This window comes from Camponotus floridanus, unplaced genomic scaffold (genome assembly GCF_003227725.1).
Source record: "Camponotus floridanus strain SB8 unplaced genomic scaffold, Cflo_v7.5 scaffold184, whole genome shotgun sequence".
Classification (NCBI taxonomy): Eukaryota; Metazoa; Arthropoda; class Insecta; order Hymenoptera; family Formicidae; genus Camponotus; species Camponotus floridanus.
Genome location: NW_020229308.1, coordinates 137,098 through 250,281, shown reverse-complemented (window position 1 = coordinate 250,281; position 113,184 = coordinate 137,098). Strand labels below are relative to the sequence as shown.

The window sequence follows — 113,184 nt, the reverse complement described above, 5'->3', positions numbered from 1 at the left end:
GTAATTATTAACGCACACTTATTGACTTACTAATAAATCTGATAATACTGATAATAAATGTCTTAATCGAATAGTACCGTACCCAATACAAAGTCTGTATTTCTCACGTGCGAACTCATCTACACGCACGAGTATCATTATAAGAATTAATGCATCATTAATGCATTGTTAAAACATATATAACATTAGCAATTAAAATTATTGCTAAAAAATAAACATTATCTCTTAATAATATTGTTTTTTTGCTAGAAGTATAAAATCAATAAATACATAATTTTCGGTACAACATATATATTCTGAAGATTTAACTGTTTAACAATAAAATACTTTTATAGATATAAATTTTTAAATTATTAAATAGAAATTTTTGATATTATGAGCTGTACGTAACATTTTATTACAACACAACGAATAACATTGATAATACAATTACGAAAACTTACTAATCCCTTGACTTTTCGATCTAATCCAAAATTGCTTATCACGATATTCACCAAACACATACATCTGCAATTTTTCAACGATTATCAGCGATATTTCTTCACATAATTAATCACATATGACATATGTTAGCATTATTTAAGCACCGCGAAAAAAGCAACCGTAACGTCTCATGTCTCGAATATGAATGAAGAGACATCAAAAATATGTGAATGCGACTTCCCATTTGCGCTTGCGTCGATCGAACACGTGTTGAGAGGGGAGACGTCAAATGCACACATGCTGAAGAAAATAATGTACATCGGTTTATTATGCCAATGAGAGTAATAATTCGTCTTTGGCATAAAATTCTAAATTTTATCGTAGATATAGACATTAGCAGGATATAACATAAAATTATTCACCTATAGTTTATCCTAATAATTCGCACGTTATTTCGAATAAGCTATAAGAGAATTGTAATACGTAATCGAACATGTCGAATTTAAGAGATCACTGGAGAATAGAATGTCAGCACAAACGTGTCACGACATTTGTACCAAAATGGCAGGATTGCGCAGCGAATAGTTACTATAGGATTAATAGATTTCTGCTAATATGTATTGGTTTATGGCCGTATCAGAATTCTAGTTTCAGACATATCGTAATAGTATTTATGACCGCAATACTTATGTCGAGCGTAATATTTCAAGTATGATAATCTTTGCTTTCTTATAGCTTATATATATTTTATAATTAATTTTCTAATTAATTATTTTTTTCTGTGGACTATTATTTAATATAAAAATTAGAAACGGTGTATACTATAAGGTGGAATACCACTATTATTATGTGAAACGGATAACATATTCTTTGTATATGTTACAATAATATGTATATAAATATGATTATATAAATATGATTATATAAATATTTTTTTAATAAAATATAATCTAAAATTTTAGTTGTAAAAATTTTCATATTTGTATGTATGTATGTTTATGTATTATTCTATCGAGAAAGTAATCTACAACTTTAACGTAAAACCAAAAATTCGAGAGAAATATCATTTTCAGTTTACGACTTTTATCACAACAGAATATAACACTGATCTTCTTCTGCAAATTCTCGCATATAGTATCCCATGGTTAGCTTATATGTTAAAGTATAACATTCTTTGCTTGAACGTAAAGAAGGTAGATACATGTGCGACATATCAAACACGTTCTTTCTTGATAAATAATCATTATCATTGAATTTAGATGCAAAGGCTTATGGAACAAGTGTTTCGTGACTGGAATGCATTAAGCAGTGTGCAAGAAATGGAAATAATAAAAAGATACTGGACTATCGGAAGATTCATAACATTGATTACAACATGTAAGCATTTCGAATAGTTGTTTCACGCGCTACATTTGATAACGATTCTTTAATCATTACAGTGTTTATTTATCTATGTATATTCGGTTTCGTTCTGGTGCAGTTTTTATCAAATTTTTTTCTGGATATCGTAATGACTGGAAATCAGTCTCGTTCCCGACGATTACCTGTTAAGCTCGAATATTTTCTAGATCAAGAAAAATATTTTATTCCGCTTTCATTTCATGTTTTCCTGATTGTTTTGTGTGGATTAACCACAGTGGTAGCCACTGAAACACTTTTTATGTCGTACGTGCAACATGCATGTGGATTGTTTCAAATAGCCAGGTGAAACAATGTTTCAGAATTTGAAAAACGAGACAATTGATATTAACAGAATTTGCAAATATTTTGTTATAAATTATCAATCGTTTTATTACATTATCAATTTTAGTTGCCGCATAGAGCAGGCACTGCATACGAAAATGTTACAAAGTGTTACATCTTCTGCGGAAAGAAATTTAATCGTGTGTAAAGGAATAATCAGTGCGGTCCATATGTACAGAAGAGCAATCAAGTAATTAATAATTAATAATTAACTTTAATTGGAAACTTTTTTTCTTTAAATGCGATTTTTGCTCGAATTTTTCAATTATTTCCTACGAAATTACATATAAACAAAAAAATTGTATGCAAGAAATTATACGAATTGTCAGTAAACATAATTGATCCACTAGATATATGTGTGTGTATGTGTGTATGTATTGTACTTTACATTTATATTTATTTATTTCGCATCATGTTATTTAAGGTTTATGGAAATGTCAAAGGCAAATTTTAAATGGGGATACTTAACGTTGTTACCATTAGGAGTACTGTCGCTAAGTGTCAATCTTTATCGTGTGAGTAATTATTGATATACGCTTATTGATCAAAATGAATCTAATTCAATATCATATTTTGTTCGGATATACCGAGACGTAATACTATTCGTCATGTATAAAACATATTTATTTTTTGCGAAAGCAAATTATTATAGTCTGTGTTTTTCAGTTTTCTCAGCTGATAATATCCGAAGAATATTATGAACTGATCATTAGTATTCTTTTTGTCCTTGGCCATTTTTGGTACATGTTTTTCTGCAACTATATGGGACAGGAAGTAATCGATCATAGCGGGAATATCTTTTATAGAACGTAAGTAATACATGTATATTAGAAGAGAGCATAAATCTGCAGCACTCGAAGTTTTTAGTAACGGTTTTCTGCTGTTAACTTATACAGATACAATACGAAATGGTATGTAGCACCGTTGAAAGCACAGAAATTATTGCTGCTTGTGATGCAAAGGAGCATGCGGCATTCCTCGATTGTCATTGGTGGTTTGTTTGTTCTGTCGTTTGAAGGATTTGCCACGGTTAGAATCTCAACATTTATAGTAATCTTTATGACAAAGACACATTTGCTTATTTCCTGGATTATAATTTCTTTTTTAGCTTACGAGCATGTCAGTTTCATACTTCACGGTGATCTTTTCCACCTGTTGATCATTATCCTCTTCGTGAAATAAGTCCGAACATCTAGAATCTCACGATATAAATACTAGTTGCAAGTATAAATAGATAATACAAAAGCACTTGAGTTAATGATTTTATTACTGTATATAAGGAAATAATTAAAAATTTGCTTTTTTAAAGAAATATAAAAGAAGGCTTTGAGATAATTCCTGAATAAATATTTTTACGTGTACAAAATAACAGATGTGGTAACGAAATAACTTGATTCGTTGAAAATCAACACAAGAACTGTATAAGATACATTTATGTAATATATTGTTTGTTTAGAAATCAAATTTATTTCGTTTACTTTATTCTATCTGTAGTCCTTGTCTATAAAGCCCAAAGTCTGTTCTATAAACAAACTTGCATGTATAGTTCTTGCAGCTATTAATCAATGAAACTTTCGAATCTATTATTTTTAATATCAAATTGATTAGATACAATGTACAATGCTACATGACTCCGCGCAGAAGTTACTGCTGCTTCTAAAATGCAAAAGAATATGGGATATTTCATTGTCATAGACAATTTGTTAGTTCCGTCGTTAGAAGAATTTGTATATATATATATATATATATATATATATATATATATATTAATATAATATTTTATCATATATTCAAATATTTCGTCTTAAATTGTCCAGAATAATATTTCTATTTTAGCTTTTTTACAAGCGTATCGCTCTCATTTTATGATAATATAATCCGTCCATTAATATCGTGCCACTAAAACATTAGTTGGAGCACATAGATCTGCACTATAGGAGTAATTTTAATATACTCTTATTGTAAATTTAATCATATACAATTAAAAGCAATTAATCTTCAAGTTATGTTTATTATTGATATTATTATCAGTGTAAAGAAAAATGACCTCTGATGGAATCAGTGTTTTAATCGCGCAAGTATTATTATAAAAAACTATAGTTAATGCAAAATATATTTAACATTAGCAATCCAGAAATATTGTTAAAAAAATTAATGTTATCTCTTAATGATGTTATTTCTTTATCAGGAGTGTAAAATCAAATAAGTCTGCATAATATTATAATATTAAACAGAAATCTTTGATATAATGAGCTCTAAACATAATATTATAATAAATTATAACGCACCGAATTATATTGACACACAATTATGGAAACTTATTAATCCATGGTTTTTTGTATCTAATCCAAAGTAACTTTTCACGATATTAATGAAACACACATCACAACATTTTGATGATTATTATATAACGATGTTTCATAAATTAACCTCATATGATTTTAATATGTTTGGATTATTTCAGCATAAGAAAAGCAACCGTAATGCCTCGCGTCTTGAATAAGAATGAAAAGACATCAAAAATATGCGAATGCGACTTTGCAATTGCGCCTGCGTCGATCGAACACGCAAGAGAGAAACAAATTCATATATTGAGGAAAATAATATTTAATCGGTGTATCATACCATGGAAAGTAATAACGTTTCGTTTCTTGAATGTTTTACTATAGATATAAATATTTTTTAGCTAGGATAAGATAAAATTATAATTTATCTTTAGTTTATCATAATAACTCTCAATATCGGTTATTACAAATACATGGAAATAAAGAATCGTAATACGCAATCGAACATACCGAATCTAAGGGATCACTGGAGGAAAGACTGTCAGCACAAACGTGTCATGACATTTGTACCGAAATGGCAGACTTGCGCTGCAAATAATTACTATACGATAAATAGAATTCTGTTAACATCTGTTGGTTTATGGCCATATCAAAATTCTAACCTCAGATATATTATAATAGTATTTATGATTATAATACTTTCATCGAGCGTAATAGCTCAGGTATGACAACTTTCTTTTTTTTTATATCTTATACATGTCTCTAACTAATTAATTTTATTTGTGGACAATTATTTAATATAAAAATTAGAGACGGAGTATACGCTATAAAGTAAAATATATTATTATTATTATGAAATAAGGTGACATTTTTCATAATGCATATTTTCATAATACACATTTTTCATAATATAATAACATATATACAACATTTTTTAAATAAAAATAATCATTTAAAATTTTAATAATTAAAGTTTTCGTATTTGCAAATGTTTACGTTATTCTTCGAAGTTATCCTAGTGAGAAAAATGATTGATAATTTTAATAAAATAAAAATAGTAGAAAAATATTACTTTCAGTTTACGACTTTCATCACAACAGAGTATAACTGGGATCTTCTTCTACAAATTCTCGCATACAGCATCCCGTGGTTAGGTTATACGTTAAAATATAGCGTTCTTTGCTTTAATATAAAAAAGGTAGGTATATTCACGATATATCAAACGTATTTTTTTCTCGATTGATGAATAATGTCGAATATTATCGTTGAACTTAGACGGAAGGTCTCATGGAGCAACTGCAACGTGATTGGAATGCATTAAATACTGTTCAGGAAATCAAAATAATAAAAAAATACTGGGCTATCGGAAGATTTATTACATTGGCTACGACATGTAAGCCGCATCTCAAATAGATTTTTCGTACACTATATTCGATAACGATTCTTTAATCATTGCAGTGTTTATGTATCTATGTATATTCAGCTTTGTTATGATGCAGTTTTTATCAAATTTTCTTCTGGATATCATAATGACTAGAAATCAATCTCATTCACGACGGTTACCCGTCAAACTCGAATATTTTGTAGATCAGGAAAAATATTTTATCCTGCTTTTATTTCACGTATTCTTGATTGTTTTTTGTGGTTTAACTACAGTGATAGCCACCGAGACACTTTATATGTCGTATACGCAACATGCGTGTGGATTGTTTCAAATAGCCAGGTAAAACAATCTTTCAGAGTTTGAAAAACGGAACAATTAATATCAATAGGATTTGCAAATATTTTGTTTATTACACTATCAATTTTAGTTGCCGCATAGAACAAGCACTGCATAAGAACATGCTACAAAGTGTTACATCCTCTGCTGAAAAAAATTTAATCGTACATGAAGGGATAATTAGTGCGGTCGATATGTACAGAAGGGCGAATAAGTTTGTCATTAATGATTAATTTTTGGTTGAAAACTTTTTTTTTGCAACATGCAATTTTTGTTCAAATTTTTTAATTATTATCTATGAAATTATCTATAACTAGAAAATTTTATATGAATCGTCAGTAAATGGAATCAATACTAAACACATGTGTTGTGTGTATGTGTGTGTATTTGTATTTATATTATATTCAGTTTACATTGTTATTCAAGGTTTGTAGAAATGTCGAAGGCAAATTTCTATTGGGCATATATATTACTGCTACCGTTAGGAGTGCTGTCGCTAAGTGTTAATCTTTATCGTGTGAGTAATTATTAATATATGCTTACCGGTGATAACGAGACTGAGTAATTATATTTTGATTAAATGTGTTGAGAGACAGTATTTGCATTATCCGTGATGCATAAGACATTTTTATCCCTTGCAAAAGCAAATTATTATTGCCCTTTCTCGCAGTTTTCTCAGCTGATAGTGAGCGAGGAATATTACGATCTGATTGTTAGCATTCTACTCATCATTGGCCATTTTGGGTATATGTTCTTCTGCAATTATTTAGGACAAGAAGTGATCAATCACAGCAGCGATGTCTTTCACAGAACGTGAGTAATGTTTACTAGAGAACGTATGTGCTAGAGAAGAATAAATCTCTGTGATAATATCGAAACTTTCGAGGACGTCCGATTTTTAACGTCAAATTATTTAGATACAACGTCAAATTATTTAGATACAACGTACAATGGTATCTAGCTCCGTTGAGAGCACAGAAATTACTGCTGCTTATGATGCAAAGGAGCATGCGACATTGCACGATCGTTGTTGGTGGCTTGTTCATCCCGTCATTTGAAGGATTCGCGACGGTAGAGTCTCAGCACTTATAATAATCTTTTTGTCGGAAATACATTTGCTTGAAATTTCTAAAATTTCTAAAATTTCTGTTTTAGCTTACGAGCATGGCAATTTCATATTTTACGGTGATCTTTTCTACCTGTTGATCCGTTATCCTTTCCATGAAATAACAGTAATCATTAAATCTAAACACTTAGAAGTTCACAATGCAAGTAGTTCTGATATACTTATTGCAAGTATAAATATAGTAATATAAGAGCAATTGATCTAATCTAAATTCTTTTCCTTGTTAAAATGTAAAATTAATGTCGATATGCAGGTAATTTATTAGTTTTATTTTATTGGATATTTTACCAGCATTGCTTAATTTTTAATTTGATCTTCTTCATCATAATTACTATCAATTATATTCCCAAGAGCACTGCGAGATACTAAGCTTTTAATATACAATATTATTACAATGACTAATGCGACAGTTTCACGTAGACATATAGGAATGAAGACAAACAATTCCAATGATAGAAAACGACTGTGAAGCGCCTGCGTCGGAAAAAAAAGAAAAAAATGATGTAAATTATTTCTTCCTCTCTCTGTCTCTCTCTTTCCCTTTTCTCTCCCATCAAATGTCTTTATCAGCAACGAGAATGTATTATTTATATGCGTTTTACGAAACCGCATGCTATTTTCTCTCATTATCTTATAATATAATGATAAACTCAGGATATTGATAAACTCTGGATAATTCCTACATTATTCTTCACTATTCGAAGATTACATTTAATGCCACCTATAGTTTTCGGTTTTATAAAAAAATATTACACAAAATAAAAGAGATATTAGGGAAAATTTCCCTGTAAAATCCAGTCAACGGAACAGTAACGCCATAGCATTGGACAAATATGGATTTTGGTGGAAGTTACTATTTCAGAATCCATCGAATAATATTAATATGGCTTGGAATATGGCCATACCATACTCGCGCGAACTATATTCGTTGCATATTTGTATCTCCCTTTCTCTTATCTGGTATTATTTTTCAGGTTTGCCGTTTATAATTAATCATTAATAAGTGTGTACGGATTCAAGGTTTATTTAGACAGATTACAAGGTGCAATCTGTCTAAGATTATTTACTATTATTTACTATGTATTTATTTCTTTAATCGTTTCATGAATTTATTTTATATTATTAATACATCATTAATACATGCTTTTCAATTTAGTTGACAATGTATTTTTAACATTTGATGATTTAATTATTTTTTAGCGTGCTTACAAGATTGTGTATACTTTCATTTAATATTTTTAATTTATTTATTCTCTTAATTTATACAAGATTTCATATGTTTACACATAATTTTAATGCTTAAATTAAATATTGATGTCATACTCACAAAAATATTACTAATTTATATACATATACATATATATATATATATATATATATATATAGTAAATATTAATTCAAATTTTATTAACAATAAAAAACTAATTTCAGCTATCATTGATTACTAATGAATTTAGTGTGGAATATTTTTTGCACATTTTCTCGTTTATTACCCCGACATTAATTTATATAATTAAATATTTTTTGCTATTTTTTAAAATCAATGCAGTAAGTTTATAAACAATAAAACTTAATTACTAACAATGTTTTGTAAATTCAGAAAACTTTCCCGCAAATACAATTAAGATACATCGATCATTTATATTTCATTTTACCATTAGTCGAAAAAACTTATGGAGCGAGTACGAGTCGATTGGGATTCCTTAAAGGAGAAAGAGGAACTTAAAATCATGCACAAACATGCTAATAGCGGGAGACGCTACACATTCATTACAATGAGTGAGTCATAAATAATCAAGTTACGAAATATTCACTATAATGATCATATAATTAAGAGCAGATTAAATGAGGAAAACTTTTTGGATTGTTACAGTAATAATGTACACGATGATATTTTTGCATACGTTAATATTTTTTTCGACACACATTTTTAACACCCTGATACCGTTGAACAAGTCGCGCACAAATCGCGAACATTTATGGCACTTACCGAACATGATGGAACACTTTATTGATCGAGAGAAGTACATTTATTTATTAATAGTTTATCTGTTGCTGATAGGCTTCATAGGTGCTACCGTATTGCTAGTTGTCGATTCGCTTTGTATTATGTATATACAACATATAACCGCACTGTTTCAAATCACCAGGTAATTGTGAAATCTTAAAAGTGACAATAAATTTAATCTTGCATCAAAATCGAGACATTGCATTTATAAAAAACAATGTTCTATGATTTCGATACTTGATGATATAATTGAATTCTTCCAGTTACCGAATTGAACGCATTGTAAGTAAAAGTCGGATGAAATCATTAGGCTTTTCAAAAAAGTCTGATACTTATGAAAACATCGCAAAAACCATCGATAGTCATCAAAGAGCTGTCGAGTCAGTATTACAATTTATAGAATTTTTTCTCTGAAATTAGTTCTTAAAAAATATGAAAAAGATTATTTATAATAAAAAACTATTTTTAATATTAAAATGTACATTAATGCTGATTCTATCAATTTAAAAGGAGAAATTTGAGATGTATGTGTACGCATGTGTGTGTGTGTGTGTGTGTGTGTAGAAAAAAATTAAATTATTAATTATATATAATAATAATAATAATTATTATTATTATTATTATAATTATTATTATACTAAATAAGAAATATATTTTATATATTACATTCTTCTCTATATTTTTATCTAATGTAAAAAGTGTTAATTTATCCATATTTCTTTGAATATTTCTTCATTAGTTAATAGAACATGAAGTTTTCAAATTTGACTACTGTTTAAGATTTCTCAATTCTATGCAGTCTATGTATGAAATTGTCTACATGTTCCTAATTCCTATAAGCGTGGTAACGTTAAGCATTAATCTATATCAGGTAAATTTTTATTTAGAGCAAACAATTGTATTGTTGATATCATGTGACAATTCTTAAAAAATTTTGTAGTTTTATGAGCACATTATATCAGGTACTGAAGGGATTGTCATATGGCTCGGGTACATTGCTTGTCATTTTAGCACCATGTTTTTGCACAATTATTTCGGTCAACAAATAATAGATTACAGCAATAATATATTTAAAAAATTGTGAGTAATTAAAAAAGAAAGATATCAGTAATACTTATTTAATATTTATTTAATTAAGGCTTAATTTGTATTAATTTAATTAATACAAATATATTATATTATTTAAGGTATAATATATATTATATTATTATAATATATTATATTATTTAAGGTATATCATATACACAATAGATTATATGATATGAATTAATCGATTTCACATACAGATGCAGCATTCAATGGTACATGACTCCATTATATACGCAAAAATGTCTTTTATTTATGATGCGCAGAAATATGAAAAGTTCCAAAATAATGATTAGCTCTGTGTTCACGGCATCTTTAGAAGGCTTTGCTACGGTAAAACACGAGTAAATGCGTAAGAAATACAAAAAAATTTGTATTTTTCTATATAAGCCATATATTTTTTACAGCTCCTCAATGCAACGCTATCATATTTTATGCTAATTTATTCTAAACGCCATTCATAATTACAAAATAGATGCGTAATCGATAAATATTTTTATGGAAAAGAATTTTGCGTTAAATAGAAGTCCATATTTCTGAATTTTTGAGAACTTGTTATCTAATTGTTATCTATATTTATATAATTTCTATAAATTCGCTTGTAATAAGTTTTATTGAAAGAGACGAGCTAAAATATTTCTTTCAGGTCTGATTGCATCCATATTATTTTGTTTTTAAGCGAGACTTAAATAAGTGTCTGTCTTTATTTAGAAAGATAAAGATAGACTCATACCTAAATCTCGCTTAAATCTAAAATAATATTAGTATAATCTGACTTAGATAACCAAAGTAAATAACTTGAATAGTTCACAAGACTTGATTTATCTCCGATTGATATCAAAATCACGATTTATTTCGTAACGAAAGATTTTATAAGGGAAAACTGTTTAAAATGCACGCACATGTCATATATAAAATAAAACCTTAGTCTATTTTTTTTATCGAGTCAAAGATTATGATTTAAAAGGTACATTTTCAGAACACGCGACGAACGATCGACCTCGTTTTGATCGTTTTAATCTACGAGAGGGGAGAATTTTGTTGCAAATCGTGAACAAGCTCCTTTGATATCGTGTTACTACGTTCTTATCTAAACTACAAACGTAATGTCTCTATTCTACGAGAAGCTCCAAGCTAGAAGCACTATCGGTGTAGCTTGCAAATACGAAGAACGCTTGCAACTCGTCGTGCACAAATCTCTCCTGATATGTCGAGACAGAAATTAGCACGTCTCGCATCGTATTTCAATTGTCGACTAATGGTATAGCTATTTTCCAATAGCATGTTCGATTCATTAATATTCGGTTCGAGCATTAATTATATTCAACGTACGGTTTACGAATTAAAAATTAAATATTGAATTGATTGTTAAAATTGTTTATCAATCGCTTTTCATATTTTATCTTATTTTACGATTTCTCTTTCTAGCTTTAATTACAATATATTTAATTTACATAGCATTAATTTAATAAACATCTATTGTCTTTTATAATTAGAGAAGGAATTATTTAATACGTACTAGAAATTATTGATATACATTATTTGAATACCAAAGATAGAAAATAAAAATAATAAACGAGAAGAAATAGAAAATAACAGTGATGTATGAATCGCATCAAATTATTAAGAAAAAATTATTTAGAACTTATATTTGAACTCTTTATAAATACTCATAAAACATATATATATATATTTATATATTTATATTTATTAAGAGATATTTTATCTTATATATATATATAAGACAAATTAATGTTGTTGATAAAATATCTTTTAATAATTGTAGTAAGTGATCATCTAATTATAAATCACATAACAACGTTATTAGATGTTTTGCTTCTAAAAAAAGTAATTTTAAGCGTATATTATTGACTTTTTTAAATAATACTCTTATCGCATCTTATTTATGTATTTATTTACAGAACATAGATTTCAAATTTTCATTTAATATAAAGATTGTTTAATGAAACAAAATTAGAAAAGTAACAAACATAAAAATATAAAAGATAGTAATAAATAAATATATAAAAAAATTAATGTATAAAGATATATCTTTCTAATGATACTGTTACAATCGAGTTGACGAACGGACAAATGGTCGTCTTTATTTCGACCCTCCCAATCCCCCATCTTCGAGAGATCTACGATCTCTTGGTACATTTCTCGTTAAATACGCTCTCTTCCATCCAAAATCTCCTTCGTCTTACCCTTTTGTGTAATAAATGTGCGGTAGCACTGTGAAGAATAGACTGTCGGACATGGACCGTGCATAATGCGTCAAGATTCTCTCATTTTTGATAAGAATATTAAGTAATGATATTCGAATGTCGCAAAAAATGCAGTAAGATATATACAAAAGATTTAAAATGATATATAATTAATTTCAATTTTTTACATACATGTATAATTACTTCAGTTACAAATGTGAAACTTTTAATTTTAATTGCTCAATTACTCTCGCGATATTTTGATATTTTTTTAAATGTTTTTAATTATTATTTTAAATGTTTTTAATTATTATTAATCGTTATTTTTTAAATGTTAAATGAACAAAGGGGGAAAAGAGACATCTCAAAAGGATTAATTCGAAATTCCGAGGGGATTCCATCCGCTCGTCAACATGCCGATGCAACTTGCAGGCATTATCGCAAGCGTAACACTTTTTCTTCCCCGTGGCAGTTTTCCAAGATAAGCGAATCCCTTCCTAGGAAAATTCCTTTGTAACATCACATCTAGGGGCTAGCCTAGACGGAGGGCGAACTATTGCGCAGGGTTCCAGCAAAAGTGGAGCGTGTATAAAGGCGTGTCGAAACTTGTTACTCGCACGGGTGCTTCCGTGACTATCTGCTGAGCTATACAGTCTTGTACAGGTTGCTTTTACAAGTGGCACAAAAGCACGCGAACGCTTCTCACAATAAAGTTTATAACGTGTCTTGTTTAATATAGCTGCATAACCATGATTACATTTTTTTTCCTTTTCCAAATAGCTTATCTATGAAAGAGAGACTCGTAAAATATCATTAAAACTTGAAAAACGGTAACAAATCAACAGTTTCAGTTTTATTTCTTGATATCATTCTCTCTATCTCTTGATAGAAATTAAAAGTGACCTCAAAGATATTACTATTCCAACACAACTTAATATTTCTTATATCGTCAAATCTATTTCAACGATTAGATTAAAAAGTTTTCTTTTACACGCTCCTATTTTTTGAAAAGTTGTATAAAGCCACTAAATTTTACATGTTATCGCGGTTAAAACATTCTTATGCTTGACATGTTTTATGACAAGGGAAAATAAACAAAATCTTACGAATTTTTATAAATAATTTTCTAGAATTCTTTCTCTTTCTTTATTCTATATTATACATATAATAGACTTTAATCGATTCTAATACAACATGTTCGAAAATAATCTAACTCGATTTCATGAGAAATATCATAAATCATTATTTAATCGAGAAATGAAAAATCTAACAAGACAAATGTAGTAAAAAAATATATGACAAGATAAAAGAATAAAAGCGATAGAAGGATGATGAATGAGCAGAAATTATCGCGCTTTAGAGATATCTGAAGATCTCTTTGCTCACTACGTTAACGCATCCTAGTCTGTGATGTAATTTCACTCTAAAGTCGCACAACTTTTGCGAGTGATGCGGTTGCAAGGCCAAACAGTGACTCGTGCTTAAGATCGTGTTACATTTACGAGACCTTATATTACCGAACTTATGTGGCTCGTTTCAGTATAGCACGTACGAACAGAATGCAGGTGCAGCGAAACTGCAGCTAGTTTAATTATAATTAGCTTTTATTTTTCCATTCCTCTTCTTAATTGCACATCCAACAATATTCTCGAATCGTTATACAAGTTTCGCACTATTTTTATAAGATCATTTATTATAATCTTTATTATGCCAAAGAATAAAGAATCTTATTTTATTTTATATTATTACCATATCAAAGACAAATTTTGTGACAAATATTATGCAAATTCGATTTTCTATGTGTTTTTTTTTTTTATAAAATGACAATAAATAATGGATCAACGATCTTTATAAACCGTTATTTCCATGATATTTAATATTACTTTTGCCTAATTCAGTTCTCGATTATTTTTCGACAATTGTTTAGAAAATTATGACTTTATTATATCGATTTTTTCACGTACAAATTTTTTAAAAAACCTGTAATACCTTACTCGATAATAGATAACGAGTTAACTTTGGAATCTATATAAAATTTATAAAGTTATAACTATTAGAAAAATATATTGTCATAGATGTAAAGTTTAAGAAAAATATATTGTTACACACACACACACACACACACACACACACATAGATGTAAAGTTTGAGAGTTTTGCCATTCCTGAAATGTCTTTGATTTCAATTTTCGTTTGTGCAACGATTTCAGATCACATCGACACCTGATCCACCCTGTCTGTTTCCTGACTCCATTATCCATTTAAACAACTCTCTTCGAGCAATTGACTTCGCTTTTCACCATGCTTTTCGCTCGGTTTGCCTCGACCCATTTTCGTTCACGAGAGCCATACTCGAAAACGAGGATATAATCGTAACTTCTTTGCTCTCCGAGTCGATATCAGCTAACAGTCTCGAATGTATAGAATGCAATAATTGAGAGACACTGAACACTTCTCCTAAAAATGTGATATCAGGAAATTACCGTGTGCATTGCGATTTCATCGTGTGCCGAATCGATGATTGTCTTCTCGACATAGGAAGATAAACGAGCGATTTACAAGGCCATGATTACATTTCACACTGGAGCACTTGTAGCCTATCGGCCTATCTTTGTACGCAAAGAGATATACAGAGTGATAGGGAGATCTTGTATAGAACTGACAACGCGTCTGCAAGGTAGCTCGAGAACGGGGTGAGTGAGATTATAAGAAGCCCAAGGATCTCCGACGTGCCGCTGAGCTAGTGGAAAATAGCGTGACGTCTAGCAGAGAGCTTGGCTTCTTGTCCGACTTTATTTCAACCGACGACTCCACCTCCGGAATCAGATGGTGATCAGATCGGAGAGCCGTGAAATAACAAACCTATGACGCAAAAGCGCTTTTTTTCGCGAATTTACATCTGGTCAATGCAATTTCCTCTACTCTAGTGTAACAAATAGAATATTTCTATAATATTATATTGAATATAACACCATAAATATTGAATAATATATTATATTGAATATAACACCATAAATTACGAGGTAAAGAAACTATGGTTCTCTCTCTATTACGGATTTTCTTAATTTTCAAGTCGTTAAAGATAATATATTTTTCAAATTTTAATTCAAGTGATTGGTCGAACGTACATTTCTAGACCCTGAATTTTTTGAATATAAAAAAAATCTTTAATAATTTCCTGAATTTTAAATATTACAATATATTCATTCTAAAAATATAAACTCTTAGGAAATCTATTATTGTATTCTGATAAAAAAATTTAATGGATGAATATTAGAACGAATAACGTAGAGAGAGAAAGAAAGAGAGAGAGAGAGAGAGAGAGAGAGAGACAGAGTTGCAGTAGTGCTTATCCAACACTAATTGCTGGCGAAGTTTTAGGATCATTCGACATGCAATGTTTCGAACATCTGAATTGAAGCGGTAACAGTGTAGGTAATCAAAGATTCGCGTGTAAAACAGCAAGGGCTCATCGGATTCGTACACTATGGCACGCATGTACACGAATCCAAGAGAGGTACAACTGGATTATATCGCATGTACACGCGATTGCGTATATCAATGCAACATGAAATACACACATATGTAACATTTTCATTAAAATTTAATTTATTATCAGTATTAATAATTATGTTGAATCAATCGTTGCCGCACACAGAAAGACAACGAAAAAGATAGGAAGGATAATATATATATTAAATAGATGTCAAGCATCTTATTTTTTTCATCTGTATCTCTTTTGCAATGCTTTATGAAAGATACTTGCAAAATTATCTAATTTTACATTTTTAAATTTCATCGTCAAAAAAGCGGGTTCTGGATATATGTTATCCGAGCACCTGCTCCTTAACGAAGGGCAGCTTAATAAGAATGCAGCATCATCAAGTGCTAGGTAAGCAAGTCAATCAGCCACGCCTGATGAACCGGAAAGGATGGTGCAACACAACACGCAATAGCTAATAACATCTTTTGAAGCTAACGACCTCATAAACCAAAGATCGGTCCGTTAATATATGAGCCAAGTATCTTTTCATTTTTTTATAAAAAATGATGAGATATTTCTGTTATGCATATGTATATATAATATATGCGCGCACAAAGAAATTTAACGAGCCATTCTTCTCTAATGTTTAGGGTATTTATAATTAATTTTCCTAAATATATTTCATTAATAAATCAACCGCTTTAAAATGTTTCATATACTAATTGATATTCGCCACAAGTTTTTTAATTAAAATTAGTATTATCTTAACTAAAAAATGCAATATAATTATTTTTCTATGGATAAATGCATATCTTATTGCAATAGAACGATAATAATAATTAAAACTGAGACTGCGAATGTCTTTATATTATAAAGATATTAAAAATTGTCTTAAAAGATTTTTAACTAATTTATTCATTTATATATCTAGTACTCTATTTCGTATTTGCATGTGTATACATACAATACAATATTCGTACAAATATTTTCAGATATTATAATTATTTCCATCGAAAAAAATAAATTACAAATTAAGTAAAATGTTAATCTGATTAATTATATAAATATAATATAATAGATTTAAAGGAAAATTTATCTAAAATATAATTTAAAATTGATAAGAAATATTTAATTCTGGAGTATATAATTGACGCGTAAATGTATCGCTTACGAACTTCCCATGGTACTTCCTATCGCACCGTGCATCATAAATGTCAATTAGCGGCATAATACTTGGCAAACATGAGAACAACGCCAATTTATGCTTTCACGCACAACACATCATTATCTCTACAGTTTTGCGCCTGAGTATTTTCAGATTCTCCTAATTATAGAACATCTATTAAATATTTAATGAATATGCAATTATTATCTCATACGAGGAATTTATTTTATTGTGACATATAATTCATGTATGCGTTTAATTTCAAGTTAAACATTAAAACAATGTGCAATGATATGTATAATTTTAAATGAAAGCTTACATGCAACATAACGAGGACATTTTTCTTAAAAATTCTCATTCCATATATGTTCATTTATTTCTATATCGATTTTTATCCATTATCGATATTCATAAATTTAAGTTAATTTGATGTAATCTCATTCGCATGCTTAATTTGTAGCGATATAGAATCCACGCAATTTCTACAAGTTGGAACGTCAAATTTAGACTAGAAATGCTAATGTCTGTCATCTGACGAATAAGCGAAGAATATGCCGAGAATATAGTGAAAGTTATATAAATAATTAATTTTAAAGGACGATAAGATGCTTTGACTAAAACAAACATTGATATAAGATAGTTATTTCATCTTTAACTGAATTATAATAATATTTATATATGGATTTGTATAAAATACGCATGTGTCATCCTCTCTGTTCCTGCCATTTAAAATTTTTGTTACAGAACGCATTCATGAAATCCACATATCTGAATTATCTAATTTCAAGTTGAATATTAAAACAATGATACAATGATATAATTTTGAATGCAAGCTTATACATACTAATTGTGCTTTTATTGAAAAAGACAATATTTTTAAGCAATTTTGAAAATTATATTCTCGAATATTTTATTTCTTTTTAAGACAAATTAATTATTTATATTTAATTTGTCAAAAAATCTATTAAGCATTTAATTAATTATGTACCATTAATTATTTAATTAATTATTAAAAGCCATTGTTCAAATTTGAAGACTGCATGCGCTGTCATTAGAAATAATTTATTTTAACAAATACTGGAAAAAAATTTTTCTTCTTTTTTTGACATTATTACTTTATAAATGATTTAATTATGCGAATAATGCTATCTATCGTATTTACATTATTGGATGAGATAATGACTTACAGATGGAGCACTATAACGACGCATGCAACTGCAATGCCGCAGAACAAATGTTCAATATAAATATTTTCCTCATCCCCATCTCCTATCCAGTTATAATATTTCATTGTATTTGCCAAATATTTATATTTTATATCCTGAATATTTTTTACATATCCATAACTATTATGCATTTGTTTCATTTGTCTTCCATTATATTTTTTATAACTTTGCGATATTAAACTACCGTACATCTTAGAGCTGCCTTGGTGGCGCTTTATTAATTTATTTCTCTTCAATGTTGGACGATTTTATGTAGAAGAAGAAAATACTTTATTATATTGAAGAGAAATACATACTTGAAATGTCGATCGAAAAGAAGATCTATAATGCGAAGAATATTTATGAATATTTAAAAATTGCAATTGCAATTATAAATTTAATAAAAGAGATATTAAAAAATATATGTACATGTTATTTTTTACTCCATTAACGGATGCGTCTTTAATGTCATAATAATCGATTGTACCAGAAATGATGGATGGGTATGTGTGTGTGTGTGTGCGACATGTAACAAGTTAAATGTTTCTATCCACGAATAAACGATCAACATGTTATTAATTCAAACACTTTGCTCGTTTTGCATTGTTTCAGAACTCCGAAATATCGCTGTTTGAGACCAATATTCGTTTCATGGGAAGTCTACTCGCCTGTTACGCTCTCACGGGGGATGTAATGTTCCGGGATAAAGCGGCGCAGCTCGGCGAACGGATGCTGCCTGCCTTCCAGACGGAAACCGGAATTCCTCATTCCCTCATCAACCTTCATACTGGGGTAAGTACGGCTTTTTGTTACCATAATTCGTCAGCGCTCACGTCAACGTGTCAAGATACGAGTTCAATGTACTTTGATATTAACTTCGTTTCGGAAAAATAAAAATTTACTCATTTGTTGAAGAAACAAAGAAAACAAGAGAAATGACGAACATATAATATCGAAAATTTATATTTAGAATGCACTGAAACTACCGATATGTGTTTTGATGTTATTAAAATTGATGCTTAAAACGCAAAGAAGAAATTTTATTCGCAAAATTTAGTTTTCATCATTAAACTATTTAATATTGAAAATTAAAAATAGTCGATTATAACGAAAAATAGTCAACAAATTTCCGTTAAAATAAAATTCTCGATTCATTTATATACAACCAGATACATATATAAATGTCGTAATTTTTTACAAATCATTATACACATTAATTTAACGTTAATTCATATTTTTTAGTTAATTATAATAATTTACATCACAACTTTTTGCGCTTAATTATTACTATACGAATAATCCATTGATACGTTCGCTTATGAAACATGCGGTACAAACATAAAGTGCAATTACCGGTCTTTTGCCTCCACGATTATAATTTAAGAAAGGATTACCTCAGGGCGTGGTATATTTCCGTTTTTGCCTCTTGTCAGGCATCGTGAACGGCAACGATGTTGCACTTTAATTGAAACGATTCCATCAAGTCACGTCTGTCGAAATAACGCACGCGATTAATATGCAAATTCTTAATTGGATGGATAATGAGGTCGCAAGAGACGGATAAGTCTTTGATTTTCCCCATGTTCGTATCAATAGATATGAAGTAATAATTTTCCTTTTTTTTCTTTTACTCAATTATTCGATAAAATAACGTCAAAGAAAAAAAAATCAAATTAAAGAAAGAGAAAGACTCCTAGTGAAAAAGATCAAATAATTAGAATTTAATACAGTTTAATAATTAGAGTTTAATATTTCAAATTAGTAAAAAAAATAAAGTAAAATAAAACAATATTTATTGAAAGGGAAACAATAATATCGCGAACGACTTAAAAAAATATAGCTAAGTAATATCTATAACTATATACATAATTAAAGGCATAACAATTTGCAAACAAAAATCTCGCAACAATCTTATTGAAGAAATTAGCGCAAAACGAGAGTGTTATAGCATGAGAAAACGAGAAATGAGAGAGAGTCGGATTTAATTACGGTGCAACACGTGTTCCGATTGACCCTCGCTTGATGACCTCGTAATTCCTATTAGCGTTCTTAATGAACGCGATTAATTGGTGGACTTTAATGTGTCCATCTCTGAACGTCATAATTTTCTATTCATTTTGAATAGTGCAAGAGGAAAAATATGAACGATGGAAGTTTATCGATTTGGAAATTATCATGTTCTTATTCGGAATTAACCGTTTCATTTGAATGAAACATGCATATTCTTTTTTTATATATGAAAAAGATAATATATACAACAGTTTTCTAAACAAAATATATTTGTATATATGTATCAATTATTATCTTTCTTATCTCTCTTTATTTATATAAAAATAAATAAAAAACATAAAATTGTAAAAATTATATTATTATTGTGTTATAAAAATATAAAAGTATATAATTAATTATAGGGAGAGTTTTCAAAAATAAAATAAAAATGAAATAAACAAACATAAAGATCGAAGAAATGCCAAACAATGCATTTATAGCAAAAAAAATTTATATTTAATAATGCTGTGCGATAAGAAATTGTTATTCGCTTCTTCTCTTTAATAAAAGAAAACACGCATGTCAAACTTACGCTCATCTATCTTGTGGGATGAAATTATAACATGGACAGGTTAATTGGCTGATTTAAATTATAAAGAGATTATATTTCTATCTTCCTAGTTCTCGTTACAATATTCACGATATCCAATGAATAGATCTTTGAACTTTCAGCGTTTTATAATGATATTTGATCATCTAAAATCTTATTAAAATTTATTTAAATTTTATTTAAAAATTACTACACTACATCTTAATTCTTTTCATAAAAATCAACATATTTTACTCACTCTCATAAATTATATTGCTGATATTACAATTTATTTACTTTTCATAAATTTGCCGCATAATTGTACATGTGTTTCATAAACATATTCCAGATTTCTTTAATATGTTACATTTATAAATTAAAAAGGCTCTAATATGAGAATCAAAACTGAAACGAATTAATATTTTTAACATTTTAACTTTATCTTTTTCCTCTACCTTCATTTATTATAGTAGAACTTACGTTTTATTGTATTACTTTATTACTTAAGTAAATATCCTGAATTTAAGATATTGACTATATCTGATTTATTTTTTTTACAGCTTATATCTCACTATATTCGAGCTAGAAAGTTGTGCTTATTTTTCAGGCGAGTAAGAATTATGGTTGGGCAAGCAGTGGCTGCAGTATTTTATCCGAAATCGGAACCATGCATCTTGAGTTCACCTACTTGAGTGATATAACGAATAATCCAGTGTTTAAGAGCAAAGTCGAAAACGTGAGAAAGGTCCTGAAGAGTCTGGATAAACCAAAAGGTCTATATCCAAACTACATTCATCCGAGAACAGGAAAATGGGGTCAACGTAAGTGGGATTTTAGTAATCTATGTATGTTAATCCTATACATTTTGATTAACATTTCCAACGCATGCAATACATGCGTGAACATAATTTACTTAGCAAATCATTTGCAAATTATTTGGAAAGGAGGATATTTCGACAATATATCACAGGGATTGCAATCTAATTGCATTATATGTTATTTTCAACATTATTATCTTTACTTACAGAGATGTTTAATATAGCAATAATTCGCGTTCGTACTTGCGTTCATATTCATTCATTAAAAAAAAAAGTAAAAAATAATACCGAACTTTCGTCTTCAATCAATGTTAGGCGGTTATAAATATATCCGATGACTTATTACTATCATTTCGTATTTAATAAATCTTCAAGCGCGCGTAAAGCAGTATATCTTGCGCGAAATAAGATTTTTAATCTGATGGCTATCAATTATATCGTGAGAAAATAGTTTCGTATAGTCGCGAGGTGGAAAATTCGCACATCTTTAGTCGCTCCTTTTTTTTTATTTTTTTTTCTCCTTTTTTTTCGCCATTTCGCATCTCATAGCGTCGGTCCATGTCACTTTGTGAAAAGATATCCCACCGCGGCGCCGTCATCGCCATATAGCCGATCTTGAATATCGCATTTATCATCCTCTGCCTCAGGTTCTAAATCCCCCGCGCCTGCATACTTTCTCATTGCACGTATGACGAGATCCTCGAGGATATATATCATCCAAGCCGTTCGTAGTCGTATCTAGCCCCATCACACATCCTTCCCCCATTTTTCACGCTTCTGTTCCGGTGGGTATCCATACGGTAAATGTAGTGAGAAAAATAGAATATTCTTTGAATGAACGCAAAATTAGTGGCTTCGAATAACAAAACATCCAAAGAAATATATAATAAGATTAAATAATTCAAATAATTAATGCGACAAATATTTTATTGTTTTAATTATTACGATTTTATTGTAATTTTGCCGGTGAAATTTACTATCACATCAATATATAATTTACGACAAACCATGATAAAAATGAGTGATTCATTTACGTTGCTTCATTCGATTATTTATTTTTTGAAACACTACAAGCTTGCATCTATTATTCTGATTATTTTTTATTTTTATAAAAATATCGAGAAGTCAACCACTACTCAAAAAATGTGATTATCATTTTTGGCAATATAATACATTTTATTACTAATATTACTATTGTATTATGTATGCTATTGTATTTTGTATTGTTGATATTCCTATTATTATTCTGTCAATATTGCCGATACTGCCACAGAATTAAAAAGTACTTCTAGTCCATATTACTTTCTTATATTGCTGGCATTATTGCTAGTATTATTTCAATTCTTCTTAATCCTTTTGTTTGATTTCGAACAAAAGGACATGATAATCTCTCTCTTTCCCATACCTCTGTTGCGCACAGATTATCACACGTATATGGGACCCGTATGGGGATAGTTTAATGCCGATTCCGAACGGCTGTACATTAGAAAGATGCTCTTGGCAAGATTTCTCGGTGGTTTGCCATTGCCTTCCGAGAGAGGAGCGAGCGTATACAATTTTTCGGTTCTACCGGAAATCGAACCCAGGACATTTGCCTTTGTAGACTAGTGCGTTGTCTACTATATCACGCTTCGCTTACATATTATTTGAATACACACATATATTTTCTAAAACATAAATTTCCTAAAATTATATTTATCGTATACACTTTTAATGAAATATGATTGCCATAGTAGTTGATCCCTCGAAAAATATGTAATATTTTTCATAAATAAAAATTAATATTTTCTCGAAACATAATTTATCAAATGACAATTAAGATATATTTAACAAAAACTTAATCTTGCGACAGTCGACTGAGTCATGCATCCTCGCGCATCCTAACATTTTCAAAGGAAATAATGATCAAAGAAATAGAGCTAAAGAAAGAAAGACTAGAGCTAAGCTATACTTCCTTTCGTCGCATAAATCTTAACAGAAAGCAGAAATCCTGTTCTTAGCTAGTGCCCAAGGCACCTAGAAATTAGCCCGGCAGAATCAAAATCTGTCTTTTGTTTCTCCGTCCTCAGACGTAACCGAAGTAATCCGGATAACAAACCTTTCCTTTCCAAGGAGATTCTTCCCAACATTCCTTTATCTCGTAGCGATTACCATTGTTGTCTATTTTAAAGCAGTATCTCTTTTAAAGCAGTCAAGTTAAAGCTATTTTATTTGACAAACGAGTTATCCGCAAGTCTCTATTGTAATTTCATTTCGACATGAAAGAAGTGGAAAACAAGAATAATTGGCAATATTTTCTTCTAAAGACGGAAATATCTTAATTTTTTATAATACAAAAAAAATTTTAAACTGAGTTGCATTAAAAAAATTTTCAGAAATTTTACTACTAAAGATTTCAAAAATTTTAGTCTCCCTAGATAAAAAAAGAGATACAGATTTCCAGCTCGAAAATTTTTCAGAAAAATATGTCGCAAGCCCTTTTGCACACGGAATTTACTTAGAACTGAAATATTTTCGTGAAAATTGCAGATCATATGTCGCTCGGTGGACTCGGTGACAGTTTCTATGAATATCTGCTGAAGGCCTGGATTCAGTCAGGCAAGGAGGATGTCGAGGCACGCGAAATGTATGATGATGCTATAGCAGCCATAACCGAGTATATGATCAAAACATCTCCTGGCAAACTTGTATATGTGTCGGATTTAAAATACGATAGGCTTGAACATAAAATGGGACACTTAGCTTGCTTTGCCGGTAAGTTATAATATTAATATATATTATATATATTATATATAATATACACTATATAATATACATTAATGCAATTATTAATTTTACCTTGTAATCATCAAGCTTGAATATGATATAAACAAATACATTTACCTCTCAAATATATTCTGTTTTCTCATATATTAATTCACTACTATCCAAGTCTTGACATTGATAACAAAAATTATTTATTCGACCTTATCATCAAGACAATTATTATTTTGTCATATTAATATATCTCATATTAATATATCTTTAACGAAAGCGAAAAAATGAAAAGAACTTATCAGAAAGGATAATGTTATTGGTACATTTTGTAGGCGGTATGTTTGCTCTGGGCGCGAAAACTCTGAAAAACGAATTGTCTGATAAATACATGAATATCGCCGCCGGTCTGACCAACACGTGTCACGAGTCCTATGACAGAAGTGCTACAAAACTTGGTCCGGAAGCTTTCCATTTTATTGAGGGTAACGAGGCCAGAAGCTTGAAAAATGGCGAGAAATATTATATTTTGCGACCTGAGGTAAGTCGCCTGTTTTCTCAAAAATTAGTGCAAATTGCTAAAGCATTGCAATTATAGTTATTGTACCTATAAGAAATTTAAGAATTAAATTAAGAAAACTTATTTTTCTAGAAAAGGGGTTGTTCTTATTCTAAATATAAGTCACTTTACAATCGAAAATTCGCTTTTCACAAAGAAAAATAGTATTTTACTTTATCTTAATTTTCTTTTCTTGCATTTTATTTAAAAAATTATATATATATATATATATATATATATATATAAAATTTAAGTAAATATATATATATATATGTACATTGAGTTTTTTTTGTTTGTGTGTGTATACATATATAAAATATATTAGAAAATATATTAATTATATATAAAATGTATTAGACGATAATAAAACAAAATATATTCTTTCGCAGACCTTTGAATCGTACTTCGTGATGTGGCGACTAACAAAAGATCCGAAGTATCGCGAATGGGGTTGGGAGGCAGTTCAAGCACTGGAAAAACATTGCCGAGTTCCTGGAGGATTCACGGGACTTAATAATGTTTACCTGGTCGACTCGGCGAAAGACGATGTTCAACAAAGTTATTTCTTCGCTGAGACATTGAAGGTAAAGAAGAAAGGAAGCATTGTTTCAATGATTCGATTAACGCTATTTCTCATAAAGGCTAACTCTTTCTTGGCACACAACGCGATGCAACCGAAAATGCTACATTATTTAAAAAATGATGTATGCCTAATCTTGAGTTGACTAATGGTTTTTTCCATAACTGAATAACTTTGAATTTTCATAAAAAGCGGAAATAAAGCTTAGCATATTCTCTTTTTAATGTTTCGATTATTTACCAAATTATAATATAATTTTTATATCATAATATCAGGGCATTCCTTGATATATATTATTATTATTATTATTAGCAATTAATAAGTTTTATTTTTTTTAATTTATTTCAACATTTCAATAATTTTTAAATTGCAACATATAATCAATATAAATCTGATTGCTTGATACTATGCTACAGATTTTTTTATTTTTTATCTAATCTACACATATTATTTATTATAGACTAGTAATTATGACGCGATATTTATTTTTAATCAAAACATATTTGATTAAAAAATGAAATAATAGATATATAACATATTCAGTAGAGTAAAATATTAACTATATTATTTGAGATTTAATCAGATTATATCAGTATCGATTTAATCACATACGTAACGCAGAAAGAAAAAAGTAGAAAAGTTAATTTAATATATATTATGAAAAGAAAATGAACATGAATATGTGTTACATAAAAATATATTCTTTCTTTTTCCAGTATCTCTATTTGCTATTTAGTGACGATGATCTCATAAGCCTGGACGATTGGGTATTCAACTCCGAGGCTCATGTGCTTCCTATCAAAGGCAGTCCTCTATATCGTCCAGCTCCTGCTTTATAAACCGGACAAGTTCACGACAGTTTGAGCGATACTGATAATTTTCGTTCGGTAGTGATGAAACGCGATACATAATATGACGATGACACAGTGTATCACAATTACATAGCGACCGAGAATATTTACTTTGTATTACGAAGCGACTTTCTCGTCTTTGTTGTATATAATATTATGTAGATTGTGAGAGAGAAAATTTTATATATCGCGACAAAGCAACAATACAACTGCATCGATATTTATTTTTTCTTTCTATATTTACGTTATCTCAAGAAATTGTTTACTTGATAGGTTTAATTACAAAATTAAAAATAATTATTTATATAATTTCCGTATATGTCTTACTCTCCTATAATACGAATATCCAATTTTTATTATATAACACAATTGAATCGCGTATTAATGAAGGTGAAGGAGAATTAGTCTGTCCTTCAATTTAATATCGAGCGATGTACACATACTTTAATTAACATAATTATTTTAGATAAACAAAAGAGAGAAAGTGTGTGAGAGAAAGAGAAAACGCGAGGAGAATGAAAGTGAGAAGAACAGACTAGAAATGTTAACGAACGTTATTTAAGCTACACGTTTGTAAATAGCGAAAATAAAGAGAGCAAGAGTGAAAAAATGAACGAAAGAGCTATTAAAATAGGAGAAAATGTTGCAAGAGTATGAATGCTTCGCCAATATTCTTTTCCAGTTACAATGCAAAGCGGTCTCTCTACCAACACTTAAGCATTTGAAACGTTGTAGCTGTATGCCGTAATATTTTTAACGTTCTCTAAAAATCATGAGTTGGTGCAGATTTACCCGCGTTTCTTTTTTTTTGTCGTCAATTGCTTTGAAAAAATATTCTGCCCGAAATACATAAAGAAGCATTACTAAGACTGCGAATTTTAATCACAATATATTTTAGAAAAAAACTACAATGATATTAAATTAATAAACCAAATTGTTGATAATGTTCTCTTAGTATAATATATTGCAAATATTTCTGTCAATGTTTTTTCAACAATTAAACTTTGATAAGTTTTATTATTGCGTACATACACGAATTCAATGGATTGTCAATTGTAATTGTTAATTGAAACTATGTATTACATATAGTTTCTATATGAAACTATATGAATTACATGAATATAGTTTCTATATGAAACTATATATGAATTACATGAATATAGTTTCTATATAAAACTATATGAATTACATAAATATAGTTTCTATATGAAACTATATTAATTAATAATGTTTTTATACAGCATTATAAGATTAATTATAAGAAGTGAGGACACGAGTTTCATATCGATGACGCCAAACACCGATATACTTGTTTTATAACGCTAAAAAATTGAGAATAAAACTGTCAATCAATCAAAAAAAAAGGAAAAGAAGAAAAAAAAAAGAAAGCGACAAACATTTAGCTAAAAAATCGTTATAGTATCATTTTTGAAAATGTCCTGTGCAACGTTTTTTATAACGCTAACGTTTCATACGCACCTCTTCCCGATTTTTATCGACGTCAAAAAGATTTTGACTATCCAGCAATTTTGCTATCCTACAATTCTATCTCTCCTACCCTTTTTTAACAAAGAAAAAAAGAAAAGTACATAAAAGTACATAAAACCAACTGTCAGTTTCACAATTGCGGTTCAAGCGTGCGTGCTTTGCGTATGGCGAATAAAATAAAATGACAAAGAGGAAGCCCGCAGGAGAGAGTGCAGATCGAACGCGATCATACATTCGCAGTGAACAACAGCGATTATTACTGTGAGTCAGTCGAATGTGTAGTTATAAAGCAATGTAGCAGCCGATTAACTAAGAAAGTCTGAGAGAGTAGATATGTACATAAAGATTACAAGAAAGTCATATTCTATACGAGGAGTGCGAAATATAAAATGGAATTGTAGAAGAAACATATAATTGTATAGCGCTTGTACTGAATGATAAGATTGATTCGTCCAAATCGAATTCTGCAATATTCATCGAGAAACAATTAGAAGCAGTAGCATATGTCCCAAAGACGCGCATTTTCGCAGTGTTCAGGATCGAAGTTGCAATTGTAATTGCAGTTACACAGAAAATGATAACCATCATTTCTCAAATATTGGTCTCAGATAGAGATTTCTCGTTCTTTTACAAAATCGTCTCGCAAATAAACTAGTTTTGTAAAACGTCCTCCTTTAGTAAATATGATTCTTGGTGTCTCTAATCGAGTTTACGAACAATCAGAGTCGCACTCGTCGGTGATGAGAACGACCGGAAAGTTACTTAATGTATATATAGTGCAGTTTTCACGCTACGTTTTTCGTTAAGATGAAGTTCCAAAGACGAGAAGCTTCGAAACATCATCTTCAACAAACGTGCGAGATAGAAAAATATATACATAGAAAGATTTATAATTATGAGATTTATATATACACGTACACAAGTGTGCACATAAACACTCATTCTTATGTGTCCGAATGATAGAAAAATGATTGAATGCGCGACTATGTATTGAATTTTAGCGCGTGATAGTCGATAATAATCGCATGATCGTTTTCATTTCACGTCACCGTCGGACCTCCAAGAGGCTCACGCGGTTCTATTATGATGTTTGTTAATGCAATTTTGACAAGCATTTAACATTAAGTATCTCGAAAAGAGTTGCACCAAATTAGTCGATGTTAATCGCTGTTGACTATGGCTATGTCTTCTCGGACTATGATTATATTATAGCTAAAATTATATTATCTAGAGAAAAACAAAAAACCGAAATGTTAAATGACTTTTATCGTGTTATGTATGCATAAAAATGTTACGTATAAAACAATGTCTTTGTATATATTCTATGCGCAGACTATGGTTCTTTGCGTATCTCGTAAATGAATCATTATCAGTTAACTATCGGTGCAACTCGCTCAAGAATTCATAAAACAATGTACAATGTCTCTTCAATAAGATATCATAGATAAAACATTCATTTTCTAATTCAAAATCCATTTTATATCACAAAAATAATCTTTCATCCTTATTGTTGGTAACTAGAAAAACTATCAAAAATTAGTGAGACTTTATGGTAAATTTTCTTTATCGTGCATATTTATTCGCGAAAAAAATATACGGATGCCACTTATGGCATTCAATAAACGATCGTTTCTCAAATTGTCCGATTAAGAAAATTCGCCATCAAATCTCGTAAATTTCCAATTCTCAGCATTCTCATTGACAGCACACACAAATACAGTAAGTCCTAGACCGTGTGTATGTAAGAATAGTGATAATAACATCGAGAATAATGGCAAGAATGGCAGTGTCCGGCGACGATGATGATAGTAATAACGATAGCCTATACATATATATACATTTGTGAATAGATATTTAATAATTTATTGTTAACTAGAGTATTTTACTTGGACTACTTCACTGAATGGGGTTTTGGGTACAATAATCTTTTCTTATATGACAGATAATGGCGGCGCTTATAGTTTGTTTATCTGAGCGAAAGGGATTATGAAGCAGAGATAAAGAAAGAGAAAAAGAATAAAAAACTTTAGCTTTACTCGCCTGGTCTTTATATGATGAGCAAAAGCTACACGCGTCACAGAAAAAAGATATATATATGTACACATATATATGTATATATATATTTGAAGAAAAAAATATATCACGAAGTTTTTGTGGGATGCGAACTATACTTGTAAATACAGTACACAATCTAGTGATAACGGGGATTTACTTTAACAGCTTTACGTAATTATTACTTTGTCATGATCAGTGAAATAAATAAATATTGATAATACGTTACATTGCAAAACATCCTCTATATAATTCCCATTCCAGAAGTTTATCCTAAGAGAATCAATATGACGATTTTTAATCAAAAAATTGATAAAATTTTTGCAAATTTATAATCATATAGAAACTTTATAAATTTAATTTACGCGACTTTTAAAACAAACAATTGTTATGTATAATAAAGATTATATATCTATCGTCGATTAATATTAATTGGATTAGATTAACAGCAATGTGCTGTATCAAGTATTATTATATTACATTTATATATCGTTCGAGGTAACTTATTTAAAATAAATTACTCTATTTTATTAAATCCTTAAATATGAATTACCTATTAAGCTGATTAAATAAATATGAGTCATCTATTATGCTAATTAAATAAATATGGGTTACTTATTAAGCTTAAATAAATGATCAATCGAAAAGTTTAAGATTGTGGAATTTCACTTAAATAAACAAAAAATGCTATTTTGTTACTGGTTTAAAAATATGAAATTAAATCTCTGCAGTGAAATCAATAAATCAATAAATCAATAAATCATCGTAAATCTAATAATGCAAAATATAGTAAAACAGTTATTTTGATTCACTATTTGGATAATGTAAAATCTTCCATTTCTTTATAATAAATAACAAATAATGTATAAATGAATTGTACATTTAATTAATCGCTTTGTAATTTCCTGAGAAACATTAAATTATCCATATTAATAAAATGCGCAAATTCTTCATTTTATTTAATTATTTTTTAATCACACTGGATTAATATCTTCCTAGGTAGCACACGTTTTATATACGTTTCTTAAACGTATTTAATGTTCTTTAACCGTAAAGCATTAATAAGAAACGTTTTTAAAACGAATATGTGCTATCTAGGTTTTCATTAGCACACTTCCGCTTTTTACTTTACGTCAGAGAGAATCCTACAGGACTAATAAAAATAAATATAAATTTTTGACAAGATACCACCATCCCCGCGGCCGATATAGGATGTAATCTAGTGGGAAGAAATAGAGGAGGAGGAAGAGTTAGAAAATTAGAGCCACGACGAGAGATCAGTCTCCCTCGCGTCGCGCGTCACTTCGATAGCGTTCGCACCAGGTAATCTATAGCGGGAATAAAGTTCAGCCGTGAATTTCTTCTGAATTTATCGTTTTCCATCGGTCAATAATTTCTCACTGTTATCCAGAGATCTTGAAAATTGTGCGAATTTGAGAGAACACTCGACGAAAAGACGTGCGGAATCAAATTTTGTAAAGAGCAACAAATTAATGAAAATTGTATAAATCCAGTTTCTATCTATAAAATATTGTGAAGCAAGATAGACAGAACAAGTTACGCAATATTCAATACGATTTCATCGAATAATTTTTTAATAATACAAGATTCAAACTACCTTTCTCGATTATATCGGTGATACGGCCGATACAGCGGAACCGGAAGAGTATCATTTTTCCGGTGCAAACAGTTCTCCACTGTTCTCCAGTGTCTTTCTCGATACAGTCGGCGCTATTACAGTGCGGTTTAAATATAGATAAGAACGCGTGTTCTCATGACGTAAATTGCGCCGTTCTTTTTATCCCAATTCAACGTGCCACCGAGATCGAAACGCTGTCGAAGATTTTTCGCATCATGAAAAAACTCGTGTTACGAATTCTTCTTGCATCTTGTGTTCTAGGTAAGTTTTCATTAATGATTTCATTGAAATTGTAATTACTGTCGTTTTTTAATTAACTAATTAAATTTTCTGTCTAAAAAAGAATCATACTTTTTATGAGACAAAAAATTAATAAGTTAATATGAGAGCAACATAAATCGATCGAATTTCAATATTACCGCTCAATTGATATCGTAAAAATTATTAGCAAAATTTTTTGAGATCTTTGAATAAATTTAGAAGCTGACATTTTATTCGAAAATGTTACTGACGAATTCTTAAATATACAATGCCAATGCAAAGACATGTTTTGTTAGAAACATAATGTGAATATGATAAAGCAAAAAATTATACTAGTACGATAGAAAAATGTGATGATATAAAAAATGTGATGGCATTTTGTTTCAAAATTAATTTACTTATATTCTTTACAGTTTATTCCATTTTTTTACCCTATCTTTTATTTATTATACACGATTTATTAAAATAATTAATACGTGTATCAAACTGCATACAAAAACATCATAATTAATATCGTGTTTAATTTGAGAAAAAACTGCCCTAAAAAAATTATCCTAATAAAATAACAAGATAATAAAAATATAACGTAATAAAAATAATAACAATAAATCATATTGATATATTTAATTTGATACTTGAAATAACAATCAATTTTTTATACCTTCTAATAACTGCAGATAATACTGATCATACCGCTAGCTCTTTTTTTAGATAATTTTTTTTATTGCAAATAATTATTTTTATTGCAAATTGATATGCCTTAGTAATACAAATTTATTTTTTTATAAATAAATCAAGCTAGGTTATCTATGCGCGTATTTTTTTGTTATGTTAGGAAAAAAACTGATTTTCTTAACTAATTGTCGAAATGAATTTAACTTAGTTCATATTTTCAATTACTAATTAAAATTATCATTAAATAAATTTTAAATCAATAAAATTTAATCATTAAGAGTTTTTTACAATCAAATTTTTTTCTCATGGAATTTTGTTCATCAAAAAATTTGTATCAAACTTTAACTTAGCTTTTTCTTTCGTGCACATGCTTTTTTTCATGCACATGTGTGTATATATAAATAATTAAAATCAATTTCTAATTAATTTGTATAGTAATAAAACATAAAAAATGTAAATAAAAGTTATAATAATAAATCTAATATTTTACATCGTCCAAAAAATCTTCAATTATAAACGTACGCACTTATATAAATTTCAAAATAAAGAAATTGTGAAAAAGCAGATTCATTATATTAGAATTTTGCACATATAAATATAACCCAATAATATTAAATGTTATCATAAAAATATCTAATAGAAATTATTATTCATTAAACTGAATCATTATTAAATTCTAGTTTTATAAAATCCAAAATTATACTGAGTAAACATATTAATTTAATATGAAAAATTAATGTTTTTTTAAATAAATCTCTTCATAAAAATAAACTTTTATAAATTGATCTTGTTATAGTTTTTTTCCACTTGTTACTTAATATCTTTTAATACTCGCGTGCAAGTATTTCGTGTGAGATATATATCACGTGAGATAACATTATAAATTTCTTCGTAATCCGCCATAGTTACACAATTGCACACATGACAATAATCTACAATAATAAACGATTACAAATCAATATTCGATGGGTGGTCAATTAAATTATCTTTTTTTCTTCAATTAAATTATTTTTTTCTCATCGAAATTGTTTTAGTCTGCAAGAAACGAAGAGAAAAATATTATTCAAAGTGATTTCTAATTAGGAGGAATAATTCTTTCAATTTAATACATACATTAGCATAAGTTTTCATGAAGTTATTATATAAATAGAATATATAAAAATATTTGAAATTAATAGTTACTTGATAATATATTTATTTTTACATATTTTACACAATAATCGATAGTTTACCGCTGTTGTGCAATAAAAATTAAAATTGTCAATTACAATGTCAAATAATTTTATTAGGAATAATCAAGATAACAATATCTAATCTGATCGGAAAAATATACAATTATACGATATTTGTTATTATAATTAATATTGAAAAAAATTTAGCTATTTTTTTAAATATATCTAGTGTAAGAGAAAACAACATTGTGAGTTTCTACTATATCTATTTTTTATGAAACAATATATACTTGCGGTTATTCAATCATGGCCGGAGGTTATTAACGATTTAAGTTCAGTGTCATATCCTCCATGGGTGTCATAAACGGTTGTGATACTCCCTACCTTCCCCCGAAGCAAGTGTAGTAATATTTTATAAACACGGCACTTAATGCCATATGTATAATTTGTACATTTATACTAATAATATCAATGATCTATTAATTACAATATGTGAGATTTTTTATTTTAAAACGAAAAAAATCAACATAAATAGTAGCATATTAATGAGATTAACTAAATTCTATGAATGAAAATCGAATTAAAGATTGTCAGTATATAGGAAGATATAGACTTTGCCTCTCTTAGCTTATATTTACATACCTCGTCATCTTTCCAGAAAAAACTTTTCCGATGAAACACAAATACGTCATCTTCCACGATATTGTCGAAATTTATGCTTTTAAATAAAGTGTGATACATCGATGAGACACAATCTTTAATAAAGATTAAATACTTTAGCAATAAATTTTTTTCGCGTATAAACAAATTTTTAATTCTTTTTTTCTACTATATTTATAATAAGAAACTTAAACTACAGTAAACAATGCTGAATTGAATACTCAATAGAGAAAAGAATTTTGTACATAATATACATATAGCATATATTTGAAAAAAAAATTACAATCACACCCACTACCGATATGTCGCAACACAAGCTAAAGATATATTTCTGATAACAGTATTTTCTTAATTGCCCTACCAAATTTAAGTTGAAATACGAAATGTCTCTCTCATTTTTAATATGACATCCGTAAATTTAATTGTATATTGGCAATAATATGCGGATCACGTGTTGCGAATAAAATCGGTTGCGCGAATTACTTTGCATAACGTAATACTGTGCGTAGCGTAACGTAATAAACGCTGGAATTTGGCTGCGATCGTGCGGTGAACGCACTTCAGAAGAGACTTAGGTTGGCCTATAAATAACGAAAGTTTGCGGTCGCATCGAAACGCCTGAAGTTTAGTCGAAAATTTTGCCGAGTCAGCCGTGATTCGTTACCAAAATTTTTCCCCTCTCCTTTATCTCGAATGAAAGAATTATTTGCGTTTGTACATGTGCATATCAATTCAACAGCCCATAAAGATTGCATGATTAATTTTCCTCCAAGTAAAAATTGATCTTCGTAATTTTTGCTTTAAGAGCGTAAAATAAATCAAGCTGTCAAGTTGAGCTATCAATGAGTTAATCGCGTTTGAGAGAAACTAGGTTGAAGTTACATAGTAACGGCTTTGTATTTCGATAGACATGTGTACTTAACTATTGCCAGACTGCATTCGTGGAACAGAAGAGAGATCATAATATTGTTATTTAACTGAATTTAAACCATGCTAAGCGTTCTGAGATCTTTAAGATTTTTTGTATTTTTGTATTTTTAAATTTCCCTTTTTTCTTTTCCCATTTTCATCTATACGAGAGTACGATTCTATAAAGTTTTATCTCAATTAGGAGCAAGTGCGAACGATGCAATGCTTCGCAAGTTGAAGCGGAAGTTAAGCGATTGCCGATACTTCCGAATACCGATTACAAGGTAATTATTCCGCCTCGTCAATTCGGTGGAAGCTATTTATCTGGGCGGATACTTGGAGCTCGTTGGCATTCGCTTACTACAAATAAGTTGCAAACTCAAGCCTATGCATAGTCGACATACCAAAGATTCCTTTGCAAACGCGAACGATAAAGGTCGATAATTTCAACGTTTCTCGGCGCTCCTAAATTACATTTCCAAAGTCTACCGAAGTCTACGGCACCACAGAACCGTATCTTCTAGCTTAAGTTACTTTCAGTTTTATACTTTTTAAGACAGAAAATATATATGTAAAATCGTACTACTTAAATTTATAATCTTCTATAAAATGTTTTGCAATCATCATGCAATATTTTAATAGCGTGCTCTGAAAATTAATTAGAATTGATATCCTTGAATAAAGATGCCACAATAGTTTCTGAGCTAAACAATTAAAATTAAATGATATTGCATATATAATGTTCAGACACTCAGATATATGCACATAAGTGATTTGTCATTTATCATAGATTGATTTGACATTTGTTATTAACTCTCACGAATTTTTGTTACTATAAAAATTAATAACAGATAATATATAAATATGAAAATTTAAAGAACTCTACCATTAATAATATTATTAGTCAATTTTAGTTATTTAATAAAATCAAATTTGAAAACTATTTTGATCTCAACATTTCTACAGTAAGATTTTCGATATTATAATTAATTCTTCGAATATCTCATTAATTTCCCAATATGCTGCTGAAATATTTTTTATAGTCTTATTTTATGGAAATATATTTTATGTTTATTATTATATCTTATATAAAAAGATTTGCAACTATTAAATATTCACTTTAGCATAGATTTTATTACGTTTAGAATTGACAGAAATATTTTTTCAGATTAAATTATTAAATTAAATTATTAAATTAAATTCTTAATTTTTTTATATGATATATTAGTGTATGTAAAATTTACGATTATGTAAGAGACAAGCCAAAATATTCGCAAGCATTAATCATTTAAAATAGAAATAGTTATTAATAGACTATAGTATTATAGTACTTTGGAAACACATCAAAAGTCAAAACATGAATATATAGATTAACGCAACGTCATTTTATATTATTATTGTTTCCTTCCTTTTATTTATAATTTAGAAAATATAATGATTTGCAAATATATACGATATCGATCGAATAATATATACGATACAAAGTTCATAGATTTAACAATCTAATTCGAGATAAATAAATGATTAAAAATGTATTAAGCAAATTTAAAATAATTATAATTTTTGTCTTTATAAAAATATCTTTCAATTCATATACATCAATACATATGATATTTCTCGGTAAAATTCTGTTTTTAAAAAAAGATGAGTAGGATACTATAAAAATTAAAAATATAACTACACACATTCATATATTTTTATAATTTATAAATTTCATTAAAATAAATGTTCAAAATATAGGAACCAATTCTTACGAATTTTTGCGAAAAATTTATACATTTCATATATTTTGACGCATAAAAATTGAATTTTTGAGAGTTTAAAAAATGAATAAAATATTTCTTAAATTGAACATTTATTCTTTCATTTAAAGCTACGGTCGCGCGGAGTTTATTTGATGGACTCGTCCATTACTTCCTCACTTTATCAATAATGTAATTCTACATGACCATAGCTTTAAATGAAATTGTATACGTGTACATACCTTCGCATAATGAAGCAGTCACCCAGTAGTTTTCGACATTCCTGATATTTTCCTCGATGCACTTGATACTTTTCTTTGGCACTCCGATTATGCACTTAGAGATATTTATTCTTCAAAATATAAAACCGTAACTTTCCTACGTAACCTGAAATCATATCGTAACTCAGAAGTGATGGGACTATAACTACATTCTACAAACATATTATAACATAGCAATTACAGTATTAATTAAGATATATAAGAGATTCTATTCTTTTTTTCTTACCTATGATGCCGATCTCGTTTAAATCTGCGAAAGCAAACACTCGAAACATCAAATGATCACGCGCGACAAATGATAGAAATGTACGCAAAAACTAAACGACGTGAAACGACTAAACTTCCGGTTCCATTGGTCCGATTCCGAGATTCCGAGTTTATACCACACGAATTAAATATGGCTGTCATGACGTCATGACATGCATTATATGAGCGCTAATTTCTATTAAATGTGACACGTTAAAAATTAACACGTGTACATAAAATAAAACGTATATATTATATATAACAATTTATATAATTTTCACACTTATGCAATCGCTATATTTAATTAAATGTACGCCACAAGCGTGATATCAATCGCAAGCGATAGATTATATATGGAAATGGCCATTGCTTTGTTCCCTTTTTTATGAATTTATCCTTTTCTACACTTACAGATCTGTTAAACTCGTTACTGACAATCTCTCTCTCGCGCGTGACTATTTTTCAATATATATATTCAATATATAGTGTATCGATTAATATTAATATTACCTGTCACGAAGATTAATTCCTATTATGAACATAATCGCGTTATTCGCGCAATCTATAATACTACAAATTATCTAATAAATATTATAATGTGTTATAAATAATGGTGAAAATTATACGATATGTTTGAGCTTCATAATCGATATATATATAATTCGTAATCAATGTCACATTTGATATAAATTAACGAATGATTTATACCCGTATAAATATGTTGTGCACTCTCATTAGAAATAAGAAAACATTAGAGTAGAGATAGATAAATTTACATAGACGTATAATATATATGCGAAAAAAATCAACCAATCATGCGTCTAATGTGAAAAACGGTAGCAATATGGCTCCTATACATTAGATACTTGATTGGTCCATTTCTTTTATGCCTATCTACTCTCTTAATAATGATATTTTCTTGCTCCAATGAGAGCGCGCTCTCATTAACTCTATAAAACTCTACGTACATACATATTTCACGTCATAACAGTCATGTTTTTGACTTGCGTGATATAAATTCGGGAATCGGAAGTGAAGAAAAGGTTGGTGTAATTAGATTTGTTCTTCTTAATTAATTAAAACGGGATAAAATAACATGGATAGATACTTAAAAGTTCGCGAAAGGAAAAGCGAGAAATGTGAAAAGGTTCAACTAAAAGTCTATTGCCTTCATGCTCATTTTCGCGCGCGATTATTTGTGACATCGTAACATTTATTACTCATTGTCAGACATAATCGCGATCGAACATCGTGAGTGTCGAAGAGGAACAAAATCAAGTTAAAGCTGTGTTGTGACCGCATAATTGCATTACGATACGATATTATAATCATTCGCCGCAGCCACGAATTCGAGTTCCGATTTGAGGTTATCGAGACTTGCACTATCGTCTTAAGTAAGCGTACGGTATCGATGGTGTCGAGAAAAAAAAGTGTGTTAAATATATCAGTGAAACTTCTGGGAATTTATCAAGAATAAGTATTGCTCAGAGGAAAGTAAGTAATGCTGAGAATATCAGCTGATTGTCGTATCATGGTTCTTCGTATGGTGAGTACATTACTCGATAAATACCATAAAAAAATGAGTTGATTTATTATTCATACGCATTCTTACGCAAATATAATAGTTTAGCAATGCTTCATTTTATGATTCGCTCTCTTCTAGCAATATCTATTACGTGTTTCGCGATCTAAAATATACTCGTATATCATAAATATATATTATAAAATATATATTATAAATGTCCAGTACGAGGATTCATTCTCTCTATTTTTTCTAAATGCATATATATTTCATGTATTGCACAGCGCAGAAATCGAATAATTTGTCGTGGACATAAATAAGATATTGAATTAATATTTAAAATATAAATAATTAATATGTAGATACAATTTTGAACAGATTTGATTTTATATAAAACGCTTATAAAAAATGTATAAAATATTATATATAATTTGCTCTAAAAAAAGTAGCAGAAGAAAATTTTTATACTGAACATTTATCCTAATTAATAATTTTTTTATTCTTTTAATTTAATTTAATTTAATTTAATTTAATAAACACGATGGAATATTACAATGACATTAATCGAGAGAATTAAATAAATAAGTCACGCTTATTTCACATACTATGAAATTCCTAAGGTTAATTTTATTCATGTTTGTTGACGTTTTTGTAACGGATGTGAATAACGGTCTTGTGATTAAACATCCGATCGCGGATAATATTTATCTTCGAGTAATCGATTACTATTTTAAGTTTTCAAAACATACGATACGGTAAAATTTATATCCCATCTCACTCTGGTTAGCCAGAAATAAGGCAGGGAAGTGCTCGCCTTCCTAGTAAGCGCGCTTTTCGTCGTTCAACATCCACCGTTCTTCGCTCGCCATGTGGCCCGGTTTTATGTTAATGAGTGGCAAATTATCGGAAAAGAGGCTGCCTGATGTAGCAGGCTACCATACTGCGATGGAGGTTGGCAGGACCTCTCACTCTCTCCCTCCTTTCGGCTTTCCTCATCTCCGTCTCTCACAATCGCATCGGTACTTTCGTCTCTTTTCGCTCCGCGTTGCTATCTCGCTCGAAATCCAATGTGAGCGCATCCGCATCTGTCGAATGCGCTTATGGTTATCGCGAAACGTGCCGCCGAACGCGTGTACCGCGAAACGGTGACATCAACTACTGCCGATCGATGTGAAATCGACGCGAGCCTTGCAGTCCTGATCGAACGACTTCCTCTTCCCGCTTCCGCTACTTCGTGACTCCTGTTCTTGCCTTTAGGCAGCACGTAGAATGAGGAAGGAATATTGCATATTCTATCTCTATGTAACATGCACATAGTCTTATCTTTAGCATCTTTAATTATGGCCTTTTCTCTTTGCTAATATTGAAACCTGAAAACTGTCAAAGAATACGAAAATCTTATTTTTCGATTGATTTTTAATTTATTAAATAAAATCTTAGTTTCTAATTTAACGAACGAAACGTAGTAAATGTGAAAATTTAATGCATAGTTATAAAATTTAATTATGTATATGGAATTTTAATTTAAAAGTAAAACATATCAAATACAAATCTGAATTCAATACACATATTTACACACATATATATGTGTTTTGAGAAATAAAGTTGCAGAATACATACAAAATTTTGGCATGACAATCACAGCTGTGACTGTAGGATAGGTCATAGTACAACATCTGCTACTAAAGATCGAATAAAAGAGGAAATCTTTAGTTGAAAAACTGAAACTCTTACATTAATGCTTCTCTTAAAATTCTCTTACAATGCTGTTTCAATTTAATAAGCACGATCTACCATCGGGCAAATTTCATCGTATGTTATATATTATTCTGATAAAATTCAATTACGAGTATTGAATCATTTTGAATAGCTTTGATTAAGAAATCAATGTTTTATATTATCAATATAACCATCAATATTTTCATTTTTTTAAAGCCTTTAAGATAATTTCATGAAATAACATATAATAGATTGATCGTTGACAACATTATTAAATAAATAAGTATAATTATAGAAAAGAATACAACACACGATAGAAATTGAGAGAAGAATAAAAAAATGTCAAATTAATAAAATTAATTTAGGATTATATTTGTAATTACAACAATATAATAAATCAAAATTTTTGTACTTTATTCTAAGCTTTAATAAAAAATTATTAAGTATGTCAATATAGAATCCAAGGTCACGTGAGGTGCTGAAAATATTGCTGTATTATTAAAGGGGGCGTAGCTCAGATGGTAGAGCGCTCGCTTAGCATGCGAGAGGTACCGGGATCGATACCCGGCGCCTCCACAATAATTTTTGCATTTTAATTATTAGAAAGATTTAGTGTGCAGTAACGTTTTAATCCATTCACACATATATTTTTGTAAAATTTAATTTTTACAGTTGTAAAAATTGATATTAATCCTTTAACATTTTTCCTAAAAATAATTTAGGCGACTATTGTATTCATTTAAAAAAAATTATAAGTTAAATTTAAGTAGAGAAAATGATCTTTTAGCGGTAATTGAGAAACTAGACCTGTTTATCTTGTTCAATTTTAATACATAGCATTTTTTTATTACAAATAATAAAGGAAAAAAAATACAAGATGATTTATTTTTTTTTTTTTAACATTTTAATAAAGACGTTAGCTATGAATAAAACGATGAATTTGAATTAATGTACTTATATGATACTTTGAAAAATGATTAATCGCTAAAAATTTTCACAATCTTCTCCCTTTCTTTTTATAAAAAAAATTAATATATATATATATCAAATTTTAGAGAAATTATTTAGTTTAGATTAATCTTCTCTTTCTTCTTAATTCTGTCTCATTTAGAGTTGCTATAACTTGATACTTGCGTAAGAATAAAATCTTGCATTGTTATTTTTTTCACGATACATTATTTAATCTGAAAGAAAGAGGAACCTATTATTTTATAAATATATTACAATATTATATATATATTATCAAATTATTTGTTGCATCATATTTTTTCTAAAAAAAGTAAAAAGAAAAATTTACTTTTTTCTCTGCAAAATAGATGATTGCATAAAACTGATTAGTCGTATTTGAACCGTTAACGAGCTCTCCTCTGACGCGATTGTATCGCGCCGACATATAAAGGATCGTTGTGTTGAAATCGCATAGCATCGCGGCAGGTATAGCATTTAGACATTCTACCGCGCTGGCCTAAGCTCGCTTAGCTCCTCTGGCCACCTTCTCGACTAGCCTGTTCTCCGGTTAATTCTAAACCGTGATTTACCAACAACCGCGGAATCAGATAAACTGATGCTGGTTCACATTCTACGCGCTACTCCTAATCCGTCTTCTAATCTGTACTCATAGCTGAAACACTCGGCATTCATCGTATCTGTGTGTATGTATATGTATGTGCGTGTTTGCGCGTATGTGTTACGTCTTGTATGTCTTGTATGTTGTTCTGTGTGCGTCTCAGAACTTCCTTCACGCTCTTTGGTCCTAATCCTCGAGCACCGTTGCTAATCTGTCACGTTTATAAAGGATGTATGATATGATTAAATCATTGGTTCATATATTGAAAATATTTTAACTTTTTCAAGAAAGTTATTTAGCTCTATTCATCTCAATGTGTTATTAATAGATTTGTTATCAATGCTGTTACTTATGTTTCCGATATAGTTATGCGATAAAATTAATAACGTCATTTATTTTGAAGATAGATGTATAATATGACTAAACCGTTCATCTTTTCGTATATTATACTACAATTTTTCAAAGGAAGTTTAGCAAACATTTAATTTTATTCATCTCAGCTATTAGTGAATTTGCTATCAGCTGATTGCGATATATAACTGTGTGATAATATTAATAGCATGATTTACTTTAAAAATGATATATAATTTTAATGTCCAAATGTTTGCTGTTCACTTTAAAAATGATATGTAATTTTAATGTTCAAGTGTTCGATAAGTTTGAAACTGTTTTTGTCTCAAAATAAACTTATCGTTATAGTAAACAGGTCAAATAGAAAATGTGATGTCTAAATATAGAAATACGATGGTAATTTTATTATTCTTGGCTCTCATGCCAATATATATTGATATAATTTATAATGAGAGGTTTATTTTCATTTAATTTCATTTATTTTGAATTTCATTTATTTTCATTTATTTTCATTTAATTGCTTATGTATATATATATATGCATTTTATTGAATATAAATTAGATACATAAAACAATAGTGATATAAAAGTTGATAAGCATTTATAAAGATATTAAGAGATTATAAGCAAAATGAAAAAGAGAATAACATTGATAATATTAAGAAAAATATTTTCAATATATATATATATATATATATATATATATATATATATATATATATGGGAGAGTTCTGCATACATCTCTGCACATACATACACACACATATTTTAAGTCTAGAAAAATCATTGAGCTGATTTTACCAATCAATCTGATAATTGTTAACGCTTAAAGTTAGTAATAAAAAAGAAAAAGAAGGGAGAGAAAGGGAAATATAAATGCGCACATTATCAATTGACTTTATGCTATAATTGCTTGCGGGTTTGATTTTAGCAAAGTACACGCCAACCCCCTAAAGTTGACCTACTATTCCGTAATAGGGTCAATGAAAGGAACACTCGCGTATATAGGCCTACCGTTCAACCCCTCGCGCCTCGTGTTCTCCTGTTGCTTCGCATGTTTTTTCTTTGTTCAGCGCTTCGGTATTCAGTATCATTCAGTATTTACCAAGTATTATTACGAACGTGCCTACGATGTCGCGTGCGAGGGACACGAAATGTGCTGCATGAACGAGCGGAATCGCGCCACGCATGTTCACGTACATATATACATATATATATGCATGAATCAGGTATGATGGGAGAGAGAAGCTTGACACATCCTGCAACCCTAATATTGCGTGTGTGCATATGGTGACGTAATACGTCTGACACGCGCAGCAGCGCAGCGAATGTGAGTCCTAAGAATGTCACTTTTTAACGACGACTATCTACTACAAAGTTTGCAGATATGAAACGTTACTCTCTTTCTCTGTAATTGATAATAATACTAGTGCAATATTAATATATCTCTCTTGTATATAAAATGAAATGATTACATGTATATATATATATATATATATATATATATATATATATATATATTCATTCTCACGTTTTAATTTTAATAGGTTCTTGTTATATGTGAAATAATATAGCACGTATAATAGTAGCACAAAAATTTATCCCACGAGTTATGCAAGAGTACATTTAAAAACGAGCAAAATCTGAGACAAGAATAAGAAAAAAACATTTAAGAAGATCCTTTACTCCGAATAAATATGCATAAATTTATTTACTCAAATAATAATAAACCCAACGCACGTGAATATTGCATTTATCCTGTTCCGTTACAGGGATATTATTCTCTTAGCAGCACTTGAATCAAATTTTTGCGTATTCGTCGCCTGTGCACGCAAAGCTTCTCGAGAATGCTCGTTGTTTATGCGTTCCGTGCACAGTTGGACCACTGTCAGGCTTCGGCCTCGGTCCAAAAAGGAGTAAAGGAGGAGTCAAAGGAGCAAGTCGGAGATCATGTTTCCCCGATAACCGATGTGCGCGCAGCAGTGCGTAAGGCTAAGCAATTCGCGCGAGCGTGTCGGAGTCTATGGGGAAACGCGTACGTGCGTGCGTGCGTGCGTGCTTGCGTACGTACGCATCGCTATGGTGTGCACGATGCTCGCTGGCGAGGGGAACTCTCGGGCCCTTTGAACACTCCCTATAGAGGCTGATACCTTGGTAAGGCCACGCATCGCCCCCCAGGCCCTTTATTCCTCGATGTCCTTGTCCTCAAAATAAAGCACCTGTTTTAAAATCCAAGGGAGAATAGTTGGCTTTTATTTATTTCACTGAGAGATTTTGTTATTTCTGTTCTCGCAAAGATATCAAATTCACGTATTTGCACTTTAAAACGACCGTTTAAAGGAATAACGTGATGTTTATTAGTAGTTTTTTCCTAAATTGTCAAAAATCACTTTAAAACCGAGAGAGATAAAATTAAGATATATTATTATAAATATTTGTAGTACACGCGTGTATTTTTATTGTGATAAAATGTCAATAGAAATTTTCTCCACAATGTATTAATTGCGATTTTGCCAATCTAATAGTCTATCAACTGTAAATAATATATTATTAATATTTCATGTATCTAATATATATATATATATATATTGTAGCTTTTTTCTGCTGTCAAATTAATTTACAAATGCAATTTAACAAATCAATCACTACTTTTAGAACCTAAATATTAATGAATTAATCAAACTAAAGAATTTAATATATTATATAATTATATATAAATAAAAGAATAAACGAGCGATGAAGAAATTTGTTTTCTATATTACATTAGAATATAAAAACCAAACATATTTGTCATTCTTTCCAAATAAATATTTAAATTGCATGTGCAAATTCCCAAGAATCTCTTTGAATCAATATCTAAATTTAAAATTGAAGGCTAGAGTCTATTCTTATAAAATGCCGAAGTTTATTTTCTGCCGTTTTATTTTAATTCTCTCGAAACATTCGTCATAAATATCGAAACATAACGCATTCGTACGGAAAGATTGACAAATGATATGTTAAATTTCGCATGACAGAGACTTCGCGCATGAATAATGCGGGCTATGTGCAGAAAACATTGCGTAATTGCTTACGTAAATTATTATTAAATATCTCAATGTACGCGTGATGTTTCGCGACTACCAATAAGCTGCTAAAACACATGGGAAATCTTACGCGCGTTCAAATACATTTTAACCGGTGCAGAAGCGCATACACATTTATAAAATCTTATATAATATATATTATATACTGTCTTATATCGCTTTTCTCACGTTGGCCAAATCTCTCCTAGTATTCGAATTTTCGCGTTGAATCCATCGCAAAAAGATCATCGTTACCTACGACTGTACAGTTAATTTCCTACTGTAACTATTATATAAATACGTACATCGATATATCCATTTTTTAAAAGAATAGAAAAAAACTGAAAGTAAAAACGCGCAAGAGATAAATTGCTGAATTGCTTTTTGTTGATGTAAAAAAATTATGAACGAGACTGTCTCTCTCTATCTCGCAAGTCGTGGCAGTTTCCATTCAGTTTTGCCGGGACCCAGACATCAACGACGATACTACTCCCACGCCTCGATCTCCTGTGCGCTATGCGACCCTGGTAAAAATTCTCGTTCTCTATTGTTCCACCCTAATTAATGCCCCTACTCTCGCGTCCGGACACGAACGACATTGGCGCACGCTCCGCCTCTTATCCGACACGACGTGATCCCCCTGTATCTTCATACGGCCCTGCTACGTCGCGCTGTCACTTATCCAATATCTGTAAACAAAAAATGGTCAGTATTGTCGGTGGGAGTAAGATGAATGACTCGCATCGGTGCGATGTATCATTCGCGCAAATGTGCACTGCGAATTCATACAGGTGCCAGAATCGTATTTTAGCTAACAAAGAGCGCATGCATCGATCGACGAAAGCTTCTTGTCGTTTAATGAGTTTCTTTAATTCTTCGCTCGATTACCGAAAAAATAGAAAAATCAACGAGAATATTTGACAACACCTTGACATGCATATCTTGCAAGAAGTATAATTTTTTTCTAAAATGTAATCAATTACATTGTTATTTTTGTTCTAAAAGCAGTAGAATCCTCGACCCTAATTTGAATTTTAATGAAATTCTTTAATCATATTATGGAATCTATTTTTCCTTAAACAAAATCACGAATCAGCTGTTAAAAATTCTTGAAGCAATCTGATGAAAACGAAATAAATGTAATAATGAAATAATGCACGACTTCGCTTAATCTAAAGTCAATTATCTTTGATGTCGCTATACAAATAGGGCTGCTCGCGAGCCAATTAACTTGCAAGTCGGTATCACGTAGAAATTTCCGCGATGTAGTTGGAAGTCGCGTTTTTTTAACACAAAATGTCGCGTCGCGTACCAGGTTACTATGTTGCGCCCCGAGTTCCGTTTACAAATGTAACGCCGGCTTTTCGCCAATGCGCCTTCGTTGCAGCTTCTGTTTTCCTGTGTAATTGCAAACTGTCGCTTGTTTACAGCAAATTGTTGCAACTCTTCGCGCGGTGTAATGACAGCTAAAAAAATATTTTCACGATTACGCACGCGTGCGATTCGCGCGCATTTAATTTGTAATTTTGCAAAATGCTCTTTTCTGCCTATTGAAAATTATTTCGCAATTTCATGTATTTTGCAGTGTGTCAATTTAAGGGAAAAACTACAATGTTGCTATTTTACGGGTATAAATAATATAGATATACCGAAGATAGATCAATCTGCGATCTGTTCTAAATAGCTTTGCGACATATAAGTTACGCGTGATTTATCGTTATGTGATATTATGTAATTTCTTTTAACACGTTTAAAAAGAATTATATTTTTGCATTACTTTTTATAAAATGACAATTTGTTGCGACTTATATTACATGTACGAAGATACATCATTAACAAAGTAAATAAATTATGAAACATCAAGCATAACACTGCTCTTCGCTATTACGCTCATTTTATTCAATGTGTAGGAGATATAAATGAATTTTTATGAACAATATTATATTGTTGCAATTACGTGCAACATTTCATCATATATAACATATGTATATACATATATATATATATATACATCAGCGAGCCAGGAACCAATATTCTCCTCCTACGCTCCTAATACTCGAGTGTCTCGTCTGTTCTAACCCATTTCTTCCCGAATGACTCCGATTCGCTCTGGCGGGCTTTTCATCCACGTAGGTCCCGTATCACGAATTCTGTCTGTGTATCCTCGCAATGCTGTTAAATCGTAACACAAACTCGAAGCGACTCTCCCAACTTGGCGAATCATGAGAGAGTCGACATAGACACCCGCAATGTTGATACTCTTCTAATATCACGGTAACGAGCGTAGGCCACCTCCTCGCTGTCATATTAATCTCCTTGGTAAAATTAAGTTCGTCGTATTGCATTACATCCCGGCCTCGGATTCTCTCTCAGCTAAGCTATACATATATTAATACCGCAACGTACGTTCATTGTAAAGTATATTGTATTTTCAAAGTAGGTTCTATGCAGAAAATAGAATAAATAATCTTTAACGTATGCGTCATATAATAATAATAATTCATCTAAATGATGATGTATTATTAAAATTTTCTTTTCATTTTATTCGAGATAATCTGACAGTTACCAAAGTACTCCCAAGCGATTCATTCAAGTGTTATAAATATATTACCATCTGTATACACATTCGTTATGAAGTTTTATTAATATGATAGAGAGAATTGTATTTTTCTGTCTTATAAAAATTAAATTAAATTAAATATAAAAAATAAATTAAATATCGAACAAATCTATAAACACACTAGTAAGTCAGTAGAAACATAAGTGAATAGAATAAAATAATTATTTTATGATTCTTTCTTTCTCTCACATACTAATCTAACTGCTATATACTTATTATGAATTGTATCGATATTATTTTACATTCCTATTTATAATTAGTGTATAAAAAAGATAAGTTGTTTTGCAGTTACGGTTTTTTGCAGAGCGTAGTATTTAAAATAATTTGACAAAAAGAGGAGAGCATAAATAAAATTAAATAATATTATAATTATAATCTCTTGATCTCTCTCTAGCTTGTCACACGCATTCGATGTAATTATTATATAATAATTTCACGGGCAATATAAATAACAGTTTCGCCGAGCGGTTCTAGCTCGAGGCACTTTTGCGGTTGCAAGGATACCGCAAACATCTGTCAAGCCGCTCTCGGGACGACCAGGGCAACGAGGGCAGACCTCTCTTGATGCCGATGACTGCGTTTCGGTTACCAACTGACTGCGTCAAATCCGCTACCCCCGCCGAGGGGCGGTGCTTGAAAATCACTCCCTGAGCCCTCGTGTTACCCTGCTACCGAACCGCCCTTGTTTTCCAATAAATACAAAGCATTTCCGTCGTAATCGGCGATCGGCGGAAAAGAAATTCGTCCGCTTCGTAGACGTCTCTCATCCTTATTCTCGTTGCTCTCGCTAACAGTAAGGGTGTTTTCGCGCGACGACGACGAAAAACCGACGGCTAAAACCTACCGTCGTCTGATGGCGGCCTATTCCATTTCCGGTCGCGTTTCCATCGGGTCGCGCGACTTAGCCTCCGTACAATTTATCGATCTCTCGCCGCTTGTCACTGTCGTGGCGAGCGGTCACGGAACGAGAAACGTCACCTCTAACTCCGTATGCCATCCCGTTCCACGCACCAATCGGGAATTCCTATTCCGATCCGATATTCACGAATCTGCGTTTACTCGTTATTCACAATGACGTTGATGCCTCTTGCTGATTCGTCCTCCCGCGCTATTTTATTTTTTCCCCGAGATGTGTTAATATTATCGCCAGTTTTAATACCATAATAACTTCCTATCTCTTAATATGTGTATTGTGTATGCACATGAATGTCAATCATCAATCATGATTATTCGTGATAAACTCAATTCTTGTTCTTCTTTTCTCGAATATAATCACATATATCATATAAATAATTAATACGAGAAACTATGCCATTTATTTCAAATTCTGTATAATTGTTCTCCTTTTTATATTGTTCTTATATTGTTTTTATATTATTGATAATGCAAAACGATACTGAAAAGACTTGAGAACAATATTTTGCGAGTATTTCAATTTTGGTTTTCTTTACATTTAATTCATAAGTTAGACGACAGAGAATGTTAATAATCGACAAGTATAATTATTTACATTAATTGTTTTAACTACATTCTTACCCATTTTACATTCTGTGTTCCTGTTCAATAGTAAACCTCTTTGTCGCGCATCGGTTTCGATTCCTCTTAACTATACCACCTTCGTCTTTTCTCCTCATCCACTATATAATATTCTTATCTACATATCATGCGTCAGAGCTTCTCTAGACAGACTATATTCATTCATTATACGTAGAATATAAAGACAGAAGCAAATATGCGCCTTACATACGATCCGAATAAGCGGCAAGATGTAATATGCAGCGTGCAATTTATCGCGTGTTTAAAAATATTAAGCCTCGATTAAAGCGAAGGAATCTCGAAACATTCAATCTAATGCGATGCAGGCGGAGAGTCGAGACCTTGGTAGCATAAATGACGTTTCGCCCGTACACGTGTTCTCGACACGTGGCATCGTATTATCAATCTGTCAAGGCCGCGCGCGGTACCGGCAGCGACCAATCAGCTGCCTCCAACTCCGCGCGTCCATTGCAGCGGATGAACGCGATTGCGTCGCAGCGGGCGCCTCCGGTTACACGCGCGCATCACGGTTACTAACCCCCTCGTCATGCCAAGTGCGCATTCGCGGTATTCGATATAGGGATGCACCTCCGTCACGGGATGCTACCCTGGCACGGTGGCGGGCACCGGCGACGCTTCGTCCGTCGGAAGGAGCCGCTAAAAACCTGGGACTCGCGACGCATCTTTTTCGCGACGCGACTTTCGCCCGATAAACGCCTGGAGACGGGGTCTGTGGCCTTGACGGCAGCTCGGAGCGAGCCACTTAAGCAGGCGACCATCTCACTACGGCCAGGGCCGTATAGCGCGCGAGGCGGTCGGTGGCGGGAAGCGTTCGAATTCCGTAGGGTGGAAGAGAGTAACGGGACTCGTTCGGCGGGGGGAGGGGGAGGGGGAGGATGGGGGGAGAGAGCGAGGGCGGTCGTGCGAGGGGATGCTGGCTGGTAGCGATTTATGATGTCTTTTTACCGTCATCTCCGTTTTTCTTTTTTCGCCGTTCCTTTCCCGTCCGCCCATTCCTCCCCATCCCCCGATCTGCATATGTACATCGATTCCCTCCTCCTCCGTCCCTCCCCCTCCCTTTATGTCTCCCTTCCATGGCGGGTTATCGATCTCCGCCGATGATGCCTGACGGCGCCAGCGCGTCGCTCTCGTCGGCTTCTCGTCGCCCTCGTTGCTACGTATATGAATGTATACATATATCCATGTGCATCAAACATGTGCGATGAATGCAACTGCGTGGAAAGCACGTCCGATGGGGAACGGTAGCGCGAAGGGATACGCGCGCGCGTAAAGCGCGCCGCAAGGGATAGTAGGGACTCTCTCTCTCCCCCTTTTTTTGTGACAACGATATAACGTGGCTTGCACGTCAGTGTCATATCGTTACGATAAGAATAGCTCGATTTTTTTCTAATGAAATGTATATGTATATCGATTATGTATACGATTCTTTGAAAAATAAATAAATGAATATATATTTATTTATTTGTTTATTATGTACATATAAATATTATAAACAATAGATTTATCCAGTTGATATATTTCTTTTGATGAAGAGTGGTACGTCAAGAGATGTGCAATTAATCCTTATTTTTTATGTTATTATTTATGGAGGAGGGAAAATATAATATATATTTTAATGTATATATATATTTAATTTAACATTTTCTATTTCCGAGGTTCTAATGGAGAAATTATCTGTAGGAATACAATATTACACATTGTGATTTTATATTATGTTTGTTCATCCTTCGTCGTTTCAAATTCAATTTCGAATGTTCTTTTCTTGTCTTACCTAAACGATACATGTATATATATATATATATATATATATATATATATATATATATATATATATATATACAGGATGAGTTTTATTTCGTATGTCAATCTTTTTATCATGCGGAAAATTATCGACTGCATAATAAATTGATCGACATAAATGTCAATTATTTAGATCGACCATTTCAAAGGCTCGAATATAATGTGTAAAATTAAATTAAAAGCTGAACCTATGTAGTATGGATTTATTATTATTATTATTAAAGCTACGTATTTATTATTATTATTATTATTATTATTATTATTATTATTATTATTATTATTGTATTACATCATATTCGAACCTTCGATACGATCGATCAAAAAAATTGACATTCATGTACTGATCAATTTATTATGCAGTCGATAATGTCTCGCATGATAAGATTGACACACGAAATAAAACTCACCCTGTATATATATATACATATGTAATTCTGATATAAATTTTATACATCAGGATTTATACATTATCGCAATTTATGATTTATATACTGAAACTAAAAAGTTTGGCCAAATCTATTCTCCCAAAGTTATCATTATATCATGAAAATTTATTAGATTCTTTCATATACATAGCTTTATCAATAATACCTCAATGTTAATAATTTCATTTATTATCAGGGAAAAAATTATATATTTTTCATTCTTTACTATAAATTAATACTTATTATTTCATATATTTTTTAGTTCTTAACTTCTCGCAGAGGTATTTGCTACGTGAAATAATTGACAGAATCACCCTTCCTTTCTACTACCCTATTGCAAAAAGCCTCGAGCCATTCCAAATCGAAGCCATATCAACCGCCTCCGAAGATGACTCCCTGATAGTTAAGCAAAGGGGATGCTTAACCGGCTTTTCGACTTTTCGTCTTTTTCAATGTCCATACTTTCTCGGTCGCATGAATCGCTAGTCCGACATTCCTCGCTTCGTTCCTCGACGACGAGCCTCATAAATTTGACGAGTCGATGACACACGCGATACACCGATGACAGAACAGAAACGTTTCGCGACACTAACATTTTCTCAGATTATTGGAAGATAAAATAATAATTAGAGAGGCGGCACAGAACAGGTAGATAATTGAACAAAGAAATAAACTAACACAACTGAGAGATGCAAATATCATAAATTGTCTGACTACTTGTAGTCCATGTGATCCTGATCAGCAGATACTGAAAATCATCTCGAGACAACTAGTTCGCAGAGAAAATCAATACGCGGCTTTGCGTATATTTTTTTAGTAGATAAATAGATAGTTTTTTTCTGAAAAGATTTTATTTAATAACACAATATTTCAAAAATAATAATTACATAAAAACAAATTAATAGAAAACTTATTAATTATATTTCGATTTCATCAAACTGCATTTATTAGAAATAATAGATTAAATATATAGATAACGAAATATAAAATGTTTAAACATGTTAAAAAACAAATTTTTACTCATTTTTATATTTTATTTTTTTATTTTTATTTGTATTCAGTTGATATTTTTTCATATTTGCATCCACATATATTTAGTATAATTATTTAAAATCTATTTTAAATTGATTTAAAATAATTTGTTTCTATAATGTTATTTATACATAAAATAAATAATTATATAGAAATATCTATTTCCAACATGAATTAGAATATAAATACATATTATTATTGACATGTTAACACGATATTTATTGTGGAATCGCACATGATTTCTTTTTTTCAATCTATAAATTTTACGTGAAGATGAAAGTTCTCACAAAGTCATATGAGAATCATATCATACATCCATCTGTCTTACTCTCATCAATGATGTACTTTTGCATTTATAATTGTAGCAATTTTCTATCATCAAAGTCTGCTTCAACAGAAACTTAACACAAGCTTAATACAACCGAATGCAGTCGATGCTTAGTCTACCGCAATTCTAATCGAATTTCCGCTGTCGAACTAACGGCATACTGCTAACAGCACTGCTAACATTTTGCTTACTAGGAGAGTAGCGATAAATGAAAGCAAGAAGACTAACTGCGAGCTGCAAGCGACAAACTGGTCCACAGACACAAGATGAAATCACGACAAGTTCTTATAGATTATGCGAGCCTGTTCAATAGATGCTAAAGATCATCTCGAGAAACAGTCCGGTCTCGCAGCATCTCAATCATCTCTCCTTCTGCACGTCATTTAATATTGAACGCACATTTCACACAGAGATATCTATACCGATATGAGATAGCAAGAGGCAAAATTATCCCAAAGACATTAATGTTCGAAGAACATATTGCAATCTTTCATAATAGTTTTTATTTAGAAATTCGACGCTCGTATTTGCAAATATTTATTATTATTATTACTGCATAATTGAATATTGGATAAATCAGAAACATCGCTATAATCGATAAATTCAACGTCATTTACATAATTATAGTTTCACGGAGGGCATATATCTTACTGTCAAAGATTATTAGAGTCATTATTAAATTCTTCATTTATTTATACAATTTTTATTAAAAAATGTCGCCTCGCAAATGTAATAATTTCCTACCTTCCGATGACATATAGCGTGACAAGCGTTGGTCTAGGTAAATCGATATGGAAATAAAACATTCGAGATTTATGAATCACGGCCATTGTGCCACGAGATTTGTGTCGGCCGTCCTTTTAACTCTTCATCGTGCTACCAGCCGGATCGGCTAGAGGCACGAAAGTGAGTGGAGAACAAACTAATCGATAGACAGCGGCAACGTGGTACCAACTAAGAAAGCGAATCGCTCTGGCCTCGTCAAGTTCACCCTCCGTGATATCTGGCAAAAATTTGGCCTTCTCGCCATGCGCTTCTGCGACATCGATTCGCTATACATGTATCTCTGGGTTTCGTTTCTCGAGTTTACCCTGCCCTGCATCCGAGAGTAACCGGAGGTTCATGGTAGCCTGGTGTCTTCGGGACAGTAAAGCGAGTGGCGAACCAATGGTCGCGAGCAAAGGCGAGACAAGAGAAGAAGAGCGCTCTCGAAATTGAATCCGAAGCAGCAAAGGATAAATGACGCACGTGAATAATTGCTTACATTGCAATATTATTATTTGTCTTTTTACAGGTGCTTTTGCCACCTGCATGAAAGCAGAAAGCGGAATGTTATGTTACGTCTACTTATAAGTGTCGAATATTCGTATTTTTATCATTGCATCAAAGAATAATTATGACTCGAGACATTACATATATAATAAAAAATAATATTAAAATAATATTAAACTTATATTTATATACATCTAATACAATATTAAACTTATATTTATTATTTTCTTTCCTTTTTATTAAAAAAATTGATATACAATATAACGGTTAAAAAAATATATGAAATTTATTTAAGTTATTTTTATAGAATTATTATAAATTTATACTTATACATACGGAAGAGAGAGAGATTACTTTAAATATGTACATAACATTTTTATTGCTAATTTAATGCTCAGGATTCTCATGTTATATGTTATTACTTTCACGCAGCTTGAAATAAGAATATTATAGAATAAAGTAATAGAGTTATTTATCAATTAATCTACGTAATTATATAAATAACATGCAAATTGTGAAATGTTTGCAATAATTCATCATCTATGTGAAAAAGTATAATTCTATTATTTCTGCAGTTATATTGTAAATGATTTATTAGAACTGTTCTAATTTCTATCATTATCTTTTTTCATCTGATGAAAAATAATGCAATATGATATTTTATTAACTTGATATCCTTTTTTCAATCTTCTCACGTGGCTATAAGTCTATCAGAAAAAATGTTCTTATCTATCTTACATTTAAAATTATTTTATCGAAGACACGAGTTCCATGTATCATTTCCGTTGCATATAATACAATGGGATTTCTTTCGAATAACACGTCTTTGTCAAGTACAATAAGTTAAGACAAGGAGATATCCGTAAATATCGAATTAAATGATGAGAGGAATAAGCAATGCAACCTTTACAGCATACGGGAAAATTACAGAGAAAATTACCAAGCTGAAAATTGTAAGGTTACATTGGAGTAAAACTTTCCTACTGCACGCTCCTACTTCCCTAGTAATATATTTAATATTACTTGATGTTTACGTTAAATTATTAAATTAAACAATACGCTGACCTAGTTATAGCGCATTAATGATAAAATACGCAAAAGTGTACATGATCTCCCCCCCTAAATTATATTCGATCCGTTTCCTACATTCATCTACAAAATTGATTTCTTATCGCGAATGCGACAATACGCGATGCATCCTTCTGATACGGTGTCGCGGTAAATTCGACGAGAAAAAAAAGAATGTGAGAAAAGAAAAAACAGACAAGAGCCGATTTGATCGATTTGGCATATGTACTACTTGTAAGATGACAGTGAAGGTTCAATATATAATACATGTAACGATCAAAACGTACGTTTCGGGACGATTAAACTCCGAGGTCGAGATGCTTCCCTGGTACGCAAGCACCACTTAGCACACCCTCTGGATTCCCATGGGACGTATACTATATGTAACGGAAATCGAAACTAGTTCCGGTCAACAAAATAAACTCACGCGAATCGCCCATTATCCGTTGTATAAAAAATCATAGATCTATAGAAACCTTAGAAACTCGTGTATCACATATTGTTTTACGTTATTTGTATAAAATCTAATTTACCAGACAAGTTTATAATGATCTTTCACAGATTATAATCTTTTAATTGAATTTTTTCGATTAATTTTCTTGTTAAAAGTTTAAACTTCTATCATTAATCTCTGATAAGATGTAACAAGAATATTTATCGTTCTATTACAATTGTATCCTTTATTTATTTTACCTGTATTTCTTGTATGATAATGTTTCTTACATGATAATGTTGAATCATAAATACATTTACATTTAAAGCGTATATTTAAATTATACATAAATGATTTACATTTAAATTATACACATACATACATACATATATATAATACAGTACCATTTTTAAAGTGGTAAATATTATGAAAAAATATGTATTGAATTATTATATTCAAATTATTCATAAATGGATTATGGCATTAAAGAGTTATGTTTTATTTTTGTAAAAAAAAAAATATTAAATTTATATTTTCTTTTTAGAATAATTTTTATCGCACACATACACACACATATACACATTTGAAATAATATTTTTCATGGACTCAGTACTCACAAACTGTAAAATACTTAAAGGAAAAATATATTAAAATTATATTTTGACAATTTATTTGGACAAAATTTCTAATAATTATTTTTCCAACACATTTGATTTAATGTTACATTGTCAAAAATGATTAAAATATTTCCGATTTGTTCAAAAATTTATTATTTATCATTATTTTTGATAGATTAAAGTCTTTATAAAATTTATTTTCAAACTTAATTAAGTACAATTCAGAATTATCGATTATGTTATTTATTCATTAATCAATTTATTCATACAATTATATCTTGACTTTTATGTAAGACAAATATTTATATTTTGTACAAATAAATTTTAGAAATTTTATTTATATTTGTTTCTGGTCAATTATATAGTCAATCATACATCAGTACTCATTAAGAAGGGTCTTCCAACCTGGGGGCGTAGCTCAGATGGTAGAGCGCTCGCTTAGCATGCGAGAGGTACCGGGATCGATACCCGGCGCCTCCAAAGATCTTTTGCAAACAATCTTAAGAATTACATTTTAACTACTTTTTTATTCTATAGATGTTATTTTATACCTACACATTTTTTATCATTTTAATTCAATATTTCTTATTTATCTATATAATTAAAATGGGTATAAAATAAATTCTTTAAATTTGTGCCAAAAAAATTAAGTTTTTTTTATATGTATTTCTCGATTTAAAAAATTTTTTTGTAATATTTATTTTCCATTTTACAATTCAATTTCAAATGAACTTTATTTAGAATTATTCTTGAGGCTTAATAACTAACTAAAAATCGAATTCAATTGATTTATTTTTTATTTATATCGTTAATGCACCTTGTATTGACATGCATATATTTATTTCGTGGCATAATATATATTTCGTCTTATTTGTTGTCAAAAAAATTAAAAAATTTGTCTGATGCAGAATTAACGAAAGCCGATAGCAGCAAATTGTCAAAACCAGAATACAACTATAATGGTGCCAAAAGATCGTATTGCCCCGCGAATGCTTATATCGGAAATCAACCAGTTAATCGATATAACAGTTCTTTGCGATTGAGACAACTAAGAGCTGAGATGGTTCGCGTAGCAGCAGTTCAAGGGCCAGCGCTCGATGGCTACATCGTTACTTCAGATGACGAGCATCAAGTGAGTTCTATTCTATTAATGTGAGAGAGATTAAATCGAGTCGATATTCACAATTATAGTTTATCGATCCAGGAATTTATTAATATATATCTTAAGACTTGTCGTGTCACATCCGTATTAGTAGATTAATCTCGACTAATTGTAGATAATATAAAATGACGATAACAATTATCACGAATGATAATTTTTACGATCATAAACATAGAGAAAATCAATTATATGATTACCATAATTTATTTAAAATCGCCAATTTTTTTATATTGATTATAACGTTGTTTATAAATTAAATTGCTTGCATTATATCAAGTCACACTGAATACGTAATAATAATAATATATATATTTTCACAGGCTTCATTGATAATGACATCGATATTACATATTTCACATAATTAATATATAATATATATGCTAAATGTCTCTTTTCTTATTTCATTGTGTTTAAATTTCAGACAGTGAGCTTTGTTTATCATGGCCGTGATGGCCCTTTAGAGGTACATGGTGTGCAATATTCGGAAGGTTTTCTTAATATTGAAAGCAATTTGCATAATAGCTTTGGTTGATTGCTTAACTGTATTTGCTAAAAAGATTTTGTGGTTTTGGATGCAGTGTTTAGTTTTTTAAAATCGCGTTTCTCAATAAGAAATATTTCAGTGATTTGACAATTTATATACGATATAAAAAAAAACATGTGATACAAATTAAAAAATATTTTTCTAAATCTTGAATAATATAATTATAAAGACTTTAAAATACACAATCGCTCGAAATTAAATTATAAGGAAATTAAAAAATTTTCTTATAATTTTTAAATGAAATAATTATATTCTCGTAAAAAAAAAAAAACATTTTTGTATTTTAAAATACATTTGTAGGAATATTGTAAGTTTCAAACTTTGGTGCGGTACAATATATCTGATATATATATATATATATCACTTGTGAAATCTTTTGATTTTTATTAACAACAAAACGATTAAAGGACATCGATTTAATTTGAAACATGGACATTGATTTTGATATATATTTCAATACTCATGGATTAAGAAAATTTTTTTTCAAATTCCTATATAATAATATCAATAATCACACATATTTTTATTAATAAAACATATAAATTTCTCTTATGTAGAGCGAAACCGTGGATCCACGTGATATGAGAAGAGAATTTCTTACTGGATTTTATGGAAGCGCTGGGGAAGCTTTAGTCACTATAGACAAAGCAATACTTTGGACTGATGGCCGATATCATATTCAAGCGGATCATCAGCTGGATTGCAATTGGAGTTTAATGAAGCAAGGTGAACTTGACGTGAGTAAATTAATTCAAGTTCAAGCTTTTTATTACCGTGATATAATACAAGGATAAGCTCTATCTCATTTTTACATACTTAATATAACATTATCAGTTTGTTTTACATTCATATATTATTCCTATATATTCCTGCATTATTTTATACAATTACATACTTTTCGCTCTCATTAATAAGTTAAATTATTTTATATTTCATAATAGTTTCTGATTTTTATCATAAACTTATATGCCTTAAAACTCAAACCCTTAAAATATCTTCCAAACAACAATTTTCATAACTTGTAAGATTCCAAAATAATAAGAATATAAAAATCAAAAGACAGTAACAATTAATAATCTTTCAATAATATTAGAAAAATTTAAATTACATATAATTTAAATTAAGCTTTAATTTCTGTGTTTTTGTTTGATATCAATCATTTTATTTTAACAATACCTTGTAATTGTAACTTTATCAACATCATCTACATTGCGCCCCTCCCCCCTCTCACTCTCTCTCTCGCTTTTATTATATGCATATTGTCTTAATAATAAATAATCTCGATTCCCAGACGACAAGATTATCCACTCTAGAAATCACATGTCTGTGCATTAGAATGTCAAAAATTTAATTGCTTTGTAATTCAATAGATGGCCACAAGAGAAAACTATTTTCTCGTAATCAAAATTTTCCAACACTACTATATTTAGGATGCTGCAGCGACGAAAGTTTAAGATATATCATATCTTCACACTCATTTGTCGGCTGTTTAATTAACCACGATGAAGAGTTTATAGCTCTTTTCCTTGAATGTGAGGGCATGAGATCTCGTTTTGTCTCGGCTCGAGATCTCTGTCGTTCATTCTTTGCACTTAGTGCGAAGAGGATGGGAAGTAGAGCTTTCTGAGTGCGTTTAAAATTTATTTCAACTTTAAAGCTAAAGTTATTAATACCATCTATTCGCATGCTTAGATAAAATTATTTTCCAGCTCGTTTGTTTAAATTGAAACACAAAATTTTTCTATCAATCATATTATTTATGATGTATCATATACATTGTATGTACATATTATATAAAAAACAGAAATCATTTATATATGATAAATATGATGAAACAAAGCATTTTTTAAGTTTATGATACGTGTATTATAACAATTTATTGTATTGTCATATATACGCATACATAAACATATCCAGATTGTCACAAAAATTTATAATTACAATTTGTAATTAATAACTTTATATGAATATCTCAATATGATTCAAGATGATTCATAACACATTAAAAAATATCTCCATTAATTTCAGGTACCAACGATAACACAATGGTTAATACATGAGTTTCGAAATCAATCGGAAGTACGTATCGGTGCTAATCCAAGATTAATATCCGCTTTTATATGGGAAATATGGGAAAACGAATTAGGTAATGACTTTTTAGATAAGCCTTTTTTTATTAAACATTATATACTATAATTCTTTTCAGTGTATATTTAATTAAATTAATTATATTTATAAGACGTATACATATATTTATAAGACGTATACATATATTTTTTTAAAGTAAAATTTGTATAAAAATCTTAATTTTATGAAATAAAAATTTTTTCTTTCTATCGAGCTTCCAAACAAATCCTAATATTTATCGAGACTATTCTAATATCGATGATCGTGCAAATTGATTTTCTTTCACACAATTAATGTGCTCCTATTTGTGTTCAGCGAATTCACCTATAAGATTGGTCGCAGTCCATAACGACCTGGTGGACTTGATCTGGCAGGTGGGCCGACCTGAATACAATCCACATGCGGCATATCCGTTGCCGGATCAGTACTCTGGTAAACCATGGCAAGAGAAAATTCGGAATGTTCGGCTGGAAATGGAACTTTCATCGGCCGATGCGCTTGTCGTTACCGCTTTAGACGAGATAGCATGGCTCTTCAATATTCGTGGCTACGACCTGCCGCACACACCCGTCTTAAGAGCCTATGCGATCGTCACTCATGGATTCCTGCACCTTTATACACCACATCACAAGATCCTACGATCCGTCGACATACACCTCAAGAGTGATTCTTGCTTCCACGCGGACTGCGTCAAGTGAGTGAGCAGCATTCCTTGGAAAAATATAGAAAATCTAGAATTTTTATAGGCATTTCTTTTGTATCTGAAGAAGTGAAGAAATTCTTGTAAAATTATTCGGACTCAGGGAATAATTTAACAAATTTTCTTTTTAATAATTTTGTTCTTATACAATAAGTAGCCGGAAATTGCCGATAAATTAAGTTGCGAATTATAAAATATTAGAAAACATATATATCATTGTTTAAAATATATTATAAATATATATATATGTCTCTTATTTATTTATTCAAAATGAAAAGATTATATAAGCGAAAAATGTGTATTTTATAAAGTTGCTGTGTAATTCAGTAAATGGCCACAAGAGAAAATCATTTTCTCGTAATCAATATTTTACAACACTACTATATTTAAGATGCAGCAGCGATAAAAGTTTAAGATATATCATATCTTCACATTCATTTCTGTATCTAACCACAATGAAGTGTTAATTCTAATCTTAGAAATTGAATATAGTCAATAATAATAATAAAATTGATAGTAATAATAAGAGTAAAATGATTGACTATTATCATTACAGATGGCACAATTACACGGCTATTTGGTATGATTTAAAAACCATGTCTCAAGCTTGGAACACAGTGTGGCTTCCATCGCCTTATGGATATACATTGGGTGCGTCTAAAGAAATATACAATTCTGTAAGTGTAACTACAGAGATAACGCGGTCATGCGTATATTTTGAACGTTGAAATGATCTTATGCGCTCAAATTTCGAATCAATAATTAAAAAATTTATAAATATACTGAGTATATGGAATTTTTTGTAGATTCCACCAGAGAAGAGATTGGCTAAGCCCTCGCCTGTAATCGATCTGCGAGCGGAAAAAAACAAAGTCGAAATAGCAGGTATGAGAAGATCTCATCTGAGAGATGCGGTAGCTATGTGCGATTTTCTAGCTTACATGGAAGAACAATATGAATTGGACTCTGAAGGATGGGACGAGATGCAAGTGGCGAGAGTGGCCAATGAATTTCGTTACGAACAAGATAATAATAAGGGTATCGCTTTCCCGACAATCGTGGGATATGGTTCGCACGGTGCTTTACCGCATTATGAACCAATTAACTTAACCAATGTTAAAATCGGAACCACGTCCACGTTAGTGGTTGATTCCGGAGGACAATACTTGGGTAAAATTCCAAATTTTCTTACTCTTTTGCTAAAATAATTTTGCTAATTTTAATATTAGACTCAAAAAATTCCGAGACATAACGTAAAACGTATAAAATAAAATTATTTGGCAGATGGTACCACTGACATAACAAGGACTGTACATTTTGGAGTACCGACCGATGAGCAGAAAAAAGCTTATACAAGAGTGTTGATCGGTTCGATCGAATTATCGTCTTTGATCTTCCCTAATGATTTAACGACAGATCAATTGGACGCTATTGCACGGAGACCGTTGTGGAGTACCGGTTACAATTATATGCATGGGACTGGTCATGGAATCGGTCATTTCTCTTCAGTTCATGAATGTTTGTAATCAGTAGTTTTCTGAAAATAATTACTAAAAAAGATTAAATATAATTAATAAAAGCCATTCTAATAGAACAATACATATTGCAGCACCTATCCATGTAGCATATTATGGATGCAAAAATTCAGTAACAGGATGTTCTCTTAAATTGAAACCAGGATTCTTCCTATCAAATGAACCGGGATATTATAAAGAAGGCGATTTTGGAATTCGTTTGGAAAATATACTTGAAGTGATTCCGGCTAGCAAATTGGTAGATCTATATATTACCTCTGTATTATATCCTACATAAAACACACAATGATAACTTTTTCTTATCAATACATTTTATAATTAATAATATAATTATGTGAATTATTAGTTGCTAATTGTTAGTTATGTTTCAGATTCATAATGGGCAAAAATTTCTCAAATTCAGAGATATTACTCTGGTTCCTTATGAACCGAAACTTATTGACATCAATATGTTAACTCCATTGCACGTAGGTCTTAAGCACATTTGTCTAAAACTATACTGAATTTATATATTATAAGAAACAAAAACGATAAAGAATAAAATAAGTGTTGATTATAATATTAACACGTGTTACGCACAGCGACGTTGGTTAAATAACTATAATAAACGTATACGGGAAGAAGTTGGTGCAGAATTGAAAAAAAAATTAAAAATGAAAGCATTTTACTGGATGATGGAGAAGACTATGACCATTCCAAAAACAAGTTTAGATATCCAGGACTTTTTTCCTGATTATTCTCACTCGATGCCGTCTAACCACAAGCAATTCCACATCTTGATTGTGATTGTTGCAATTTATCATATCATAGCAAGTAAGCAATATATTCAAATAATCTATATTTTTACATGATTTCATTAACGATGTTATAAATTATTATGTAAATACTGTATAAATTTTTATTGCAGATTGCATAAGAATGTAATTAATGTAATTAATTTAGAGAATATATATATTACTTTGGACTGATGACCGATGTCATATTCAAGCGGACCATCAATTGGATTGCAATTGAAGTTTAATGAAGCAAGATGAACTTGATGTAAGTAAATTATTTTTATCTCAGTTTTGTTTTACATCCTTAATATAACACGATATAACACTATATAACACCTTATAATATCTTACATATACTTGTAAGATTCCAAAATAATAAGAATATAAAAATCAAAAGACAGTAACAATTAATAATCTTTTAATAATATTAGAAAAATTTAAATTACATATAATTTAAATTAAGCTTTGATTTCTGTGTTTGACATCAATCATTTTATTTTAACAATACCTTGTAATTGTAACTTTATCAACATCATCTACATTGCGCCCCCCCCCCTCCCCTCTCACTCTCTCTCTCGCTTTTATTATATGCATATTGTCTTAATAATAAATAATCTCGATTCCCAAACGACAAGATTATCCGCTCTAGAAATCACATGTCTGTGCATTAGAATGTCAAAAATTTAATTGCTTTGTAATTCAGTAGATGGCCACAAGAGAAAACTATTTTCTCGTAATCAAAATTTTCCAACACTACTATATTTAGGATGCAGCAGCGACGAAAGTTTAAGATATATCATATCTTCACACTCATTTGTCGGCTATTTAATTAACCACGATGAAGAGTTTATAGCTCTTTTCCTTGAATGTGAGGGCATGAGATCTCGTTTTGTCTCGGCTCGAGATCTCTGTCGATGATCGTTCATTCTTTGCACTTAGTGCGAAGAGGATGGGAAGTAGAACTTTCTGAGTGCGTTTAAAATTTATTTCAACTTTAAAGCTAGAGTTATTAATACCATCTATTCGCATGCTTAGATAAAATTATTTTCCAGCTCGTTTGTTTAAATTGAAACACAAAATTTTTCTATCAATCATATTATTTATGATTTTATATTTATGATGATATTTATGATGTATCATATATATTGTATGTATTATATAAAAAATAGAAATCATTTATATATGATGAATAAACAAAGTATTTCTTAAGTTTATGATATCCGTATTATAACAATTTAATGTATTATCTTATGCACACACAGACATATCCAGATTGTAACAAAAATTTGTAATTACAATTTATAATTAATAATTTTATATGAACATTTCAATATCGAGATCTATAACACATTAAAAAAATATTTCCAGGTATCAATGATTCCAGGTATCATGATAGAATGATTAATACATCAATTTTCGAAATCGATCAGGAGTACGTATCGGTATTAATCCAAGACTAATATTCACTTTTATGTGAGAAATATGAGAAAACGAAGTAGGTAGTGACTTTTTAGATAAGCCTATTTTTTGTTAAACTATAATGTTTATACTATATTTCTTCTCATTCAATATTTAATTCAGATTATTTAGATAATCAGATTGCATAAGAATGTAATTAATATAATTAATTTAGAGAACACATTTAATTTCTGAATATTTTAACGCGCGCGCGTTGTGGAATTTTTTTTTCACTATAAAATATACATTATTTCCAATTTATTTGTTGATATTTAGGCGCTATACACTCACACATATTACATAATTATATTTAGAAAAAAAAATCATATATGTACAAATAATCTTTAATAAATTATTTTTCTATATATACATATATAATATTCATATTACTTTTCTTTTTCTAGAAGATCCCTCCTCTTTTTTTCCTTCATAGCATCATCAAACATTTCTTGGAATGAATCATCTATTAATGTTTGTGAACTTTCTGCAGTTGTATAAAGTTTAAAATGTTTTAATATATCGTCTAAAAAGATTGAAATATATAAATTTTAAATATTAATATATGAGTATTAGATTAATTTTAATTTAATTATTAGAAATAAATGCTACATACCTACTATTTTCTTATCTATTTTATATTCAACTGCTATGTTTTCACTGTTATATGTTACAGGATCATGTTTATGTTGCATAATAAATTCTAAAATTTGCTTTAATGAACACTTTCCTGCAGGAATCATTGTAGGTTCGAAAAAATCAAGTGAATATTCTGGTGTAATTCTGTTCTGAGGTAAAAGCCTTGGTTCTCTCATTGGCTCAATTGCTTCCTAAATAATAAATTACAAAACTTTATATTTTTATAACAAATTATTTTCATGTCTTTCTTAAGGCTCTTGTGTCCTCATGATCATATTGAATTATGATGTCAGAAACGAGAAATCACAAATTTTATTCTTGCAAAATATATAAAAGTAAGTAATTCATTTTTTGCTAAAAAAAACAGACTTTACAACATTTTTCCAAGATTTATAAAATTATTTAGTAATTTTCGAATTAAAAAGAGTCTTGGTGTATTTAATTAATCCATATATTATTGAACGCATATGATTGCATTTAAAAAAAATTATTTCAATATATGTCTCAAGACTAAAACGTATGATTTCTCACTTCTGATATTACAATTCAATATGACTGTAGTCTTAAAAGTAAAAAAAGAACAAATGAGAAATCATCCAACAAAAACTTAGCATATTAAAATTAAATTTAAGGATATAAATTTAAAATAGAACACATACTTGTGGGTCTGTTGATGTTACAAAAACATCTTTTAAGCGTTGATCCAGTTGCATATTCTTTTGATAATGTTCTTTTATGAAATTTGGATTTACTAAACACAAAAAGATACAGAGTTACATAACAAACTTAAGAAAGAATATCAAAGAACATATTTCTAAATTTAGTTTAATTTTCAATTAATAGTCAATCAATAATATGGTAAGAATTAATATTATATAATTCAATATTACCTTCTTCCGACAATTTCTTTTGCCTTTCAGTGGATGGATATTGAGGTGCAGGTATAGGTTTCTCTCGAGATATGATTCTTGTCGCACGATTTTCGATATTGAACGTGCGAATAGGTCGTATTAACATAGAATAAACTTTTCCCATTGTTAAAGTAGCTTATCTAAAATAAGATATAAATTATTCAGTATCGTACCAAGTATGAGCTAATGATAATCAATCGTTAAATAATTAGAAATTATGACATAAAATTACTGTTAATTTTAGCTGTAACGTACAAGCTATATAAAATTTGTCATATATATAACGAGATATATCCATGCAAAAGTTTAAAACGCGACGTGCAATTAAAATTATATTTTCAATGTCTCATATAGGTTAGAAATCTTATATACATCCGAAAATCTCTCTGAACAGTCTGAACTCTGAATCTCGACTTCTCGATCACGAGAAAATAAGATTAAGGAGAGGGGATCATCATTCAGCATTTTCAACGATTCGCCTTCTGCGAAACATTAAGGCCGAATTACACATCGAAAATTGAAGATTGGAGTTGAAGCAATCGGAAAAAAGGAATTAAATTTTTTTTACAGTCTATCTAATTTACGTTCAAAAATTTTACAAAACATAAACATATATTCATAAACAACAAATATAAACATATGTCCGATCAAAAATGAATCTTGAATCTGACTAATATATATAAAATATTAGTAATATAAATAATATAAAATATATCCCATTATTTTAAAACACAAGATTCTTTACTCAATTAATCAATCAAATGCTTACTCGAAACATTTTATTGATTAATCCAAATATCTGTAATAGAATTTTTAACGTTAATCAATCTCAAATTTCACTCGGAAACGCTATTAATTGACCATTCAGGATAAAAAAAAGGAAAGATTTCTTTGTCTTGATTGATCGACCAAATGCTCCGAAAATCATTTAAAGGTATGATCTAGGGATGCTTTGAAGCGTTCGATTGACCAATCAAAACAAAAGGAATAAAGATTTCTTTAACCTGATTGGTCAATCAAACGCTTCAAAGCATCCTCAGCTTTCTGACCGTAGCTAAAATTACACGTTTACGAACTCGAAGGTAGCGAAAGAAAGACGGGTCTCGGAACGCAAGTTTAACGGTGAATCGGTGTGTTGCATGCTTGTGTGTCATGTGTGGCGTGTGTCGCGCGTAATCGTGGTCAGTTTGGAGGTACGCATCAAGACGAAAGCGTACCGTATGCGCCGATATTCTGAGAGATCGTCGCAGTTGCAGTTATTCCTGTCGCAGAATATGCCGCTGCTTTGCACGGCCTAACGACCGGACGATATCTCGGTGACAAGCTGTACGCATCGTAAACGGAACTGGTATGTACCTGAAATTTAACGTTATCTCGTAACCGCCAAAACTGTAGACGGAAACGCCATCTTGTGCATTGATGTTTATATTTTCACGAATTAAACAACAACGTTGTGAATTTTTATGTTGATTTTATGTATCATTCCACGTCAATTGATGCGTGACGCGTCATACTAATGTTAAATTTCTTGCCTTACATCTCGTGCCAAATGTTACATTATATTGCTAATGACAAATATTTAATTCACTGATGTGTTTAGTTCTTTGAGCTTAGGTAGAATAATATTTATTAAATATTTAATTATAATCTTTTTAAATAACGTCTTTCTTATTTTATATTTGAAATTAGAAATGTGATTTTATCTACTCGTTAATTTAATCCAATCTTTATTGATGCAGCTTAAAGAAGGATAAGAATCATGTTTTACGCACATTTTGTGTTGGCCAAAAAAGGGCCTTTGGCTCGAATATGGTTGGCTGCTCATTGGGACAAGAAAATAACAAAGGCACATGTGTTTGAAACTAACATAGAAAAATCAGTGGACGGTATATTGCAACCAAAGGTAAGTGTTACCTTAGCATATCGCAATATTTGTAAAATACTAATGTTTCAAAATTCTTTTTAAAAATTTGTAATAGGTTAAAATGGCTTTGAGAACATCCGGTCATTTATTATTGGGAGTAGTACGAATCTATTCAAGAAAAGCCAAATATTTATTGGCTGATTGCAATGAAGCTTTTGTAAAGATTAAAATGGCCTTTAGGCCTGGAATGGTAGATCTACCTGAGGAACATAGAGAAGCGGCTGTAACAGCTATCACTTTACCAGAAGTATTTCATGATTTTGATACTGCTATGCCTGAACTTAAGTAAGTTAATATTATTATATTTTTTTATAAACAATTATGATACAGAGTATTTTAAGATATTTCATTATTTAATTATCTTATAACTTTTATTTTTTTTTCAGAGATGTTGATATTGAAGCTCAATTTAGTTTGAATCAGTCTAGAGCAGAGGAAATAACAATGAGGGAAGATTATGGTAGTTTATCTTTGGTTACACACGATCAAGGTTTTGGTGACATGAGTTTTGATGCAGAACCACCAGAATTACTACGACATGGTAGTGGTATAGAACCTTCATTAGATCAGGTACTGTTTATTCTTTTTCTGTTATAATTATATTTTTCTATATCATCAATTATCATATATATGGTGAGCAAAATTATATGCTTCATGAATGTTTTCAAAAGTAGTTATATATTGTATTTTGATAATACAATATAAATATATAAATATATAGATATATAAATGTTACAGATAATTAAATGACAAAATTTTGTTATCTAATAATTAAAATTATTTAATCAATATTTTTATATTTTTCCTAAAACTTTCTAAAAATTGATTTCAATTTTATTTGATAATCAAAGAATATGTTAATAAATCTTTACTAAATTTTTAAAACAATGTAATTTTAAAATACTAATTGTTTTAATACAATTTTAGACTCACATGTTGTTTAGTGATGGCCCAGGAATAGAAACAGCATTGGAACAAAAAGAAAAAGAACCAGTTGCAGGAACATCTGCTACAGCGCAACCTATGGACATAGATACACCTATTAGAGATGATGGTTTTGGTGGTCATCTTGGCCAAGATATCATAGGTGTGATAAAAAGTTATTATTCTTGTAACATCAAACCTGACAATAATTTAATTATAACATTTTTCTTTAGCGGGAGGTCTCTTTGAAGGCGGTTTATTTGATGAAGCTCCAATGGGTGAGGTACCTGTACCTGAAGTTAGTTCGATAACCGAACAACAAGACACAGGTACAGCTCCTGGAACTGCTGCATCTGTGCATGATGAATCTGATGAAGATATGGGCGATCATTTTGGTGGTCCAGGATCTCCAATGGGCGGCATGAGGTATTTATTGTTTTGGCTTGATATATCTTTCTATATAAAATTTTAATATTGTAAAAGTTTGAGATTATTGAGAAAATGCATTCTGTGTAGCACTGACGGCTCCAGACCGGCTACACCAGCTGCAACTGGAGAAGAAATTGATGGAAGGATAAGTGTCGCTAGTAGACGCTTTACACCAGCTCCACCAGTTATACCAGAGGAACATGCAGTTGATAATGTAGAAGAACCACCACCTTTACAAGATCAAACCACATTGTTACACGATGATGAAGAAAGCTTTGCATTACCTCCGATCGATGCATCTATTCTAAAAGGTAAATTATTTTTATGTTAACCCTTTAATTAGGAGTATGTACTCATACTTATCTATTGACGACAGCTGTAGTTGAAGAGTTAATATTGATATATATTTAATAATCAACGGAAAAACATTTATTTCCTTAAAGGTTTCACAAAAACTAAGCGCAAGCGTAAACTCATTGTTGATGAAGTGAAAAATATTTCTGGCGAAGAAATGAAAGCACAGCTATCTGATACTAGTGATATTATTACGACATTGGACTTGGCACCACCTACAAAAAGATTGATGCATTGGAAGGAAACAGGTGGTGTAGAAAAACTCTTTGCTTTACCAGGAAGTTCTATTCCAGCTCGTGTTCTATTTAAGGTAATGCGATCTTACATTATATAATTGTTTGAATATTCCATAACATTTCACTTGTTAATATTATTAAAATTTTCTAATGTTCTATTAAAACAGAATTATCAAAGACACCTAACCAGCAAGTCTTATGATCATGAAGACTTTGGACGACTTGGAGCTGAGGAAGATAATATGTCTCTGGAACAAATGAGAGATGCTCCAGAAGTAGAACCATCTTCTTATGAACAAAGTATTCTCAATAAACGTACAGGACGAAAACGAAAAGCGCCACAGGATGATGAAGTTAGTACTTGCATATATATATATATATATATATATATATATATATATATATATATATATAAACATTTTTAATGAAAAATAGAATAAATTCCTGGCAAAGAATTTTTACAAAACATAGTTAATATTAATATAATTTAATATTATGTTTATATAGATAAAACAACCTCCTCAACCACCTCAACCAACGCCAGCGGATATCAGTCAATCATCGACAAGTGCTGTTGAGGCAGTAGAAATTCCGAGCATAATCACGCAACATAATCTTCCTGCAGAATCATCTATATCGTCTGAAGTACCTTTACCAGCAGAACCATCAGTTTCTGACATAAGTAGCATTGTGCCTTCTAGGGAACCATCGGTGGTAGCACCACCAACTACTGAAACACCGCTACTCAGTTCAGAAATATCACAAATTGCGCCAGCTGAAGTCAGTTCAGTACTCGATACACATGAAGAAGCGCAAGTACCTCCACAAGAGGAAGCTGTTCCCGCCATACAAACATCCGATTTGCCACAAATGGAAAATATGGGTTATGATCAAGTAAGTCGAAACACTCGTCACGTGACTAAAATATGTTAAAAATATTATGCAACTTAAGAGTGTTAAATATGCAGTTTTCTTTTGATCGTTACCTTGTATTGCATTACATTTTCAAACAATGTTTTATATAATTATTCTTCTCTCTATTAGTATTAGTATTAAAACATAAAAAATCTTATTTATATTGTATAATAGGCACAACCGCAAGTTTCGTATATGGGCTATGATGAACATCATCCACCAGCACATACGCCTGGTGCAATTTCAGAAAGAGGGCCCGCCACACCATGGAATCATGAAGATTACGAATTTCCACCATCTGTGGGACCTGTAATTTTTTTTATATTGCAAATATTATTTTTAGATTATAAATTATACTATTACAGTATTACAGAAAAATATTTATGGAAAAATGCTAATTATTTACGATATGCTATATTTTTCAGCAAGAGGAACAACAAATGGATGAAACTTATGAACAGTTTGAAGAGCGCGTTCTTAACAAAAGAGCAGCGCATATGTATCATGTTATTAAGAGCAAACTAGATACCAAAGATAAATTAACACTATCGGATATGGCATTCAAGAATAACCGCAAACAGGTTAGTGTTTTAATAAAATGATTCAATATCTTTATTTCTTTATAAGAAATTTTATATTGAAAATAATAATTCTAAAATAATAATTCTATTTTTATAGGTTGCACAGAAGTTTTATACACTATTAGTTTTGAAAAAGTTCCAAGTATTAGAACTCAATCAAGAATATTCATATGCTGAGATTATAGTCACAAAAGGACCAAAATTTGAAAATCCCGCGTTGTAAAGGTATTTGCCCTTATTTATATGAATATCAGCAGGGAAAAAATGTTGATATCTCTGTCGCACAGAAAATATCAAAATTCACATTTTTCGTAAATAAATCTTAAGTATTGAAAGAATCTTAAAAGTATTGAAAGAATTTATTATGTTTTAAAGAACAGAATAATTTATAAAAATAAGAAAATATTCCATTTTTTTTCTCCCCTATCTTACAAAATTGCAATTAAGTGCCCATTGCTACACGATTCTATTAATAACATTGCATTATTTCTTTACATCACAATTTACTTTTTTCTTTTTTTATTTAAATGGACTCTTCTTGTTAATCTTGCTAAATTTTTGTTTTTCCAAAAATCATGTTTTTCATCACTCACCAATCTAAACAGGGTTAAATAAAATTAATAAATAGTTAAATAATATTTTACAACATATATACATATTTACTATTATTAGTGACTGAAGTCTACAAGAAGGTCCAATACCATAGACATGCTATTGGCACAATTTACTAAATTTTGATATAATTATTAATTTTGAAAAATTTAATAAAGTAGGACATAATAAGATTTTAATGCAGTGAAATATTTCTAGTTTGTTAATTTACAAGTTCCAAGAATATTAATTGTCAAGAGAAATTATTTATAGTGCTTATATATACACTTATTTGTAATGTAAACAGTTATTAATGGAAGACTTGATTTAACTATTTGTGAATAATAATTTTATGTATTATTTTTATTTTATATATTAGTCTTGTATTTATAGTAAAACACATATTTTCTATTTTTGTCTTTGAAAAAATATTTAAATATATAAAAAACATGAAATTTATATTTTTCTTTTCATAATATCTCACTTGTAAGTCATGTGAATTTCATGAGAAGCACTTTATTGTAAAATATTTTGCAACATCTACTTGCAGAATAAAAGGATTATTAAATAGATAAATCACATGATTTAATTGTGATATTAACTATTTTCTAAAAGTACTGAGTATTACAGTATCAAAGAAGATTAATGATTGTTTAATGATTTATTGTTGCACTTATATATCTATTTTATGAAAAATGTTACAAAAAACAAACAACATATTTTAGCAAGTCAATTGTTTAGCATCAAAATTTTGCAATAAAGTCGCGAGTTTGCATTTTAAATAAACATATAAAATGCATTGTTAAAATATAATCATAAAAAAATAATTTAATAATGTCATTAAGTTTAACAAAAAAATCAGTTAACTGCCATGTGTATGTGATGTAGCAAATATATTATAGATAACATCTAAAAATCTCTGCTCATCAAAAAATTTATTAAAAAAATAAATATTTATATATAATATTGTTTATTAATGAAATTGAACTTTATAAACATACATATCATATAATACTTAAAACTGTTATTCCATTATTTTCCATTAATGAACTGTTATACTATATATATTACATATAAATATATATATAATAATTTATATTAAGTTCTACTAAAATATTCTTTTATATAATTATTTCTATTTTTTACATGATGTATAAGTGACATCTTTGAGCCTAAAATAGGCTTATATTAATATTTTATTACACAATATTTACATTCTTTTTTATTATTGCATATGGTCATATTATTTCATTGTAATAAATAAGCATCTTTGGATGATACATTAATATAATTAGCATAGAAGTAAAATATATTATTGATGTATTATAAATATATCACGATTATCAACTACAATTCTGTAAAAGTTTATTTATATAAATTAAAAGAAAGAAAATTAATATCTTTTAATTTTTAATAGAAATTCAATAACCACAAAATTAAAGGTTTATTTAAATATTCTATGTTATCTTTATTCTGTGTTAATGTAATCAATAAGTACAGCATCATAGTGTGAAAAAGCTTTATTTTTAATTTTTAAATAGCAGATTATGCACATACAAAAATTGATATATGTGCAATGTACGTATATGAACAATAAATCATAGATATTAGATTAGTAATTAATACGTTTACTATCGCTGTGAGGTCAAAAACCGTTACAGTTTATTTTATCTCCAGACTGTATCGCTACGGCATATTTCTATCACGCATGTGACATCATAAGAATCAGTGCGTCATATACGAGAACGTCGTTACACGTTAAATTACAATCTACATTTTTTTATTATATTGTGACATTCATATATGCAGTGAAAAGATTTATAATTTTTTATGTGTTTTATTTTTGTATAAACGCATTTTTAATGTAACAGATAAATGCACTTTAATATTAATCTTCCAATTCACCGGCTTCCATAGCATCTTGATAAGATTTCGTTTTCGAACGTTCGGAATCTAGTTTAATCATATCATCGATTCGAAGAATAGTTATAGCCGCTTCAGTGGCGAATTTCAAAGATTTTATTTTTGAAATGGCTGGTTCTAACACTCCTGCTTTTTTGTTATCTCTTATACTTCCTACGAGTAAATCAAGACCCACCCTGCAAGAACACATGTGTAAATAATTTATTTTAATTAGCAATTACAAAAATTAGAAAAATCATAAAGTTGTTACCATTTCAGATCGACAAGATCCGGTTTTGTTATACTGGAATTATGGTAGGCTCGAAGTTTGGCAACAAGATCAGTCGCATCTTGTGCTGCGTTTACGGCTAATGTTTTTGGAATAATTAATAAAGATCGTGCAAATTCCGCTATAGCCAATTGTTCTCGAGAACTCTGTAATTGCAAAGGATTGTAAATATTTTAATGCAAAAACAAGATAAAAACTGATAGAAAATATGTAGATAATCCAATAATACCAATGATGTTGCAAAGTTTTCTAGATATATGGACAGTGCAGCCTCCACACAACCTCCTCCCGCGACGACGCTTTTGCTTTCCAAAACTCTCTTAACTACACATAATGCATCGTGTATGGAGCGTTCCATTTCATCACAGTAATAATCATTTGGTCCGCGTAAAATAATAGAACTCGCTGTACGTGCTTTGGGACTAAAATTTGAAAAAAAAAAAAAAAAAAAGATTAATAATCGTGTATATATGTGTATATATGACGGAAACTGTGTGTGCTTGATCCTAGAATGTCTTGAATAGAATTAGATTTATTTCTTAATATGTTTTAATTAAGTTACAAGACATACCCTTTGATAAGAATAAGCTCGTCATCGCATATCATTTCTTGCACTACTTCAGCAGCCTCTCCTAAGAAACTAGCATCAAAACTCTCCTCTCCTTCCATATTTGTCAACGAAGTCAGAAAATGCGCGCCTGTAGCTTTAGCAATTCTTTTCAAATCAGCTTTCTTACATCTACGCACTGCTATAGCCTTAGCTTCCACAAAATACTAAAAAAAAAATAGAAAGATAAATATTGTGCTAAAATTAGACAAATCATTTTCATTGTGCGACTCTACCTTTAAGCATAGATCATCAATTCCACCAGACAAAAGAACAACATTAGTTCCAGCAGCAAGAATCTTTTGAATACGTTCCTTGGTAATATCAGCTTCACGTTGACGGACGGCTTCGAGTTTCTCGGGATCTGTAATAAGTACTTCGACACCCAACTTCATCTTTGCCTTCTGTAAGGAGAAGTCTAAGCATGCGATTTTTGCGTTTGTTATCTTCTTCGGCATCGCTTGAGAAGCAACAGTGCAATTTAAAGCATATCCTTGAACTAAAACTGATTCCCGAACACTTTTCCCATGAGCCTTCAGGACATTGACAGCCTTAACAGGATATAAAAAGCCTCCCTTGCCATCGTTGATCTTTATCGCATTAGCAGCGTCGACTACCATGTTACCAAAGAAATTGGCATCACTAATTATAACCATAGTCACAGAAAATACTTTAAACAATTATCGTTTATTGTTTATTAAATATTAAAAACAAATTATGTGTGCAAAAAAAAGATTTTGAGTAATATAAAAAGGATACGCTCCAATAATTTTGCTGGACATAGATGTTTTTGCAATATTAATTAAGCAATCCTTTCCAAGTTCATCCACACTAACAGTTAAATGTTCCTGAATGTATTTACATGCTTCTCTGAAATTAATTTCATATAAAAATGTTATTAACTAAAATTTCCTTTTACTTTTTGACTAATAAATAACTAAAACATGATACATTTTCCTTGTCAAGTTTTTCAAGTTATTCAATTTATTTAAGAAATTAATTTGATATTGAAAAGAAAATAATTTTAATCAATAAAATAAATTATTAAATTCTTACTTGCAAGCAAGTCTGTAACCACTAATAACAGAGGTTGGGTGAATCTTTTGCTTTACAAGCTCATCTGCATTTTTTAAAAGCTCAGCTGCTATTATTACCTAATTAATAAAAAAATATAATTACTGCATTAAAATAGTTTATTTTAATTTTAAATTTTAGTTTTTGGAAATATATAAATATATTACTTACAACTGTAGTAGTACCATCTCCAACCTCTTCATCTTGTAATTGAGCCAATTCAACCAATACTCGTGCAGCAGGATGTTCAACTTCTAATAAGCGTAAGATAGTCGCACCATCATTAGTGACAGTGACATCCTATCCCAAATATTATATAATTATAGCTTAAATTATGACATTTGTAATATTTTTGTTAGACATATTTGTTTTATGCATTATAAAAATACAAAAAAACTAAATAGTACATACGCCAATATCATCAACCAGCATTTTATCCAAACCAATTGGACCTAATGAACTTTTAACTATATTAGCAACAGCGGAGGCAGCCATAACTGAAATAATATATTTAATTTATGCACATTAATATTATTGTATATAATTATAATTAATATATTGTTGTATATAAATTAATAATATATAATAGTGTATATCAAAAATTATATATTAAAATATAAGTCTATATAATTACAGGTAAAAAATTATATATATATATATATATATATATATATATATATATTAAAATATTATATCTACCATATGCTCTTTAAATAAGATTAATTATTATCCAAGTACATTTATGCAAGGTATTTATTTTATTATAATTTCTATCTTGAATCTCTTAAATTGATTTGTACTCTTAAAAGAATGGCATTTTTAAATCAGCTGTTACATATACAATCAAATATAGTTTAACAAATGTGAAATTTTAATTGAAAATCATTATAAATATATATGTATATATAATATTAAAAATTTATCTTATATTTTGCATTAAATAATCATTTATCCTCCAGATTATCGAGCATTCTATGTACAATTTTGTTATATATAAAACATAATAGTGATTAATATGTCGTTTGTAACATTTGCGACTCCAATTGTACGTAAATTTAAAAATTTTTCATTTTTTTAAAAATGAAACAATCGTCAAAATGACGCATGAAATTCATTTTAAAGTTCCAAGACATCTAACCAAACTTTGTGGATTTTCAGCATCTTTACCATTTTGTGTTCGCACCGGCGCTCCCGATTGTCGGATGCCTCCAACGGCTAAAGGACTCGCTACCGTCGACATTGTAAAGAGATCGCCGATTAAATTCGCGTTGCTTGTAATAAGAGACGAGAGAAAGCGACCGGGAAGAAACCGCGTGCAACAGCGTACAACGACGAATAATAATAATAGTAATAAAATGGGAGCCTCCTTTTTTATTTCCTTTTATGGTCAAGTATGGCGACGACTGTCATTGGTCATGCTGTTTTGTTTCCAAATGCGATTGGCGATTAATTGGACCAAAAGAATAGCGCACATCAATGTTACAAATATAAATCGAAAATTTAGAATTATGAATATATCTCGGTTCAATAATTTAATTGTTAATGACAAGTTTCAACTATAATATAAATCCCATTTGTCTAAAGAAAAATTAACAAAGACTCGTATGTGAAATTTTATGTTAATTTTATATTAAATTCAATTTAAAATTCTTACAAAATTATTAAAGATAATTTGTTTTTCTTTTTAATTAAAACATATTCTTTATATTTTTTACTTCGCTTGAATTTGAGCTTTTTATTTTAAATCGAGAATTGATATTTCTATAAATCTCACAAAAAAACTTTATATTCATATATATATAACAAAAGTATGCAATTATCAAATTTCAAGTATACATTTATCAAGTATCAAATCTGTGCAAATATCCATTTATTCACAATAAAATACTTTGAATAATTTTGTTATATAAACGCAGCATGAAAAATAAATTCTATAATATCAATTTAAATTCATTTTTTATATATATATTCTTAATAATGCTGTTGGTACATGTGTATGTATATGTATGTATATATATATATATATATATATATATATAATTTTATAAGAACATTTTTTCATAACATTGAATAAAATGTAAGTAACGCATTTGTAGTTATATAAGAATATTATTTTTAGTTAGGATATAGAGATGTTTTTATACATATATACAATTAATTTATTATTATTGAGAAAGAGATAGAAAAAGGAGCTAAACAATATATCAATTATTTCATTTTTCTTTGTTTGAGCAGATGATTTTTTAGAGCTATCTGTTTTTCTCTAAAGGATCGTTTTACTTTTCCTTTTAATTTCTGTTTCAGCATTGAGAATGCTTTTCCTTTCCTCTTCTCACGATTCGTTCTACTGCACATTGCATTTTGTCGCCGATCTTTAAAACCAAATTTATCTCTTTGTTCTTGCCCCTTCTACAAGTTTAATAATATTTAAATTAGTTAATATTATTCTCTCTATTATGTATAAATAATAAAATATAATATTTTATACATACTTTTACAGATTCCTGTCGAGCAGCCTTGTCATGTTTGCGTTTTTTATATATATTTTCTATATCGCTTAATTTTACCAATTCTCCATTTTGATTCCTCTCAATTTGATCGTGCGTTCTTTTAATGCCGCTTCTAGCGAATGTTACTTGTTGCTTTGCTAATGCGATATCAATTTTTCTAAAATCTTTATCCGTGAGCAATCGTTCAATGGAAATTAGAGATGCTTTTGTTTTTTTCTCAGTTGTTAAATCCACATTTTGTTCTGACTTATGCTTTTCCTTCATTTCTAATTTCTGTGCCTTCTTTTGTTGCTTTGTTAAGATGTTTTTCTTTTGTAAGACTTCATTTATTTTTCGTTTTCTGCTATTTGCTTCACAAATATTCTCTGTACTATTCTCTGTACTATTGTTCTCGCTACAAGATAAATTCTTATCGTCATTTTCATTAATGGAAGATTTCGTCGTTTCTATATCCTTTGCTGTCGATTCATCATCGCTGATTTCTTCTTCACTACTTTGGCTTATATCAAACCATTCATCATCATCATCATTATCGTCGTCGTCGTCGTCGTCGTCGTCATCATCATCATCATCATCATCATCATCATTTCTTACTTCTGTACTATCAGTATCTTTATTACTCTCGGTATGTTGATCATAAAGAATTTCTGCTCCTGATATGAACTCATTTGCTTGAATTTCACCATATTTTGAAGGCTTTATCATAATGTTGGCTTCTGTAAGACGACCTCTGTCTTTTTTACGTAATAAATGAGGCATTAGACGTCTGAATGTTCCAATTAGAGAACGCGCTGCCATCATAACAGAACGCTCCTTATACTGTTTATATCGTATTAAATCTTCAAGTAGAACCTCATTCATGGCCAATGGACATCGTGTACATATCTCGCGTACGGTATTTAGACTGTGGATATATATTTTATATAAATAGAACAGACATATATAGATACAATAAAAATGTATTTATAATGAATAATTAAAAATGATTTATATACCCTATAGCCATCACGTCTGCGGAATTTCTTTCTGTTATAAAATTATTTACTAAAGTTTCTAAGACCGGTTCTAACACATCAGGTGGTATCAATTCATGGGAAGCTTGTGCTATAAATTGCAAGAGTTTGGTAACCTCTGAAAAAAGCAGATATGTTATCTGAGAAAATTACATGAATGTTTTTTTCATGATTTGGAACAAAGAAAAATACTAATAAAGTAATATAATTACAATTAAGTCAATTTATATAACAATTTAGTCAATTACTGAATCAATTTGTATTATAATTTAATCAAATAATATGACTTAATGATAATTACATTATTAATCTTACCTCGTTGATGAGGTTGAAGAAATCTTTGTATATATGGATAAAAATTCAGGAGAAATAAATTATGCAAGCCAATGAGTCTAGAGATAACATCTAAAATCATTAGCTTAACTTCAAATCTATCATTTTTCTTTTCTAACTGTTTGAACAGCTTTTCAGCAAAATCCTGAGGATCGTGAATTAAATGTAACGCTGAAAAATTATATTGTGGGGCCTTAGATTTCTTCTTTTTTGCTTTCTGAAATACACATTAGAGCTGAAAGTTATAGTATGTATTTTTGATATATAAATATTATTCGATATATAAATATTATGATAAGTTGCATAAAAAAAAATTATTTAAATACAAATACTATAAATAATTTACTTATATAAAATATTTACCACAAATAATTGTTTAGCTTTCTGTAATTGCTTCTGTCGTTTTTTTGTTTTTTTATTTACTTTATTAGCCATCATAATTTCCTTCATATTTGGTTCATCATCTGAATCACTATCATCACTACCTTTGTCTTCTGGATCAGTTCCCAAAAAGAATTTTAAACTAGCAACTACTACTTTTGTTATTTTAGAAAAGCAACCTGTTGCTATAACATTAACAGTCTTAACATCATTCCAAACATTTTTGTTATACAATTCTATCATAATATCTATAGACATCTTCACAGCTTTGGCATTAGAATCTTTTAACATGGAAAACATAAAGTTTTGTAGCGCTGTATTAACTTTAGTATTTTTATGTTTTGTATTGACATTTTTAATATCTGTGATTATATGCACTTTGAGAAATTGTCTTAAAATTTTATCTTGACATTTTAAAAGTTCAAAAAATAAACTGAGAAGTGCAATAGGTTCTAAAAGTGATTTGTTGCGCAGCTGGATCAATGCTTTACAGAATGTCTGTAAAAAATATAATTAAGTACACTAAACAGTTACACATGAACCATCGTATTTACATAATGTAATTATAATACATATAACGTACTTACCATACGCATTTCATTGTCTAATATAGTATTATGAGTTTGTAATATATCAACAATTTCTTGAGGATATGTTTTTAAATCATCTGGATAACAATGGGCTACCTGCAATAACATGAAAAATGATACGACATAACAAACGTGTTTAGCATATGTGTATTTTATTGAGCAATTTCTTAAAATTATAAAAAATGATATGTAATTAATATATATAAATTATTATATTACATTATTATCTTCAATATATTTATGTATGCAATCGATAATTATCATTGTTTAATTAATATATTATATTGAAAGAAAAAAAAAAGAATTTTATTAATGAATATGGTTTCAAAATTCTCTTGTCTCTTTTTTTTTAAGAAAAATTAAATTATTCGAACAATTTACACAAAACTACATTCTTCATACTAAATTTATTTCATGCATTACAAATTATTATGTGTACTCAATACATGAAAATTAAATCTTAGTTTAGATATAAAAATATGCAATTTTACATCACTAAAGTCTTCTATAATCAAAATTTAATAAGAGCATTAGGTAAAGCTATGAAAATAAACAAACATTATAACTAAACATGAATCATGTATGTCAAGTGCATTTAATTTATACGTTCACACTTAAGTAATTTTTCATATCAAGACCAACCGTTTTAGCTACAACTGTAACAAAATCGTGGCTAGCACAGCATTTAAATTTTGGTTCGTCCAACTGCAAAACATTATCTCCAACCGCAGACAATAAGCCAAGTTGGCACATGGTAGATATTTGAGCGAGCAAATTAGCATTGATGTCTACTTTTTCCTCAAGAATAGCGCAAAAGATCGCAAGCATCCTCGAGATGGTAAAAGCCGAAGATTTCTTTTGCGAATCTATTTTTCCCGATTTCTTAAATGACCGTACTTTTTTCTTTTTCTTACTACGTTGTTTCATAAAAATATCTTTATCATATTTTGCAGGAATGTACGAAGCTAAATATGATGCAATTAGCATATATTTTGCGTAAAATGGTAATTCGAAACTCAAAGCTAATTTTGTCGTCGACTCAATTTCTTGAGATATTTGATGATCAGGTTGTAAAAAATCGTTCGTGGAAACTCTAAGATAAATTATTTCTAAATTAGATTTCAAAATAGGGGAAATATTACGCCACAGTGCAGCAACATTATCTGGTTCAATACGCTTATTTTCTACAGGTTCTACATATTTGGCAAAATTTATCTTGGCCATGTGTCGAAGTTCATTCAGATCTCTACAAAATCGAAAGAATACGGAAAGAAAGAGATTCAAATAATTCTTATAAAAGTCTGCATCGTATTTCGCTAACTTGTCTAATAATAACAATTGTACTAACTCTTCCTTTGTGTATTGTGGAACATATATCTTTATAGGCTTCAACATACCTATCTTAGTATTAAAATTATCCCATGTTATGTCGCTTATAAAAATTGTACATATATTAACGCAGGACAGTTCTCTAAGTCTTAAGACCGCTGGTAAAAAAGTTACATCAAAATTTCTTATTCTATGACATTTGTCAAATACTAATACAATTGGACGTGTATCTTTGTGAAAAATTTTTTTAAGCACGAGTATAAAATCCATAATATTGTCGCAATTGTATTTCAGTAACATATCAGTACTCGATTCTTTTGAAAATGCAGTTAAATCGCTTAATATATAGTTATATATATGTTTACTGCCTAAATGCTCCATACAGTTAATATAGCTAACATTATACTTTAAATAATCAAGTAAACTTTGTACAATCAATGATTTTCCAGTAGCCATATGACCATATATAAATATACTTTCTGGCATTGGCTCATTTGCTGTACCAATTAAAGAATACAGTTCAGCTATGATTTTTTTTCGGCATATAATGCTATTTTTTATCGTTTTTAAATATTTTTCCATCTTTATATTACACTTTAAAATTATGTGAAAAATAATATCAAATCACAATCAATTTTTATCACCTACTGATTGTCTTACACTTGTCTAACAAAAACAAGCACAAGGTTTGATGAAATTATACTCTTGTGAGAATAATGATATTTAATTAAAAAATAATATATATTTTTATCTCCTTTAGAATTTAATTATGTGTGCTAACCTGAGCCAAGAAGGTTATCAATTCATCGAGACTTTTGTTAAACTGTGTAGGTTCCAAACGAAAGACTTCTAAAGTAGATTTGTAATGCAGATATTGTTGAAGAAACTGTGAACAAACACATTAATTCTTTTTAATTTATTAATTAATTTTTAAATATATATATGTGAAAAAGATATAAATTATATCAGGATAATACGCAACTATACAAAATTATTTTACAATTGTATTTTACAATTGCAATATGCTATATGCAGAAAGGGCTAGAATCAAATACAATAATATGATAATCTAATTCATAAAAAAAATATAACTGAAGACTGACCTCTTCTTTGTAAGACTCTGGATCACGTTTAATAAGATTCTGCAGTTGTGGAAGATTATCCGGCAATTGATTGTTATGTCTAACCATCTTTAACACCTATGAATAAATTGATGAATTAATTGTTCTAACAGCATATGTAATAAGATAATAAGATAATAAAAAATGATGCTGGAAACAAATACATATAATTGATATGTACTTACATAATTTTATGCGATTTTAAGGTCAATAGCTTTCTATATAAATCGTTTTTAAAAATCGATATTATTTTTGTTGAAACGTTTTACGAGATTCATCAAACAACGTCTTTTAGACCACGTGCAAGATACAAGATATACATAGACAGAGAAAAGCCTAAGAGGGCCTGACCAGCCACCGTTTTTCTTGTAACGATGCTTTCCATTTAGCGATACAAGTTAACACAGCGTCATTCGATCCTTAAGGCCATTCTACAATGGCCGTAGCATAAGGTTGTAAGACGTAAGACTCAAGAAATTGACCAATCACAGTCGAGTATTCTCTTAATCTTGACTATGATTGGTCAATTTCTTGAGTCTTACGTCTTACAACCTTATGCTACGGCCATTGTACAATGGCCTTAACAATAGCCCTAAGTCTTAAGAAATTGACTAATCACAATCGAGTATTCTCTTCATACTTGACTGTGATTGGTCAATCTCTTAAAGCTTAAGGCTTAAATTACCTATTGTAGACGGCCTATCATGATTATTTATGAAACAATTCATCACGGAACCCAGACAGCACACATGTCCAAAAGACATCTAAAAGACGACTTAAAGATGTCTTAAAGTCCTTTAGACATCTTTTGGTCTTTTTGTGCTGTCTGGGAACCTTTCGATATGCTAATTATTTGAATTTATACGAATTTATTGTTTTACCGCGCTTTTCCAAAGTCAAATTCTAAAATATTTAGTTTTGCATTTTAAAAGACTGACTTATATAGCAAGCTAAATAAATCAATAAATAAATGATGTTGAGAGAAGAAAAAGATGACAAATAAATAAATACATAAATATATAGTATGGACAGAGAGAACTTACTAATATTTTACCAAGTTCATAAAATATAATATAAGCGTAAATATAACGAAATTATAAAAAGAAAAAGAATATAAAAAACACAAGCATGAAAGAAGGAAAAAGGAAGTAATTTATCACAATTATTATAGGATATTTTACACGCTTGAAAATTTTTTATTTATATATCCCTTTCTTTAACATGTATTCCTCTTTTATATATCCCTTTCTTAACATAAAAATATAATAAATGTTATAAAAATATAATGTTATATAAATGTTATATAAATATATATATATATATATATATATATATATATATATATATACATACATCAATTGTATATTTCTTTAAAAAATATATATTAATATGTTTTTAAAAACTGAATTTTCTAAATTCGCGACAAAATTCAGAATGTAATTTTATTATATAATTATTTTCCTATATAGTATTATAGAATTTCATATATAATAGAGAAAACAAAGAAATAAAATATCAACGTATACGAAATACATATGAAAACATATTAGGATATGCAAAATGTAAAATATTTAAATATATAAAAATATATAAAAATATATAAATAAATTTTAAATAAAATTTTTTAATTTTGTCGCGAATTAAATAGATATACTATAACAAAGTGAACATTATATATATTGTATATACATATACATATATATGTATATATATATATATATATATATATATATGTATAATATTTGATTAATAGCCTATTTATATGGTACACCTAATGTGTACATGTATGATTGAATAGTAAAACTTAATTTAGTCCTCCAGTAATTTCAATAGAGGTTCCATTTATGTAAGAACTCCTATTAGAAGCTAAAAACACGATAACTTCTGCTATTTCTTGAGGCTTTCCAAATCTTTGCAGTGGTATTCTTTTCATAAACATTTCCTTAACTTTGTCAGGTACAATTGCAGTCATAGGAGTCTCTATAAAACCAGGTAATACTGTGTTTACCCGAATTCCGAATCTGTAGAATACACATAATACAGTTATTTCTCATGTTAGCAAACTTTCTAAATAAATTAATTAAGATATGTATCTAATACATACTGTCCAAATTCTAATGAAGCGCTTTTTGTCATAGCTATTACTCCAGCTTTTGATGCGCTATAATTACTTTGTCCAATGTTTCCACGTGTACCAATAATTGAACTTATATTGATAATTGAAGAATCTTTGGTTGTATTTGCCTCTATCATTGCTTTAACAGCAATTTGCATGATTAGAAAAGTACCTTTTAAATTGACATTGATGACATCATCAAAGTCACTGTCACTGAGCTTCGTTAAAAAGTTAGCTCGTGCGACACCTGCTGAATTAACAATAATGGTAGGTGGCTTTGAAAATTGCTTTACAACATCTTTAAATGCTGTTTCGACACTGTTTCGGTCACCAACATTAATATTCAATGCAATATGTTCAGCACCTGCAAGCAAAAATATACTATGTAGCAAATTAATAATCGTAAAATAGAGTTAACTATTGGGAATTAAGGGAATAGAAAAATAAATAAAATTCCAAAATAAAAAATTATACAATTTTGTAAACATATGAAAATGAACCTGTATCAGTTTCAAAAATTTTTTCTTTCCCCTGATATAAGGATATATGTATATATATAAACCTTCTAAAGTAGCAACAGTTTCCTGAACAGTTTTGATATTCTGATCGGCTGCGATAACATTAGCGCCTTCGCGAGCCAAAACTCGACATACTTCCCTTCCGATACCGCTTCCAGCACCTGCAATAGAGGAATGGATAAGATTTCCTGTACTTTATACTTTTTAGTATTCTACTTGCTGAGTAACGATTACATGGACAAATTTTATTATTTATTTCTCTGAAATTTTTTAATAAAAATCCAATTAAACTGAATTAAATAAGAAAAATTCTACGAACCGGTAACAAGTGCCAATTTTTCAGCAACGAGTCTCGACATTTCGAAAAAAAAATTACGACTGAAAAAATTATTTAAATAACCGGAACACAGCTCGCATTATCAGCACGCTCAATCGACATTGCTGAAACGAACGATGATAAGCTTATTCCACGGTCTTCTATTTATCAGAAATGGCACTTGATTAAAAATCGTTGTGCCCGTAAATGCTATTTTTTTCTGCCGCGTGACATTGTTCATGAAAATAACAAGAAATTCGATGTAACGTTAGGGTAGGTTTTCACTTGACACTCGACGCTCATTTCATTTTCCAGCATCAAAAAACATGTGACTTAAAGGTGCCTTTACATAGGAGCGTTTTAGCGTCGAGCGTTAAAGCGTCAAAAAGTATGACATGCGCAGTGTGCCTAGTGATTTGTTGAAACGCTGGAGCAGTCAGTAAATCATCTAAATTGCGGAATATTATCAAATATTATCATTATTATCAATATTATCAATATTATCATTATTATCAAATATTATCAATAAAATGTCAGTTAATTATCGTTATCATCAATGGTTATTAGAATGCAGCAGCATTATTAATCATGAATATAAGAAACAAAAAAAAGTTACGTGCACACTCCACACGTTATATCCTATACAAAGAATACATTGTAATAAATAATATTCATGTTGTATTTAGAAAACATATATTTATGCCAATTATTCCTTCTGTTTGGTTATGTTGTAATACGCTACTAATCGCGCAATTCTATAATATATATTGTATAATGATATCTATTATATCTATTATATCTATTATATTTATTATATATTATATATATTAATACATTTTCTATTAAGAATATACAATCTACTTACCTCTACCGTATTTATTAAAATTTTGTTACTAGACATTGTTTTAGCGGTTTTAGCGTCAAGATGCTGGAATCTGCCTGTTCAGAATTATGCGCAAGGGTGCTGCGCACGTGTTTTTGACGCTCGACGCTTGACGCTAAACGCTTCCATCTAAAGACGCCTTAAGAATAAAGATACCAATTCGTCATTTTTTAATCACGTGGTGTCTTTTGACGTTAAAAATAAACGTCAAATGTCAAATAATATATGAAGACTTACCTTTAGAAATAAGAACATCATTTATCTTTCATTGCTCTTTCAGTAGAGTGAACTTCAGTTATGTTATTACCGATATAATTATATATTTGTTTATATATATATATATATTATGTTAGGTGTGTGTGTGTGTGTATATATATATATATATATTTATAATTTCTATATTTAACTGTATATTTACATTTTTTCTAATTTTGATGAGATCTACACAGTATTCAACGTATATTATTGAGTCAATTTTGAATTTTTTCAATCATAAATTTGTTCTGATATACATAAAAGTTCAAGCTTTCCATTACATGTATCTCATTCAGTGAAAAACGTACAAAATACTTTGACAGCAAGCAGTGTAGCGTGATATCGAAGATATCGAATATACAAATGTTACCAGGCTTCGAATTTTTAGGTTAAGTATCAATTAATTCAAAATTTTAATTAAATTATATATATATATATATATATATATATATATATAACATTTTTGACATATATCAATAATTTCCGTCTCGCTTATCATATAAATAATATCTTAGTTGCTTTAAATGTATTTTTTATGTTTGTTTTGCGTGCACATAGTAAATATTTTCTTTAGCTTATTCCGTTTATATTATTAAACTTTAACAAAAATATATTTATTTGAGTTTTTCATGTAAAATCAAAGGCAAAGATATATGATAGATTTTCTAATTTTAAAGAATGTTTAGCATTTATTCTTTTTGTGGTGTATCAAATGATTTTTACTTTTAAATTCTTCATTTCTACAAAAATAAGTATTTTGATTTATTGAAATTCAAATGAAGTCAGATAAATTGAATTCATTTTAACATTTATTCAAATGATTTGATTTATAGAAGAAAACTGTCAATTTGACGACTTGTTTAAATCATGGAGGAGCGAATTAGAAATACCAATTACATCAAAAGAAGAAGAAATAATATTTCCAGATTATGATAAGATTGCAAATAAAACAGAAAAAGATGTATTGGATTTATCAGATTTTAAAGAATTTGATTTAAATTTTTTACAAAATAGTTCAGGTATGTGTCAAAAAATATACAATCTGTAAGAAATAATTTGTTCACTTTTTGAAATTCATAGAATTAGGTGAAATAAATGAAATAAGGAATGAAGTTAAATTGGAACCTGAAAGTCCTGATGCACAACTTTCATTATCATCCTATAGCCCAAATCATTCAGAATCTAATGATTCAGATAAACAAGAAACAAGATGTTTAATGCAAGAAGAATCAAATTATTTAACACAAAATATGGACACAGAGGTATTTTATATATTAAAAAATACATAGAGAATAATAAAAGTTATATTCTGAGTTATATTTAACAATTCAATATTTTTTTCTAGCTTTCTTTAGAATCACCACTAATTTCCTGTATACAATATACATCCTCATCACAATCATTTCAATCATCTTTAAATGTATCAAATGTAATACAACCAGTTGAATTTTTATCTGTTAATGAGGAAGATGCAAAACATGCGCAATTTGTTCGCACAAAAAAGGATTTTGTTAATATCCAGTCTTTACCAGTAGATGTCGCACACTACATGAAAAATGGTAAAAATATTATATTACTTTTGTATATGTATATACACACACACACACACACATACATAAGGTAGGCAATGTGTGCATTTTAAGAGAAATAGATGTTTGATATCAAGTTGTCAGGAGTAAAAGAAATATTATTTTATTGTAATAAAATGAATCATTTACTCTTAATATATCATAATCAAAAATTTGTTTATTTAAATGACATGCATGTATATTAATAATAATTTTTATATAATAATAATGTGTGTTATTAAATATTATTTACTATTAAATATTATTACTATTAAATATTATTACTATTAAATATTATTTATATTTTCAATTATTTACATTTATACTCTTGAAAATTTATTAAAAGCATTTATTTAAAATTCTCTATAATTTCTATAATCTTATGATAGAATTTCTTAATAATTTGCATTAGCTATTATTAACAAAAAAAAATATTCACTATTTTTGGAAGTACTAATTAAATTAATAATATTATCAATCATTAAAACTACGAAAATCAGTATTTTATTTTGTTTAAAAAAAAACAAAGTTTTGGTTATTGATAATTAGTTATTTTAAGATCTCGAGACTTGTTTATTTTATTTTTAAGAAATTATATATTAAATTTTTATGCTACTATTTTTTTATTTTTACTATTTTCAAGTTAAATATGATACACCATATATGTATATATATCAGAAGATTATTTTTACATGTATATGTTGTTGTGTGTGTGTATGTTTGTACGCGCGCGCGCAAACGCAATTTTTTTTAAATATTTGATGAATCTCAAAATACTATTATTCTTCAAAATTTTACAATATTTACGTAGAACACAAATTCACAATATGCATTGTATCTTTCAAAACTTCAAATATTATCATACACAAAGAAACGAAACGTTAGAGGTCAAACATGTTAGAATTAAAGACAAAATTCATTGAATATTAAATCATTTGATATAGGAACAAAAACCCCACTGTTTCATCTACCACAGAATGTGAAAGTAATTAGCACTGCATCAGATATTTGTCCAAAGAATACTGTTGAATCTATAAATACAAGTAAACTAATAAATTGCACACCAGTTCAAATAATGCAAGATGAAACAATTTCATTAATTGTAAAAAATGAAGAAAACGATTTCATGAATTTGTCGAAAGATGATCCAAAATTAAAGGCGTTTAAAAGACAACAAAGAATGATAAGAAATAGGGAGTCTGCTAGTCTCTCAAGAAAAAAGAAAAAAGAATATGTATCTTCTTTGGAGAAACGAATAGATGATTTGGTGCAAGAAAATATACAACTAAAATCAGTAAGTAATTCATTCTTGAAATATATGTATTAAATTTTTACCTATTTCTAAATATAAATGATTTTTACTGAAAAGTTATTAACTTTCATAATTATCCTTTAGGAAAACATGACTTTAAAACAAAAATTATTTGAAATGGAGGACAGTATTATAAATGATAATAAATATAAACGTAAACACTTAAGTTTTAAACCTTTATTCAAAAAGAAAGGACAGAGGAATATTGTTCTTTTTGTAGGAATGATTTTCATAATATCTTTTAACATTCATGGTCTTAAGTAAGTGTTTTCCTCTATCTATGAATTAACATATGATTTTTGTCAGAACCGATTTAACTCATGACATCTTATTGTTAAAACACATGCAAACTTTTGTGTGTTTATCTTATAAAAATTATCTTGATATTTTGCTAAAGGTGAAAAAGAAGAATGAATAAGTGAATAAGGCAGAAATATTTTATAAAATTAACTATTTTCACTTTTAATATTAAATAAGTTTCAGGTTCAGAAAATAAGGAAAAGGAAATAATTGCGATATTTCATAATTTAAAAAATTTTTTTAAATTTGTTTTGTGACCAGGAAATTATTACTGTATTTTATAAATATAAATAAAATGTATTTTTTTATTTCTGTTCAAGGGGAACACTTTCGCAAAGTGTACATTTGAAAACTGATTCTGATAATTTACCAATAGCTATTCCAGATACAGAAATCAGACATAATAGAAGATTATTCTGGACAATAGATGAAAATGAAAACAATATGGAAGATCAAATGGAAAAAGATTTTAATAAAAGTGTGCCGGCACATCAACTAATGTGTCCAATGTATATTAATCAGAGCGAATTGATACGTTTAGACAGCGAATTGAGACGTTGGATCGATGGTGAATCCGATCGAAATAATCGGTCCGCAAAGGAAATGGAATTAAAAACAAATTCATCAAATGCGCTCTCGTCATCGAGATCACAATTGGAAGAAAAGGCAAAACGAAAACTGTATTTACCGCGAGATAAAAAAATAAAAACTATACATAAAATGATTGATATTCCTGATCAACATTCAAATAATGCGATTCAAATCTTCTCCCCAATATTAAGCAAACATACTTCTCTATTTGAAGCTTTGGGAAGAAAAGATGATACGTTTTATGTTGTCTGGTTTAGTGGCGAACATTTATTATTACCAGCTTCTCGGAAAAATGATACAGCAAGACCTAAAATGTCTCTAGTTCTACCTGCTGTATCTATAGACAGTAAATACTATTGATATAATAAACATGAAACTTTGTTTGAATACAGAACTATTTCAATATATCTAACAATTTAGAATCATATCAAAAAACATATTCATATTTCATACAATAGATAATTAAACAAATGATGCATCTATATAATATCTTTCTGTTTCAGGCACATTTTCAACGCCATCTAATCATATAACTATGATGCAAATTGATTGTGAAGTCACAAATACACAAGTATTACATTTACAACAGTCTATCATACCTGTTCACTTGCGAAATAGTAAATCTACAAGTCAATCAAATCGATCTCACTCTGTTGAGGACATAGTTAATTCATCTATAGCTAATATTACCAGAAATTACAAACCATACTTTATGAAAGAAACAAATAGAAAATTTCGAAATAGAAAACACTTAATTTAATGTGAAGATACAAGTTAAGGATTTTAAGATTTTTTGTACTAGAATGCTAAAATTATATATATATAAGAAGAAAAAGAAGTATACTTCTAGTCTGATAATTTAAAAAAATATGAAAAATACAAATTGTATGATGTAATACAATATAACAATATAATTGTTTATATCATAACACAATTATATGCACATTATATAGACATGTATGTAATCATAATTGATCTACTGTTTTTGTAGACAAGAGGTTGTATAGTCACAATCTCATTTTCACAAAGATAGTAGAGTACTTATAAATGAATCATACGTGTATAGTTTAAGTAAGAGATTTGTTATTTGCAATTTTCAAAAATATATGTAACACTACAAATATATTTTTCAGTTATATAACAATTATAAAATTAGTAATTTTATATACACTTATAATACATTCTTATCTTAGTAATCTAAAAAATATATATATATATAATCCTCATTATATAAATGTATAGATAAAATGCATTTTCAAGTTACTTTAAATTTGGAGTAGAACTCCCCAAATAACATTGTAAATCTGTTAATGTTGATTGAATTATTTTGGCTTTAATGGACTTTTTATTTAGTCTTTGATGGGCAGTATATCGATGACAACCACCAAAAGAATAATAATAGTCACCACCTAAACATGACAAACAGTAATATTAATTTTTTCTATAACAATATTTAATTTCATTTACTCATAAGCTTGAAAGTTGATATAATAATAATATACAAATTTAACAAGTTGTAAAATTTTTTTACATAAATTGTTGACAAGCCTACCTTCAGTTCCTTTGATCCATAAAACATCGATCGGCGGTACTGTGTGCTCAGTATCGATATTTTTCAATGAATTCATTAAACTTTCAACTTTTTCTTCATTTACAACGGCAGGAAAAGGTCTAATAATTACATTCATTGGAATATCATATATTTCCGCACGTGAACTCGAATGAATCGAGCTAGTTATTTGACATGCACCTTTACGTAACATCTTGTGTATATCAATTTAAGCAATCCTTCAATGATCCTGTAAATTACATCCGTCAATCAGTTAAAATCTCATAAAATTGCATTATTTTTATATTCGAAAAAGCCTTGTCATACTGATACGTACCTGAGTGATGGATCAACATGCTTGTTTTTGCATCATGAAGTTGCAATTCCATTGAATATTACAAATGCGAATTATCATTAATTAATCAAGGCTATCATAGACTTTGGCGTAATTAGTTTTTAAACTCAATTTTAAATGACAGCTTCAGGTAAAGTCTGTAAGTCTGTATTAAATATTGAAAATTGAGGTTGAAGATAAAAATCTAACAATCAGAATAAAGAAATTTTAGCTCTTTTTCTGATTAGTCGAATTCCAATATTCCAATATTTCCAATCTCCAATTTTTAATGCGTATTCTCTGAATACGATTCAGAAGGATATATCGTATCATGATATTCGTGCGCCATGACATTCATTCATCACGTGGTTGCATATCGCATATGATTGACATGTGTTTATTGAATTGAGGTTAAAACTATTCTCTTTTATGAAGAAAAAATGATAAATGTGCAAAATAAATATTAGGACAATTAAGCCGAGCCAATTTAAATAAAGAAACGGAGAAATGATCAGAGTTCAACAAACAGAAGAATAAATCTTCCATCCAAAATCTTTTATATAGAATGGTTTCTAAATTGTATCCTTCATAATTTTTTGTAATTTGAAATATTGTATATTTTTATATTTATATTGTATATTGTATATTTTTATTTTATACTTTTAAGAATATAATTTTACATATTTTTTGTATAACTTCAAGTTTTAAATTAACAAAATTTATTGAAAAGATTGCTGTTACATTAAAACTTGAAAAATATATATATATATATATATATATATATATATATATATATATATATATATATACACCTTTTCTTTTAAATATTTATAAAAATTTTTAACTTGCTTCATCAAAATACTGTTTTATTAATTTTTTACATGTAAGTTTTCGAATAAACTATTACATGTATATGTTAAATATAGAGTATTTTCAATATATTGTTCAAAAGTAATATTCCTTTAATATTCAATTACATATAATTATAATTTTAAACTTATGATTCTGAGAATATAGAAACCATGCAAATAGAAGAAACATTAAAAACTGAATTGAACATCAAATTTGAAAAAAATTTCTGAAATAATTATTAGTATCACATATACATATATATATTTAATACATAAATAAAAGAATAGTAATATATTGGATTATATATAAATTTGCATTAATTAAGATAAGAAAAATATATTTTATTTTATTATGTATTATTGTATGATGTGTATTATAGTGTCATTAAATTATAGAAACTACATATAATCACCTATTGCTAATATTCTTAAATAATTTATATTTTGTTAAAAAACATTAATATCTTGTAAAAAACATATTCATTATTAAGTACATTTCGGATTAAAAAAATTAATAAAATATAATAGATATATAAATGGACATAGCTATAAGAAAATAGAGATTATAATTGACAATAAATATATAATTACATTATAATAAATTATAATTATTATTGATAAATATATAATTACATTACAATAGTTTTATTTAATTTTTTACATTGCTTCCATTTAAAAAATTTCCATCACAGAATCAATTTTTGTACCATGTAGATAGAATGTTGATGATACAAAGTTAAATTTTTAAATGCAAGATTTTGCTTTCAATTTTGTGTTCAGTTTTTATAAATTTTATGCAAGTCAGGAAGCATATAACAGCAACTCAGTATATAAAGCAGTTAAAAATTATATTATTTACAAGATAATTGTTTTGTGACATTATACAAATAAATATTTAGTATATCAACCTTATAATAGATTGTACCCGAAAAAGGTAGGTAAAATGGTATTTTATACAAATATCAGAGTACATATTTTACACTTGTATTGGCATATAAGTTACAATATTTATAAAAGGTATAACATGTGTGCAAGAAAGTTAGCATGTATAAATGAATAGATGTTAAATTTATACATAACATGTATGGAAAAAATTAAAAATTTACTAATTTATTAACTGCTAAATCATGAAAAAACCTTTATCACGCATATACACACAAATTTGCCTATTTTACAATAGTACAATTACAAATGTATCTACATATATACCTAAATATATTTCACGATAGTCGAAGTAGAAGAACTCGCGTGCAATAAATAACAATTTTATTTTATAAATTACGCGGCTAATCCTCATCTGTACCTTTTTGATACACTGCCCCAAACTTGCTCATATACTTACGTACAAAGTCTTTTGCTTTATGTATAACATTTTCATTACATTGCAATTCATCCACGCTTTTACAATGCTTTAATTCCTTTGCAAGTACAAAATGTGTTAACTGTAACAAAAATATGTAATGGTGTAATACCATGAATATCACATGATTATCACAAATTAAATTATGATAATAAAAATGTAATATCATACCTTTCTAGCTAGATGTTTAAAATCTTCAGTATTAGTAATTCTACCTTGTTTACATTCAGTTTTCCTATATGGATTTAAGAAGTGAACCATCACATTAGCCATACTTGTTCTGAATGCTTCTTTGATCCTTCTTTCAGACTTCATAGGATGCATTTCGGCTGATGTCGATTGTAACTTGCTTAATCCATGTCGCGAATGAGATTTCGACTTATTACTTCGTCTATGTTTTTTTAACTTCTCAACGTCTTTTACTTTTGCTCTTTCTTTTTGTCGTCGTAATTTCTCTTTTATTTCTTTATATGCTTTATGATCAACACGATCCTCTTCTCTACGTGGCTGTATATGCACATATCAACCGATTAATTATTGCATAACTTGAAAGCTTTAAGCTCACAGTATGACATACAAGTACAAACAAATTCTTTCACTTAAGATTTAACATTTTTTATAATTTTTTAAAGAAAATTAAATTTTGACTTTTGATTTTTTAAGATATTGATATAAAATAAATATAGAAAAATTAAATAACACTTACACTAATAATTCTTTCTTGGACTAAACCATCTCTTCTTTTTTTAAACTCTGGCAACGGCAGTGAACTTCCAATCAATTGACCTCCTGACTTTTTAGATACGTTTGGCCTAGATAAAAGGCTTTCTGTTGTAGAATTTGTCTCCATATTATCATTTTTCTGATCCTCATTATGCTCATCATCGATATCTTCGTCATCTTCATTCGATGAACTAGATTCATCGCTAGATTCGGAAGTAGATGACGAGTCTGGTTGTACTCCGATATGATCAGGCGGTGGAGGTAGCCATTGCGATATTCTTTCCTTTACATGATAATAATACGTTCTACCTCTGCTATCTGTTGCACTCTTCCATTTTGGTGGTAAATCTATTGGTGAAATTTCAGGTTGCACCGGTCGATTTGTGCTGACACTTTCCGCGGATGTATGATTAGAAAATTGTTCATCTGCAGGTTTTTCGTGATTATAAAGAGGCGTTTGAATTGATATAGGAGGAGTTCCGCTATGAACAGACACTAAACTATTTGGAAGAGATAATTGCCCTTCAGAATATGGTTGTGGGTGTGATATCAAAGAATAGGAAGATGTTGTCTGATTGAACACAGGCGTTTGACTTAATGAGTAAGCTACTGGTGGAATGCCAGTTGTAATTCCGGACGATATATCAGTTGTCATCGCTGATGACAGTACATGAGGACTCTGGCCTATTATACTAGTAGACTGAGGATTTCCCACATATACAGGAGTACACTGTTGCGTTGCTTCTCCTCCATCTATAAAAAGAATTTCACATTTTTCTATTAAATATTTTAAAAAATACACGACTGCATGTTTTCATTACAAAAATTATAAAAAAAATAAACGTTTTTACATAGAATACAATGACGAATAACCTTGAGTGGGGTAATGCTGCCATTGGCCTAATGTTGGATTATAAAAAACAGGATAACCAGTTTGAGGATCAACCATGGCAGTGGTATGGGGATCTATACCCAATGCTAAACATCTATTCTCGTGTTCTTGCCATGATTCTTGCTGTTGACGACGTTGTCTTTCTTCTTCTTCTTTCGCGACTTTCAATGCAAATAATTGTCTACGCTCATATTTTGTCATTTGTGGTATAGGAACTAGACTACGTTCTTCTATTCTTTTATCTTTTGTTCTACTATGTTCAGCTTCTGGAGATTCTCGTCCTCGTCTTCTATCACCACGTTTGTCAGTTTCGCTTCGATTATATCTATCAGATCTATGCCTAAGAGTTTATGAAATCAATTAATAATAAATATTTTTTAAATTTAATTTATTCACTATTATACATTGTATATGTGTGTATGTACATATACATTAAGCATCACAAAAAAATATTCATAATTGGAGATATAAATTAAATACATAAACACATACCTATCATATGATGTGCTTCTCTTTTCTTCTTTCTCCAATTCTTCTCTATATCCTCGATCTGTAAAAAATCAAAATAAATGTTAAATAGACATTAATAAATTTTATTTTTTTTTATTTTAATGGTATTATTATAGAAAATAACCTGCTTCTCTTTCATGTTCCTTCATTTGTTCAATCCTTTCTTTTTTTGGTATTTTAAAAACTTCTTTTAGATTGGACCATTCAGCAAGAAGACTACAAGCTAAATCGGGTATAAGATCTGTATTTTCTGATTTAATTTCACTAACTGCCAAACAATTTTCGATATTATTATTACGTTTATCTGGAATGTCATTCAGACGTTCATCAAGATTTTTCTTTTCATTGCTATCAGAATTACTATTCAATTCCTCACAAATCGTCTTTGATTTAACTTGATCATCTTCTGGCGAATCAGCATTTGGAGAGAGATATAATCTTTTCGCCCATCTTTCAACTACATCATATATTTTACTATCCATTAACATTGTCTTGTTTGGTATTGGCAGTGTATTTAAAGTTTTTAGCACTTCTAAGCGAAATTGTTGAGCTTCTTCTGATTCATCTGCAGCAATATCCATAACATAACTCCAAATCAAACGTAATCCGTGATAATCCAAAAATAATCTCCGGCAGGGTTGTTCGCCGCTTTGTATAAGACGTAACAAGCGTGTCCTGTGTTTTAATTCTCTGCTACGAACCATTAATCTACTTAATGTTAATGTGTGCGCACGGTTTTTCAAACCACCTGAACACAACTTGTCCATTTCTTCCTCCAACTAAAAAAAAGGACAAAGTGAAGAAATTACACTACTTAGCTGTGTAATCCTCATAGTATTATTAATTACAATACTTACATCTTCATCTTCCATATAATCAACAGGTTTCTTTTCTTCTTTCTTCTTCTTCGTATCTCTTTCGCGTTTCTCTTCAATCTTTTCAATCTTCTCCTTCTCTTCTTCGGGTGTATCGCCTATCCAACCACGACAATTTGATGCTTCGCAATAACACTTTTGAGCTTCCTTGCTAATATTTAAATGTAAAAAAAATCATATGTATATGAAGACAAATAAACTTATATGTATATACTCCATAAATGTAGAAAGTTAGCTTGTAATGATAAAAATATATCATACAAAAAAAACATACCCATAACGTTGAAAATGATAATCAAATGTAATTTCTTCACCAGCAGCTATAAATTTTTTATTAAAAAAGCCTATCCGTAATTCGCCATTTACTGTCCACTAAAAAATTTGTTCATCAATAAGATGTTAAGATATCATAAACTTAGATATTCACAAAAAACTATTAGTTTATAAAAGATAAAACAAAAATTTACTTTTTGCGTTTCTGCATTAGGATCACAACTATGATTAATAAATCGGGATACATTTCCTTTCATAGTAGCGTCTATAATCTGATCGGATTTCAATGCCATAAAATAATAATGTCTATTTTTATCTTTAGAGTAATCCTTTGCACGTCGCTTAAAGTCTTTTGGATCTACAACCTCGCCAACATATTCCATTATAAATTCGCCTCTGCAATTTTAAACACAATATAAAGATACACAATTTTCTTTTATTCCATAATTCTATTTCATTCGAAAATATTTATATATTTTTTATTTATTCAAAATTTTACTTACGCCATTATATCCACAACAGCACGTAAACCGAAACCCTTCTTCTCTGTTCGGAAAACTTCACATTTGGCATATTCACAATTTTGAAATCTTTTATTTGTACATCTATCACCTACTACACATCTAGCTCCACTGTAATATAAACACGAAAATAACATTACTATCTCTATTTATTTCTAATACTATTAAATAAAAGTAAAATATTAATAATTGATAAAAGTAAAATATTAATAGTATAAGTAAAATATTAATAATTGATTTGTGTATATTGTATATATAATATAATGTAATATATTCTATATATTACTCTAAAGTAAACTATTATTTTATTAATTATTACTTTATTATCTTAACATCTTTATCTTTTCCTTTTCCTTTGCACAATGTATGTACATAAATTATAAAACTCTATAATCTATAACATAAATTATAAATTATAAAATTCTTACTATTTTAAAAGTAAAATATTTACCATTCTATCATAAGAAGTCTATTAAGGCAATCTTCTCCACAACCAAGTTCTCCCCTTTCAATGTCTTCTTCAGTTAAAAAACAATCACACACCATTCTTTTAGTTTCCTTGTTTGTATATCTAGTAATAAATATTATATAAATTATATAAAAAGTTAATATTTTGTGTACAAATATATACTATGTACATATTATTAGAAATAATTTTTTTTATATGCTTAGCAAAATAATGTTATATTATTAGAATAATATTTTTTATATCCTTAACAAAAAATACAATATTAATGCTTTATAATTTCTAATCTACTTCTATGTACCTTTCGGTAAGATATAAATTTTCACGTAGATGTTCAAATTGACTTAATCTTTCTTCCATTTCTCTATCCTCTGTTTCAGTAACCATTGGCAAAGAAATTTTAGCTCCTATGGTTTTTGGAATTTGTGGTACTGTTAAAACAGTAGAAACATTATTGGATGTGATTGATGCATTTTTAACTTGTTCTGTTTCTGCACAAGGTTTTACACTTTTGTTAATGATATTATGTTTCAATTCTGATGATATATTCGATTCCCCTGTGTTTACTGGTGCACTACATCCTACTTCAGATGGAAGTGCAACAGATGGTCCAAACATTGAAGTAGGAGCAATGATAGATCCAAATCCTGCACACGATCCACCCATTTCAAGTTCACTCGATCTTCGCCAACGAGATTTTACTTTAACTGGCTTTGAAGAGTCAGAATCATATCCTGTGGTGTTATAGCTAGAACTTAAAGGTGCTGAAATATCAAGTGATATTGATATCTTGCTAGAATTATTTTCCTTATCACATTGCGTCTCAGAGTTATCTATTTTTATTTCCTGAGTAATAGAAGGATTTATATTATTAACTACTTTATCTTTTTCTTGCTGAAGAGTTGCTTTTGAGATATCTATATTAGGTTTTGTAACCAAACCACGTCCGCGAGATCTAAAAAAATAAATTATTTTTTGACATAACAAAACTTTCTTAATTTAGTTAGAAAATTATTAGAAAAATATTTATTCAAACAAATTATAATTTGAGTTTTAACATAACATTTATATTAAAAAATGACATTTATATTCACCAATGTAGAAAAAATATAGATTAATTGTCATCACATTAAAAAAGTAATAAAAAAAATAAGCATTATAATTTTTATATTTTAAGATTAAATTATTTGATATTGTACCTTTGTTTCATCAATCCTATAGATCGAATTCTACTACTTCGTCTTACGCCTGAACTGTTTGAACCACTTTCAGAGCCTGTTGTATCAGTGCTTCCACTACGACCTCTGAATTCAATTTTTTTGTCAATATCACTTGTATTGCCAATTGCATTTTTTACATCAATCTCGCGTCCTTTGCAATTAGTAAGCGATAATAATGTATCATTACTATTTTCACTGCTGCTACACAATTTAATATCTTCACAATCGACTTTGCTATTGTCTCCTTCGCTATCTTGATATTCGTCCATAGTTGTTAAATGTTCAGGATTCTTTTGCTGTGTCATATTTTTCTTATCTTGTATGGTTTTTGACTTTAATAAAACTCGATCTGTATATTGGAGCTTATCATCGCAAGAATTGGATTTTAATATATTTTGTTCTTGATTTTTAATAATATTATTAGGTTCTATAGTTTTCGAAAATATTTCTGTTATATGAGAATTAACAGAATTATTTGGACGATGCAATTGCTCCATTTTATCTAATATTGATGAACTACTTTCATCATCAATATTTATAGGGGACAATTTTTCCATATTTAAAGACGTTTGTACTGGAGAGTCAACACGTTCCACACTAGAGAGATCATTCATCAATTTCTGTAATTCCTTTGAACATTCATTTATTTGCATATTTGCCAATTCATTATCTATTTTAAATGTATCTTCCTTTGACAAATCTGTATGGATAATTGTTACTTTAGACTGTTTGCCTTCCTGTTTGCAATCAATTTCCTCACTAGAAACATCAGAATTCTCTTTGATAGAACACATACGAACTTTATCAGATATTGATTCTGAGATTTCCTTTCTTATTTTATCATAAATTGTTTTATCATTTTTTTGTTTTTTACCACGATTTTCTAAAACAATTTTCTTTTTATTGATATAAGGTCTATCTATATTGGAGTCTGCAATATTACAATTTCCACTCAAAGTCGATTCATTTGTATGTGCAATTGATATGGAATCTTCCAATTCATTACTATGTACACTATTAAAATTTTCTCGAATAATATATTCATTGTTCGAGACATTTTCTGTATTAGATGTTATCACCATGGATTCATCCTCATTTTGTATCACAGTAAATTCCACAAAATTCTTGTCTTCTAAATTAGGTTCGTTAACAAGTAATACTTGTTCAACCATAACATTATCCTCTGCTAAAGTGTAACTATTGTCCGCAATATCTTCTTCCATTTCCATTTCTTCACAGATTATTGTTTCCTCTATGACATCTTCCGACCACATCTCCACTTCAGTTGATACTGATGCGGATGTAGGCAGAGATTCATCGCTTGGATTACCAACAACGACCTGCCGTACATCCTCTGGACTAAGTTTCTCTGATTCATTAATTATATTATCTATATAATCTTGACTGTCACTTTCACCCGCGTCCCGCTTGTATTGAGAAGCATTGTATACAATATCTTCCTTATTTACAACTACATTGTTACTAGAAGTACCTTTATGTTTACTATGCTTCTTCTGAGAATTTTGATTCTTCTTTGATAAAATTTTGCTATGGTCTTCATTAGTAGACTTGGAGTTTTCCAAACTGTTTGAGCAAGATGTTTCCAAAATATTTCCATTTATTTTCTTCTCTTCCAATTGTTTCTTAGCTATTTGTCTGCTAGATTTACGGACAGGTACATATTTATGGGATGATTTTTCAGATGCTTTCACTTCGGTTTTACGTCTACGTGCCATTTTGATTCCATATATAAATGTATTTATACAGTCTCAGTCTGAAATAATTAAGATTAGCACAAAATTTATCATAACCTGATTTTTATTCAAGTCAAATATATCAACCACATCTAGTCAATCATATCTAGTTATTATTATATATGCATGTCTTTTAATTTTAAATATTTTTCTATTATTTACAATTTTGCGATATCAAAAATTTTGAATCTATCAAAATGATCATAAAAGTTTTAAAAGATATCAATATATTGATAATCTAAATATTGTTTTCATATCTATTGAATTAAAAATGAGGAAAAATTTTGTATATATATATATAGCAAAAAAAGTTTATTTCAATACAATAATTGTGTAAATAAAAAATACGCTTTGTTTAAAGAAAAATAAAATTTTAAACGTTACAATTACATAAACACAATTGTAAATAAAAAATACTAAAAGAATAGATAGATTTGTCTCAAGGTCAATATTCTTAAAGAAAGTTTGTTCCGTATTTAAAGCTAAATATATACACAACTAGGATGTTTCTAATTTATGTTCTCTCTCTAAGATACATTGCTTTTTCTCTGCAGTACCTAAGAGAAGATTAAAAACTTAATTCGTAAACAATAATATATATAAAATGCGTGCTTATTTTAAAGGATTCCTATCCAATCGTTGGAGCCAATCATGTTATAAACGCAAACGTCCTGTCATTAGAGATCATTTTTGCAAAGATAACAAATATTGTATCCCTCTGTGATTGTTAGTCCACCTCGATACAATAAACAATAATCACATTTTATACTCACCGTGTACTTTTAAAATCACATCCGGCAATTGCAACATAAAATTCATCGCTTTGACTACTCAATATTTGTATCCAAATAAATGCCGTTTCGTAGTTTTCCAATTTACCGACATGATAACTGAAGTACGGGGATAATAACGAGTCCGCTGTAAAACGGATCGCTGGGGGACGGCTATGTGCGAGTAGGTCCAGCGAGCCTGTCGAATTGTTATCAAGTTTGACGTTCCGACGAACGGAACACGCTGTACATCGACAGCTCTCTCTCTCTCTTTCTCTCTCTCGCTCTCTTTCTCTCTTTCTCTCCTCGATACGGATCTCCCTCGCGTAGCCTGTGAATTGAATCGCTCGACGTTCGTCACCTTTTGGCACTAAACGAAACTCGTGACAATCTCGTGGCTGATGCGCGCTCCTCTCTGGCGATCTTTATTCGATGATCGTGGCAGGCACGACGAGAGGAACGATCATTGCGTTAAAAAGCCCAAGGAACTCGTGAATAAAAACGTATACTGTCGCGATGTACAACATTCTCGTGTACACTATCGCCACTGAGTGTATCGCTTTCGCTCTCGCTTCGGCCTCCCCGTGTAACTCGCTGTTACAAATGAAACCAGCGCTATCGACGACCTGTAGTGGAAGCAGCGCGAACATGGGTAAGGAAATGACAAGGAGCGTATATAGAGGCGCTATTTTAGGTAACAAAACTCTGACAAAAAGTCTCTACCAATTAAAGAACCAGACAAGGAGCCTGGGGATCTATTATCTCGAAAGGAGTGAAAATGTGAAAAGTGAGCAAATTTACTAGAATATTTATAATTTCATTAGTCAACATCTAGTAAATTTGCTCACTTTTCACATTTTTATTCCTTTCGAGATACAATAGATTCCCTGATTGGTAGTCACAGTTCACGCGATTATTATCGTATTCGCGCGAAATTATATTTGAAATTGTCGTGTATAAGAATTACATATATGCTCGAGAATTACGGTCTTCTATTATATATATATATAATTTCATTTCTTACTTATTTTTAGAGATATATATTTTATTACATTCGGTGCAATTTTATATTTGAAATATATTTATCTTATAATTTTTCTCTAGTTTATATAAATTTTTTTTAATGAAATTTTTACACACATTTATATACGTGTTAAAATTTTTTGAATTTACGAAAATCAGTTTGATCAAATTCGAATTAATTTGGTAATTATTCTATCAATAATGAAATTTTATCAATAATAGAATTACTTTTATTAATTTGTTGTTTACTATAGAAAGAAAAATTTATAGAAACGATGATAGATAGAAAATTTGCTGCAGGCAGTTGGCAACACTTTTTCTACAGTCGATATGTATCTTCGAGAATCGCAATATCATCTCGATTAACGTTCAGTCTTCAGTCCTAAAACGCGCCGCGATGATGATTCGAATTATTCCGTGTTTTTCGCGTTCGTTATCGTCCAAAAGTGTATCTCGCGTGTGAAAATCATGTCTTGCAAAGTTGTTAGACGTTCATTCTAACGAATTAAACGCGTACGATCGTTTAACAGTGTAGTGCATCATGATTTTAGTATTAGTGTGTAACTTGTGAGATCCTCTTCCCTCCTCCCCGGCATTTATGGTTTCGTCAAAGTGCAACGAAGATGGAATTGATGCTCGATCATGGTTGGTATGTACGCATAAATTATTTTATAATTAATTCCGCGTATTGTTCCCCCATCTGCGTTGTTTTATTGTTGAAAATATTTTCGAATCGTCCTTTTCTTAGTTTTACATTTGCTTCCTTGCTCGACGTGAATTTTTACATTTTTTCATATATATATGTGAATTAATCAGAATAAAAAAGAAAAAAAATATATATATAAGAGATAAAAGAATAAAATCTTTAAGATCATATCGATCTTTCCATACAAGAGCGAATAAGCGCGAAAATATATTTAGAAAGTTTTTTTTTTCGTACTTTTTGATGTATAGATGTGTGTTGCATGCATGATACGACTATTTTTTGAGCGTGTATTTTGTATGGATAATTATTTCCCTACATCGATAACGAAATATTTTCATACACACATTGAAAGTACTTTCCTTTTTTGTGGCTCAATTCAATTAAATCAATAGCGTCTAAAATCATTTTAATTTCGAACGCGTCTTCACACATACACACACATAATTGAGATCATCTCTTGTGCACGTACACACACGTCTAGCATATATATGTATAATTTATATTATACAAACACTTGGTTCTGTTTTTTCGTTTTTATATTTTAGAATAAAAATATATGCAATTTTTATGCAAGAATTACTGAAATAGTTGATAATGGATAAAATTCTGTCAATATTTTTCTTTTTCTATATAAAATTTCTTACATTGTATATTTAATTGTGTGTGTGTGTGTACACGTGAAACATTTATGTGTATTTAAAAAAAGTACAAAATAGAAAATATGTACATGTTATAAAGAGAATATGTATATTTTCCTGTTTCTTAAAAATATATTTATCTTATAGTTTCTCTCTATTTTACAAATTGTATATTTTCTATAAATTATTAACATTTAAAATTGCTCTCGCAATCAGTCTTAAATTTTATTTCTTATAAAACAAAATATTTCAATATATAAAGGATTTCATGTTTCAAATTATTAAAAAAACTATACTTTATCAATCTGAACATGGTAGTCATAATTCATAATTGTCAATTTTATACAAATAGAACAAATAATTATTTCAATTCTATGTATAATTATTTTGTAATTAAATTATCAAAATAAAAAACAAAGTCTTTCAACTTTTTATGAAGAAATTATAAAGATATTAAAAAAATTGCATTGGTTGAATAGGCTAATTCAATGTAACATTTCATATTGTTACATTTAATATAATAGATATCTAAAAATTCTAATTATTTGACATCTTATTAGATTTTTAAGCTATTTGAAAATATATAGTTTTTTTTTAATTTCAAATTACAACTGCAACAAAATTGAGCACTTTTATAATGAATAGAGATTCATTATAATATACACACAGCTGATGTGCTGTATATATTCAAGATAAAAATGATTTATGTATTTTAATATTTAAAAATATATTCCCTTTGTTTTACAATTAATCCCCTGTAAAAATATCCCATCAAATATAATAATATATATCTCAAAAAATAAGTAACTAATGAAATTATATATAAAAAACATTTTATGTCAGAGATTTTGTTGCTTATTATCAGATTTAGTTTTTGTAAGTGATACATTAGGTACAGTTAAACTATCACTTGGATCTTGAATGCTTTCAGATGTATTTGTAGTAGTAGATCTCTCGCTATTGGAGTTTGAGTTTTGAAATTTAGGGGTAGAAGTTCTTCCTTTTAAAAGCACAGCTTGCTCAGTGCTCTTACTAGCTTCTTTAATCGATATCGATGACACATCGCTAATGTCAGGGAAACCATTTGGATCATGCTGTTTTTTAGTGGGAGAAATCATCCTTCTAGCTGTATTTACTGGTGTAACATCCGAATTTGAAGATGAACTAAGAGCACTTGCTTCTCGAGTTTTCTTTAGTGTTGTAACAGCCCAGCCCAAACCTAATTTCTTCAAAGCAGTTTCCATTTCTTCTGGAGATGAAGCATGCTTCAAAATATCTGACGACGGAGAACTCGTTATTTCGGAAATGCCAGACAATCCGGAAAAACTATATAAGCTAGTAGATGTTGTTTTATGTTTACTGTCTTTATGTGGATTATTAAAATCGGTACTTATAGACGAACCGAATTTATCTTTTGCTTGAGATATAGGTTCTTCAGTGGTTGTGTTACATTGTAATTGTTTATTACATTTTTCGAGCATATGTTCCTGCTCGGTTTCAGTTTTTATTGCTGTACCATCAGTTGTACCATCAGTTGTACTTTTTAGTTTTTCAGGAGACTTAGAGATAGTTTTCTGTGATCTTTGTGCAGAAACTAGTTTTTCGGGATGTTTCATGCTAGATGTTGGTGATTTTTTCGAAGAATATTCATTCTGTTGAACAGATAAAGGAGCTACATGCACCGATGGTTTAGATTTTGCTGGGCTTTTGATGCTTTTATTAGCTGTATCTGTTGTATCAAATTCCACTATCGTTGACAATTCATGTCCCGATGATTCTAATTCCGGCCTATATTTGGATTAAAATATAAAAAAATAACTCATGAAATATAATTAATTTAAAACAAAAATATAATTAAAACATTTACATTAGAATTATTAGATTTACCTATATGGTCCATTTAACAATGTAACAGGAGGCTTAGATCTTGCACTTATTGATGTCATATTTCCATGATTGCGTGATATTTTGGGAATGCCGGCTAATATGGGAATAAAATCATTTTCTTTTGTTGCCTAAAAATATACATATAACAATATTTATATATATGTAAAATAATAGTTATATATTAAAATTGTTTGGCTATAAATAGTATTAAATCGTATTCTGTTTGTCAGATTATTTCTTTAAAGATTTAATATGTATTAACAAACTGTGTGTGTGGTAGTTAGACATATATATATATATATATATATATATATATATATATATATATCTTTTCTTTTTTTTATATTTGTGTGTTTCAAGTAAATAAATTTTTACATTTAAGTTTGTAGTATACACATAAATAAAAATATATTATTTACCTCTTGAGTAGATGTAATTTCTTTTATAATACTATTGTCCTTTTCATGTTCTAAAGTGTTATTTTTAAGATTAATATTCTTAAGAGGCATTTTATGTTGCATAGAAATTTCATCAGCCTCTTTTGAAGCAATGGTTGGCTTCTCCATATTTTTACTTTGCTCCAAAATTTCTTTCGACAATTTTTCAATTACTTCTTTTTCATGAGGAGAAAATGTACATGGAGGCCAAGAGTTACGATCTGACGTTTTTGTTGTTGACGTTGCCTGAGATCGTTGCTGTATTTTAAATCGATTAAGTTGTATATTAACTCTCTCATTGCTTATAATCTTTGGCTTAGCTTTGCTTTCTACTACTTCAGATTTCTGTATATGTGCTTTAACTGTATCTATTGATTTACTTCTGGGAGTAGAAGTGATTGCTTGAATTTCCGCATCACAGATTGTAGATTCATCTCTTGGAATTGCTTCGCTTCCTATGATTCTTTGCGATTCAAGGAGAGTTCTTGCAAGTTGGGCATGAATTGCTTCTATACTCTCAATCAGTCTATGCACTGTTCGAGCATCTTCACGTATCGGTCTTAATGTAGGTAGTTGCATTAAGCTAGTTTCATCGCTTGGGCTGATTAGCGAAAGATCCATACCTGCAATAAATATATATGGTATTATTTTAAACTACTCGAAAACAATAATCTATTAATACATTCAATGTGATACATAATTCAATATGTTATTTCATAGCAATAGTTAATTATTCAAAATAATTAATTGAATTTCATCTACAACAATATAAGAATGTTTGTATTGCAGATAATTAAAACTGAATAATTATGAAATTAATTTGTTAATAATGCTTTACCTTTCTGTTCGTTTCGTACTTTTTCGATGAGATCAGTTAAAGATGCTATTCTTTCTGCGCACAAGTTCTGTAGATCTTCGTATTTTTGTAATATTTCAGGGCAATTTTTCAGGGCATAGTCGTGAATATCATCGAGTTTCATATGTAACAGTTTACATTCGGGATTTTTGCATGTACAGACTTTCGATGACGGTGGCTGTTCCGTAGGAATAAATAAGCGTTCCGATACTGCAGACTTCCGCTGACAATTATCCGATGGCTCTGTTAACGTAGACTGATCGTTTTGGACCGATGAAATTATAGTACTATCATTGATTTGTGAATCATTCATATTGTATCTAAGCACTCTGCTGATTCTATCGCGATGTGGAATATTCGACGGCATCATCATTGTACGCGGCGAAGGGGTTTCCGGTGTGGAAACTGGACTGATTTCTTGTTGTAATCTTCTCAATTCTTCGGGTCTTGGAGTATCTAACATCTCCAAAATTGGTGTAACGTTGGTTAAAGCGTCAAACATTGTTTTAGGCTTTATTGGTGGTGGACTTGCGAACGATGTCGAAGTAGTATCAGATGTATCCTTTATTCGAATCCACCTTTTCATTTGCGTGCGAATCCGATATGGTTGACCTGAAGTTTGTTCTTGATCGTTCACCCCTGAAAACGTTTGCGAGCTTTCCGCACTGGCGTCTATCGATACTCTCGTTTCCTGCGATGGATCTGTGTCATCGGTGAATGCAGACTTACTAACATGTATGTCGATTTTTCTACTGGCTGTATCCACCTGCGCATCCGAACATTTTGTCTTCTTTTGAGGACTAGTCAGACGAATATTTGACTGAGATCTTGAGAATCTCTTCATGGGCGATGTTGCTTTAGAACTGACGGACGTTGAGCGAATCTTCTGATAAACCCGAGGCGATGGTCGCTTCGATATTCGTACGCTGCTTTTTCTTCTTTTAGGTGTCACAACCACTTCTTTCTTGTCGATTTCAATGACCATCCCGCTAATTTCAGAACTTGTTGAATCGTTACTACTATCATCTGTCTCTGGCGTGATGATAGTAATTTTTGGTTCAAGCGGATGAGGTATTCGTGTAGTTGTATCTCTACTGGGAACAGATATATCTGTCTCTTTCTGAGGCAACTCTACTTGTATACTTTTATTCTCTGCAGGAGCACCAGCTTTGTCTAATTCTGCCTGTACAGCAATTTCAATTTTCTTTGCAGGCGATTTAACTGGTTTTCTCACCTTTTTCTTTACACATTCGTTGCTATTATCATTAGACATATTTATAACTTTAATTTCAGGTGATAAAGGCTTGGCAGCTTTCGATGCTTTTGTCTGTATTCTATCTTCAAAAACCGGCCTCGTACTGATATTAAATATATCATCTGGCAAACTTGCACCAAATTCCTGTAGCAGTAATCTTTTTTGTCTTTCGACCTTTTTCAGCATATCCAATATCTGTTCCTCCCGCGACATTTCGCTATCTTTATCCCGTTGTGTGTGACAAACATCTGTCTCGTCATCAACGGGACGAGGTTCTTGCCATGTGGAATGAGGTACAGCATTATCTTTCTTTTGCGTCGGTAAAGTGATTATTCTTTTCGTGAGATGAGTCGGTTCACTATCTGTAAAAATTTTTTTGGCTGCGCGATTCAACTTTTTTTGATGCTCCTCTTGACATTTATTTCTTTGATATAGTCGGGTGTGCGTATTTTCTTCAGCAGATTGAATTTGACTAGCTTTTAATCTACGCTCTTCTTGTGCAAGATGATCTAGATTCCGTATGAGTGCCTGATAATCTCTCCGTACTTTTTCTCGCAAAATCGCATCCTCACCGCGACGCTGGGCATTTAATTTACGGCTTTCGGATATGTATGTTTTTACATTCTCCCCATCTTTTATCGCTTGTGCTGCTTCTATTGCATTTGGCTCGCTTCCAATATCGATTCTTTCAACCATACCAGGAGGCCTACTGTAAACATTTCTTTGACGCATATTGTGATCATATAATCGTACTTTGTTGTCTGTTAAAGATGTCTTTGGAGTTCTGATACATGTAATTTGTTCTGTGACATCAGAAAAATATGACGAATCGTCGCTAGTCGAGTTGGAACTACTACTGCTGATACTTGCACTATCTGACATAATTTGTGTATAATCTTCTGGATTATATCTTGCTATTTTTTCAGCCTCAGTTGGAGTAGTGCTTATAACTGGTATTGTTTTTCGTGGTAGTTGATCATCACTTATATCGGTAATATATTCAATGTGATCAACTTTGTCTTTCTTTCTTGATGATGTTTTATAAGATTGCATGGCAGATTGCTTTTGCAATCCTGATGGGCCTGATTTCGGTGATGATATTTTGTCATGCTCTTTTAAAGTAGATTTCTTCACTCTGGGTGACTTTCTTGGTAAGACCTTTTTACTCTTTCTCTTTGGAGATAATGTTTCATGAATAATTTCTTCATTTCTATCTTCTTGGGAAGAATTTGTTTCCGTTCTTTTATGTTCCTCAGGTGATAGAGGCTTTGACTTAGGAAGTTTAGCTACCATTGCAGCTCTTGCATTTTCTACCTCTCGCACTTTACGTAATCTTTCTTGATGAGCTACTTCTGCGCTATCTTTTTGTTTTGCTTCTTTCATACGTTCTACGGCATCTTTTCCTCTTTTTAAGGCCATAGCTCTATCTTTTCTTTCCTCTTCTTCTATTATTATATTCACATCTGGTTGCAAAGCAGCAAGGGCATGAGCTTGACCAATATCTTCCAAGTCTTCCTCATATTTCTGTTGTAAATCCATAATCTTTCTATCTTGCATCTGCTCGAATTCTGATCTCCCATCTTTTTCCAATCCTCTTTTTATCTTTTTAGCACGTTCTACAATTCGATTTGATATTTCCTTTGACTGTTGCCGAACCTATAATAGTAATATAATGTATCATTTCATAATTTTATATTATTTCACTAATACTCAAGCGCACACTATAACTGACTACTACTATTACATAGAAAATTCGATCCAATTTTACAGATTTCAAAAAATTTGAGGCAAATTATAGATTCATATCTCATATGCATTTTCGAATCGGAATAAATTAAAAAATTTCGATAAAACATGTGTAGTATACCTGCTCCAGGCGTAACCTCCGTCGACGATCACGTTCGTTCTTCTTGATTTGATCTAGGTCCGACAGGACCATTCTCCCACGGCATATATTTACAGGATTTCCGCTCACAGTAACGTGTATTGACATATTTCATAGAAGGAGTGTTAAACCTATACAAGCTTTTATTAATGTTTAGCTTTGTATATAGTTTAACTCAAATTTAAAATGACAGGAACGGCAGGAACGGCCATTCTGGTTGTTGACTTAGTGCCGGCAATTCGAAAACAACAAATATCCCCAGAATCTAAGGATATTTGTTATTTTTGAATTGCCGGCACTATGTCAACAACCAGAATGGCCGTTCCTGTCATTTTAAATTTGAGTTAAACTATATACAAAGATAAACATTAATAAAAGTTCGTATAGGTATAACATTCTTTTTATGAAATATGTCAATATACGTTACTGTGAGCGAAAATCCTGTAAAATATATACCATGAGAGAAATGATACTGTCGGATTTAAATCAAGAAGAAC

General features: G+C 29.7%; 15 protein-coding genes and 4 non-coding genes across 26 annotated transcripts; 11 read left to right on the top strand and 8 right to left on the bottom strand.

Annotated features, from left to right (window-relative positions):
* The first annotated feature begins 1,768 nt into the window (after positions 1–1,768).
* Positions 1,769–3,405, top strand: LOC109610245. The gene is made up of 6 exons (XM_025407700.1): positions 1,769–1,800; positions 2,234–2,356; positions 2,591–2,681; positions 2,833–2,975; positions 3,063–3,195; positions 3,275–3,405. The coding sequence occupies exons 2-6, from the start codon at positions 2,265–2,267 to the stop codon at positions 3,323–3,325; spliced, it is 510 nt and encodes a 169-aa protein (XP_025263485.1). The 5' UTR covers positions 1,769–1,800; positions 2,234–2,264; the 3' UTR covers positions 3,326–3,405.
* A 1,519-nt stretch (positions 3,406–4,924) lies between these two features.
* Positions 4,925–7,538, top strand: LOC109610246. Its single transcript, XM_025407686.1, has 9 exons — positions 4,925–5,173; positions 5,530–5,649; positions 5,727–5,844; positions 5,910–6,174; positions 6,263–6,385; positions 6,598–6,688; positions 6,842–6,984; positions 7,110–7,242; positions 7,327–7,538. Exons 1-9 carry the CDS (start codon positions 4,925–4,927, stop codon positions 7,375–7,377), a joined length of 1,293 nt encoding a protein of 430 aa, XP_025263471.1. The 3' UTR covers positions 7,378–7,538.
* A 1,328-nt stretch (positions 7,539–8,866) lies between these two features.
* Positions 8,867–11,718, top strand: LOC109610247 (odorant receptor 43a-like). Of its 3 annotated transcripts, none has more exons than XR_003122638.1 (7): positions 8,867–9,076; positions 9,171–9,447; positions 9,569–9,685; positions 10,045–10,176; positions 10,246–10,385; positions 10,592–10,724; positions 10,799–10,932. XR_003122638.1 is itself a non-coding variant. In XM_025407707.1 (7 exons), the coding sequence occupies exons 1-6, from the start codon at positions 8,971–8,973 to the stop codon at positions 10,737–10,739; spliced, it is 879 nt and encodes a 292-aa protein (XP_025263492.1). In that variant the 5' UTR covers positions 8,867–8,970; the 3' UTR covers positions 10,740–10,743; positions 11,371–11,718. The 3 variants fall into 3 exon arrangements, 2 of the variants coding, with proteins under 2 accessions (XP_025263492.1, XP_025263491.1); XM_025407707.1 differs by lacking the exon at positions 10,799–10,932 and adding an exon at positions 11,371–11,718 and having other exon boundaries at positions 10,086–10,176; positions 10,592–10,743; XM_025407706.1 differs by having other exon boundaries at positions 10,086–10,176.
* A 7,318-nt stretch (positions 11,719–19,036) lies between these two features.
* On the top strand, positions 19,037–27,628 carry LOC105254509 (mannosyl-oligosaccharide alpha-1,2-mannosidase IA). The gene is made up of 6 exons (XM_011263244.3): positions 19,037–19,243; positions 21,637–21,850; positions 24,377–24,601; positions 24,937–25,142; positions 25,550–25,744; positions 26,457–27,628. Exons 1-6 carry the CDS (start codon positions 19,103–19,105, stop codon positions 26,577–26,579), a joined length of 1,104 nt encoding a protein of 367 aa, XP_011261546.1. The 5' UTR covers positions 19,037–19,102; the 3' UTR covers positions 26,580–27,628.
* Positions 27,629–31,422: 3,794 nt separating this feature from the next.
* Positions 31,423–65,561, top strand: LOC105254285 (xaa-Pro aminopeptidase 1). Of its 4 annotated transcripts, none has more exons than XR_003122635.1 (14): positions 31,423–32,031; positions 58,000–58,223; positions 58,675–58,716; positions 59,355–59,534; positions 60,826–60,943; positions 61,240–61,618; positions 62,181–62,301; positions 62,431–62,794; positions 62,909–63,142; positions 63,234–63,397; positions 63,531–63,626; positions 63,741–63,972; positions 64,067–64,200; positions 65,304–65,561. XR_003122635.1 is itself a non-coding variant. In XM_025407704.1 (13 exons), the coding sequence occupies exons 1-13, from the start codon at positions 31,986–31,988 to the stop codon at positions 64,081–64,083; spliced, it is 2,217 nt and encodes a 738-aa protein (XP_025263489.1). In that variant the 5' UTR covers positions 31,423–31,985; the 3' UTR covers positions 64,084–64,326. The 4 variants fall into 4 exon arrangements, 1 of the variants encoding a protein (XP_025263489.1); XR_003122637.1 differs by lacking the exon at positions 31,423–32,031 and adding an exon at positions 38,754–39,262; XR_003122636.1 differs by lacking the exon at positions 58,675–58,716.
* Positions 41,461–41,533, top strand: Trnaa-agc. Its single transcript has one exon. It is a non-coding gene; the product is annotated as a tRNA-Ala (tRNA).
* Positions 57,499–57,571, top strand: Trnaa-agc. The gene has a single exon. It is a non-coding gene; the product is annotated as a tRNA-Ala (tRNA).
* LOC112637630 lies at positions 60,250–60,430 on the top strand. Its single transcript, XR_003122640.1, has one exon. It is a non-coding gene; the product is annotated as a small nucleolar RNA U3 (small nucleolar RNA).
* LOC112637629 lies at positions 64,724–64,911 on the top strand. The gene has a single exon (XR_003122639.1). It is a non-coding gene; the product is annotated as a small nucleolar RNA U3 (small nucleolar RNA).
* A 218-nt stretch (positions 65,562–65,779) lies between the features above and the next one.
* On the bottom strand, positions 65,780–67,363 carry LOC105253165 (protein NDUFAF4 homolog). Its single transcript, XM_025407703.1, has 5 exons — positions 67,196–67,363; positions 66,920–67,080; positions 66,689–66,780; positions 66,007–66,220; positions 65,780–65,916 (listed from the first exon to the last, which is right to left on the bottom strand). The coding sequence occupies exons 2-5, from the start codon at positions 67,062–67,064 to the stop codon at positions 65,780–65,782; spliced, it is 588 nt and encodes a 195-aa protein (XP_025263488.1). The 5' UTR covers positions 67,065–67,080; positions 67,196–67,363.
* Positions 67,364–68,067: 704 nt separating this feature from the next.
* On the top strand, positions 68,068–75,321 carry LOC105253161 (double-strand-break repair protein rad21 homolog). 2 transcript variants are annotated; one of them, XM_025407701.1, is made up of 14 exons: positions 68,068–68,288; positions 68,680–68,843; positions 68,920–69,149; positions 69,251–69,434; positions 69,792–69,951; positions 70,022–70,214; positions 70,305–70,528; positions 70,661–70,881; positions 70,975–71,160; positions 71,315–71,701; positions 71,897–72,031; positions 72,148–72,303; positions 72,401–72,528; positions 75,076–75,321. In XM_025407701.1, the coding sequence occupies exons 2-13, from the start codon at positions 68,700–68,702 to the stop codon at positions 72,524–72,526; spliced, it is 2,346 nt and encodes a 781-aa protein (XP_025263486.1). In that variant the 5' UTR covers positions 68,068–68,288; positions 68,680–68,699; the 3' UTR covers positions 72,527–72,528; positions 75,076–75,321. The 2 variants fall into 2 exon arrangements, with proteins under 2 accessions (XP_025263486.1, XP_019883665.1); XM_020028106.2 differs by lacking the exon at positions 75,076–75,321 and having other exon boundaries at positions 72,401–72,680.
* On the bottom strand, positions 74,535–78,114 carry LOC105253162 (T-complex protein 1 subunit alpha). The gene is made up of 10 exons (XM_011261005.2): positions 77,934–78,114; positions 77,178–77,263; positions 76,938–77,066; positions 76,749–76,846; positions 76,452–76,562; positions 75,929–76,334; positions 75,657–75,859; positions 75,315–75,507; positions 75,068–75,231; positions 74,535–74,993 (listed from the first exon to the last, which is right to left on the bottom strand). Exons 1-10 carry the CDS (start codon positions 78,004–78,006, stop codon positions 74,783–74,785), a joined length of 1,674 nt encoding a protein of 557 aa, XP_011259307.1. The 5' UTR covers positions 78,007–78,114; the 3' UTR covers positions 74,535–74,782.
* Positions 78,115–78,944: 830 nt separating this feature from the next.
* Positions 78,945–84,389, bottom strand: LOC105253160 (protein SDA1 homolog). Of its 2 annotated transcripts, XM_011261003.3 has the most exons (9): positions 84,229–84,389; positions 84,026–84,121; positions 83,704–83,808; positions 81,591–81,689; positions 80,986–81,501; positions 80,605–80,839; positions 80,272–80,407; positions 79,259–80,180; positions 78,945–79,175 (listed from the first exon to the last, which is right to left on the bottom strand). In XM_011261003.3, exons 2-9 carry the CDS (start codon positions 84,110–84,112, stop codon positions 78,975–78,977), a joined length of 2,301 nt encoding a protein of 766 aa, XP_011259305.2. In that variant the 5' UTR covers positions 84,113–84,121; positions 84,229–84,389; the 3' UTR covers positions 78,945–78,974. The 2 variants fall into 2 exon arrangements, with proteins under 2 accessions (XP_011259305.2, XP_019883666.2); XM_020028107.2 differs by lacking the exon at positions 80,986–81,501.
* Positions 82,082–83,519, bottom strand: LOC105253159 (origin recognition complex subunit 5). Its single transcript, XM_011261002.2, has one exon. The coding sequence runs from the start codon at positions 83,502–83,504 to the stop codon at positions 82,194–82,196; it is 1,311 nt and encodes a 436-aa protein (XP_011259304.1). The 5' UTR covers positions 83,505–83,519; the 3' UTR covers positions 82,082–82,193.
* A 1,393-nt stretch (positions 84,390–85,782) lies between the features above and the next one.
* LOC105253158 (estradiol 17-beta-dehydrogenase 8) lies at positions 85,783–88,031 on the bottom strand. The gene is made up of 5 exons (XM_011261001.3): positions 87,859–88,031; positions 86,997–87,441; positions 86,722–86,838; positions 86,148–86,523; positions 85,783–86,064 (listed from the first exon to the last, which is right to left on the bottom strand). Exons 2-5 carry the CDS (start codon positions 87,034–87,036, stop codon positions 85,848–85,850), a joined length of 750 nt encoding a protein of 249 aa, XP_011259303.1. The 5' UTR covers positions 87,037–87,441; positions 87,859–88,031; the 3' UTR covers positions 85,783–85,847.
* A 254-nt stretch (positions 88,032–88,285) lies between these two features.
* Positions 88,286–92,719, top strand: LOC105253163 (cyclic AMP-dependent transcription factor ATF-6 alpha). The gene is made up of 8 exons (XM_025407708.1): positions 88,286–88,519; positions 88,965–89,150; positions 89,212–89,393; positions 89,477–89,690; positions 90,644–90,993; positions 91,096–91,271; positions 91,632–92,248; positions 92,406–92,719. Exons 1-8 carry the CDS (start codon positions 88,495–88,497, stop codon positions 92,660–92,662), a joined length of 2,007 nt encoding a protein of 668 aa, XP_025263493.1. The 5' UTR covers positions 88,286–88,494; the 3' UTR covers positions 92,663–92,719.
* A 385-nt stretch (positions 92,720–93,104) lies between these two features.
* On the bottom strand, positions 93,105–94,172 carry LOC105253157 (sulfiredoxin-1). The gene is made up of 3 exons (XM_011261000.3): positions 93,789–94,172; positions 93,455–93,701; positions 93,105–93,311 (listed from the first exon to the last, which is right to left on the bottom strand). The coding sequence occupies exons 2-3, from the start codon at positions 93,663–93,665 to the stop codon at positions 93,163–93,165; spliced, it is 360 nt and encodes a 119-aa protein (XP_011259302.1). The 5' UTR covers positions 93,666–93,701; positions 93,789–94,172; the 3' UTR covers positions 93,105–93,162.
* Positions 94,173–95,316: 1,144 nt separating this feature from the next.
* Positions 95,317–104,618, bottom strand: LOC105253156 (probable histone-lysine N-methyltransferase CG1716). Its single transcript, XM_025407702.1, has 14 exons — positions 104,004–104,618; positions 101,456–103,250; positions 100,558–101,211; positions 100,242–100,361; positions 99,773–99,901; positions 99,464–99,665; positions 99,271–99,368; positions 98,979–99,147; positions 98,246–98,900; positions 98,104–98,161; positions 97,593–97,951; positions 96,703–97,472; positions 96,168–96,503; positions 95,317–96,078 (listed from the first exon to the last, which is right to left on the bottom strand). Exons 2-14 carry the CDS (start codon positions 103,210–103,212, stop codon positions 95,923–95,925), a joined length of 5,463 nt encoding a protein of 1,820 aa, XP_025263487.1. The 5' UTR covers positions 103,213–103,250; positions 104,004–104,618; the 3' UTR covers positions 95,317–95,922.
* A 2,570-nt stretch (positions 104,619–107,188) lies between these two features.
* Positions 107,189–112,891, bottom strand: LOC105253155. Its single transcript, XM_011260997.3, has 5 exons — positions 112,670–112,891; positions 109,530–112,458; positions 108,674–109,314; positions 108,255–108,382; positions 107,189–108,155 (listed from the first exon to the last, which is right to left on the bottom strand). Exons 1-5 carry the CDS (start codon positions 112,793–112,795, stop codon positions 107,207–107,209), a joined length of 4,773 nt encoding a protein of 1,590 aa, XP_011259299.1. The 5' UTR covers positions 112,796–112,891; the 3' UTR covers positions 107,189–107,206.
* Between the last annotated feature and the right edge of the window lie 293 nt (positions 112,892–113,184).

Excerpts from the sequence above, each read along its gene's own strand:
- LOC109610247 (XM_025407706.1), top strand. The coding sequence starts at position 8,971 with ATGGAGCGAGTACGAGTCGATTGGGATTCCTTAAAGGAGAAAGAGGAA. Across the intron at positions 9,077-9,170 it reads CTACACATTCATTACAATGA|TAATAATGTACACGATGATA; the intron begins GTGAGTCATAAA and ends GGATTGTTACAG. Across the intron at positions 10,725-10,798 it reads CTTTAGAAGGCTTTGCTACG|CTCCTCAATGCAACGCTATC; the intron begins GTAAAACACGAG and ends TATTTTTTACAG.
- LOC105253160 (XM_011261003.3), bottom strand. The coding sequence starts at position 84,112 with ATGGTTAGACATAACAATCAATTGCCGGATAATCTTCCACAACTGCAG. Across the intron at positions 81,690-83,703 it reads TGATAACCTTCTTGGCTCAG|GTAGCCCATTGTTATCCAGA; the intron begins GTTAGCACACAT and ends ATGTTATTGCAG. Across the intron at positions 80,181-80,271 it reads GCAGACGTGATGGCTATAGG|TCTAAATACCGTACGCGAGA; the intron begins GTATATAAATCA and ends ATATATCCACAG.
- LOC105253155 (XM_011260997.3), bottom strand. The coding sequence starts at position 112,795 with ATGTCAATACACGTTACTGTGAGCGGAAATCCTGTAAATATATGCCGT. Across the intron at positions 112,459-112,669 it reads GGAGGTTACGCCTGGAGCAG|GTTCGGCAACAGTCAAAGGA; the intron begins GTATACTACACA and ends TTACTATTATAG. Across the intron at positions 109,315-109,529 it reads AGTACGAAACGAACAGAAAG|GTATGGATCTTTCGCTAATC; the intron begins GTAAAGCATTAT and ends TATTTATTGCAG.
- LOC105253161 (XM_025407701.1), top strand. The coding sequence starts at position 68,700 with ATGTTTTACGCACATTTTGTGTTGGCCAAAAAAGGGCCTTTGGCTCGA. Across the intron at positions 69,150-69,250 it reads ACTGCTATGCCTGAACTTAA|AGATGTTGATATTGAAGCTC; the intron begins GTAAGTTAATAT and ends TTTTTTTTTCAG. Across the intron at positions 70,882-70,974 it reads CAGCTCGTGTTCTATTTAAG|AATTATCAAAGACACCTAAC; the intron begins GTAATGCGATCT and ends CTATTAAAACAG.
- LOC105253158 (XM_011261001.3), bottom strand. The coding sequence starts at position 87,036 with ATGTCGAGACTCGTTGCTGAAAAATTGGCACTTGTTACCG. Across the intron at positions 86,839-86,996 it reads AAAATTGGCACTTGTTACCG|GTGCTGGAAGCGGTATCGGA; the intron begins GTTCGTAGAATT and ends CCTCTATTGCAG. Across the intron at positions 86,065-86,147 it reads GCTTCATTAGAATTTGGACA|ATTCGGAATTCGGGTAAACA; the intron begins GTATGTATTAGA and ends TGTATTCTACAG.
- LOC105253156 (XM_025407702.1), bottom strand. The coding sequence starts at position 103,212 with ATGGCACGTAGACGTAAAACCGAAGTGAAAGCATCTGAAAAATCATCC. Across the intron at positions 98,901-98,978 it reads ATTATATGGAAGATGAAGAT|TTGGAGGAAGAAATGGACAA; the intron begins GTAAGTATTGTA and ends CCTTTTTTTTAG. Across the intron at positions 98,162-98,245 it reads GGAACATGAAAGAGAAGCAG|ATCGAGGATATAGAGAAGAA; the intron begins GTTATTTTCTAT and ends GATTTTTTACAG.
- LOC105253163 (XM_025407708.1), top strand. The coding sequence starts at position 88,495 with ATGTTACCAGGCTTCGAATTTTTAG. Across the intron at positions 88,520-88,964 it reads ACCAGGCTTCGAATTTTTAG|AAGAAAACTGTCAATTTGAC; the intron begins GTTAAGTATCAA and ends TTTGATTTATAG. Across the intron at positions 89,394-89,476 it reads CACAAAATATGGACACAGAG|CTTTCTTTAGAATCACCACT; the intron begins GTATTTTATATA and ends ATTTTTTTCTAG.
- LOC109610246 (XM_025407686.1), top strand. The coding sequence starts at position 4,925 with ATGGAAATAAAGAATCGTAATACGCAATCGAACATACCGAATCTAAGG. Across the intron at positions 6,386-6,597 it reads ATGTACAGAAGGGCGAATAA|GTTTGTAGAAATGTCGAAGG; the intron begins GTTTGTCATTAA and ends TTGTTATTCAAG. Across the intron at positions 7,243-7,326 it reads CATTTGAAGGATTCGCGACG|CTTACGAGCATGGCAATTTC; the intron begins GTAGAGTCTCAG and ends TTTCTGTTTTAG.
- LOC105254285 (XM_025407704.1), top strand. The coding sequence starts at position 31,986 with ATGAAAAAACTCGTGTTACGAATTCTTCTTGCATCTTGTGTTCTAG. Across the intron at positions 58,717-59,354 it reads GCCGTGATGGCCCTTTAGAG|AGCGAAACCGTGGATCCACG; the intron begins GTACATGGTGTG and ends TCTCTTATGTAG. Across the intron at positions 61,619-62,180 it reads TTCCACGCGGACTGCGTCAA|ATGGCACAATTACACGGCTA; the intron begins GTGAGTGAGCAG and ends TTATCATTACAG.
- LOC105253159 (XM_011261002.2), bottom strand. The coding sequence starts at position 83,504 with ATGGAAAAATATTTAAAAACGATAAAAAATAGCATTATATGCCGAAAA.
- LOC105254509 (XM_011263244.3), top strand. The coding sequence starts at position 19,103 with ATGGGAAGTCTACTCGCCTGTTACGCTCTCACGGGGGATGTAATGTTC. Across the intron at positions 21,851-24,376 it reads AACAGGAAAATGGGGTCAAC|ATCATATGTCGCTCGGTGGA; the intron begins GTAAGTGGGATT and ends TGAAAATTGCAG. Across the intron at positions 25,745-26,456 it reads TCTTCGCTGAGACATTGAAG|TATCTCTATTTGCTATTTAG; the intron begins GTAAAGAAGAAA and ends TTCTTTTTCCAG.
- LOC105253162 (XM_011261005.2), bottom strand. The coding sequence starts at position 78,006 with ATGTCGACGGTAGCGAGTCCTTTAGCCGTTGGAGGCATCCGACAATCG. Across the intron at positions 77,067-77,177 it reads TGCTGGTTGATGATATTGGC|GATGTCACTGTCACTAATGA; the intron begins GTATGTACTATT and ends TATTTGGGATAG. Across the intron at positions 75,508-75,656 it reads GAGCTTATTCTTATCAAAGG|TCCCAAAGCACGTACAGCGA; the intron begins GTATGTCTTGTA and ends TTCAAATTTTAG.
- LOC109610245 (XM_025407700.1), top strand. The coding sequence starts at position 2,265 with ATGTTACAAAGTGTTACATCTTCTGCGGAAAGAAATTTAATCGTGTGT. Across the intron at positions 2,682-2,832 it reads TAAGTGTCAATCTTTATCGT|TTTTCTCAGCTGATAATATC; the intron begins GTGAGTAATTAT and ends TGTGTTTTTCAG. Across the intron at positions 3,196-3,274 it reads CGTTTGAAGGATTTGCCACG|CTTACGAGCATGTCAGTTTC; the intron begins GTTAGAATCTCA and ends TTTCTTTTTTAG.
- LOC105253165 (XM_025407703.1), bottom strand. The coding sequence starts at position 67,064 with ATGGGAAAAGTTTATTCTATGTTAATACGACCTATTCGCACGTTCAAT. Across the intron at positions 66,781-66,919 it reads AAAGAAATTGTCGGAAGAAG|TAAATCCAAATTTCATAAAA; the intron begins GTAATATTGAAT and ends TTTTGTGTTTAG. Across the intron at positions 65,917-66,006 it reads AATAGATAAGAAAATAGTAG|ACGATATATTAAAACATTTT; the intron begins GTATGTAGCATT and ends CAATCTTTTTAG.
- LOC105253157 (XM_011261000.3), bottom strand. The coding sequence starts at position 93,665 with ATGTTACGTAAAGGTGCATGTCAAATAACTAGCTCGATTCATTCGAGT. Across the intron at positions 93,312-93,454 it reads ATGGATCAAAGGAACTGAAG|GTGGTGACTATTATTATTCT; the intron begins GTAGGCTTGTCA and ends TGTCATGTTTAG.